The sequence below is a fragment of the Myodes glareolus genome, chromosome 17 (assembly GCF_982192425.1).
Source record: "Myodes glareolus chromosome 17, mMyoGla1.1, whole genome shotgun sequence".
Classification (NCBI taxonomy): Eukaryota; Metazoa; Chordata; class Mammalia; order Rodentia; family Cricetidae; genus Myodes; species Myodes glareolus.
This window is the reverse complement of record NC_142042.1, coordinates 38,964,243-39,108,421: the sequence shown is the minus strand read 5'-3', so window position 1 is coordinate 39,108,421 and position 144,179 is coordinate 38,964,243. Positions and strand designations below refer to the sequence as shown.

Genomic DNA, 144,179 nt, shown 5'->3' with positions numbered 1-144,179 from the left:
TGGCAAGATTCTAACCAGCATCCATCTCAGGCAGGAGCTCCATAGCATCCCTCACTCTGCCCTTTTTCCCAGCATTTAGTTCTGTCTTCTCTGTCTACCTAAGTTTTGGCTTATCAGGCCCAAAGCAGTTTCTTTATTCATTAACCAATGAAAGCAACACATGAACAGAAGAACCTCCTACACCAGATTTACATGTAAAAATGAGATGATATACTTTATCTCCCAAGAAACTATTTTAGAATTTAAGTAAGGAAAGAACAAAATAATTTAGTATTCAAACAATGGACTCTACAAAAGAAATTGCCTTGATATGGGGACAAGTAACTTCTGTGTCGTGAGTAGGAGAATTGTCATATGATTTTGTGGGGGGAGGCAGTGAGCACACCTAGAAAACGAAGCAACATGCAAAAAGAAGCGAAGGAAGACGAGCATGCATCAGAACAAAGCAGATTCTGTCTTCTGCCCTTCTGGTTTGTTTGGGATTTTCTGTTGCTGTTGTTGTTTTTGTTTTGTTTTTTTTTTAACTATGTGATAGAGGGCAAATCTCCTATTCAACTGAAGTTTTATTCTGAGGAAGAATGTATTCTAGCCTTCCTCATGATGCTACCCCTGGGAAGGTATGAAGCTCTTAATAAAAGTATGAATCCTATATTTCTTCCATTTCAAGTTAATTTCATCACTCTGGGCCACAGCTTGGGAACTGGATCGTTTCCCAGGATCGTTTCCCAGGATCGTCAGGTGATTTGAATACACTACCCCCTTGTCAACGATCTCATCACTGCAAAATTGCATCGAATGTAGTCCTAATCTGTTTCAACAAAAGATTTTCAAATTAATCTTTCAAAGAATAGTACTTTAATCATGTCTGATACTGAGAATTTTAATGTCCGGCCAACCAGATTAAAGGTAATAGGAACTTAACCACGTGGTTTCTGCAACTCAAAATTCCATACAATTTTGGACTCTGACAACTCTTCCTTCCTTCTTTCACTCATTCCTTACTCTATCCATTACATCTATGTGTCGGGATGAGGTTATTGATACCCCTTCGCTCTTCATAGTTCTCATCTCAAGGAAATGATCAGACATCCTGGACACACACCGTTAGATGCCATCATCAGTATTAAAATTGAATGTGAGGCTCTATGAGAAGCTAAGATGATCTATATAACTCAATTAACTTTAAAGTGAAACAATGCTAAAGCTTTTTCAGGTAGAATGGCGAGAGTAGGAGTCATTTCCAAACGTTAAGGCCACATAGCCAGCATATGGTGGTGAAGAGAAATGTGAAACGTTTTGAAATGTGGAAACAACCTCATTTTTTATAAATGGTCATTTGTAAGAAAAACAGGCTACACACAGAATCTGATCTTGCATACCAAGGAGTTTAGATATTCTCTGAGAGAAATACAAAGGTACTGAGCGGGTTTTTATTGGAGTCTGTATAGCCAGAAGACCACTTAAGTGGTAATGTATGAAACATCTGAAAGAGAAAAAAAAAAGACTCTAAAGCCTACAACCATAAAAAGGTAAGACGTGATGGATTATTTAGACTAAGGAAAAGTAGATGGGTTTAAGAAGAACTTTATGTTTCAGTCAACAAAACTTTAGACACAAGGACTATAATGAATAGGGTTTTTAAGCCAGGAATGATGGCACAAGTCATTACCTCCAGCACTCAGGAAGCAGAGGGACGGAGATCTCCTTAAGTTTAAGGCCAGCCTAGTCTACATAGTGAGCTTAATAATAGCCAAGACAACATAGAAAGACCCTGTGTCAAAAAAAAAATAGAATAGGGAGGTATCTGTTATTTAGGATGGTTGTAGTGCTTCTGATTTAGAAAATCTGGTGAATGAATGAACAATGTACTCTTGTAGAGAATATTGGGGTGGAAGCAACACTCTCTGCAATGTATAGCGAGATGATCAAGTGATGTATTTTTATGTGTGCTAAATTTGAATATTTTATAAAACAAATTGACTTGCTGTCCATAGACCCTGAGAAAGATGGGTAGGGGCAAATCAACCATGAGGGTTGCCAAAAAGGCCAAGGAAAGGTATTTCTAGGAGGGAGTAGAAGGATTGGATGGTGCAGAAGATATTTACTAGATTTTCAGATGCACCCGTTACTGATGAGTCAGAAGGCAGACTATGACAGTGTGCTAAGAAATGCTTATAATGAGAGAAAATGAAACTGGGGTATTGAAACGTCCCCACCACCTCCTAGACTATGATCAGTAAAGGAGAGAAAGATGTAGAAACCATAGAAAGAACAGCTTGGCTTAAAGGGCTTTTTTTTTCTGGAATCACCGAACTTACTAAAAGTTTAGAATTTGTTTCAAATATTATTTTTATTGATTTTTATTGTTTCAAATATTATAAGGAAAAGTGTACTTAAATTCTGCCTGAAGGAAAGAACCAGCCTAGAATGGCTCCTAAACAAGGAATACAAATAGGTGCAAGGGATCAAATTCCATAAGAACACAGAGAATGAAGGATCCAACATAGAATTAGAACCCATTACATTAAATGAGGAAAATCCTTCTCAATAGTTGTAGAAGTAAAGTAAATCATTTATAGAAAATTGTATTACAATGACTGCTCAAAAATGTAGACACAATATGATGTTAATGATACATGTAGTGATGAAAGATTCATAATGAAATATGAAAAATCTATTCAGAAACATGTTCAGAAAAATCTCACTTGTGAATATCATTGCTAATATAACAAGTAACATGTTGAAAATCTCAAACAAGAAGTTCTTAAATTTGCAATACACTAGAAAGTATATTATGAATTTATTGATATTTAATTAATCCACCTAATTGATGGGTAAAGAAAATTTATAGATTGAATACTACGATCTGAAAAGACATATAACAACATTGAATTACATTCAATATTTCAATAAATATTTCCATAAATAATTCAATAAATATTTCCATTTATTCAATGGAAATAGAATAATTCCATTCTATGTCTTATTAAAAGCCAATAAAGTAAAAATAAATGAGTATTGTTCATTTAAAGCAGAGAGGAGAAGGAGAGATGTTTAGAGGACAGCAGAAAGGATAAAGAAAACGAAACGAAGAAAGGATTGAAGGATGGGGAGTTTGTTAGGGTGAAAGGAGGAAGGAAGGAGGGGAAGGGAGAAGAGAGAGAAATCAATTTCCAACTAGCACCCCCTCTAATGAATGCCTTTCTGCTGAAGTTCAAACAAAAAATAATGTTCATACTTAACATTGCTATTTCATCAAATTAGGGGAGAACAAAATTAAAAATAAAACACTTAAAAGATGGTGATAAAATTACTTGTGGAAATGTAACTCTTAAAAAAGACAAAAAATAAAAACAGAAAAGGACAAATGAAAGTGAGCTAAACTAGGAAAGAATGTGATTACTTTATAGAACCTAGCAACTTCCACGTGTAGCATGAGATCAAACTAGTTCCTCTGAATGTGGTTAACAGTTGGGCAGACTGAGGAGCCAACAACAGTGGCACTGGGATTTGTCTCTACTGCATGTCCTGGCTTTTTGGGATCCTATTCTTTTTGGATGTAACACTTGCTCAGCCTAGATGTAGTAGGGAGGGCCTTGGATTTGCCACAGGGCAGGGTGCCTCTTCCTCTCTTAGGATTGGTGTGTGGGGGAGGAGTAGGAGGAGAAGAGGGAGTGGGAATTTGGATTTGTATTTTTTTGAAGTAGTAAAATAATTTTTTTAAATATCCTGGAACAAATTAATAAAACTGATCTAAGTTACGTAAGTATTAAAAATTCTCCAAAATAAACCTGACCATGACAACATGAAAAGAATGCTCTATCATGTTATTGGATAGGATGACTCAAAATTATGAAAATATAAACTCTGCTGTTAGGTAGTGAAAAGTATTTCTTGAAACAACAATTCTTTATAAGACTAGAACAATAAATAAAACTTGTCCCAATGATAAAAATAAAAAATAAAGTCTTTACTCTAATTCATGAATTAAATGCAATAGATTAATTAAAATATTAATTTTTAAAAATTTAAACTACCCAATTCTAAACATATATGGAAAAAGTTAACAAGAATTAATAAGCATGAACATTATTCCAAAATCAGCAATGAGGTAAAGTCAATCCAAGTCATTAAACATATTAAAATTAGCATGATCATGACAGCCACATACACAACTTTAAAACATCTACTAGTTAGAACTAACAAAACGATGGTAATTTAAAAACAATGATGCGTTTAAAGTACTTTATTCACCATCAAAAATGTTTGTATTACAACATATGATCAAAAAGAAAATTATTAATAACACATTTAAAATTTCTTCCTATGATACATTGAACTCAGGACATCATACATTCTAGGCAAGTGCTCTACCACAGAGCAATATCTATACACTTCGTTATGTAAAGTAAATTTGTATAACCCAGTATGAGTTTTAAGCCCTAGAGTATCTCATTTTATATTGATCACATTTTTTATTGTTCCTGTGTTTGACAAAGCATCCCCCTATGTGACCCAAACTATACTGTAATTTGTGGTACAGCTGCATCAGCTTTCCCAATGTTGGCAACACAGATGCTTATCACTACGCTGGACTTTCTAACCACATTTCAGGTGTTCAACAGCCTATCACTGCTCTAACATGCAAATTGCTTGGAAGTCTTAGCACCTGAATAAATGAACAACAAACTGTGCAGAATAGAGAACAGATTTAAATAGAAAGGTCCACTTTTTGTATCAAAAAGTTGTATCTCACATAAATGAGACAAAATGAATTTTAAATGGTGTATAACGTTTATAATCATCGAAAGATGAATTCTTACTTTATTAGATAATCTTCATGTGGATAAAAAGGTGTAAAGCATAAACATACTAGAAGAAGATCTGAACATATTTTCTAAACATTTAGAGGAGGCCAGCTACAGTGGAGCTTGTCTGTGATCCTGGCATTTAGGAGGATGAGTCAGGAGATCTGAGAACTTGACACCAGCATGGGCAACATAAGGAAAGTCTTTCTCAAATTAAATACATGAACCAGAAAGTAAATTTTCTAATTATAACTCAAAAATTCAAGAGTTAAATTGGAATGGAGAGCTTCCATTTTTTATTTTTATAAGACTTAAAAATTATAAAAACAAAATGCTAATATAAAGGCAGAAAGGTGGAATGAACTATTAATAGCTGTCAGAAACTTATGATCTGTAATAAATAAAAAGCTTGAAGACACAGAGCTGAAAAAAGAACATCTGAAATAAGGAATTGTAGAAGGGTGGTAGATGGTAGATAGACTATTCTCAGTGGTTGGAATGCAAGTAGTTCTTAAACATTAAAAAACAAAAACAAAACAAAAAAATCTTCTTGATCTGAGCATAGTGACCCACACCTGAAAATCTAAGCATTTGGATGGTGGAAGCAAGGAAGATGTCTATGAGTTTATGGTCAGACTAGACTGCATAGAAAACTTCAGGCCAAGAATGAGACACTTAGAATGGGAAGAAAGAAAAGAAGGATGGAGGGGGAAAAAGGGAGGAATGGTGGGAAGGAGGAATGAAGAAATTTCATTTTCCATTTCCATGCAGTATGATGACAAAATGTCTACTGTAGTGTCTCAGGGCTATGGGGAGAATTATGCTCTTAAGACCTCACATACCGCTGATGAAATATAAGTAGAACATGCCCTATGGAAAGCAATGTATCAAAACCTATCAGTATTACTAATACTTCCCTTTTTGGTCCACTTTTGAGAACTGACTGGGTTGTTCTTTCAGAATGTACCAGAATGTATAAGGTTATATATACTAAGATATCTCTACAAAATTACATGTAATGGCTAAATTTTGGATACAGACCAAGAATGTTCCATAAAGAACTAGTAAGCACAGCCAATGAGACATAAAACGCTCTGTTCTGCAATCAGCTAAAGACAAAGGGGGAGAGTCTTTGTACTGAAACTTGGAAATAATTTAAGTGATAAAGCAGTATACAGAAAAAACACACACACAAATATGGTGGTAGGGAAAACAGGGAACTGATTCTATGCTTAAATCTTCTACAGGAAACTATACTGCATTGTCACGTATTATTCTGGATTCCATGAAAATAAATGAATGGCAAGGCATTTGCCACTGCTGATGAAATGTTTTAGTAGTTTAAACAGACAATGACTTAAGGTAAAATAGATAGTTTGGAGTAAAATAGAATAGGAGAAAAGTGAGTAGCAAGTCATGAAGCACATAGAGGATATTTCATAGAAGTAATGAGAAGCCCAGAGTAAGTAAGGGGAAGGGCATCCATCACTTAGATGTGTAGACCCCAGCTCAACAATGGAAATTGTTCATTGTGAATTGGCCCCATTGCAGTGGATTTTTCTTGCACTTGAAAGTTGGTAGGTCTTTTCACTCATTATTGGACTTTCTAGGCAGAGAAAGAGGAATTATGTTGTCATAAGGGACTGTATAGGGCTTGACTAAAGACTCATGAAAGCTTTTGGCTAGGAAACATCAAATGGGCAGAAGACTGGGCAGGAAAAATCAGAGGACTGAAGTATGTCTGAGAGAGACAGAGTAGACAGGCTGTTAAGTCATTAAGGGAGAAGAAGCTTTTCTACAATGGCATCCTGCGTTATGAAATTTCTGTGCCCTGAATTCTCCATTTTTGACACTTGGTGCACCAAACACAGGTTACATTTTGTGACCTTGGACTATGATGCTACTCTTGGCTCAAACCTGGCTCTAGGTCACATGTCCTATGTGGTACTGGAGAGGTCCCGAGGTAAACTACTTCCTTTACTGTATCCAGAATCCAGAGAAACTGGCCATGCTGCATGCTGCAGTTTCCCCTTCTACTTTCCAACAATGGAACAGTGGAACAATTAAAACATGACAAAATGCTTTTTCACTTTGATTGTAAATTTAGAGATGCTAAAATGTGAGAAAATGCACATCTTTGATTCTGTTTTCATTTTAAAAGCTTATTCCTTCATCATGAAACCTAGGACTTCTCCATTAAAATACTTCCTTATTAAATCTATTTATTTTTAATTTAACATTAGTTTTGATAACTTCATACTTTAGTGTTTTTCTTTTAATGAAAATAGATTCTTCTCTCATATAATACATCCTAAACATGGTTTCCCCTCCTTTCATCCCTCTCAGCTGCCCTACTGCACCTCCTTTTCCCCTCAGATCCTCCCCTTCCTTTTCCTTCCTGAAAAGAGCAGGCTTCCACAAAACAGGATACAACAAGACAAGGCAAAAGTCCTCTAATCGAGGCTGGACAAGGTAACCCATTAGGAGGAAAAGATTCCCAAGAGTAGGCAAAGGAGTCAAAGACATACACATAAGGTCAGATTAAAGATTAACTATGACAAAATGATACGCTATTTATGTTCATAACCAATCCACATTCCTCTAAGTATTCACTATAGAACAGTGAAATGCATTGGACCTAATTATACTTTCCCAAAAGGAAGCAAGATATTTTCACAACTTTTCAAAAACAAAGCTAGTTGATAATTGTTCCTAAAAAAAGTATCTGTCCCAATTTGCCCTGTTTTCTTTTTAAATTGTGTTTGTGCATGGCCCTTCATGAACACTCACAAAAAAACAAAAAAACAAACAAACAAACAAAAAGAATTAGTATGGTGTAAACTCACCAAGTCAAAAGTTGAGTGTAACAGGAAAAATAAAAAAATAAAAAACAACAACAGTAATAAACCATGAATTTAACTTAAAGCTATCTGTATTCTTATAAAGCACTAAATAACATCAATTCTCTTGTTTTTAAGGTAGGTTGAAAATGCGATTTGATAAAATTGTAAAAAGGAAATAAAAATATTTTCCCGAGATCAAGCCACACATGTCTCATCATGGAGGGAGAAGATGGACACCAAATTCAACCCGAGCTAAGGAGCTGTTGCCCACTGAGAGCTGCCGAGAGATAGAAAATCTGTCTTCTTAAATGTGTGGTCCCAACCTGGATGTAGTAGGGAGGGCCTTGGACTTTCCCCAGGGCAGGGTGCCTTGCTCTCTCTTAAGACTGGAGGAGGGTGGAGGAGAGGGTGTGTGGAAGGAGTGGGAGGGAAATGGGAGAAGGGGAGGAAGTGGGAATTTGGATTGGTATCTTTAAAAGTAATAAAATAAAATAATAAATAAATAAATAAATAAGTGTGGCCCCAGGAGATCAACCAAGCACCAATGAAAGGCCACACATACAACAGCATATGGGCAGAACAACCTATACTTGATGGGTTCCAAAAAGAAAAAAAAGGCTTAAAATGGTGTGGTAGGGAAGAGGAATGGATGTAGAAGGAGTTGGGGTTGATGAACACTATCAAAATAGATTGTACAACTTCACAAGGAACTAATTTTAAAGATGCGGAAAACAAATAGTGTGCTCTCTTTAAAGTACCTAACCACACTGGGCCCAATGTCTGTCTGCAGCTGCTCAACTCACTTTCTCCTCTAGCATTTCCAGCATTAAATAACAGGGGAAACTAAAGAAGGCACGCCCCCTGTAAAATCGCTTTTCACATTCCACACTCATGGCTTTCTTTCTGTGTGATGCAGTAACTTCCACATTTTTCAATATCCCATTAAAAACAGTCTTCTTCTCTTTAGCTGGTGATTGATTTTCTATGGAAGGGCTAGCAATGCTTTCTGTGAATGATGCTACATAGCGAATTAAAAACAAAATAGCAGGAAACAGTCTGCGGCAGGTGTAGTTGGCACACAGATCAATTGTGGATCTTCATTCAACAGAAACCAAAACACAGCACTTGTGACAGAACCAGTTATATCTTCAGCCTCTTTCTGAGAAAAATTGAGATTCATAGATTTTTTTTAAATTGTCAACCTAGTGCATCGAATAGTACCAAAAGATAGAATGCTAATATTGTCATTGTTTTCCAAATTAGAAAAAGTTGTCTCACTCACTCATGTGCAAGAGTTTTTTGCTTGCAGCAGGGCAGAAGTAGAACGGTGTACTCTAACAGGGTAATATTCTGTGTAAATGAAGATGCCTGAGAATCATGGGGACTATGGGAATAAACACTAGTATCCAGTATGGAAAGCTGAGGGCGTCTCCTCTCTGGTACATTGTTATGGTTTTCACCAAGAAGAAGAACGAGGCAAAGTCAACCTTCCTATCTGCCCCTTGGCAGGGGTCTTATAAATGGCTTTGATCAAAGGAGTAGAATATGTCCAATGCTGTGGGTAGGAGGCCCAAGTCAAATCGTCAGAAAGCCCTGCATTTTCCATCTCCATCTCCTTGGAAACCAATATCATTCTGTATAAAAGCTGGAATTAGCCTGGTCCACATGTCAGGTGGGTGGGTAGAGCCCTGCCAACAGCTGGAAGCGTGAATGAGGCTATTGTTTACCATCACTGGTCCCTGCTACTTCTTTCACATGAGTAGCTGAAGTAAGTAGGTCATCAAGAAAAGCACACAGGATCCCATCTGAGATGAAATTAAGAAAAACTCTACAGTCATAGGAATTAAGAGAAGTTAAAATATCCATTTTAAGCCCCTTGTCAGTGTTCCACCTAAAACAAAAGGTGGTAGTATATTTCATTCATTGTCAGCAAAGTTTTTAAGAAGATAAACTAATAATGGTATCTTAGATCTTATCAGAAATCTTAACTATTAGGTTCCAAGGAAACCCAAGTAATAGCCAGACAAGTTAGATGTTTTTCTCCTAACTCCACAACTTCAGCTTATCTGGAGTGTTTCCAATTCTGTTTTTTAATATTTAACAAGTCGTGTAGCTGAGAACTATCCTTGACACCTTTATACAACACACTCTCAAGTCCTTTCTAGATCACTTCTCCATCTTCATACAGAGTGACCTATATTCTAGATCCTGAAGCTCATCTAGTATTGCCAATACTTTACTGTTTTCTTCTAGGCTTGGTGAATCAATAGGTAGTTGGGGAAGTAGTTATGTACATAGGTTGAGGGGCTGGGTTTCTAGATAGATGGAAATACATCATAATGTAATCATCACTAACACAGCCTTGTAACATGAGGGGGGACGGCTTGTTTGTGTTTTTCTGTCCCACCCAGTTGTTTAGTCCCAAAGTAAAATCAACCACACAGAAGATCTCTATAAGTTATAATGCTGATTGGCCCATTAGGTCTGGCTACTTATTAGCTAACTCTCAAATCTTGATTAACCCATTTTTCTGATCTATTTTAGCCATGTGGCTCAGTACCTTTGCCAGCTGGCAGATTACATGCTGCTGCTTCGGTGATCTGGGCAGGAGTGGGAGGAATCAACTTCCTCCTCCCCAGAATTCTCCTGCTCTCTTTGCATCGTTTCCACTTCCTGTCTGGTTTTCCCACCTATACCTCCTGTCTGGCCAATCAGCGTTTATCTAAAACATGATTGACAGAATACAGACAATTCTCCCGCACCACAGCCTGACAGTAGGAGATAGAGTTTACACAACTACTATTGAAAGGTTTGTTACACAGCAGTAGACAGCTGGTACAACCACTGAGACATTAGGAAATTTTAATAAAGAACATTAACAAGAAAATAATCACGACGAACGTCCACAGACTGTGTGAAATTGCCAATCCTTTGCCAATGATGTCTTCTTACATAAAACAGGGAGTATTCATTCATTGATGAGTCAATTAATTATCCTAATTGTAAAATTTACACTTACACTAAAGCAGACAACAATTGATCAATCAAATTTCTTGAGTCTCTGGTTCTGGAGTACTGTTCAATCATCAACTTTTGGGAAGGCCAGAGTCTCGCCCACATCAGGATGATGATGCCTCAAAACAATCATTCAATAGAACTTTTTAAGAAAACTCTCATTTGTAAAGATTGCTTTCTTTTATGACCTGAATAATGTGGCATGACCAAATGTTAAATACTATGTACAAATCTATCCGTGAAGAGGAATTCAGAGAACCTTCTAAATTTCCCACTATTGGAGAGAAAATTATTGCTAAAATATCTCCAACCATAACAATAAACCACAACTTGAAAAGTCTACAAACTTAGAGACTGAAAAATGTTACCCTAGATTTGAGTGTATTTCTATTACCTGATATTCTCAAATAATTTTGGTTAAAGATAATACATTTTGGTCACATGATATTCAGCCCTACCACACATATAGTCTAGTTGACTCCTTTTGTAGCTGTCCACTTATGAACCAAGGATTTGAAGATGACACATTCTGAATAACCAAAATATTTGTGATTATCCTTAAGGAAAGCTCGTGATACCATAGAAAATGCTATTTATCTAAGAATCAGATACCCAAAATGTGTGCAGTTTGCTTCTTATCCTTCTGACACTGGACAAGCCCTTAACCCCTTTGAGCTGCTTTGCTCTAAATAAAAAAAAAACATGGCACTAGTTGGAACGGCACTCAGTGATGAAGTGCTACCTAGAACTAGCAAGTAGAAAGCCCTTCTTTTAGTCCCTGACATCAGAAAAAGAAAATGAAGATGATGATAAAAAGCATAGAGCAGGGAGGAAAGGAAGGAAGAAGTGAGATGGAATGGAAAATTGGGGAGGAAAAGAGGCACAGGGAGGGAAACAGTAGAAAGTATGATGAAACATGGCCTAACTATTTCAGAAAATGTGATGATCAAGTCAGAGGACTCATCTGGATGGATCTGTACCCAGAGCAAGGGAGCAGGGAGAGCCAAGGGTCCAGGCAAGTCTGCAGTGAGTTCAAGGCTGAGGAATGTCCTGAAGGCCTTAAAACTCCCAAGGTTAAAACAGAAATGAATTACAATAGGCGTGGCTTGGTGTCTTCCTTACTGATCACTTCTCTAAATTGTTAACTGCCCCCGCAGCCCTATTTTACTTTATCTCAGCCCTTTTGATTTGCATTTCATATGGTCTTCTTATACGATTTTCAGGATGGAATCAATTGATAACCATTGACTTATTGCATGTATGCTGATGCTGATGACTAGAACATGTTCCTGACCCCTCCCCAGAACGAATTTACTGATGTACAGTACATGGATCACCTACAGGCCCGGAAAAAAAAAAAGTAGTAGGGATGCAGGAGATTCCAGAGCCACACAGCACAGCAGCAGGCAGTGGGATGAGGATCCCGAAGATCAGAAAATAATTCACTGGAACACACTCGCGAAGGATGTGCCAGCCTCGGGGCTGGATCGCTAAGGACGAACGTTTTTCTGAGCAGGAAAAAGGTATGTGAAGTCTATCATTCAATCATGTCATGCTCCAAGAACTTCCATTAATAATAATTTTATAAAGCTGGCATACCTCATGTATTTCCTTTGTGATAAGAGTTAGACTATATTCTAAAGGCAATGGAAGATTGGTTTTGAAGCTATTTAGACTCTCAAATATTATACACAAAATGTTTTATTCCTGATTTTTTTATTCACATAATCTCTTGGTGAATGAATGCCTGTAATGGGTGCCTCTGCACTCTGGGGCCCTCCAGTCAAAATCTATGGCAGGGCTTTGAATTTAGTAGGTATTTTTGGTTTTGTTTGTTTGTGATTTTTAAATGTCATCTTTTGTTTCATTTTGAAAAGTAAATAACTGATGATTCATTGGTCTCACATGGAAGTTGTGACACTTTAACCATGTCCAGTAACCTAGTCCTACTTACAAGGCATTTGATCTACTTATTATTGTTATTATTATTGCAAATAAAGTGCTAGCTACTGGAACCGTTAACAATTTTACTTGCACTTTCTCTTTCTCTCTGTCTCTCTGACATCAGTGAAAGGCTATTATTTATCACCGTAAGTATATATTATAATCTTCTGTTGATGGTAAAAGATCAAAGATTACTCGGCATCAAAGAGAATTATGATGCCATAGCGTTTTATCTTGTAACGGCTGATATCAATCAGTCAGTGACAGTGAGCTTCTGAGCAGATTTTTCAGTCAGTACCTCTGACTTGCTCCAGCATCTGAAATACAGCCAGCATGTTCTATGTGCTTTGGTTGTAAACATGAAAAACACAGCTTATACCAATAAGTGGCTGAATGTTTATATCGTCGCTGTTACTACTCGGTTTATGGGCACCTCGTGGGCAGTCTTGCCTAAATGTTCTGTTCATGAGAAGGACAAAAAGTGAGTATCAGTGAAAGAGATAGTGGGGGTATAATTTCAAAATGAACATAGTGATGCTCTCAATCACAAGATTAGGGCAAAGCCCCTGCCGGGTGCGCTTCTCTGAAGACTCATATAAGCCTCACTCATCAGAAAGCTGTATGAGACAATGAATGAAGTCACAAATCTCTCAAACCATCTGTCTTCTTCAGGAAGGATCACAGGCTCTTTCCTGTGTCAATTTTGAGTTACACTGCACTCAATGGATTATCTGGGCCAACCCTGTGCCCTACCCTGCCCATGTCAGGACTTGTGTCTCTTAAGCTGGAAGCTTTGCTGTGGAAGGGAAGCAAGAGGAGAGTCCTCTGATTTTTTCTGTTTTCTCTATGCCTTGAAATTTCTCAGACACTTATGCCATAGCAAAGAAGACATTCTGTTAGGAAATCATTTGTTCACCTTTACATACTAATTCACAGCTGGCTAATTGATGAAAAAAAAAAGAAAAGAAACCTTCAGCCCTCAGTTCTTACTCATTCCTCTTCAACAAATTTTTGTTTTCCTTAATATTTCCTTAAATGGAGTTTTAGAATAAGAATAGTTTTATTATTAATCTCAAATTTTAAAATTTTGAACAGACTGACTAGATATCATATTTAGCACCTAGAAATTGTTACCTTATTTGTCTTTATCACAGTTGGCTACCCAGTAAATCACAAAATTTTCTGCAAATTTTCCTTATTTCTTCCTCTGTCCGAAAAGATCATAAGCTATATCATTGAGAACCCAGCAAAACCTTCCCAAACTTGAAAAATTACTGCATGGGGACATTCATTTTTATGTAAACTATATGCATATTCATACAAAACAGTTTGGAAAATGTATCAGATATAATTAGCATGTTTATGAATCTCGTTGCTTTGCTATTAAGTAACAAATTTGTAGTAACCATGGTAACTGCAACATCACCGGCACAAGTTCTATTTTGGCAATCGCACGAGTACTTTTCTTAAAGCAACATTCCTGCCTGTATTCTCCATCTTAGAAAACCTACATCATTCCATTTTCCTTATTTAAGAACAGTACATTTTGGGTTTTGTGTAAAAATGGTTTTTATATTTAATTCAAATTAAAAGTTCTTAACCAATATGTGCTGTCTGTGTCAATGTGGATTTTCCAAAACTATTCTAACTAACAAAGGTGGTTATTAATTAACAGTGACATGACTGTTGACTGGGTGTCTTAAGAACCCTCTGCATTTGAAACAGTACAGATATGCAAGTTTCCAAAATGTTTAAATATCCTAAAAAGTCAATCTTGACTTTTCATTTGATTTTTATTTACATTTCTTAATCAATTTGAACAATGCTGCTTCCAGAAGAGAGGAATAATAAAATGAATACTTTTATGCAGGCACAGGTTACTTCCTATGAGTTACTGGTCAGAGATGCCCCAGAAGTTCCCCAATAGAAACAGCCTGTCATTGCTCTTGCTTGCTCACCATCATTAGATGCTGTAGGCACCACAAATTCCGATTGTAGAAATCAATGTTGAAATGACTGAGCAGCTCTGTCCCTGCTAAGAAGGTGGTACGCAGGCTTCTGGGGGAGAACAGGCATCAATGGTCTTGCCCAACACTGCATTCTGAATACTATCCTGTCAAGCAAGATGTGGCTCCCGGATCAATAGTGATAAAACTTTTTATTGGGTGAAACCAACTTTTGATTGGATTTGAGGCTTGCGCTGCAGACACGAATTTATGCCAATTACTAAAAATCTGACCAAATCCTAAGTACAGGGAAAGTCATGGGCCGAAGGACAAAAACTATGGCTGATGTTTTACGAAATGTTCAAATTGCGTTCTAAATATGATTTACGTTCACAGACTTGCATCACACTCGGCCTTTGTCAAGAAGCTCCTTATAGCGATGAGTAGTGGCACACAAGGAGGCTCAGAACTATTCCAGTTGCTGAAAACAAGCGACTTTGAGTGTAATATCTTTATCAAGCCCTCCTAAGGCTCAGGAAACATCTCAGCAGGGGTCAGAGAGAATGTGAGAGCAGGAAATGGGAAAAAAAAATCCTTAAATGCTGTCCTAGTAGGAAAAGTCCTGTAATGTCCCATGCCTATGACACGACTCAGAGAAGTTTGGATTCCTATGCAAGGCAATTAAAATTCCAGCATAGCAGGGGACCCAACCCCAAGAGAAAGATATTAGTCGTTGATGTCTGTGACAACCCCCTTTTGCTTGAGGATTGGCCTCTCACTGGTAGGCTACCCATGCCCCAGTGAATGATTCCACACCCAAACATGCATGGGCAATAAAAAGCTGTATTCAATGGATTATAAAATGTAAAAATAAAGAGGACATGCAATGCGGGGGAGAAGCATTGAGAAGGCAGGAGAAGTTGGAGGGGAAAAGCAGAGGTGGATAGTCTTAAGATACATTGTAAACATGTATTAAATTTTAGAATAAGTCTATTAAAATTTATTGTTTTATCAAAATTCAACTAATAACATTTTTCCAATAAAAGGGGGGGTGTGTTTTGATAAAGATTTTGTTAAAAAGAAATTAATTCAATTATCGTTTGCATTTATGATCTTTGAACCATCTCTTGTAAACATGTAGCACATATTCTAATTGGTCTTAATAACAAAAACCCAGAGTCAGATATTAGCGGGTAAAGGCTGAAAGAATAGAGAAGTGAAGAAGCCAGCTACTCATTCCTACCTTTATGAAATCCTCAGAACCACGCCCTCAAGTTCCTGGATCTAGGAATCATCAGATTTAATGCAGTGAGCTCCTGTCTCCTCCCACTTTATATTCCACTCTCTGCCCAGTCATATTCCTTCCCATCTCCACCTCCCTAGTTCTGAGTTTGAAAGCATAAGACTCACAAATAATAGAATTAAAGGTATAAGACACCACCACCTGGTTCTGTTTCCCTTTGAGAATAGATCAATCTCCTGTAGCCCAAGGTGGCCCTGAACTCCTATTGCTGGGATTAAAGGTGTGTACTCCCACTGCCTGGTCTCTATGGTAAACAAACATACCTCAATTTACATACCAATCTCAGGTCTGACTTCTTCCCCTCCTCCCACTCACTTTACCTTTCCCCACCCCACCCCTATCCAAGCCTCAGAGAGGATAAAGTTTGTTTCTTTGAGACAGTAGCTCACACTGTAGCCCAGGCTGGCCACAAACTCACTACAATCCTCCTAGTTCAATTTCCCTGAGTGCTAAGATTATAGGAATAAATCATTACACTCCAAATTAATCATCATTTTTCATGTTATAATTCTTTTAGCTTGAGGAAACAAAGGGGATTAAAGAAAAACAAGAATTCTTCACTTTTTACAGGTCACAACAGTCTTCAGGAAGAAAGTTTTTGTGGGGTTATATTGGGTATTTTTTGTTTTGCTTTTTATGTTGTTGTTGTTTTGTTTTGTTTCTCCTTTGTTTTGTTATTTTGTTTTGGGATTTTGAGACAAGGTCTTTCCACAGCCCTGGCTGATCCAGAACTAATTATGTGGTTCAATCTAATCTTGAACTCATGGCAATTCTGCTGTCTCAGCTTCGTAAGTGCAGGGGAAGAATTAAAATGTGGTTAGATCAATCACGAGGAAACAATTTACATGTAAACATTTTCCCACTCTCTGTAGAAACTATAATCTATGGTAGATTGCTACAAATTAATCTATTAAATTATTTGGTTGATGAATCTAGTTTCTAAATCAAATAAATCCCCCATTGTCCAAATCCAGTGATAATTTTCCAACATGTGTCTTGTTTTGTCTAGGTCTGTGAATCTCATACACATCTTTATCCCCCTAAGATATCTTGTTTATTCAAAAACACAGCTTGAAAAATCTACTCCTTCAGCAGCACAATAACCCCGAGACAAAGCTGCTCACTCTAGGGTAGGTGCACGTTTTAACTGATTTGTTATCACTTGGAAATTTAGCAAGGAAATTAATGATGATGGTAAGTGTGATTAAGTCTAATTTATCTTGGCCAAGGCAGTAGACATAAATTCTCTCTAGTCAAACTCAACATTTGTCAAGCTGACTTACCTTGTCTTATTTGTGTGTGTGTATTTCAGAGGCAGAGAAAGAAGAGTCATGTTCTAAAATGTAATGTACTTAGTGATGTACTAAACAGGGCTGGCGATTCTCCTAGAGACAGAAGACTCTGTGAGAGGAGCTGAAAGGAGATCAGCTGGGAGGAGCATGCAGCAGGATTTGGAAATACAGTGGCTTGGGGAAGGGGATTCCCATCTTCCCAGTTGGGGTGATACAAACTGGATCCCACTGGAGTGGACGGTGGTTACAATGCAAGAGCTGTAAGCGACCCTCCATATTTTATGAGATTTCTCATTGGCTATTTAGATGGAAAATCTCAACTCCCATTTCATACATCAAAGAGAGTGGGGAAATTATCTGTTCACAAAGCCAGCCTTCCTTCAGCTGCCACTCTGGAGAAGCATGATGAATGGAAAGAACATGGTTGACAATGGCTTGCAGTGAAACTGTGTAACCTAGCAAAACACCTGAAACATCGCAGGTCCTGACTTAGCATTTATTTTTCTGAGAAAATATGACAAGGTTAAATTTTAAACTAATAATATACATGAGGAACAAATAGGCATGAAATGATATTAGTCAATGAAAATCCAAGTGCTGAGGGCTTTAGATAAGCAGTTATATAATCTATGGTGCTAATAATTTACAAAACTAAATTTAATATATTCAAAATTCTTAGAACATTTTTATCTTATATGTATGGATGCTTTGTCTACATGTAAACCCATGTACCACATGTATGTTTGATGCCTTCAGAGGCAAGAAGAGAGCTTTAGATCACATGGATGTTGAAAAGTAAACAGGTCCTCTCAACTGATGGGCTTTCTCTATCTCTTAAAAACACTTCTAATACATAGAATCACGCATGGTATTCAAAATATAATTTCACAGCATTTAAAATAAAAGCAATGAGTATGTGGGATCCAAAATATAATTTCACAATATTTGACAATCTAAGGAATGAGTGTCTTTGAATAAAAAACTTTATTAGGTATGAAATTGTATTTAACCTTACCTTTGTTTGACATAATGAATCTTCTAGTTTACGCATTCTAATCCTGTTAATTGTTGAAATTTTAGCTGTAAAAATTACTTCTCTTATATCCTCTTTAGCTGTTACTACAGATTTGATTTCAACTTCCCATGGATTTGAAATGCAACAGGAATACTAGAAAGGTAGGAGGCAGAGTATGAGACCTCCATTGTGGGTGCTCATGTGAACCAGAGTAGCAACAGAGTAGCAACAGCTGGATGAAGGGCTACTTAATGTTGCAGTTTTCTGATAGTTATAACGATAGTCTATGGTACACTTTTACATTGGTTGTAGTTTGGAGTTCCTTTGAAAATATAGACTAGAGGTTTTTTCCACCCCTGCAAAAATTCTGCGATCTGTTTATATTTTCTAAGATTTTTTTCTTAGCCTGGTGAAAATTGTGTGTGTGTGTGTGTGTTGTAGTGTTACTCCTGAATTATTAGACTAAGATTTCTGAAAGCAGTACTAAATGTAATCCATAACTTGCTGTCAATAATTACTGTTTTGAGTGGACATAAACTGTTCATTCTCCATAAGTGCTTTAACTCCAAGTGTAATATTCTAGCTGTTTCTGAAATTATTCTTTAACCATATTCTGTCCTTATGCCACTGTTTTGATAATATGGACTCACTGATATTATAACTTCAATGAAACTGGTATTATATAAAATATTTATAGGCACAACATTGACCATAGTCCAAAAACATGTGAATTAATGTATTTGTGGCCCTTAACAGAAAACAATAATGTTTATTGCAAACTCTGAACACTGGAGCCAGCAGTGGCCCCAGTAGAGCCAAGATAGTTGAGCAACTCTAAATAATTCTGAAGAGCTATTTTCTTTTTTGGCAAAAGCAAAAGAAACACAGACGCTTTCAAGCCATACATTAATTGTTGTATATTCATAGAGCTTTTGTAATAAAATTTATCATTATGAAGCGACATGTGTTTTCCCTAGATGTATAAGGTCAATTTGAATTTAAAATGTTCAGGCCATTCCAGCTTAATCACAGGCAGACATCTTAATTAACATTTCATAATGTTTATAATGTACCCGTTGATATTTGAAAACATGAGATACATGGCTGTCCTTTCTTGTGGGAAACTAAGAGGTCCTCAATAAAATGAAGTAATAACAGCAATTAGGATCAACAAAACTTCTGCACTACCCGTCCCTATACCTTCTGTCGTAGAAAGGACGTGGTGAGCAGGGAAGCACTTTTGTTTTCTATGACTACAAAAATATATGAAGTATAATCTGCATAAGGCTTGCTTTGTCCTGGTGCTCATTTGCGGAAAAGAGCTTTTGCAACTGTTTATTCACTGTCTGCTGTTAACTGCTGTGAACACATCACTCTCCTCATGTACTTTATATATTTAAAAATTAAGTGGCAGTAGTGTCATGGGATGTCCAAACGATAACCTAAAGTGCTAACCTTATACTTGATCCAAAAGGAGAAGACAGAGGGTGACTCAGATCACCAAAAAGATCATGCTTTAGATTAAGGTGGAGTTTTCTACTTGAGAGATGTGATCATTTGGATGAGATGTTGCTCATAAGTCTCTGGCATTGGAATACTTGATCTCCATTGGGTAAATACTGCTTGAAGAAGCTTAGATTGTGTGGCTTTGCTGGAGGAAAGTGAGATCTCAAAGCCACAAGCCGTTCTCAGTTTTCTGCTTCCTGTTTGCATTTTGAGATGTGAGCTCTCAGCTGCTGTTTCAACTGCCCGCAGCCTGCTGCCTTCACTAGTCTTCATGGACCCTAACTCTCTGGCACTGTAAGCCCAAGATAAACCCTACTTTCTGTGAGTTGATTTGATCATGGTGCTTTTTTCAAAGCAATAGAAAAGTAAATAATATGGAAAAAATATAATTCCAGAATGGAATGAATTGAAATTCTAAAGACTGAAAGCAAGGCTTTGGTCCACATGAGATGCAATGCCTGTAATTGTGAATAACCAAATTTTGCCTCACTGTAAACTTTTATCCTAAAATTCTGTCATTTCTGAGATCAAAGTTTAAATCTCCTGGATTGTGTTGTCCTCATTTTCCTTCAAACAACTTCCATTGTGCTAATGCCATAAAAGAATGTCACACTTGTTACAGTCATGCAAACACATGACATATCTTATTGTAGAAAAAGTTTATGATATGTCATCATTTATCTTCAATAAAGTGGTCATCTCCTGACCCTATTTCAAAATGTTATCTGAAAGAGAATAACTCAGGGACAGAGAAAGGCGTAGATAAAATTGTAGGGTTTATAACTAGGCACTACTTCTGCAGAAAAGTGTGGGAGCACAAAGACCTGGTGACCGTGCTCTGTCAGGCGCAGGAATCCATCCATCCTGAGATACGCTCTCTGTGCTTCCTGTCCCTGTCTTTGACCAGATCTTTCGTAGATATTTTATTTTTTTATACGATTATTCCTGAATGTACATATTAATGTGTGTATATGTATGCATGAATAATTCATTTAATTATAGTTGCAAGAGACGTAATTAACATTCTCTAAATTCATTTAGAATATAAGGTAGGATCAGTAGAATATATTTTGTTAGGATAGAAATGCACAGACTTAGATGAATCTAATTGAAGAGTGAAGGCTCTTAATTTTCTAAAATAGAATTGTTTTTATTTTCCTTTTGTGATTTTTGTTATAAAAGAAAACTATATATAATCCTACTACTAATTAAAACCAAGGTGAATAAATTGAAATGTACTGGTTTCCAAGGCAGCTTCCAGGTAAACAGGCACCATTAACAAAGCTAGTGCCAGTCAGGAGAAAGGGACACATCAAGAGAATTTATGACAAGTTTTGCTTCATGGATGCAGTATTACTTTTTCTTCACCTTCTTCTCAAGAATACTTGTAATAAGACCTACTGAAATATCCTGGAATCCTGTAGATAAACATCTCCACATATGGCTCAATATTCCCACACTGTATACAAAGGACTACATATATCAACATGAAGGAGAAAAAGACACTTAGATCCAGGGCTACAGAATGGCCAAGCTAAAGGACAAGTTTCAAATTCTATGTACAACTGGAAGCAAAAGTCAAAGTTCAACAGAGACAGTTCCTGAACCCACATTAAGCAGAGACTGTACACGTAAAGACAGGGAAGGGCATCTACCTTCAGGAAAGGACTTCTAGGAAAGGACTGAGTTTCACAGCAGGGGGAGGTACATAAGCAAGACTGAGACCTGGTCCATCAGAGGATTCCTGACTAGGAACTCAATAAGAAAGAGATAAGACACAGAGCACTGGAGATCTGTCCCTTACAAGGCACCCTATCCAGAAGGAAGCATGTTTGTGGAGACATGACCATGAGGAAAATTAAGGGCAGAAAATGCCAGTTGAAAGACCCAACACAAAGAAAAGAAGGTCACAATACCCAAAGGCAACCTATACCTAAGAGAAGAAGAAATGCAGTCAATAAACAAAAATCAATTTTTCCATATCAAAGGAAGGAGATGCCTTTGTGTGAAAGAACAAAATAACACCTAAGATATACATTTGTCCTCATATAGTTCATTATAATCTAAAAAACAAACATGTGAAAATGTTTTCCAGATTTATCAAACAGTGAAACTTACACAAAGATATAGGTAATGTAGCCGAAATATACCAGCTTATATTCTCCTTAATAAAAATATGTAAAGCAGAATGAAATGAAATTAGATCTCTTAAATATGAATTTACTCATTAAAAAGAAAACTTAGATCACAATGCACAAACAGAAATGCACAAAATATCATACAGAATGAAACTGAGGTCAAACTCAGAGAAATGATATTTTGTCTTTCTTGATATATACAAAACTCACCTCAGAAATAAAGACTAACAAGCAAGATGCTAAAGGAAGAATGGACTCAATAACAAAATAAGTTGTAATAAAGCACAGTTGTGTGTTGATGAAAACAAAAGAAAAATCAGAGGACTGTGGCTACACAGAAAGGAGACACAGACAATTGCATTCCTTTGTGATTTGGTCAACTAAAGTCATGAAGAAAATGGTGAAATGGAATTAATTTATAAAGTTACAACTGAACAAAGTAATTCCAGAATAAGAAAAATATCTGGGTCCCTTATTAAAGGGCTATCTGTTAACCTGGGAAAAGTGACTATACAAATTGTAACAAAACTGGTATGGTTTTTATATTTGAGATTCTAAAGCTAAAACAAAATCTTCTGGACCTGAGAAAAGAATATGTGACATTAGCACACACACACACACACACACTCACTCACACACACACACACACACACACACACACATACATACGCACACACGCACACACGCACACGCACACATTAAAACATACACTCGTGTATGCACATACATACATACATACATACATTCAAAGACACAGGCGCACACAAATACATACATACATACACATAAAGACACATACAACAACATGTACACACTCATTCAAACACACATCTCCGTCTAAACAGAAAGAAGCAAAAATGCAGGTGAAGAAAATGCTTTTAGAATACAACATTACTGAACCAAAATGAAGAGTAAATGGTGATCGCATTTGATTGTTGAAACATCTTTGTAGGCTTAATCTTACCTAAAATCAAAAATCACCGCTTAACATGAAATAAGAGAGTGAAAGGTGCTTATGTAAGTCATTCCTAATTTCCTCCCAAATGTTATTTTAATAGTTACATAATATTTCCTTGCAGGGGTTGTTAAGGCTGTGTTTCCTAGCCAATAACTCATACGTGGAAGGTAGAGTTTTATTTTCAATTGTTGTGAATCTTCAAATTTTAAATTTGAGATGACTAATGTGAATGAAACAAAATTAGACCAAATAATAAGCACAAGCAACAAGAAACAAAGCTTGACCTTTAAAACATAACTACTTTGAATAAATCTCAAGATATTTTTGTTCTCACATCTTTTATATCCATGGGTGACATCCACACATGTCTGAAGCTCAAAAGAAAACTTGGGAGAATCAATTCTCTCCCCTGACCATGCAGTGCCCAGGCGTGAAACTCAGGTCAACAGCCTTGATGGTGAGCACCTTTACTTTTCAAGCCATTTCTCCAGCCCCCGGGAGACCTTTGTAAAAAGTGTTTCAACGGGAGCAACATGAACAGAATAAACACGATCCTCTAGGAATGCCACACGACGTCGGCTCTGTAAATTATGCCACTCTTTTTCAAAAAAGAAGCGGTAAGTAAAAGGAAAAAATACAGACAATGCAAGAGAAAAGACAAAATCTACTGTTTTATGTCCAAGCATACAAAAAAAAACCAGGACAAATGGTAAGTTCTAGGCACACATGGAAAAGTTATTTGCCACCTCATTTTCTCCTCTGTTTTGAGGCATGCTTGTTTTTGTTTGTGTTTGCTTTCTGGTTTTGTTTGATTATGTAAGTGTTCTCTTGTTATCTGACTTACCCAGCACGAACCGAAAAAGTAGGAAGAGCAATCAGTCGTGAAATACATGACACTTCCTTCATTAGGCTCACATTTTTCCATGTGCATGCAGGGAAGGCATGTACATAACATCTGTAATGTGAGCAACGAGGGCCCGTGCACAGCAGTGACAAAGGAGGTAGAGTATCAGATGCTATCATAGCAGCAGAGAAGTTGCCATCGTGACAGAGGAGAAGCAGCATCCTTCATCTCGCCTAGAAGATAGCTAAGAAATCATTGCAAAGTTGGGGTCAGAGTTGGGAAATACTTAAAGGACATCTCTGGAGCAGAGTGGGCATTTCTTACAGTTAGGGAAAAGATGAGCAGAGACTGTGAAACAAGACTCAGGATTTTGAGAGTGCTTGGGAGGTTGCAGAAGACAGTGGACAAGCAAGAAGCACTCATGAGCTCATCAGAAAATGTGTACTGAGCACTAACCGTCTTGAGCCAAGACTGCTAATCAAGAATTTGGAAATGTGTCTTTGAACAATGCAGTGTTAAGTACTTCGGTATCAGGATTGTGACGGCCAAGGTGAATGTCATCCAGCATTTACAAGGATCCGTTATTTTTTTCTGTACTAGGTATCCCATCATGCTTTTGTTTTGAACATCTGCTATTGAATTCTCTCACATGCACCATGGCAACATGGGGTATGTTTTAAAACCTCCTCCATTCCTGTTCAAAATTAAGCTTTTCTCTGACTTTAAACAGCTGTCTCCAGTGGGCACTTTGAATTCCTCTAGAGCGTTTTGTGGCAGGTACTTTATATGATAATAGAAAAATCAGCCCTATGTTATAATCACATGAAATATATAAATGAATGCTGAATGAAGGTATTATGTATTTCTTAATAGCCAGATATATTGGCACAGCATGCATTAATCATAGAGAAAGATGACAGTTGAGTTACCTGTATTTTTCTGCTACATATTTGGATATCAAATCAGCTCAGTTAAAGGTTTTTCAAATCTCCCGAAAAAGTCTCAATATGCTTGCCAAACACTTTCCCTTTGTCTGATTTTAGTTTCGCTCACAAGGGCATAGCTAGTGTACTACATCAATAATCATGACTCTATTGGAAGTAAATATGATTTTCTAGGTCTTCTGCAAAGTTTTGTACATTTGGTTGTTGAGTTCACATGATTTCAATTTGAAAACAACCTCTGAATGAATCTCCTTTGGCTGAATTGCTTTTAGTTTAGCCTTAATTTGATTTAGACAGAAAGAAAAGTTGTGCATCGAAAGATAGCTAAATTTCCTGTTCACAGAAGTAGAGATTTTGCATTGTTCCTCTTATGAACTGGGTAACAACAGACACTCAGTTGGAATCAAGGACCCTAGGCTTCTATCTAGTCTTAGTTTGACCATGTGCAATTCAATAACTATTTATGGAACTTCCTAATGCATCAACCATTACCCAACACCTATTTGAGAAGAAAACAGTAAAATCAATCTTCAAAGACAACATAACTGATTTTAAATTAACTTTCTCAAAACAATAATAACAACAAAAAATACTTTGTTGGATTTTCCTAGCATAGTCATTGATTCAAAAAGCTTTGCTGAATCAGGCAGGAAATGTGTAAAACAAGGATGGCAGAAGGGAGCATGTGGGGGGTATGTGAGGGGACGTGTGGTGAGGCACAGAGTACTGAATAATCGACCCAGAGAATGGCATTCAAAATAGAGTGTGTGAGTCTTGATTAAAGCATGTTCACTTCTTTATCCTTGAGTTACATGATTCCAAAGTTTTCAAATGTGTTTCTCTGTCCCTCACAACGTTGTTTTAAAATGAGTTATGCATGTATGAGTGAGTGAATGAATGACAGATTGAATGAATCAATAAAGCCATTTCGTAAAAGTTTGACTTCTGTTGGGTTGTTCAGACACTTCTAGTTTTATTCAAATTTTACAGGATTTACCTCTCTCAGTAGTTCTTAAGGACTGGGAAGCAGACTTGGAGTACAGTGTGCTACGACAACAGAAGGAGAGTTTGGAAGCCATACTTGGCTCACCAAGAAATTCTCTAGAGACGGAACTTACCTTAGCCTAAACTCAGAAGTGCCTTTCTTACAACAATCCCTGCCTTAGATTTGTGGTTTCTGTTTGATGCTAAAGAAGACCTTTTTCTTTTTTAAGCCTGTAAATTACTAAGTTCCCTACCTGGCACATGGTACATCTTCAATAAAGAACTGTAGAGGAGTCACATAGCTTTATGACTCAAAGACTGATTTAAAATCAAGCTCCATATTTTGCTAGGTAACTTCAATTAAGTCATTCAAACTCCATAAATTTCAGTCACCTGAGAGGACCTCCCTTTAGGTTTTGATGTAATAAACTGGATGGAACATTGCAAATGCTTGGTCCAGTGACTAGAGCTAAAGAAACATTGTGAACAGTGTTCACAAAAGATGGGGATATTTCATAGAAATGAGTAGATACAGTATCTTAGGAACATAGTGTTTTATATGTAAGATAGAAACGACGCTAGAAACAAAAGCATGTATCATCCATAAAAGTATTGCAGATTGGGGTAAGAAAGATGGTTTACTCTGTAAAGTACTGCGCATGGGCATTAACACCTAGTTTTGGATTCCCTGAGCTCACAGAAAAGCCAGGCATGGCAATGTACACCTGTAATGCTGGCACTGGGGAAGCAGAAACGAGGGGATTTCTATGACAGTCTTGATTCATCAGTCAGCTCCATGTTCAGTGAGAAACGTGTTCCCAAAAAAAGTGATGTGGAGACCAATAGAGGAAGGCATGACAACTACTCTGGGTCTCCTCATACACAAATTATGTAACAGACAGCTCTATGAAGAGTTAAGTTGTGGCTGGAGAGATGACTTGGCAGCTAAGAGCACTGATTGCTCTTCTGGTCCTGAGTTTAATTTACAACAACCACATGGCAGCTCACAACTATATAAGAGGATCTGCTGCTCTCTTCCGCCATGCAGGTATACATGTAGAACACTTGTTTATAAATATAAACAAATAATTTTTAAAGAGTTAAGTTAATATGTTATCATGCATAAACTATGTAAAAGCCGAAGGCATGAGGTTCAGCATCAAACTTTTAGAAAGTTGTTTGCTTGTTCGGGGTTGTGGTGGGGGTGCTGTTTTTTGGATTGGTTGTTGTTGTTGTTGTTGTTCGTTTTGGGTTTTTTGTTTGTTTGTTTTGGGGTTTTTTGAACATGGAAAGGGTTTATACCTAGAAGTTAGGTACATTTTACCCATGAAGAAGCGTTGCACTTGATATTTTCGAAACTTGTTGACTGGTGTAAATTTTCTACATTTTCTTTGTAATGGGGAAATTGCATCCAGTTGAACTCTGAGATGTGTAAGCAAGGTGGCAGAAATGGTGCCAGTGTAAAAACAAGCAGCACAAAACTGTGTAGGAGGCAAAGTTCTTTATCTTCAGGCCTAATTAAACCTCAGGATATGGGTCTCCTTAGCGAGAGTTTTACTTGTCTCTCTGCTCACCCCTATGCCATTCGCTCCTTTCAATCAATAAAGGGCTTTTTATGTTGTCTTTTAGGCTGCATTATTTTGATCACCAAGTAGTATCATTTCACCAATATGTGATAAGTAAGTTCCTGAAGCAAAATTCTGCCTTAGAACATCACACTTCCATTTGAAACTGCGTCCTTCCATTATTTACTTCTGGGCTGTAAAGCTCAGTTAGGAGCAACCATTATCCCTTTGCGCTAAAGTTTGCTTTCCTTGACTGTAGGTCCACTCTCTCCTCTCCCTCCTGGTCCACTATCAGTCATTCTTCCCTCGCGGCTGTGACTTCTATGCGTGCTGCCTCGTCAACATCCTAGCTGTCTGAATCTTGAAATTTAACATTCAAAGTGAAAATAATTCCTTCTTTTGAAAAAAAAACTATAAAATATCAGATGTGCCGTAATGCTAAGGAGAGATCTGAGCTTACCTTCGAACTTATTGAACTATTATTCCAAAATGCTTCTTTGCAAGACAAAGTGTTTCTCCTTTGGCAATGTTCTGGGCAAATGACTTTATTCCAATTATATAAACCATAAATAAACAGAAATAAAAGAAATTAATGAGCACTAACAGAAATGAGTGACAGTCATTAACTACAATTTGGCTTTATTGGAAAGCCTCTCTCTGTCTTTACTTCCATTAAGACTGTGTCCTAATTATCTCGGTTTCATTCTGCCACTAATAACCTTATTTTCTTAGAACTGGTGCTGATGGATGGGATTTAAAGCATAGTTTCATATGTAAGGCGGAGCACAATAGGAAAAAAAAGGAGTCCCAGGTATGGTTTGTGAGGAGATTTTTAAATGATCACATTTCCTAAATGGCCTTACAACTCAGACTTCAGCCAAATGTAGTACTCCATTATATGAGACAGGGGGGAAAATTGAATGTTGGAGTTCAAATTCATATAATAATTAGAAGGGACATTTATTTCAAAATGTGCAGAACATGACAGTAAAAAAAACGACAGAAAAGCAGCTCTGCGGTGCATTATAAATGTCAAATTACAGGTCTGCGTGTAAAGAAGTGTGTGGTTCCTAGGAACCAGGCTGCACTCACGAGTGGTGCTTCTGCCTTTATTGGCTTCCTCTAGTCCTCTAAGGTGTTCTGTCATTCACTGTCAAATATCCAGTGTAAGACAGTGAGACATATGTCAGATCAGTACCAAAGCTTTGCAGATCCAGACACACCAGTGCCGTCCCAGATGCTGCACAACCTCAAGTATGTTCCGTGAGAAGAGCTGCCCTGTTGTTGGAAGTCAGTTCCAGAGTGTCCTCTAGCTGGTGATAGACTGTAAGGACTGGAGAGGACAGGGGAGGGGAGGCACCACCATCCTGCATTGTGTGTGGACTCGGGATGCTGTCACCCTGTCAGCGGGATGAACAATGCAAAGGATGTTAACTAAATTTTGATGTGCAAGAACATGTGTTTAATTTGCAAGATGCTTTGTTTAATTAAAAGGTAAATACCATTTACAATTCCTCTTGCAGATGAATTTAGAACAGCAACAACACCTACAGAGTGCTTAAATTGTCGGCAGAATTTCGTGGATGCGTTTTTATCAATTAAAAGGGTACATTTTTGAGAAGAAATAATTATTTTTTTTCATTTGTTTTCAAATAGAGATGGCTTTATTTTCTATAAACAAATTACTCCTTAAGTTTAATGCCTAGCTGAATATGGATTTAAAGGTATAAAATCTATATAATTGTGTATCTAGTGCAGAATAAATAAATCTGAAGACTTAAAGCATTCCTTGTTCAACTCCACCTTGATTGAGATTTTCTTTCTTTTCTATCTGTCTGTCTGTCTGTCTTTTAAAGAAGAATGATTCCTAAAGCAGTGTGGATCAAAAAGACCTTTTTACCCCTCCAGAAAGATAACCTTTCTCACTTCTCTGGGGAGTTTCAACGTAAGTGTTCCATAAGCTTACTCCAATCTTAAGGCAGATCAAAAAGATCTCAGATCTCATGTTTTCCTTTATTTAAGATTTGCTACTTTCTTTGGCAGTGATCATGAAGAAGGAACATGCTATTGATTCTTCAGCTGGCCCGAGGGCATGAAAGTCGAAGGAGACTCAGGCGTTCTTGCTTATAACTTCTAATCTCAATAATGCATGCAGTACAGAGAACAATTCAACATTTTTTCCCCTGCAGTTCAACACTATGTGTATCTGGAGTTTAGATTCAGTCACACTTGGAGACGGGAAATAGAAGAGTGACTCTCCTGAGAATCCCAGCCCATTGTTTTCTTAGTGAAGACCACCATATGACAACCAGTCAACATAAAAGGAAAACTTCACTCCCCTTTCTCAGCCGTTCACCATAACGGGAATTGGATCTGGGTCATTCCCACTGTGGGACAGTCACCCGATACTCTTTCAGCCTTTCCCGTCTTTTCCCTGATGAACATACAAAATATTAATACAAAATAGGAAAGCTACTATTACATATTAGCATGTTGTTATCAAGTAAAATGTAGAAGACATAATATTCCTTTCTCGGCACTCAGACAATAAAATAGTGATGAAATAGGCAAGCAAGACTGCAAAGGAAACCTCCACAGCCAGTGCACTGTGCTTCTTGTACTACCAGACAATACTCTAGTGTCTTCCCCGCCCAGCCATTAAATAAAAGTTTCATTCTCTAACATGGCCAAGAGGAAGTTTCAGATCATCTGTCAACGGAAGCACAATAAAACCCTGCAAAACAAATTGCCCCTCATTAGTGGCAAATATGGACATATGACAATTGGCCATTGGTCCTCATTATTCAAACTCTTGACTAAAATCCTTATGGAGGAGGAGACAGACACTGATTTGAAAACAGTATCATGTTCTAATCATTTGGTAATTTTTCATTTCAATGTTCAGTGTATATTTTGTTTGTAATAATGAGCTCTATATTTGGGTGGGGGAGGGAAGCTGTTTCTGGGTTCTCATGTTGAAAACCCAGGATCTCACGGGATGGAAGTTTCTAGACCTATCTTTCCATTATTCCTGTATGTGGGATGGTGACTACCCTGTGCCCTGTTCAAAAGGAAAAACTGACTTAGTGAAAAACAAAAGCCCAAAACAATAGATGATGGCACTTTGCTAGACTGGGGCTCCTGGCTGCCGGCAGGGACAATCCATGTGTCTTTAAAAGGTAACATTTTCAAATACATTATATAGAATAATCTTACCTCATTTTTTTATCCTACCTCCTACATAAGTTTCTGTTTACTTATATACATCTAATCCCCACTTTACATCCCTCACTTTACAGGATCATTCTGGAAAAGAATCATCTTCAGCCCATGAACAGACCACTGAAGAAGAGCTCTGTTCGCCAGGCTAAAATTGGTGGTGTCTACTTGGTAATGCCCAACTTTAATTTTTGTTATTTGGCACGGAGGGCTTCCCACATTTATTTACCAAGAAATATAAAAGAATGTCTGTGTATTTTTTCCTGCCATACATATCGTATTGCATAAGAGGTATTTTCTGGGAAAAAAAAATGTCTTTATGAAATACCTTTTTTTTCATAACCTTGTTAACCATGGCTCTTAGTTTTGTCCTGTTCCACCAATAGCATATAAGCTTGAACAAATGAAGGCCTTTTCCAAGATTGTTTTGTTTTTCTCTCTGTTGAATTCCAATGCCCAGGAGAGTTGCCAAGTTCATGGCAATAAGTAGTGACTGAATGAGGCATGAATCTCTGGCAGTTAAATAAGAAGGACCATGAAGCTATGAGAACACACAGCCTCAGTGCTTGAATACAGAAAATCTGGGTTCTGCCCTCTTGCCCTTACTTAAAAAGTGACTTTGAAAATTCTGTATTACCCCTTTATAAAACAGAAGGGGCATATTTGATCGTTGCAAAAAAAAAATGCCGTTCAGGTCTAAAAATAAAAATCTGTTGAAAGCATTTATGGCATAATTTCACACAGACAAACCAGATTCATTGCATAACATTTTGCTTCCAAACTGATATTGATACTAACAGTTTAATGAGAGATGAGAGGGGGAAAATTCCCAACTTGATATTAACAACTATATTCAACTAAATTACAGTTTGGGGAATTTCAGACATCCCCAACATGAGAGGAGGCCCTCTGGCCAAATAATTTGAGCACAACTGAAAAAGCTGAGACCTGTGGACCACCGTCCAACTCATGACTTAAGACAGCTCATCTGGATGGTTCTCTGACTCTTCTGATTCTTTGAGCCCTAGTGAACATGAGGGAACCCTAAGCAGCCTACCAAGTCCATTCTCCACCTGAGCTAAGTGCACAGCACAGAGTAAGTCAGTTCTCCAAATATATTTCAGTGAGTCCTAAGTATACACCAAAATACAGGGGTCACTCAAAACTCTTTGACAAAATAGTACGTTCCCTTCAGAAGTTTGTTCTGCATTTTTTTTTACCATAACTATTCATATCTGTAAGTAAGCAACATATGAAGGGGGATGAGTAGCAGCAAGCCTTCTTAGCATGAACTTTGTGAAATTCATTATCGAATTACTTTACCAAACTATTATGGGCTGGGCCCTGTGAGTAGTTGTGAAGACTAAAACTATACTGAGACAAGCTTTCGTGGTTTCTCTTTAAATTGCTTTAACTGCACCTCAAGAAAAGCCCATAGGATTATTTTAGTCTTTTGTCTCTATCCAACACCCAAAATCTCACTAGTTATACATTACAACCTTTTTTCATAAGAAGGTGTTTATAATTAAGGTGAAATATGACCTCTGAGATGTTCATGATCCACAGTTAGCTGCTAGCTGTTTTTCTCATGTATGGCAACAGTACCTGGCTCACAAGACTGGAGTGGGGGTTGAGTGAGATTAAGAACACAAAACACACACGCCAAGGCACCTACTAATAGTAAGTACTCAGTATGCCAGAGTTGTTTCAGTTTCACTTAATCTTCTAAGGCTTGCCCAGGGCACCTAGACTTATAGGTATAACCAACAGTAATCAGATCCCTTCCTCACACCAGCCTCCTCCTCCTCCTCAATAGCCAGTCAGAGATCCTGGCACCCACCTGAATACAATACCCTAAACCACCTACCGTTCTCAGATCTTGCCTGCTGTGAACTGACTTCTGAGCCATCCCCAAATCCTTTAGTTTCTTTACATAGAACAATGTGGGAAGAAAACAGAGACAAGCAGCCCTGATCCATCACTGGGTTAACCAGTACTAGTTTGCCTAAAGTTACACAGGGAAAAATACTTGTCTCAGACAGTATATATCCAGAAACAAAACAAAACAGACTTTACTGAAAGTCGTGACAATAAGATAGTATGCCCATCTCTAAGTTAAAGTTACTGAAGAGAAGCATTGTGATCTCTAACAAGAACAGAAAAAGAAAAAAAAAACCCTACCACTCAAAGTCTACTGTCTATTTCAAGGCTAAACTACTTTCAAAACATCGTACAAAACGAAGTCATGAATTGCGTAGATAAACAGAATAATCCCTTCCCTATTTCTGAGTGAGAGGTTCAGGCACAGGACGTAGATTTTAAGGATGGAAATTTCCTTAAGGATGAATCGAGCACAGGTAAGTAAAGATAGGGGTGGAAGAGGGTCCTGCTGCCCCTCCCTCCTCCCAGCTCACAGGACCCTATTTCCTGCTCCCCACACTCTGAACTATTAACAAACATTTCCTCCAATCATTGATGAAAAGCTTCCAGAAACATCATCAGAGCTCTGCACAGCTGATAAATGTGGGTTTCCTTGAGTGAAGACTGTGTGTGTGTGTGTGTGTGTGTGTGTGTGTGGTCCTGATGCTTGCAAAACATGTTTTGAACAGCAGCCGTGACTCTTTTTTCCTAGTATTTTTTTTTTTTTTTTACTGAGAGGGAAGAGTCGTTTTTTGAACACCCAACCTTCATGCCACAGCTAGAGACCTAGGAAAGGATCCTTGAGGACCTAGGGAGAGGTTGAAGTCGCACTTTCTTTGAGCAATAAAAGAGGTGAGCAAGCTTTTTTTGGTTTTGTTTTGTTCTTTTCTCCCTCCCCCAGCCGCCACCTCCCAGGTGCTTTGTTTGGTGGGCTTGGTTTTCTGTTTGTTTGAACTGGTGCCCTACACTGGGGGGGAGCGGAAGGGTCCAGTTGGGTGTGGGTGGGGCCGGGCTAAAGGAACCTGGAGAGGGTCGCCGCGCGCAGGCTGTGTCTGGCCAGCAGGGGGCCCCTGAGCTCTTCACCAAACTCGGTGGGCACAGCGGGGAGACCCGGGACTCGGGCAAGGGAAGGGTTGATTCAGAGAGTGGTGGGAGGATGGCGAGGACTGAAGACCACTCCTGCCAGGGCAATTCGCACAGTGACTTGCCTGGGTTGCTTCTCGCCAGGCGCTTCTTGGAGGGGTGGGGCTCGGCACAAGAGTGCGTGCCTTGCCTTACCCTTACGGAGTCCTCCGACGCTGTTTTTCGCTCCAGCCTCGGTCCCGGTTCATCTCGGGTTCAGATGGCCAGCCTTCATCATTAGGACATTAGGAAGCGAGCCAAAGTCGCTTGCCAGAACCCTGAAGAAGTCAAGCGACCACGAGGTCCGGTGTAGGGATAGATGCCACCAGGCGTCCTGGTGAGGCCCATACCTCGCGCTTGCAGAGTTGCAAAGAGCAGATTACTCGGCTAGGAAGAGCTAGGGCTGATCTTCCAATATTCTGTATAAACCACACGTTCGTTTGGCGTTGCTTAACTTGGTATGAGATCTGGGGTGTGTTTTACTTCCCTTTCTTACTCTCCTGAGGGAGTCACCTGTCCCGACAAGAGCTAATCAGCAGTGGTGGCTCAAACTACAAGCCATGTAGTGTTGCCTAGCGCTGGGTCTACTGGAGAGAGCTAAACTCCCCACTGCCTTTTGGGCCCTCTCTTAAAACTGCGCTAAGAAAGGTTTTTAATTGGCCTAAAATCTGCATAAATTAACCATTTCAAATACCGTCTTCCCAAACACCTCACATCCACCCAGGTACACAGGACCCCTACCACCATCACCCCTTCGGCTCACACACCTCCCCCCAACCCTCTTTTTCTTTCATTTCTCCAGGAAGAAACTGAGTTGAGTGAATGGGAAGGATTGGATGGTCTTTGGTGTCTGAAAATTTACATGTTTAGTAAATTTTCCACCATTCCATCAGTAAGAATATCACCCCACTGGCTTCTAGAACTCTCTTTTGTTCTTTTGGAAACATAGCAGTGATAGTAAGACTTAGTATGGTTGTGTTTTTCAGAACACTTTGCAGGCAAGGTGCTTTGTCTGGTGTAGGGAGAACTAAACATCCCCCACCCTGTTGTCAGATGTCAGGTCAAGGGACACAGCCTCTCTTTCAGGGGCATTAGTGAAAAACTCAGTGGTAAAGCATTTACATCGTGGTATTCAAATTTTCAGACTTAATAGTCACACGCTTCTGAATAATGCAATCATGCACGAGAATGATATCATATATAGGACTTATAGCTTGAAAGGGAAATGGGTTCTCATTTCTTTAAAGACAGCCAGAATGTCAGCTACAGGCAACTAGTTGTTCTGGAATTCCTACAATGAATAACCCAACAGCCTAGCCAAGGCCCCGCTTTAACGTGGAGTGGAGTTTATGAATTTTAGAGATAAAGACTATTATGTGTAGATCAGTGTTCTTTTGAAATGTCCAACATACTTCAAAGATGAAATTAAAGAAAAGAAAGTCGTCAATCCCTTTTGTTGTTTGTTTTGCTTTTAGTGTGATTGAGGACGGGAGCATTATGAGTAGTTCCTATCCTCCATGACATTCTCGAATATCTTGAGGGGAAAATACCCTAAGAAAGCTCTGAGTCTTGTCACTAAGTCTTCTGTGAGCATTTTCGAGTACTTTTAAGATAGCAAAGCAATTTGTTTTAACTACTTCCACACAATGTAGAAAATTATGCCTCCAAAATTTGGCTGAGTAAAATGCTTAGTGATAATTTTTCATTAGAATATGTGACATGTTGCATAAGATAGACATTCTATTTCTCAATGAGATCTTCAGTTTAAACAGTAACAGCATTCCGCTGCAGGTTCTTTAGAACTCAGTGGAAATTTATTGACTCCCAAATATGAATTTTCCTATAAGCCTTCTGAATTCCCCCCATAAACCTGCTCTACTATCGGAGACTGCAGACACAATGGGGGTAGTTTGAGGTCCATTTTGTTAATTCCAGATTTATTTCCTGTTCAGAAGGTGCTTCATTTGTATGACTTGGTTTTGAGAATGGGTGATGATATAGGTGAAGTGAGAAAGTTGAAATAATATTTCATCGTATAACCAAGAAGAAAAAGAAAACCGTGTCATTGGCCCCATTCTGTGAACAGAAGGAAAACCTTAAGGGCTTGATTTGAGTGTACTTCACAGAGTCTACCAAGAACACATTCAGATGAAGTAACAAATTGTCCAGGACCACAACTTTATAACAAAAAAATTATTTTTAATGTCTCACTTTTTTTTGAGTTGTGATGGTTCATGTGGTAAATGAATAAATAAGGAACCGTGGCTAGCATTAAGTACACCAATGATTTTGTCATATCCTGAGAAAAGACATAGATGACTTGCTCCCCCTCCCCCAGCTGAGTTCTCAGAAGAACTTGGAATCTCTATTCTCTTTAATGCTCATTTTGTGAATGCGCTAGCTATTTCTAAATCGACACAAACCAAAGGTGAATTTTTTAAACTCTACTTTCGTATTGGTTGAGCCTGAAATATCATGACCATAAATTTTCTAAGGACCTGGTCAAAATCTGCCTGTACTTTCAACCTGACCTGCAGGGGGCAATAGCTTGACGCGAATGACAACAAAGGCTGCTAAGCTATTAGGCTTGAATTTCTGACTATGACCCTGGAATGTTGTGTAGGTTGGAAAGAGTGCTTAATTAATGTATATTGAAACAAAAGATCAGGTAAATTGTTTGATTTGTCTTCAAGCTATGTTTTTAGACTAATCTAATTCAGATTTTTTTCTTAAAGAGATTATCCGAGTTTTCAGGAGACACATTCAGCTATCTCAAGAATTATCCTAAATACGAATTGTTTACTGAAGAATTGATGCAATGTCCTTTTATTTAAAAGAAAAGAGTCAGAATGAAGTGAATATGATTATTGATGCTCAAATGGATGTGAAACATCAGAGAAATGTATCATATTTAGAATAGATAATAAAATAATGTTTCATGCACATAAAATATATCTAAAAATTGCAAATAGATGAGAGAAAGTCACCCACTGTTTAAAATATGCTTTCTCTCTATATATAAAACATTGATTTTGAACACTGGTATGTCTTTAAATATCACAATTGACAGAATATAATATCTTTCATTGCCCTATATTTTTCTGTTACAAATAGAATAGAATGTGGTGGCTATTAGTACTCTACACTCCTTTCCTTTCCCTGATATCTCCACCCTTTCCCCACTTCCCTTATCTCTCCCATGAAGTGCTTAGCATAGACCAGAGACACACCAAAAGGTATGTGGGTAGAAAGGGTGACTGTAGAATTGAATTAAAAACAAAACAAAACAAACAAATAAACAAAAACTCTCCTCCCAACTCCTCCTTTAAATCACACTTAATGTTTATCAAATCAATTTTAAATTATACAAAATGTTTACCTTAAAGGCATCCTGATTTCAATAAGTCAAAAAGGGTACCCTGGCACCAAACAAGCCTGAGTCAATATTAGTGGTATTTACTGGGTTGTTTCTATATGCAGCACATGCTATACAAGTACTTTGATTGAAGTAAAGAAAAAAAATAGATTTTTAAAAAGAACTGCTATGTAAGAGTGCTCTTTTTCTTGTATATGACAGAGTTTGATCTTGACTTATATTTTTTTTTTAAAAAAATGCATTTGAAAGCATCCCTTTCTTCCCACTACATTAAAGATGTGGTATTTATATTTGCTTTTCTTTTAGGAAAGGATATAGGGGTTGCTTACATGGGGAAAGAAAATTTTATTCTCCAACACCCCCTCCCATTCTACTCAACCGTTTTAGTCGACATATGTTTGTTATCAGAGAGAGGTGCTGTGAACACACAGCCATTTTCTTAGCAGCTTTTTGACTGTATGTTACCATAGTCCCACAAGGCATTGGTCCTTTCCCATTGGGAAGTCATGAATAAGAGACTATGAAGCTCACACGTCAGATCTTCCTCAATTAATCCACCATTAGCATGTTCGGGGTCCACTACTGGATGGTTAACAGCGGCTTTTGTAACTGTACGCCGACCATATTCAATTATGCTTTGCTAAAAATGAACTCTTTGCAGACCAACCTTCTCGGGCTGTCAGTGTTTTCCGTTTTCCTATTTTAACGTTTGTGTATAGTGGCAGGCGACAGATGGTGTAGATCAGATCGATTTGATTGCATTAGATGATTTTTCCCCCTTCCCCACGCCTTTCTGGAAGCTCGCATCAGCTGAAGGCTCTCGCCTGGGACTCCTCCGAAGCATGAGCAAGCCGCCACCACGCGAAGGCACTGGGGCACAGCCAGCGCGAGGCAAAGAGGTCTCTTCCCAGGGCTTGTTAACACTGTAACCCGGCGCTCAGAGAGCAGCGTCTCCCACTGCCCAAGCCTGCCTAGCCGCCCATCCGATGACTCCTGGCTTCTGCACACAGTTGGAGTTCCGCCGGCAACCTGGATTTAGAGGGTAAGCACTTCATTCTAGACGGATTTGTGACAGTTACTTTGCTATACCTACGATACCGCAGACAAATCTCAGCAAACGCAAAGGATGTGGGATGTGTGGGAGAGGGCGACTATGTTTACATCGGTAAATGGGTTTCTTTTTGTCTGAGATCGAGAGTGTTATTCGGTGACGATGTGTATAGTGTTTTGGCATTGATTGTAGGAGTCCACTACCACCCTCCTCCCGATTTTTCCCTCTCCTTCGTGTTTTCCCCTTTCTACTTGAGAGGAAAGGAGAGAGAGAGAAGGAGGGAGGAGGGAGAGAGGGAGGGAGGGGGAGAGGGAGAGGAGAGGAGAGGAGAGAGAGAGAGAGAGAGAGAGAGAGAGAGAGAGAGAGAGAGAGAGAGAAAGAGAGAGAGAGAGAGAATTTCTGCCTTAGCTTAATTGCCTTATTTCCTAAACCGATTGTAGCTTTCTTTATGTATATTTGGTTTTTAATTACCAAGCGTTTAGCTGGGATGGGTGCTGGCGAATGGGGAACAGGGCGGGGAAGTACAGGGAAAGGGAACACTGAGATAGTCGCAGTGGCCTTTAGAGATCAAAAGGTGCCAAAAGCACCCCTTGTCCCTTGCCCGAAAAACACACCTCCAATTACTGGGGCGAGAGAGAATTGTAGATTCTAATAAACATGGCTTGCAGGAGTCGACGAACAAAGGTACTTAATGCGGACCTCAGCCTCCGCTGCTATTGCTCCCATAGCGGTACCTAAATATTCAAAAGGAAAGTGTAAGTTGATCAACAAATGCCCTGGTAGTATTGGGCATTTTCCCTTTTCCGTTTTTGTGTGGAGGGTGGAGGGGGGTGGGGAGGGTAGATGGGTGGGGGAAATCCGACAGCTTAAGGAGGTTTGAATTGAATATGCACCCAGCGGCAGTGGTCTCGTAGGAAATGGTGTTCTCGTAAGTCAGGCTGCCCCGCTGAAGCACCAGAGCTGTGGTTAGAGCTCGGAGCGTCAGTTCTGTTGGAAGTGCTGCGGGCTGTCTGCCTGGGCTGAGCTGTCCACTGGTCCAGGTGCTGAAGTGTGGAGCATTTGGTACGTGGGGAAAGGGCTGACTCTGGTGCCTTGCTAGGAAGAAAACCTATCGACTGCGTTGTTCTAGGTTTTCTTTTCTCTTCTCTTCTTTTTTAAAGCATGCGAGTCTGTGAGTCTCTGTGTGTGTCCGTGTGTCTGACGTTCGTGTGTGTGTTCGTGTCCATGTCCGTGTGTGTGTGTGTGTGTGTGTGTGTGTGTGTGTGTGTGTGTGTGATTTTCCCGGAATTATGATAAACTAGGGGAAAGTACTTGGAAAGCATTGAAAAGCTGTGTGGGCATTCATGCCGTTATTCTACAGAATGAGGAAAACGTGTGCATGTGGGGTGTGTGTTTGTGTGTGTGTGTGTGTGTGTGTGTGTGCCTTAACCATCCTTCTGAATTGAAAAAAATCATTCCATTTAGTAAATCAAATCCTATTTGTACAATGTGTCTTGATTTCCTTTTAGGGGTAGTTGAGATTTTAAATAAAAGAGTTCAGGAGGAAATGCACACTTGGCTCATAGACTATTGCATTACTTTCCCTAAGGGCTTTTGTTTCTAGGAGTTCAGGCTAAAGGGAACCTGTCAGCTTTCTTGATTTTTTTTTCCTGGTTGTAGTACCAGGGAAAAGCTCCATTTTATATCTGTGTTGGGTAATGGCAGAAAATAGTATTTATTAATTGTTTCACTGGCTTGAGTCTTTTGGTTTATGGTGTAATCATGAGTTACCTAAAAAGATACCGCAAAATAAGCTAGTCAGTGGGAAGTACTATTTTTCTTTTGAGTTATTTCAGACAGAGATTAAATCATAAAATCTAGAAATCATGTTGGTTTTTCTACTTATAAGTAATGTGTCAGGAAAATGATGAGTTGTATTGCCTGGTATTATATCACAAATAATAATGAGAGCAGGCACAACCTGAGTGTCTTAAATTACAGCCAGGTCAGCCAGATATGAGTTGAGGTGGTGGGAGAATGGTTACATAATTACTCCCTGATGAAGAGCTATTTGCACTTACATAATTTGAGAAATCATGTCTGTTGCCATCTTTCCATATTCCTCCCCTACACACTCACATAGATGTACTTTCATGTATTAGAAAGTAAAGCAAGAGCCAAATTGAGAACTTTCTAATGGAGCTGCAGCATGTCTTGGGTGGTGGCGTTCCACTGGTCTGTTTTATTTAGTGAACAATAAACCCCCATTTGTCGGAATATCCACTGCATGGTCTTAAGACAAAGCTGTCCAAGTAAAAGCCGTGTAGATCATCAAGGAACTGGGAACATTTCTCTGGATGTCAAAATTAGTCACTTTGAGAATGAGTTTTTATTGAGTTCCTCCTTAAAATTATTTGCATGAGGACAGAGCTTCAAAGGGATTTCTGTATAGGTGTTCTCAACACTGCACAGTGATGTATTGATAGTGAGTCCTGAAACGTGGGCTGAGAAATTAAACACCCTGGCAGTCCAAAATGATGCTTTAACCCTAGTAGCTCTACCAGCTTGTCAACTTAGTGAGTTCAAATAGTATGGAGAATGGGTTTAATTATTTTGTGCCTTGAAGCTGTTACCATCTCTTTTAAAGCCATTATGTTGTATATAGCTCTAAGGCCTTCAGAGGAGAGATGCCTTTTTTTTTTTTGCAGCTCCATAAGCATTTTTATTTTAAGTAGTAAATTGAATGAGTGTTTATTTTCTGTGATCTTAAGCTTGAGACCATGCGTTTCCCAAATACACTGTTGAAAATTTCACCCATGCGTGACCTTATCTTGATCTGAGTCCCACTTCTTCCTAAAGCCGTCCAGGCAAACACATTTGTAATATTTGTGTGCTTAACTATGCATGTCTTCTACAGGGTTCGCTCGCTGCCATGACACTCAATCAAAGCACCTAGAGTGGGCAGCCCGTGACCAGAGTGGGCTGGAAGCAGAGCAAGTAATAAGGAGAGCGCCGGGCGATCACCAGGTAAACTGAATGTTACTTATCTCTCCCCAAAGAGCACTGGCACCTAGTCCCAGCTCCGTGGAAAGAAAGCACTTTTCTCTTGTGTGTTAAGTGGCTGGTTCTGTGATTTGTCTTTCAGAATTGGAAATAGAACAGCCATTTGGAGGATCTGGGCAGGAAGCAGCAGAGCACAGCTTTGGAGCCTTCTTTAGGGAAATCGAGTTATGGATTTATGGTCCCGGTCAAGCTCAGCCCAACCCCAGCCAGGGGCGGGCTCGGCAGCAAGAGTTCTTTCTGGTGGTGGTGGCGGCGGCAGCAGCGACAGCGGTAGCAGCGGCAGAGGCAGCGGCAGCTTGGCCCTCTGACTCTCTTCGGTGACGGGTATTCTTGGGTGGATAATACGGATTACGTTGTTATTGCTTAAGAATACGCGTAGTCGAGGAGAGTACCAGCGGCAGGCGGGCAGCAGCCGCCCCTCCCAGCCCACCAGCTGGCCACTAAAAGCTCCCGGTTGCCAAGGTAGCACTTCTATGTTTTCTTTTCCTCGGGTGGTTTCGTTCTGGGTCTTCCCAACACCTCTGCTGACCCACACTGCTTTTTAGAAGGGGGAAAAAAATGGGTGCGCGCCGGGGGAGGGAGCTGGGGGAGGGGGACAGGCGGAGGAGAGGGGAGGGGAGGGGCGGAGAAAGGAAGAGGGTCTCTGAAACCCGGCCTGTGGGCTGTGGGGCCATTCGCGTCCCTTTGGGTGTGTTCTCTCTCTCTCTCTCTCTCTCTCTCTCTCTCTGTCTGTCTCTCTCTCTCTCTCTTTCTCTCTCTCTCTGGACTATAACTGGAGGGCAAGGGGACAAGGAGCGGATCTGAAAGATTCTCTAAAGTTGCAAAGGATTGAAAGGCCTGGACCGGTTTAGTAACGCCTCTGAGCGTTGAGCTATAGCAGGGAAGAGGGTCGCCTGGGGCATGCCTTGGCAGAAAGGGCGTGTCCGTGGGCGAAGGTGCCCCGGGCAAGCTTGTCCAAGCTCGTGACTTCGCGAATTCCCGGCCTGGGGCGGAGCCGGAGCCCCACCCGCAGCCGGTCGACCCGTTCAGCGGGCAGACGTGGCAACCCAGAGAGAGGAGGGGCGGGGGACAGGGGACTGGGTCCCCATGGAACTTTCAGATTACAAGTGTTGTGGGTCTCCCAGGAACACTTATTTTCTTCTCGGATTCTCCGTGAAGAGGTGGAGAAACAGGCTGGTAATCGGATTGGTTGCACTGTGGTACGAAGCTGGAACCTTCCTGAAAGAGGTTGGGGCAGGCAGTGACTGTTCAGGTGTCCAGTTTCTTTGGGACACTTCTCCAGCGCTGCCTTCCCTACCTCTGCCTCTGGGATGAGTCTCAAACATCAACAAAATCAAGGCATGTAACTAGAATCAGGTCTGCCAGAGAGGGATGGGAGGAAGAGAAAACCCTCCACTCTTCTTGCATTTTTTTGGTCTGTTTCTAATGTTAATGGACCATAAAGCAATGAGGATGCATCCCCCTCCTAGCGAAGAGCAAGCAATCGCTGGCGCGACTCTTCCAGACTCTTCCAGCACGCCCCGAAACTCCTGGGGCAGGCGGACCTAGCAGGAGTTTAAGATGTTCCTTGGAGCCGGAAAATGAGGTCCACCGTGGTGGAAGGCACTGGCAGAGGCTCAAGAGCTTAGCCCTAGCTGGCAGCGGACCTCTTTAACTATGCAGCTCGCTTTTATTACTCTTGGGAGATCGCGAGGGTTCCTTGGGTGGTGGTGCTTCAAAGATGGGAGGAGAAATACTGAGGAGACAGTCATCCAGGTGCCCAGAAGGTTCCACCAGGCGCGGTTAGACTTAAGACCAGTTTTCCTCCCTTGTGTGTAGCGGGTTGATTTTGTGTGAGGAACTGGCTGCGAAGAAGACTGAATTCCAGAGAAGTCGAAGTTGCTGGGGGACAGAAAGCAGCTCTCCCCTGTGGCGTACCTGGACCTACTCTAAGCTTAGCTGCGTCCAGTCACCTTCTCCCTCTGGAGTATATGCCATTCCCGGTGCAAGACTTGCATCCTCTCTACTGGGTCCTTGCCCACACCAGCAAACTGAACCCTAGGGAGACGGCAAGAGAGGTGCCTTGCAGAAATAGCCTTTTCATTTAAGGTCTCCCCCTTTCTTCCAGCAATAGATCAGTAATGAAGGGTTCTCCACACCCCTTCTCTCTCTTTCTCTCTTCCTACACCTACTGTCTGGTCCCAGGCTGAGACCCAGGCTGTCTAGATTCCTAACTCTTGTTCTTTAGCTATGTTGATTAGAGGGGAAACGGGTGGGGTCCTGTTCAGACTCCTGGGAATGAGCCGGTTTTCACAATAAGATGAAGCAAGCAGACAGACGCTGTCTCTGCCTGCAACAGTCTGTCACTACCAAGAAAAAGATGTAACCAAGGTTCTTTCTTTCATTGTTCCAAGAATTAACCTTCTTTCTCCAGTTGGTGATTAGGAAATTTAAATTTTGTGCTTGTTACGTATCTAACAATGCTCAATATGTGTGCTGTTGTTTCCCTGGGAATTAGGAAAGAGAGGAGTGGTGTAGGCTAGTTGCTAGGTTATGCCTGGAAAGTTGTTCTCATGCTGGTTGATTATCTAAGTTTGGAAGGTTTAAGGACACACAGAGCTGAGGGCCTGGTATTGGAAGGAGCGATAGAAAATGTCATATCTCATCATTTGTTGTGGGACTAAGCAAAATCTTTTTGGAAAATAAGCTATTTCACTCAGTTCTTTGGCACTGACACTTCAGCTCATGATTGAAATTGCTTCATAAATGAATAATAAGTTTTAGAGGGGGATAATGGAAAGGGAAAAGGAAAGGAGGCCTCTGCCCATGCTATGACAAACTGTTTGATTTTCCTCTGATTGAGTGGTTTCAATTTTTAATCCAGTTACTTTCTTTCTCTTGAAGAATTATTTACTTATAAAAGTTTCCGTTAGGTGTCAGTCTGACCGAACTGGTTCCTGATAAATGATTTTTTTAAGGGTGGGGGAGGGGACATTTCCTTAGTCGGAATATTTAACAAAAAGGGGCAAATCAACCCAAACTTTATTAACTTAACATGACTGTGATTGACTGCTTTTTGTGACAAGACAGCCTATTGCTTTTTTTTTTTTTACCAGAAAATACGCTTTTTAAAAATTGCATTACAACCACCAAGTTGCTGCTTGTACACTGTCAGTATTCCTAGCCGACTGTAAAGAAGTGAAAAGTGCTTGTTGGTGGTTTTCATGCTAGAATCCGGTGGCACAGAGTAGTCATAATCATTTTTCCATTAAGGTCCATGTGCAAGAAGAGCAGGCATCATCTTTACAAGATTGGTTTTGCTTTACGAAACGAAGAGAACTTCCATTACCTTAAGTGGATGTAGGTACAGTTTAGACTCTTTTCTGGATAACGTCACTTTTGGTACAGTGAAGGGAGGAGGTGGGGAACAAACTTGTAAACGTTGCTTTTGATTATAATATTTTTATTTACACAAGATTGCTTAAATACTCACAAATTTACAACTTCCATTTATGATTTCTTGATGCTTGCTGTGGAACATACCATCTGAGTGTGTCTTGTATTTGTGAACACCCAATTTTCATTGCAATACATAATATCCATGAATAGGTGTAAGAAAGGTCATCTTGATTAATGGTTTGCTACTGAATCTCAGGTAAGGATTCTGATAGAAACTGGGTTTTACAAAGAACTTGTTTATTTTCTTCTCTGTGCCTTTTGAATTATGTTCTGATGTTGCTGCTTATATAGAACTTCAGGGAAGTCAAGTTCAGGACTAAGGATGCACAGACATTTATGATAATTCCTATATAAATAAACCAAAAAAAAGTATTGGACTAGTGACTTTCACAAGATATGCTTTTCAAGAACTAGGCATATTCCAGAACCAAGATACTTTCTGAAGCCATTGTTAACCTTAGAAGGAATGACACAATTCTTGGTATCATACCAGTGTGAATCTGGAACCTCAAGAGAGTTCCCAACGACAGTCTGGGCAAGGGAAAGCACTGAAGAAGTAGCCAGGGAGGGGTGGAAAATTCCATCAATTGCATTATAACTCTTTGCATTATATTTCACTTTAGTGATGACAAATGTTCAATAGAAAATTATTGTAATAGGAAGAATGGGAAATATTTTTGTATTTAGTGTAGAACAAGTATCTTGTTCTTTGTCAAGACAGAGCCATAGAAGAGGTAACAGGAAATGAGGACCCCCATTATTCACTATCTTCTTGACTCTAGACAGTTGTAGTCACACTTGCATCACAGAAAAGATAAGATGCTGCTCCCAGAATGTTAGATAGCCAAACATTCTACGAGGTGAATTTGTTTCAGAAAAATTTTTTACTAAAAAATTGCTAATTGCAAATGACATCAGAATATGTGAAAACATTATTTATTGTATAGATAATGTATAGATAATAGATACCTATACCATTATGAACATAAATGATACATATATTTTTATAGTACAGTGTGTGTGTGTGCTTGTGTGTGTGTGCGTGTGAAAACATTTGAGGAATTTTCCCATGGCACCTCTATGTTGAATCCTTACTTAGAAACCTTGAATTTTACTCTTCATAACATTTTGCATGAATGCATAAAATAAATCTTTCAACTGAAAAAGCATGTAAATGTATAAAATAAAAAGAAACATTGACAGAATTTGCAATTACATGAAGTGCTTTGTATCTATTAATTAGTTGATTATTGAATGCAGAGTAACAACAGAAGAAACACACTGTGATATTCGTATTGTTATCTGGATGCCAAATTTGTGCCTAGTTAAATAGTGTTAATATAAATCCTATTATGTCTTGATTTAATTATGATGCAAGTTAAGTAAGAGAATTTGATCTTCAAAGCCAATAAAAGTATAACAATAATTGTATGAGTGTAATGAAAATATCCTTTGAAGATACCGTAATAATCTACATTATCTCAAAATATGTAGCTAAGATAGCTCAAATCAAAAGTTTTCCAAATCTAAAATTCCACCATTCCATTAATTCATTATTCAATTTTAAGAATGAAAACAAGGCTTGTTACATTTGTTTAGACTAGATAAAATTGGTCCTAAATTTCATTTATTTAAACTTTGATCTAAAAGGACAGAATCAGAATCTATTTCCTAATACTATAATCTTAATTCATGTGTCGTTTACATCACTGAACATTTAAAAAGGCGACAAAGTATACTCTAAAAGCAAAAGCTACATAATTTGAAGGTAGTATGTTTACAATTTATTGAAGTACATGTCTTAAGAAAAACTTTTCTAAAGAATTACCTTTTCATGGTCTTATGTAATTAGAAAAATAATTTCTTCAATTTTGTTTTTGTCATTTTATCCTGCATATTAATGAGAAGTAATGGTGTACTTTTATTCTATTGAACATGTATAGCCAACTAGCTCCAACAAGTCACAAATTAACCTAGATATTGATTCATTTATTAATGTTTTATCAGAAAGTGACATTAGATAAAAACTTTTCATTTGCAATTGGAATATCTAGAATAATATTTTAAATTATGTGGATAGTTTACCTATAACTATGAATTCAAGTTATAGATGATTCTGAACTGAGTTTTATGTGCAGTTTGTATCCACAGCTGTTATGTAAACAGGCTTTGATGGTGTTTATAAAAGCAAGGTATACTAAAAGGTGAAGGCAGTTATATGGAAAATCTTCATACTTATTTTTTTTCAATTTTTATCACACTTAAGGGGAAGATTATGGCCTATAATGGAAAGAAATTCAGAATGAAAACTAGAAAACTCTCCTCTGGACACAGGTTCTACAATGAACAAGGATCTGTTCACATGGCTTCTTGGTTTCTTCAGTAAGAGGGCCTGTGTTTACGCTAGCCCAATGCCCTCCTATGTCTAAGGTTTTTCAGTTCCATTACAGAAAGCTAAGTCCAGCCTTTCAAACGTTTTGTCTGAATTTTCCTCTTTCCTTCACTTACAAATGATGCTTCAGCTGAGATGCTTCAGGAATATTTGCACAAAAATTCTGACCCTCAAGATTTTTACTTAATTCTTAAAACATGAAGAGGGTGGAAAATTCGCAAAACCGTTTTACCCTTCTTTTGTTACTTGTTTTTGTTAGAAAAAAAGTCGTAAAAAGATTTAAAAGTTCATTTTAGTATGTTTCCTTGAAAGTTCACTTATCTGTGTGTTCATAAGATAAGTCAGAAGCTCCCTAATTGGTTACAGTCTCAAGGATACCTCTGATGTTCAGTGTCACATATATCTCAAAGTGTATACACACACACACACACACACACACACACAGAGACAGAGAGAGAGACAGAGACAGAGAGATAGAGAGACAGAGAGACAGAGAGAGAGGATAATCACTCAGCATTTTAAAATGTTTATACTCTCTGAGTTTATGCTATTAAGCTTAATTATAATATTTAAAAAACTGAGCACAAACTTTTATCCCATTTTATCTTTAGTAGGATCAGAATTTGTCCAGAAAATTTGATTCCAATATTATAGATCAAAGTTTTGGAGTAACTAATATATCACATGACACATAGCAGGTATTCAAAACTACATATTAATCTAGAGAGAGCAGTTGATGTTTTTTGGACAGAAGGGCATGTTGATATCAATGTCATATGTTTCCCTTAACTGGTAACTTTTTAAAAGTAATTATTTTATAAAAATTAGTTGTGGAATGGAATATATTTAAATTTTATGTACTCTTAACATAAACTCTAATTCTCAAACTTACTTACTAACAATATAAGCAAAAATATTCATTTTTCTGTGTGTCATATATAACCCTCAAGAAACTGAAAATCTATAAGAACATTTTATTCAAATGTATTACTTGACCTATTCCAAATAACTCTTTAATCTACTATAATGGGGAACCATTTTACATGCCCATCACCTAATGTGTTTTATTTAAAATTAAGCCTGTAACCACTTGTAAAAGTCATGAATTTTAACTGTTAATCAATAGAGATATATTTCACATACTATAATAATTACTATGATGGGCAAATTTTCATAGCTTAAGGTCTGTACCATAGTTACAATGTTTTGTAACATTTATGAGCAAAGCAGACTAAAATGTCATTTCTTTTGAAATGTGTGGCTTTTCTGAGTGTTCCCAAGCACAGTAACTCTAAGTTAATTGGTGATTATTATTATATATTAAAGAATATACCCATTCTCTAAAATTGAAGATGCTATGCTTTATCAGCTATTGCTTTATTCAGATCATTTACAAACTATTCACATGTAGGTCCATATCATAAAGCATGCCCAATTCAAACTTTGAGGATACATTTAATAAAAAATTGCATAAAGCTTTCAGTAGCAACTGACTTCAATTAGCTGCCTGGGAACAGAAACACAAGGTTTTGAAACCGTTTATTTGTGCTGGTATTAGAATGCATCCTGGTCCTCTGTTGTAGCATGTAGTCATCCAAAGGGCATCTGTGAAACTATGTGATCGACAGGTGACAACAGAAACAAAATATGAAGACGTATTACCACAAGCTGAGTTTTGTTATCCTTGGATGCTGTATTTGTTAAGAACAATACAAAACAAAAGTGTTCGATGTTAAGTCGATAACAATTAAATTTGACAAGAGTAGGGACAACGATCATGGTAACAATATTGAGGAAGAGGACTGCATAGAAGAACCTGCAGTTTGGAGTGCCATTATTTAGCAAGACCATAAGGAATTCTTGCAGGCTCTTTTATAGATAGGCCTAAAAAACTGGCACCATACACTTTGGAGAAAACATCTGTTTCAGGAACCTTTAGAAAAGATGTTTGTCTTTATTCTAGCGGAGTGTTTCTTTTGCAGCGGTGATGGACAGTTGTCAGTATAGACAACATAAACATAAACATGCCATTTCCTGGTGTGTAAGGAATTACTCCATAATGTGAGTTTAAATAATATTTCCAAGGTTTTACATTTTTATTTAAGCTGAAATTTACATTGTGGCGACTAGAACTTCACATCAAGTTAAATATGAACAGTCTCTGCTTACCACTGGGCCTAATTTGCACGTATAGAATTCTTTCTGGCAGGATAATGTAATGTTTCTCAAATCAAAGGAAGCATCATCACTTTGAAAAGACAGATATGGCTGAGGGGGCTTGGCATTCAAAGTCTTTATATCTTAATTTTTTCCATTAGAAAATATATATAGTATATTTGAATGACACTTTTGATACCAGGCAAGCTAGACAAATTTTTTAAACTATCTCAACAATATTTCCTGATGTGATACGCAGGTACTTATGTTTTAAGAGTTTATCTTGTCTGCTCAATGAAATTGCTTGAGCTTTGGAAGATGTAAGATTTACTAAGTAACTTTGGTAGAAACACAGGGTGACATCCGTTTTTCTGTGGTGTAGCATTTATTTTGAAAGACAGAACATGATCGTAGTTTCCTATGTTCTTCATATATAATTATTTCCCAGTCTGTTATCCACACAGAATTCAAGATTTCTTGAGTTTCAGATAGGCACAAAACAACTTCATAATTTAGTTGCTGTGATGCTTTGCTCTGGTATGTAATACAATTTCCATTTTTATTTATGAAGTCCTATATCCATAGTACCCAAAAGCATCACCATGGCAGCTTAGAGAATTTACTGAGTCTATGTTCAGGTCCTCCTTGAAGGGCATGCTTCTAACACTAACACCAAAGCTTTGGTGTATTGTTTCTGACCCCATTGCCCTTGTCATTGCCTGATAGCAGTTTCTACTTTTTTCATATTAATCATATTTTTTGCCCAGTTTCACACAGCTTAAGCATTTGAGGCTCACAGATCATCTATACAGATGTGACTGCACCAAATATTTGCAAGGTCTGTAGTGTGCTTTGACTCAGGGGTTTTCAAAATCTGGGAAAACTTTATAGGCCAACTGAACAGAGTGGAGGTCCAAACATGAGTTCTTTTAATGGAATGACTTGATCTCTTATTCTAGTTGCAAATGTTTTAGTAAATCAAGAACATTTAACCACAATTAAGTAAATTAACTAAGGTTTGGAATGAAAATGCTAGTGAAAAGATTAGACTGGTAAATATTTCCCACATTGAGAGAATTTAAGATAATGAACACTGACCTAATGATGATTGCATACAAAGAGTATAAATAAAACCATGTCTCTCTCTCTCTATGTTAGTGTGTATGTGTGTGTCAGTGTGTATGCGTGTGTCAGTGTGTGTTTATGTGTGCCAGTGTGTGTGTATGTGTGTGTGTGTCGCTGTGTGTATGTTGAGAAAGGGTTTTCCTGATGTGGATCAGACTGTCTTCAAATTCAAGATTCTCCTTCTACGTGCTGAGACTGTAGGCACGAACCACTCACCTAACTTAAAATCCACATTTTAATGTACAATATAAAATTATAATTACTCTCCTTATGTCAAATTTTGAAGGTATTCAAAGCTTTCTTTCTGAATAAAGGAAGACAGATTGGCTCTTGGAATAGATCAGAGTCAAAAAATTTCTCAATTTTACAAAGCTCTTGCTTACTTCTGCTTTGCTATTTGTGACAGTTGCATGGGGCTCTACCACAGGCAGGCATTTGCACACTACCTGTAACTGATTACCAATTTGGTGGCTCTGAGGGCGAATCATCATTGTGTGGTCACCAGACACACAAAACAAAGACGTTTTTATGGAAGACTGTTGTTTCTGAAATGGTAGCATATCACAAGTGGATATTAACTAAGAAAATATAAGGAATAAATAAGTATTTTGTTTGCCAGGACAAAAGAATCTTCTCCTTTTGGCCATGCCATTTGCAGAAAAACACTATCTTTTGTTAAGTATAAAAGATAACTGCAAATAATTATACACATTAAATTCTTGATTTTAGAACAAATCAAAGTAAAAAAAAATAAGAAATGTAAATTGAAAGGAAAAAGGAAGGAGGCAAGAATGAAGCAAAGATTAGTATTTTCTTTCTATCTATATTGATGCTGGGTTTCAAGGTAATACGGTGGCCACATTGACTGAGACGAACCACACCTAAAACAATCATCGTTTCAGTCCAGGGAAAGATGTTTTAGGGTTTCACATAAATTCGCTCAAAAGTGGAGTACTTGAAAACACAGAGAGAATAGCCGTCAATCCTCAAACCAGCTAATTAAGGTGCCTCTGAGCAGCATACAGTTTTAAGTTAACAGTAATTAATACAGCCAGCTTGGAACCTCGGGAAGCTAAAGCCAGCGAGTGCTTTTTGGTTCACTTGAGAGGATACAGTTTGATTGCTGGCGCCAGTAAACAGGTTGGGAATTGTCAACATTGTAATTAGCAGCAAGTTCCTGGATTCTCAGCCTGCCAGACTAGTGGGCTGGTGCCTAGAGCAGTTGCCCCATGGGGGAGAGGGAAAAACAAAGGAAGAGAATCCGGGCAACCTTGCCATGCTCTGCCAGCATATGCCACTGGACCAATGTTTTTCTTGGCAAAGGTCTATTTTAGGACATCTAACGGTGATTTCCACAAAATATGAAACTCACCATAGCAACCAAAATGGCAAACGTCTCTAGGAACGTTCTCTTGATTGGATATCAGGTCAAACTGTGTTCAGAGCTATATTGCTTTACGTGCAGTATCCTCTGGGCTGTGGGCACCATGACTGTTAACAGTCTGATTAAAAGGGTTAAAATCTGTTTTGGCAGCAATCCTGAACTCGCCTGCCTAAAAGCCATCAAAGACTAAGGTTATGCAAACCTTATTAACCCTTGATGCAGTACAAATAAAAAGGAAATGTCAACTTTAATACCACCGAGAATCCAATCTTCAGTACTTAAATGATAATTTATGTGTCATATTCTTAATTCAATGTCATGTGATCATTGTGGAGAAGGGTGATCACACTTCAAATGTGAGCAGCATTTAGGCTGTTTCTAAGACTAAAAGTCCATTCATAAAGTTTATATACAATATTATGGAGAGGGCTTGGAAACAGGGAAAGAAGAGAGGGATGATACTATTTCATAATTTCAAAAATTTTTTAAAAGTCAAAAATAAAAAGATTTAAAAAACAAAAAAAACCCAAGTTAAGAAAAAATACTTTATATGCAATTTTTTTAGCTCAAGTGAACAATTAGAGCAAGATTTGAAACATTCATGATCTCTTACTTGTTCTGTGTGTGTGTGTCCACGCATGTGTGCATGTGTGCGTGTGTTTGTGAGTGTGTGTGTGAAATTTCACCATTTTTATGGTAGTAAATCATATGTACCTCTGATGAGTCCCAGCACAAGTCCATGCCTACCTTGAGGAAGCAACAGTAAAAACTACATTTACTATAGAAATTAACTTTACCTTTCCATCCACAAACACTCAAAGTTGGTTAGGAGTGACAAAATTCGCATATGAACCCACACGTACACACACACACACACACATAAATAAATGCTTGAGGGCTGGAGTGATAGCTCAGTCAGTGAAGTGCCTGCTTCATCCTGGAGGTGCTGGTAGGAGTAAAGAAATCTTATCATCCCAGTTCTGGGGAGACAGAAACAGGCAGAGCTCTGTGGATTTCTGGCCCGTCAGTCTTGTCCACTTGATGAGTTCCAGGTCAACAAGAGACACTGTCTCATACAGCAAGGTGAATGGTACCCGAGGAATGATCCTGAATGCTGGTAACTGGCCTCCACTTGCATAGGCACTTGCACACATGCAAGTGTGCACGCACAAGAGCAAGCAAGCACACACACAAACACAGACACTCACACGCACTAAATGCTCAGAGGCCTATTTAGGATATTCTCACTGTCACTCTGTCTTTATCAAAATATGTGAAGGAATCTTTATAAATAAGATGGAAGGAGACAGCAAAGTAGCATTATTCTTTACTGTAAAATAGAAAAAAAAGGTTTTCTAAATGGATCAATGTGCTATATTAAGCAATTGCTATGTGGCAATTTCTCCAGGTGGATTATAAAAACTGCACGTACACGCACACGCACACACACACACAAATGGCTGGGTAGATCTGGCACCCAGGTGTCTGGCATAGCATTTAGCAGACTCCTTTGTGGGCAGAAGGATTACTCATATTTGTTGGAAAGAGTACAGTTCCCTAATCCTTCTCCCCAGCAGAATTCACATAGGAGGGAACAAGCAACGCGATTCTTATCCACTCCCCTCGACACTCTGAGGAATGCCTCCCAATTATTTATTATTTTCAGTGGAATTAGATGCCTACAGGTGGTCCCATAATGTGCCTCCAGGCATACAACCTGCTGTAAATTCTTAAGTTACATTAACTCAGCAGTATGTTGTCTCGTTATAGCAGTTCAGTCTGTGTAGGGAAGAGAGAGAGAGAGACGAGAGCAGAAAGGCAGTGTCTCCTGCTTCCGTGTCCCCTTCTGTCTTTCTGATTACGAAGAACTTCGAAGCAGGACCACTTGGATGCCCTGGTGGACAAAGCCTGCCTAGAGGGTCAGACAGGTGGTCGCAGTCACTAGACACTCATTTGTGTCTTACAGGTGGTGTGTTGACTTACCGCGTCAGTATTTTTAAATATGAATAGCAAAATTCTCTTTATTGTGTTTCTTACCTTTTGTGTCCAAAATCAAGAAGCTCTAAGAGACTTCTGTTACTCTAGTGAACTGTCAGTAGGGCTTTGTCCATAATCGATCAGGAAAAACACTTGAGATTTAGACGTTTGAGTGGTCACAGCTATTGCAAACCCTGCCCTGCCTATTATTTCATTGTGGGGATCTTCTCTCCGGGACATTCAGGTAACCACTGAGAACTGAAAGTGCTCCAGAACAATTTCGTCACAGGATTCCATACTTGTCCTTCCTTTTTAATGAAGTTCCTGTCACTGACTGAAATTGTTCATCACCCCTGTGTGTTTTAAGGTAAAATTCTTAATTAAGGAGAATGAAGTAACAAGGAAAAATGTCCAAGTGGATATGTGAAAAGAAATGAGAGTAATGACCTTAGAGCAGGGTAGAGGCCTTCTTATACTTCAGAAGTCCATGTCCTAGCCTGGAAAACTCCTCCTTTGAGATCTAAACAGAACAAAATCCACCTGATTCCATTTCTAGTTTCATTGAACATATGAAACATATTACAAAGAACAGCTGCTGCACCTATTTGAAAGAATATCAGTCTGTCAGACATGATGGTACTCACCTTTAATTCCAGTACAAGTAGTGCAGAACCAGAAAGATCTCTGGAAGTTTGGGGCCGGACTGCTTAAATAGTGAGTGTCAAGCAAGCCAAGACTACACACTGAGATCCTGTCTCAAAGAAAAATAATGTGGGCAAAGTTGTCTGCATCTTTTAAGACCATATAAGCAAACACCTTTTCAGGCAGAAGCAGATTTTTACTGCAATAGTAATGGCACAGGTGATATAATTAGAGTATAGTCGATGGGATGCTAATGAAGTTTATCTGCCTTAATGCAGCCACATTTGGCTTCTTCAACCTTTACACTTTTAAACAACCTACTATCGTGCTGAGATAAAGCAACTTGTGTATTCAAGAGTTAAAATGTCTTTCAGAATACATCAGTGAGTAACTGTCCTGCATGTGCTATTCAAGAGGCATGCATTTCAAACCCACCAGCATTTATTAAGTACCTAATATATATCTGGCATTCTTTTAACTTGCAGGGTTACCATGGAATAATGAACAGGCTTTGCCCTTAAAGCATTCATGGCCTGTAAGACTTCTCAGAACCAAGCTGCTACAAGCTCTGTGGGGGGATTCAAAAGAATGCAAAGCCACAGCCGCTGTTCAAGGAACTTACTATGTGCAGCTAATAACAAATATTAAGTTGTATGGGGCGGTTGTTGTAAGCCATTGCTGGGGTCGACTTTTCACCAGCAGACACTTACACGTCACAGATACAATGAAAACAAAGTCTTTTCTAGAAACAGATTTGTCTTTTCTTCTTCCCTTTAGCAAACACAATATCTTTCCGAACTGAAACCAACACAACATCAAACAGGGCAAGGATAAAGCACATAACTTTTTTTATTACGTAAAGAGCCTCACTTTTCTATTAACAAATTTGTTATGATAACAGCCCTTAATAATTAAAGAATCATTGCTTCTATTGATTTTATTTTTAAATCCCAATTAAAGTCTGATTATATGCAATGCTGATACAAATGATTTATTCTCTGTGTAGATTGTTACTATTAACTATGATAATCAAAACTTACTATTGATAATAAGGACTTACTATTAACTATGATAATAATACAAAATTGTGACTTGCCTAACTAGGAAAAGGCCTCCATTTGGGAAGTAAATCACCATATTGTTTGTTGTATGTTGGAGATCATTCACACTGAAATTACATAGCACTCATTATTATCCATAGAGTACTTTTAAAAAGTTATATCTGTGGAGTTTTGATAATATGTATTGAATTGAATTTTACCGAGATGTAAACTTATTTTTTGATATTTTCAATATTTTGGTAATTACAATAGTTATCCCACAGTTTGCTCTGGTGTTTCACTTCATCTCATGCTACAAGCTAGGATCATCAACTTGACTTTGTATAAGGTATATAATATTGAGTAAGAGCTTTAGTTTCTGAAAGAGAGGGGAGAGGGAAAAGGAGACATGGAGAGATTGTGCTGTGGATGATTAAAAACTTCCTCACTTTTCCATTCACCTAACACAATTCTAAAATCTTACTGTAAGAGAATAGCTGTGAAAGAATTTTTTGAATGCTTACACAATGCTCAGCTAATATAGTAGTATAAAGTAATTTCCCTATATGTGTATTAGAAGTCTATTTAATAACAACGTACTAAAATGTACTTCCAATGGTGAAAGGGATATTATTGGTTAAGCAATGGTATCAGGTCCTTATTACTGGAGTTTATTGAACTGAAGTCCTATGATGTGTTCTTCAGACCAAGGCCCCATTATTTAAACTTTCGTGTAAATCCTAGCTTTGCAAAGCCCAGACTACTTAAATCCCAGCTAGACGAGGCAGGGAAGAGAGGTGAGAACGAAGTTCAGTTAGTACAGTCCTTGTTTTGTATGGATGAGGTCCTGGGTTCAATCCCATCACAGCAAAGAAACAAAGAATTAATATTGCAGCGGCTGACTTGTTTCTTGCTTACAGATTCAACTGAAAATTCAAAAGAATAGCATAAATATTGATATCAATTGTAAGACAATAAGTAAGCCTTAGACTCCTTAAGTGTTGGCTTTTGTGTTTAACAGGAATAAGAAAGTTAAGCCATCTTAGAAGTAATGTGGTGACTGCTTGGCAAAAATAGCTGGAATTTTTCTATCTAAACCTTATTTTTTGTTTCCTGAAGCAGTCTTCCTACATAGGTCGTAGTACCAGCTGAGTCCCATCAAGGCAGAAGGCCTGAATCTTTCACTGAGAATTGATGATCATGTTCCTTAGGTAAAAAAAGATAATTGAGTCATTACTGATATGTAATAATGTAAAGCTAATGGTCTGAGCAGAAAAGGACTACTTATATAAAATACTAAATAATAACATACATAGATTCTCAATGCTCAACTTCAATATATTGATACAGTCTCCAAGAATGTATTCTCTCAAATGCTATTTTTTTTTAACACTTGTCACTATAGTGAACCGGATCTTCCCTTTAAAATAGATTCATTTTTAAGGGACTAGAGAGATGGTTCAGAGGTCAAGAGCACTGACAGTTCTTCCAGAAGACCTGAGTTCAATTCCCAGCACTCACATGGCATCTAACAACTGACTATAACTCCAGTTTTGGGGTTTCAGCACCCATGACAAGATATCAATGAGGAATAAAATTAATAATTAATTTTTAAAAATCTACTTTAAATTAGAGCCCTGTTCCTTTGCACAGTAGAGGTGAGCAGCAGTGTGCAGGCAGCAGCACTAAGGGAAGAGCCACAGCGCTGGAACAATTCATACACGCTCAGCTTTAGTAACATGATTGACCAGAGCTAAGTCAGAAACCTACGGTATTCTTGTGGAGAGGAAAAAATGGTACATTATTTTGACAGTTGGGACTTAACAATTAAGCACTTGAGACTTACCAGAAAGGAAAATGAAATCGTGTGAAGAGGCCTATCACGTGGTAGATTCTGCTTTTAAATTAAGCAGACCCTAATTTAAACAAAGGGAATAATAGCTATGTTAATATTTGTCTTAAACTATCAAATTAGTCTTGACTATAAGGAAGAATCAAATTCAGCAGTAAACAGCTTCTGTTTAGGCACAGAAGATGCTTAAGATGCAGAAGTACCAAAATCACCCTACTCTTGTCTCTATGCAATTTTAGTGCATAGTTCAGTTTATCTTACATTGGAGTGGGGGTTCCCATGTGCTCACTTACCATTCTCTTAACGACGTTTCATGTACATTCTTACATGGAATGTTATTTGAAGAAATCTGTAATGGAAAAGTAAGATTGCAAACTTCATTAATATCACAAAGTATGTTGTGATCCTCTCAAGATGTGTACAGATTTATTTGTGTACCTGCATCTTTTGGAATATGGTAGGCCTATACTACCTGTGACCCTTAATCGTGGGTTTATATTTAATGTAAATTATTGTCTTAAAAAAATGAAAGTTATCAAATCTGTTATTAGCATCAATAATAAAATAGTAGCTTAAAGTCTCTTCTTACTCAAAGTGCTGTATACATTTGATCAAAGATTTCATTGACTGATGATATTTTGAAAGTCTTTCAATATATTTATAAACACAAATGAGTGCTAAAAAGGAATTTTAAGTAATGAAATTTCTTAATATGTTGCTTTATGCTCATTAAGGATCTAATTTGAAATAGTTTCTGTTTTCAATTTTGTGAGTTTATGTGATAAAGAACTTAAGCATAATCTCTCTTTCACTAATTATCATTTAAAAATATAAAATGGATGACATTAGAAATTATTGTCAAAATTTTCATGCCTAGGGTGAAGAAGCTGTTGCAATTATAATTTTATATACATATAATATATAAAATATATAATTATAATTTTTATACACATATAATTATAAAATAAATATATGGTAAATAGATATATAATTATATGGTAATTGGATATATAAGACTAAAGCTTAAAATAATTTCAAGATATTGGCTGGTAAAAGTTTACAATCTTCCTGAATTATTTTACCTTATGCTCCCTAAATTCACAAATAGTATTTAAATTGCATTTTTGAAAAGGTTTATTTACTTTATTATCTTCTGTGAGTGAGTGTTTTGCTTGCATGTGTGTATGTGTACTTTCTGAGTGGCCACATAGGTCAGATGAGGCCTTTGGATCCCCTACAAATGGAATTACTGAAGACTCTGATCTGCCGTCTGGATGCTAGGAACCTAAACAGACCCTCCAAAGAGCAACAAGTGCTCTAACCTCTGAGCCACCTCTAAGAGGCTATATAGCTTTTTTTTTTTTTTTTTTTGGAAAGGTGCAGATTTGAATTGTTTGGCTATGTAATGATGATAATTGAAGAGATTCCAAGGAAATAAAAGTGAAAGTACACTGTGTTAACTCATTATGCATGCCTATTAAGATATGCATATAATAATAGGATGGTTTTATCATAACCTTTTTATTGACCGAAAGATGCTACGACTTTCTTTATATATGGAAATGGAATCCCAAAATGGCAAACTGCCATAAAATCTGCTTTTTTGGATCCAAATAAATTGTTGCATAGTCAGCAATACTCTCTGATGCTAACTCAATGATTCATGAAGCTCTGAGGCTGACATTAAGGTGTACATAATTACACAAAAGCTAATAAAACAGGGGAACTAATCAAACAGCATTCCTAGTTACTAATTAAACCAATATTCCAATAACCCTAACCTTTTTCTATTACTCATGGTATTTGTAACACTTAAAAATCAATAAATACAATCCCATTCTTTCTTTTGAGACAGGGTCTTATATATTTCACTCCTGGCCTTGGGAACTCATTATGTAGCCAAGGATGGCCTTGCATTTCTGATCCTTTCACCTCCACCTCCTGAATGATGGAATTCCAAGTATGCATCAACAAGCTAGGATTGTGCAGTGCTGGAAATTGACCTGAGGGCTTCAAGTATGCTAGGCGAGCACCATATCAACTGAGATAACTGAGTTACATCCCCACTCCTCCAAATTATCTTCAGAGACAAATGAATGAGAATTAGAGTCACGAATCAAAACTGGACTATGTTAAACCACCGCCACGTTATAACCTTTTGTATGTCAGAGGAAAATGGCCACTTAGAATACATCTGATCTTTACTGTGACTCGATATCTTAGTTTGATGTAGAAATAATTATAAAACATAGAGCTATTATCTATAACATTTTATGTGTTATATCTTGCTTTTCTTAAGAGAAAACTTAGATCAAATTTATAATTTTGTTCTGAGTTTAAGGTTTAAATGAAGCTTATCCTGAATTCTTTATCTTTTACCTGAAATTTTGCCTCTCACAAGGACACTGTGTACTTTAGTTAAATTCATTTAGATCCACTTAAAACTGTAAAATAATATTTTTAATAATTCTCAGTTGTAAATTATATTTCTTTTTATGGATAAACAAGGAGGTCTGCTGTGTCAAGCAAAGCACCATTTACTTTCAATCCAAACTTGATATAAGGGATTTACAAATCGCATTTGGAACATGGAAATGACTGATTTTAGTTTTAGCCCTTTGATTTTACTTCTTTATCAGCAGAGAAATTGTGGTGCTTTTATTTTGCAAACAAACAAATAAACAAACAAAAAGCAACAGATACCCTATAATTTTCACTATAGAGTTTGTTTTAAAAATTAACTTCTGGCTTTTTGTTGCTGTTGTTGTTGTTACTTCCCCATCTTCTTTCTTTTCCCTTTTCTGTTTTGGGTAGGAGGGACTTTCACATGAAACATTCTCAATTTTCTTCAGTGCTTATCATGATACAAAATTATACTGAATTTAAGTATCAAAATCCATGTGAAGAAAAGGCTTTGTTTTTTTTTTCTTTTCTTTTTTTTTTTAAATTCTTGGGACAGAGTTGTTTTTCTTTTTCTATATACATAATAAATCACTTCCTTCAGCTGATTCAGATGGTGACCAAATTACTTTAGCGCATTAAGTTTTAAGTTCCGTTAGTTGTAGATTATAGAATTATTTATATATTAGTAAATGAAAGTATTGAACACATTCATATCTGTATAAGTGATTTATAGTGATAGTAATTCTCACATTGTTAATCATTTTTTGCTAAGATTATTCAATGTTCTCCAAAACATCTAATTTGAACTAAGCATCTATGTGAGCTCTTCAGTAGAGCAAAGTTAAAAATTCTCCTCCAAACACATGCAGATGAAAGAGTGCTTAGCACTTCATAAGGTCTCGATGTCCGTGAATTCTTTCCTTACTCCGTTCGTTCCTTCCTGCAAGTGGTCATTTCGTCGTGGCTTAACTGTAGAAGGCTGAGAGCTGTAAAAGTGCCCACTCTCAGTTTAAACCTAGAAACATGAGCAAAATGTAAGCACAATGCTCATCGCAAGAAGGCTGCAAACCCGCAGACCCTGTTGTCCTGTCATTTTCCGGGCACTTCAGTTTCTGAAACAGATCAAACAAAGGAAATTTCAAATGTCTGTCCTTTAAGTATTTGCAAAATTGTGATCCTAGGGGCTTAAAGCCCACTAACAATATTTATCCGTCTTCAAATAACATGTGGATGAGGAAATATGTTTAGGGTGATAAGCATTAAGTACCAGGAAGTGCTCTTAATTTAAAAACAAACAAGGAGCTAATTGGGGATGTTATTTTATCACCTCAACAGAAGGCACTTTGAATGAACCAATTCCTCATTTCTGTAAAATAGTGCCATTCTGGTTCTGAATTTGAGCTGTCTTATTAAAATCAAAACTGAATTTATGCAGTCTTGAAAAGTGAGGAAGATCACTTTTTGCCATTGCGGACTGTCACTTGGTTCCAAACCCTTCATTCCTTTCTGACAAAGATTTGATTGGCAATAGGAACTCACAGTGGTTACCACCTCCCCCCAGTCCTCAGTTCTGATGGACGCTGGGCCCATGTGTGAGAAAAAACCACACTGAATTGCCATTTTTGAATTGATGATAGAATTGAATGCAGAGTTTCATGCTGTAAGGGACACAAGTGGTCTTTGAGGCAGTCCCTCTATTTTTCAAGTCCTTCACTATAGTGTACTGGATGTGGTGACACATTCCTGTGATCCCAGTACCTCTGAGGGATAAGGGTCATGAATTCAAGGGTAGTTTCCCCTGTGTAGTGAGACTCTATTTCCAAGAGTCAGAAGTCTAAAAAATAAATAAATAAACATAAAAATAGTGCTAAGACATGGAATTTTTAAGGACAGTTCAGTTTCCTTTCAGAGTGACAGGTTTTTCCTCCCTCAGAAGCCCTGCAGGTCGAAATCTTTCTGAAGCTGAGCAGATCAGTGTGTGTGTGGTTTGACCTCAAGAATTCATCGTGGGCATAATTGTAATGACAGAAGTGATCACTAAGAGTATTTCTCGTCCACGTAAAATTTACTCATGATGTTATCATTCTTCAATCAATTAGAGGAAAGTCTTATAAGAGTTACTTAATTTATAATCTACTAAAAGGCTTTATTTGATATCAAAACACTGTTTAAACATTGCCCAGCAAACATACATACAATTATTTTTTTTCCTTCTGAAGTAGAGACTGGAAACACAACTTTATGTCTAGCTACTAATACTAATAGTTACATTGCCATTCAAATAATTGATTTTCTCTTTCCCTGTGTCTTCTCATTTATACCAGGGTATCATCCTCTCCTTTTCTGTATAAATCTGATTTTAGGCTGCTGCTGCTGTCCTGTAACTAAACTTCCATTCTCAACAACAATCCCATCAACACAAGAACATCAACGGGACACTGAACATACCCAACCGTGACTGAAAATATCTCTCCCCATAGAATTGAAAATATGGCTCAGCTGCCAGTCTCACAACTACTTGGGTTAAGTAGGACTAGCTGCTTCCAAGCTGGGTGCAGTCAGGGCCTGCCCATGCAATTCAGAATTCTTCCAGTGTCACATGGGCTCTGCCCTCCATGTGACTGTCTCACACTGCAGCGCTGCTAGATTATTTATGCTCTGGGGATGATTAACTATGAAATAATGTTAGTTGCAAATAATCAACATCTTGAGAGCTATAATTTACCGAGTGCCTGCCGTATTGCATGCGCTGTGCATGCTATTTCCTCTGCCACCACTTCGTTTCCCTTAGAAGGATTTTATGTCCATTATTCATTCCTCATCCCATTTTATAAGGCAGAAAACTCTGCTAACAGATACTGTCACCTGCACAAGTTCACACAGTGAGTGCAGGGCATAATGTAAGATCCTTCTTTGTCAAAGCCCTGTTTACTGTTTCTCACCACACTGGTACTTTTGTGCCTCCTTAGCAACCACCACGATGGGTGAAGTCTAAGAACGTCTGTTCGGGAATTAGCCAAAGTCCATTCCGTTCTTGCTGTTATCTGTAGTTGTAGAGTTAAATGGTAAATCTTACTTTAACCTTCCATGACTCTAAATAATCTCAGAGTCGTTGTATTTTTTTTGTGAAGGGAAATATTGTAAAGCCTCTGCCATGGTGAAATATCATTGCTACATTGATGGGAGTTTCTGTAGAGTTTGCATGGCCTCCTTGCATCTCATACCTTCGGTCATAGAACATATATCCTGTTTTTTTTTTTTTTTTCTTAAAGGTCTATACTTTCCAGATCAGTGAAGCACAGAGAAAGACACGGAAGTCACTTATTGTGAATGGTGGTTCAGATCTTAAGAAATTTAAATTTAGCAGCACATGTCCATTATTCTGTGTAGATGGAAACGTGGATGGCGTGAAGCAAGGTGGGCAGTGCATAACGGAGGTTACAAAACGTGTGGTGGAGCATAAAATACAGTTTCCTCTCTTAAGAAGCAAAGCAAGGGACACAGTATTATAAACATCCCCTGCTCTATCAAGAAAACTAGACTCAACTATGTGAGCATTCTCCCATTATTCCTGTAAATGTACCAACTTCACCAGGACAGTCCTAGGAATGCACAATAGGCTTTGAAGTTGGTCTTACAGAGATAAACTCGTGGCCTAGAATAAAAATTAATTATAACGCACCAGCCACATTAGATATAGAGTCATATGATTTTGAAACGTGATACTTGCATGTTGTCATCATTTTTTTTTTTTTTGGAGTTTCCACAGATGTGAAACAAACCCATTTCATGATACAGTCTCCTGAACACATAGTGTGTTTTTCGGAGAGCTGCAAGCACGATCATGTCACGGGTCAATGTCATGATTTTTTTTTTAAAGAACAATCTATCCCTTTGTGTGTCAACTCTTTGCAGATTTTATCACCAGTTTCTCCTTTCCTGGAGCTGATCAATCTGTAAAACGGCGATGAAGTAGAAAGTAAAACTGCAGCAACGGCCTTGCATTTCCGCCCTGCTGCTGAGAGGCTATGGCAGTTCCAAACGGTTCCACGGGAAATAATAATGACTAACCATTTCCATCTAAGCTTTAAGTATCTAGGAAGCATTCTTTGGATATAATTTTTCACACTCATGAAAATATGTCACGTAAGGCTTTTGTGAGTTAGTACGAATTGTAACAGGCCAAAGAAAGGGTTATTGAATTTGATTTCAGTCTTTCGTTTGCTTCACAACATGCCAAGCACGGTACAAGGCACAGACCAAAAGAAATCTGAAAAGTGATTCTTACTTTAAGTCTGTGGTATGTGGAAATGTGCTTAAAAACCGATAAAGGGAAAGCCCGTTTGCAAATTGTGAAATTTTTGTAGGATAAATTGTATCTCAAAGGAGCAGGCAAAAGTTGCCCAGGACGATGTGATGAAGGTGAAGTGGCAGTGTCTCTTTGACACTCTCAAAGGTAAGAAAGGAATGACGCTTACATGGCAACCAGATGAAAAGAAGTGAGAAGGCATCAAAATATTTGCAGCTACATTCACGGCTTCCTCCTTCAGTTCTCCTCCTTCAAAGAATAAAATAATGGATACTCGGTAGGTAGTCGCGTACTCAGAGAAGTTGCTCTTACTTAAAATTTGCTGAAGAGGTATCATTCATTTTATTTTCTTTCTTTCATTTCCAATTATTTTTTTATGTACATTGATGTTTTTTGCTGCCAGGTATGTCTGTGTGAGGGTGTTGAGTTCCCTAGATAAGTTGCAGGGAGTTGTGAGTTGTGGCATGTGGAGGCTGAGAATTGAAGGTGGGTCCTCTGGAAGCACATTCAGTGTTCTTAACTACAGAGCGATCCCCCCGCCCCTCATTTTATTTTTTTTAGTAGGGTAAATTTAAAAGCAAAGGAGTTATTTCCAAACAGCAGCTTTATGGAGTGAAGATAGATAAAGATTTTAATACCCAGAATGCTCTTCAGAGGTGATTGTGTTGCTAAGGAACCACCATCTCTAGATAACAGCAATCTCTCCGTAGATTCTCTTTGTGGGTCATACTCTGTGAGGAAGATTAGGTGTTTTTTAGAACATCAAATGTATGATTATGATGTTGTTCTCAGAATACTGTTTCTGATGCCTTCCTATTACATTGACTGCCTTGAATTTCTCAAATATACACCCTTTGTTGAAGACAGAAAATATTGGAATTGTTAACCAAAAACATTTAAAAGTATTTTCATGTGAAGCCATCATGTTAGAGGAACACATATCCTAACACTGAGATCCATGTGGTAAAGTCTCCTACCAGATTGTCTCAGCACACATGCATCCTAGAAGGGGCTTTATTTAACTTTGAAATATTTACATGGCCAAAATAAATCACAGCATATTCCCAATGATATGCATAGCTTTGTTGTTTTTGAATGTGAAGTTGACATAAAATGCCATGGTAACAATGACACATGTCTCTACAGTTCCACAACAGTAATGGAAATAAAAAGGAAAAAAAATCAATTAAATTGGCTTTGTATAGCTAATGCAAGGCTTTGTCTGTTTTTAAATGACTATTCTAAGTTTTCTTTGCTCCAAATGTTCTTAATAGATTGAAACATGGAGAAGAATTCAACCCAAAATTAACTTAATTTATCTGTTCACATTACTAATCTAGGAATTTCATTTGCTATCAAATGATAACAGTACTTGCTTTAAACTTAAATAGTAGGCTCTATGAAAATGCTGTCCAGTGAGTAGAACCAGCCATGCTCCATCCTCATTTTCACTTTAATAATTATTCAGATCATCATATATGTCTTCCTGCCTCAGCTAAATATCATTTTAATCTAATCTATATATGTATAGGGTTTAATTGGAAATAAAAGTATGGCTTCTGTGACTAACAGCCAACAACAGAATCCATGTCTACATTTAAGATAGAAAAACTCTAGAACAAATATTTTGCAAAAGAAGTACATAAGGATTTTCTTAGGAAGCTAATGAATTGGACCTGAGTTTGTCCTCCAAAACCAATGTAAAAATGTTCGATGGGGTGGCTCTTTTAATACCAGCTGTAGCTATGTGGGTCCCTAGAATGTGTTGACCAGGTAATCAAACCCTAATCAGAGATTTCTAGTCTACTATACCCCACCTTCAGACACAGAATAAGTAACAAAAATTTTTTAAAAAAATAGAATGTAGGTATCAGCTAAGAAGGAAGGACAAAAAAGGTTATCAATCCCATCCACTGATCATTACATATACACATATACATATGTGTACTCACGAACAAGCATAGAACACATGCACACAAATAAGTTGACAAAATAATAATTAGTGTTAAGGTTAAATTCTGGCAAAATTATAGATGTTACAGGAAGTAAAAATTAACCATGAATGGAATACATAAAGTAATTATGGGTAAATTTGCCATTTTTTCACAGTACAAAGAAAGGGGAAATAATTCACAAATATTTTGTTCAAGCATTGCCCTAATGAGAGAAGCTGAAATCATTTTCCTGTTTCAGTTAGGAGTTTCTTCTTATGGTTTTGATCAATTTTGATGTTCTTGTATGACAGATGACGTTACTGGACAGGTGGCATGAATCTTTAGTCAAAGTTAAAGTAGATCTTTCTGTGGGGAAAGCAATTCAGTAAGTAATATGAAGGTGTCAACACTGAGTCTCACACAGGACTGACTAAAGGTCTTTCTGTGGCACTGTACTTCCTCATGCCGACTCCTTTACCGTACCTATCACACTGTATTGTAATTATTGCTTCATAAGCTTTCTTTCTCATAAAAGCTCCCTGAGTACGCAGTGGTCTTCTCTGAATTATCTACCATCACATTTCTACTGATGGTATGTGCTCAGTAAATGTGAAGTGAAATGATCAGTATGTGAATGAAAACACAGAGCATATAAACAAGATGAACTTAAAGTCATATTAGATGAACTAGGAGTTGGGTAGAAAGAAGAAGAAAACAGAATTCTCCAAATAATCAATAAATTAAGAAACGAAACTTTAGATGCTACACCATGTATCAAACTATTGACATCCTTTGGTAGAGAAGCAAAAAATGCCAATAAAACATTTTTCCTTATGCATGTTTTAGTCACATAAGGGTATACAATCTTTATAGTCATAAAAAGATCTATAGCTGTTGCCTTTAGTAATTCTTTTTCTTATGAATTGACCGTTACAGCCATGTTATACTGCTTCATTATTCAGAGAAATTTAATTATGTATATTGATTTAAACAGTTGTTTTTCAAGAAACAAAGATAAGTTTGTATGTATGGATGCTGGTTCCACTAAAATGTCATCTTAGTCAATATAGAGGGGTAAAAATAGAAACAATTTTGAATAGCTAACACTTTAGGAGTAGCCATCTGCTTCTTGGGAAGATATAAGTGTGTTTTTTTTAATTTCCTTCCTCAAACTAATCCAAATGATTTCACTCCTAAAGTCTGCGATTATGGTATTTCCCACCCAGTACAATTTCTGATACGTCGTAATTTATGACCAAGTAATTATAAACACCTTAAATGAACTTCTTTCAATAACCCATCAACTGTTGTTGATAGATGCCACATGAAAGGCACCAGCAACCATCTGGAGAAGTGGTGGGCAACCGGGCTACCATTTTCCAGACTGAGAAAGCAATCCAAGAGAGAACGGGAAAAGGACCACAGCAGATGGCAGTCCAGCTGAGCCAGACAAGTGTGGGTACACACCAGAGAGCGGCTACTTTCACCACTTGTTCAAAACCATGTGTGCACAGAGACATGCAGACATGAGGGACCCCTCTCTCGGAAGAGACAAACAGGAAGGGGCTGAGTGAGGATTCTAAGCTGCTCTGTTGGTTCACACGAAATTACAGACCAGTTTGACTAGATTCACTGTAATTCATGTTAAAAAGCATGTACATGGAAATAATAATAATTTCCTTCCTCTGTAAGCATCCCTTATAAGCTGTTAGGGGAGAAAGTCTAGAGAATATGATGAAGCATAATGAGTCAATTTCCACACTTTTTAGGTGGAAGAAAATATAAGCATTAATCATCTAAACTTGAGGTATTATCTACCATGTTTTTTTTTCTTTAAATCCAATGACTATATTATGTGAAATAGTTTGCTTTGTAACATTAGTCAAATAAAGCAATTTAACACAGAAATATTTAAAAGCTTCATATTTTCCGTTATTTAGGGTGTAATATTTAAGCTAGCACACATAATTCCAGTAACAGAGTATATTGTAATTCGATAGAGACCTGGGGGTTTATGTGTGTGTGTTTCTCTGTAAAATATAACTAATTATTTATTTGCTCCTTATCACCAGAAATCCTAAAGGCCTTAAATAAGCAAGGAACTCTAGAAAGATGTGTTCATTCATAGTTTTAATCTCCGAAATACCAGCATCAGTGTCCTTAATTGTGCACTTCATGCAGATATTGGAAAGCTTAATTAACGAGCAGGATTCTAAAGTGCAAGAGGGAAAAATCGTACATAAGGAAAAGATAGAAGATGTTTTGATCTTTCCTTATCTGTTACCTATGTTTCTTCGCCTGTATATTTTGCTATGAAGTTGCTTGGCTTGCTTGCTCTAAATGATACATGGAGATAACTCCACTGATAATTGAACCAATAAAATGCTTTACATTCCTGCTGACTGTTGCAGAATATTTAAACACGCACCTCTGCCCTTATCTCATCTACACTGGTGTAGATACACACTACAAGAAACAGATAGAAGGCTTCAGGAGGTGCTTTTTCAGAGACAGCAGTATCAGAACATGTAGCGATGGGGGCTCGAATGCTGTGGAAACAATTGAAGCTGCACATTTAAATTTATTGGGAAGAAAAAAGGTAGAAATACATTTGCCTCGCAATTGTACTGTGACTGCTTTTTTAAAGCCACATCGCAAAATCTTAAAATTCTATTGGTTAACTTAATTCGAAACCAAGGCTACTTCTATTTAACAATGTGTGCATCATTCTCTACATTCCAGTATAGAATTTAGTCTAAATGGATTGTGAGTTTTCACAACCACTCTGTAACTTAGACGTCATTGTTTTCCTTTGAATCTTGACTAATAAGGAACAACAACAACAACAACAGCAAAAAAAAAAAAAAACAAGAGGACCACAACTATTGTGAACTCTGGATTTTTTTTTAAAAATTGTAATTCAATTGATGAGATTGATTAAAAGTGTATCAGCATGCTATACTTTGTCTTTCAAATGATTTGTTTAAAATGCTGTGCTGCTAGTAATTTGAAAACACAATTAAAAGAAATTGACTCTCATTTTGGTAATGGTAGCATTAATATTTAGTCTCTTCTTCATGAATTTGGTATCACAGTTATATTCCTAAGGCTTTGATAAAGACTAATATATCATGTGCCAGAAATTCCTGGTGTGTGGGTAAGTCACTTTAGCTAAATGACACATTTGAGATGTATTTTCTCCTCATGCGCCGTTTTTCTTAGTAGGAGAAATCTGTAACTCCTAGGTCTATGTAAATAACTTTTATTAAATATCTAAAGAACCCATTTACACATGAGTCAGGTTAAGTTATAAAAATTAATACAATACTGGTAATCACTGATGTGTAAATCTTAAGACTTGGTTGCTTTAAGTTTCAATTGTGAAATAACTCATTTGAATATTAACTATTCTCTTCCATTCTGAAAACGATGAAGGGCAGTATGAGATTTGAGTTAGATTCAGTGAAGTTAACATTGTAATAGATATTGTGCCACACATGAAAGAAGTAGTCAACTTACTCAATGCAACTGTGAAATGTGCCCATTTATGAAACCCACCTTATGTAAGTCTCAAAAACAGGAAACCACTTTTGTGTCATAGCTAATTTTGTATGGACTCATCAGAAGCTTGGCATACTCTACCTGCCAACTTTTTGACTATGTCCCATTGGCAGCTGTCATTCATGAATAAAGTCAGGGTAGACTATTATACCTGATTCATTGCCTTGGTTACACAATTTATCTGTGACCAGCATGAAAATGACATGAAATAGTAGGTGTGTTTAGTGCTTCTGTGTGTGTGTGTGTATGAGTGTGTATGCTTATGTCTTCTCTCACTTCCTCCTGTCTCTCTGTCTCCTCCTTTTATTTATGAAGAAACATTTTTTAAGATTAGAGAGAAGAAAATATTCTGATGTGTTCTGTGTGTAACAAATAGTCCGATTTCCCTAACCTACAGGTGCAATAAACAATGCACCTGTTCTCTACAATGATTAACAAATAAATGACTTTATGATACTTGGCTTCCCTGTAAGGTGGTATATAAATGCTGAACGTTTGCTATTTATACTAATTGTAAGGCATAGGAGCACTTACACACATGTCTAACATCTGCCAGTTTTATGTAAATATACTTTGAAAAGATATGAAATATATATTCACATTTTAGAAGATTTCTCAAATAACCATAATTGCATATTTGCCAAGAGCAATTCAAGTTCAAAAATGATTTCAAATTTTTAATTTGAAACATGTTTTCAAATTTACCCTATATTGGCATTTACGTTAAATGACCAATTACTTATTTTTTCAAAGCAAAAAGAAAATAGCATTTATCTGTTTTTAATAACACAAAATTTATATGGTTGTGCATACATCTGTATGTGTTCTTTTACATTTTTTATTTCCCTATTGGTACTAAATACGATATATATATTGTCCTAATGAGTTTTTTAGCACATAGAATAGCACTGTAAAGTATGGTATTGCACCATATCGTAAATCTCTAGAATTTATTAATTTTAGGTAAATAAACTATATAGCTGTGGGTTAGCAAGTCCTCATTTCTTTGGTCCCCTGGTCACTAGCAACTGCCAGTCTGGTCCCTGTGTTTTTGAGATTGACTATTACATAGATCCCACAGAAATATGATTGTTCCTGTGATCAGTTCTCAACACCCCGTAAACCTGCATAGGTGACTCAAACCTGTAATTCCACTGCTTGGGAGGTGCAGGAAGAAGGGCAGATGTTTAAGGTCCTCCTCAGCTACTTAGAAATGAAATCGTGAAAAATTGACCCATGGCAGCCTTCTGTCCTCAAGGTAATCCATAATGCTGTCCATGTAGTTTAGAGTTTTCTTTTGCAGGTTAAATTGTATCCCGTTGAGAAATAATTATATTTTACTTGTTTATTCATCTGTGGATGACATGCGGCTTGCTACCATATCTCCATATTATGAACAATGATTGAATGAACATGGATGTGCTGTAACATCTATTCATGATCTCTGTTTGAGCTCTTTTAGAGAAATATCTAGACTTGAGATGGCTAAATCATAACAGCTCTGCTAGTCAATTTCTTGAGTGTCCTTCACGTGGCTACAACTCTTTGCCATTCTTCCAAAAATGTGCAAAGTTTCAGTTTCTCCAAGTCCTTTCCCATGGTTTTGTTGTTTTAAGAAAAGCTATCTTAACTGAAGGGAGGTGATATTTCACCTTATTTGCATTTCTCTGATGCTTAATGGCACTGAACATTATTTTTTCCATATACTCATTGCCAGTTGCTTGTATTTGTCAAAACCAAAACAGAACAAACAAGAAAAACACAGTTAGTCATGCCCAAAACTACGTCATTTTAAAAATGAATTGTTAGGCTTTCTTCTGTACAATTGTGTAGTTCCTCCTATCGACCAGTCATCTATCTTATCTATCTATCTATCTATCTATCTATCTATCTATCTATCTATCCATATATATATATATATATCTGTCATTTTAATTAGTTCCATATCAGAGATGTATTTTACTAGTACTTTCTACTTATTTTATACCTTTTTTTGGATTATTGTCTCTAAAGACTTCACACACACACACATACACACACACACACACACCTGTTTGAACTAATAAACTTTTAATGACTTGCATTTACAAGTGCACTTCTGTCAGAGTATCTGAAAAGGAATTGAGGAAAGCAATGTTTATAGACAGAACACCAAAATACATACATAGGAGTACTCTTAGTTAAGATAAAGGAACAAGCCTCATGAAATGAAATAGCTTCTTTTATGAATTTGGAATTTTTACATGGTATGAAATTCTCATTTTTCTTCATCAGGTTCAGCATCCTCCCCAGCACAAACTCAGCAGTGTATATAATCACTCGCTCGTTTGTAATAACCACACTTCTTTTTGTTTTACTATAACTAAACTATTTTCCAGACCTGTGTTCACCAAGTCCCCAACTTGTAGACGTACATAAAAATTAGTTATGCAGCAACATTACACGGAGAAAAAATGTACAACATAAAAATTTCAAGTAAAAATTCACCAAATGTGGAATAATTATGAATGTGTTCGAATTTTTTTAAAACCTTTTTTTTTAAAAAAATGCATTTTTATTTATTACATAATTTAGAAATTATTAGAAATATACAAAGTTTTATGGGAATAAGATGCCCAGTGTAGAAAAAAATTAAGATGATATCCACACATTTATTTTACTAAAAATTTACCAAGAATGCCTTGAAAAGTAAGCTTTTAATTTAGATGCTGTAACACCATTTTTAGCTTTAAGAATCATTTTTTTTTTTTGAAGCTGTACCTCATCAGGTATTCCAGGTTATCTTTGAGGCCATAGCCCTTCAGGAATCATTTTGACTCCATCTCCTGATTTGAGATATGCATACTGTACCCAGCTAAGTGTATAATTTTAGCATGTTATATCAACTCTTCACCCAAAAGGGATAACAAGTTCTGATTTATTTAAGACTGAAAATAAGCTGTAAGAAACTGATAGCTCAGTGTTCCAGGCTGTGGAGCATTATGGGCTATGCTCCTTTTTCAATTTCAAGATTGACTGACAGGTTTCCTGCCATGAGTTATTTGTGCTTTCAAGTAGTCAGAGAGGTAAATGTGCATCTCAGATAGGCTCGCTAGTTATCAGCACTTGCAGGTCTATTTTCTTAATGCCTACTGTAGGAACCTTGAGTCCAAACTTAGCTCAGGCTTTTGTGTGGGCTCTAATAAGTAATAGGACACAATGATAATTCCTCTTACAAATAAAGCCGCATAAGGAGGCAGAGAAGTACAACATGACATTTGATCAGAAAACTGACAGAAATGAAAAATACACATTGGACTTTTTGGAAAATACACATTCCAGAAGGAAAAATGCTAACTAGAAAGACCCTGTTTTTACAACGCCCTTGGTAGGCTTAAGGATTTTACTCACAACAGACATTGCTTTTCAGTGCTGCTTCTTAGAATCTGCCTTCTCTGCGGTCTCATAGACCTTCCTTTCCTCTTCAGCTCTTTTCCTCCATCTTTAAGATGAGCTATCATTCCAAGCATAAGTCTTCCAGCCCTTCCACTGGCCTAAACACCCCATCTTCTTGGTCCCACGGCCCCTCTCTTGATTCCCCCAAACAAACCCAATTTACGTATGTGCTTGAGTGTTTTAATTAACTCATGGTTTAATAAGACATCTTAAAATTTTTAGATATGGGAATATTAGTGAGTTACCCTAAGTCTTTTATTTTTCTTCTGGATGCAAAGCACATATCCTTGGATTCATGAGTCAAAGCATTGTCTGAGAGGCCCCAAATCAATCCCTATCACTGGGTCCTTGAGCACACCACCATTTCTTAGATTTAGTGCAAGTTTATTCTTCAGTGTAATTGTTCCTGTTTCCTTTGCCAATGTGATGCTAGTCCTTAACCATGCAATGATATTTTGCCTATGCTGATGACTGTTCCAGCTCTGCTTTTAATTCCTTCTAAGACAATGCATGCCTTGTCACCCAGACACACATAACCTCCCATTTCCTTTCCCAAAATGTAATCAGAAATGTAATGAATGTTTACTCTGCCAAGAACTTTTATATTTATTGAGGTTACTCATAAGTGACAAAATACACAGCCTGAGCTTCCATAACTAGAAATCAGAGGGATGAAGGCTGACTTAGAAATAAACACGATATAGAACATCCTAAGGAATATATACAAAGAGCTGCTTTGAGGACAGATACTCAGCTGTGTTTGACACCTCCCTGGGGACAGAATAATTTCTGCTGATTCTGGAAGCAGAATAACGCAGACACAGGTCATTTAAGAGCGAAGAAAGAGCAAACGTGATGACATCATAGATTGAACAAGAATGTGGATCATCAGATGATTGGATCTGTGATTTCATTCATAGGTCTTGTATTCTAGAGGGCAGAGTACCTCTGCAATAAACTTGGTTTTAAATAATGCAGCATTTGAATCTTTATTGTTCCCATGCAATGCATACATAGAAACACCATGAGTGTAGAATGATTAATAAAACCCAGAGACAGCTATTAGGATTCAACCTGAATGTCAAAAAAGCAAAACAGTCAGTCAGTGGTTCTTACCTCTACCTCAGATTGAAATGGCAATCCTGCCTCCAAGAATCCTCATAATGAGACTATCTGAGAGCTGTCTTTTCCTGTCTTATATCCCTCTCTAGTGCTGGGATTAAAAACGTGCACCATTACCTCCCAGTTTCTATGACAAAATAGTGTAGTTACTGGGATTAAACATGTGTGTCATTACTGCCTTATCTGTAAGGCTGACCAGTGTGGCTGTTATACTCTCCAATCTTCGGGCAAGCTTTATTCATTTAAAATACAAATGAAATATCACTACATTTCCCCTTTTGTGTGAAATTAAAAGAAGGCTGTAACTAATAAAAGAAAAACTAGATACAATATGTACAATGACTATATACAATATATATAGGCAATAAATACATCAACAATGTCTAATCCATTTGAATTTGACAAATTCAAAAAAAAATACTCCATATCTATCCTGTCTCGGTGAGTCCAAAGTCTTGTATCTAATTTAATTTCTATCATAACTTGCTTTCAGCATCAGGCAAACAAGGAAAACTTTAACTATCTAATCTTCAGATCTCTCAGAGACACAAAAAGCAAATAATATTAACTGAGTAAGCAGGAATTGTGAGCAAATGACTTCTGAAAAAATGTGAAAAATGACAGAAACAGCTGACTGCATGGACAGTCACCCAAAGTTCCTCTGCATCATTGGAGCATCTGTCTTTGGCTTACAGTCCTAGCAAGCTGCCAGACTTTTCTGTGAAGCAGGATATTCTGAACGGCTGTCCCTCTTTGCCTTGACAATGTTTGACAGTGACTTTCTTTTGTGTCCTGCTTGTCCAATTAGGATAGCAAACTGTCTGCAGTCATGGCAAGGACATTTTCTTGACCAGTGGTTTACTTTTGCTATGTGGACATTCCTGGATGCCCATTATCTTCTCTGAAGTAGAATGGTGCTGCCATGAGCAGACATGCTTCATTGTCATAAAAAGAGCCCATGTTATTAAAACATCTAAAATGGCATATTCTGTAGAACTCCGAAGTGTTTAAAGATGACATGTATATCTAAACTGTATCTTGGTTTGACCTTGAAAACATACCTAATGTGACTACAAGTTCAATTATATGTGACTAATTATTAACCTGTATTTTCTTATTATCCTAACAGTTGGCAATAATAACTTTCAAGGATTAGAATATTTGCATTGTTAAATGAGTTGTACAGTAGAAAATGTACCTACAGTATATTCTAACAAAATTAATCTCGAATTTGTATCAACATATAAAATTTGCATGTAATATACAAAATCAATCAAATACATTTTTTAAATAGTTTTAAAGAACATTTAAAACTACTAGTTGCTTTTTAAAAGTAGATTCAATAATCTACCCTTTTATCTTATCATCGTAAAGGGATTTTTTTGTTTCTATTTTTTTTCTAATGACCATGTAAAAATTAAAGTCATATTTCTGAGAAATCTCAGTATCCATATTGGAAATATAAGGGAATTCATACTTAAAATTATATCAAAGGGTTAGGAGATAGATCAAACATCTTGCTGCACAAGAATAAGGGCCCACAAGAACCCATGATCCCCCAACAACCATAGAAAAATGCTGGTGTGGCGTATGCAGCTGTAATCCCAGTGCTGCCAGGCAGCAGGTATAGAGGATTCCCGGGGTTTTCTGGTCAACCAGTCTACTTCAGTTGGTGAGGTATCTTATATCAAAAAGAATTGGGAAGCAACTGAGAAAGATATCTGACTTCCCACTCTAGACCCATCATGCATATACACACATGAACTTGTACAGTATTCCCATATACAAAGTGCATCCAAACACTCCTGAACTCTTGAATTTTCCGGTTTGAGAAACTTTCCAAGTTCACCGAGAAATACGGTGTGGTCCTGAACTGATTAAGCTGAGAAATTCATGCACTAGAGACCGTCACTTTGCCTTTTGGATCTCTTTCCACAAAACAAACAAGCTCAAGAAAATAAGATTTGTTTTTAAAGCCATTCTGAGAGATATTTGTCATTTAAAGATGATTACAGGCAAGCCATGACACTGGGCATTTTGCTTGGTGGTCATCTAGACCCATCAAAGCAACTTTCTACAGATAACCAAAACCAAAAACGACTTCAAATAGTTTTGAAAAGACACTTCTCCAACATCAGAACTTTGGGGGAAGTAAGGAGTGAGATTTCAAATGGGAAACCTATCGATACGAGTCTAATATGAAAGATACCTCTCTTACTTCTGGCAACTTCCTAGATGTTTCTCTTGTAAGCCACATGGCAGCGTTATTAAACCTCTCAGCCTTGAGGAGTGTAGCAACCAAAGAGAAAGCCCTCCATCAGTTGTCCGTCTTTTTAAGCCACCCTTGTCCCTACTTCCATTAAGCTAAATATCCTAAAATTGACTTAATTGTAATACCTAAAGGCAAGCTTGCAGTCTGTGAAAATGCTTGGGAAAAGCACAAGAAAAGATGGAGGGCTCTAATGTTAGCAGGGCTACTGGAAGGTGAGGGACACATCAAAGAAACTGGAGCTGCTTGCTTCATGATAATTTAAGGGACTCAGAGTCCTCTGAAACCAAACCAGCGCTCTAATAAGCACTCTGCTCTTAGACTCAACAAAGCACTTGGAGCAGACACTTAATATTATTTATTAGCTAACATGAACAATTAAACTGTAATATAGGTATTTTTTTCTCAAGAGAAAACATCTCAACTCCCTGTAGAATTGTAAAAATGTATAATAACTAGAAAGACCACTAGCATATTCTAATAATATCTTTGAACATCGCTACCAGGTAGAAAATACCAGCAAACAACCATTAGAAAACGTGTATACATTGATATCTGCTGTTTGTACTGTGGCATTTTACTTGCAAAGTGCTACAGAAATTTGATCAAAATTGATAAAGAATGAAGGAGAAGGAAATCAAACACCACTCCGATTCTGTCCTCCTTTTCTTCTTATAGGTAATGAGTATCAAAAATTGAAAGTGTGTAGATTTTTACCTCAAAGATTTCTGTCTTTTGAACTTGATTTCACACATATCATAGGGCCCCTGTCTGTCTTCTTATTACCCAAGGAACTCGTTTGCCTTGGTTGAGTGGGCTAAAATTTAGGTATTTCATTTTTTTTCCCCTCAGTTGAACTGATATAGATCTGGAAAGGCAGAGATGGGAACACTTCATCTCCATCATATCCTGGGAGCCGTGTCAGCCTTCGCGATGACCTAGCAGTGTCTGTTCCCCATGTCTGCCCTAGAAGAGCTGCTTTTTATTCCCTTTTGCATTGTCACAAAGGATGCGTCATCAAAAATATCATTTCCCTCTAAACTTATCAGATTTCCAGGCCCATCTGTAAGGTTCCAGCTCCCATTAGCAGATAGGAAGGTATAGTAAATGCCTTGGAGTGGGTCGTCTGGGAGCAGCGAGGAACCAGAAATACATGTACTGTGCAGAGGAACAGTTGGTTCCATTTCCGGGCAATTGTTGCTATGGGTGAATACAAGTCCAGTATCATAAGATCTCCCAAATTACAAAGAGAAGCTTGAAACATACGGATTCGTGTATATCTTTAAATCCTTATGCTTAAATACTGGCTTAAATTTTTTAAAAAATTATGTCAGTCAATCAATATTGCATTAGAGGTCAAATACTGCTTGCCTATAGCCGGCTTGTTATCATCACATCTCTGTCCAATTTATCCATGGTTATTTGATAACTCATGTTGAAGCACCAATACAAATGCATGTATTAGATCAGTCTGGAGAGATGGCCTAAAGGGTGAAATTGCTGGTTTTGAAAGCATGAGGACCAGAATTCTAATCCCAACATTCACGTAAAAATATGGGGTGCTTATAAATCCCAGCATCTTCAGGGAGAGAGTCAGGAGGACACCAGGGCTTGGTGAGCACAAGCCTAGCTCCAGCTTCAGTGAGAGATCCAGGACGGACGCATGCGCACATGCGCACAGGCACACACGCGCGTGCGCACACACAAACACAAACCTAGATCAGCACATGCTCTTTAGCATCTACTCTTTGGCAGTTTGACTCTTTTATCATACTTTACCCTTCCCACCTCAGTTGTGGTCCTGCACATTCTTTTAAATCCCAACTTCATTTAAATATTCAGATTAAAGCTGACTGCTTCTGCAATCCTGCAAAGGACAGGTACTGAATGCAATGATAACTCAGTCCTGGCTTTTATGACGTTTGCTTGCCGAGATAAAAAGAAACCTCAGAGGATCTAGACATGCCATTACCATAATCTAATGTTTTCCAAATCTAAAGCCTCTCAGAGGTCATGCTGTGGTACAATTGAAGTTTGTCATTGAAAATTGGGTTCTATTTATTACTAAGATGTTTGAGGATGGACAAGACGGCTTGGCGAGTAAAAACAGGGACGTCAAGCCTGACAAGCTGAGTTTGACCCCTGAAGCCCACGTGATGGGAGAAAAGTGCACGCTATGACAAGTTGTCCTTTGAACTCCCCATGCCCACCATGACACACACATGACCGTATACATACACGCATGAACACAAAATAGATAAAAATGTAATATAATAAAAAATCATGAGTACCTTTTCCTTAGATTATATAGTTTAAATTTTTGATGTTCAAAGAGAGTGCCTTTTTTTTTAGAGCAGTTGATTCCTCAATGTCTATCTACATAAATGTTTCAGAGGAGCCATGAATACTCAACTTTGTGCTAACTTCTCTGTGACATTTTCCATTATTTTTTTTTTATCGTGTTCCCTAAGTTTCATACAGCAGCATGTGTGATATAAGATCAGTATTGATATGTGTGGAGGATGGGATGTGACTGAGGTGAAGGAGCAGCATGTGGTTGTAGAGTCACAAAGCCTCTGAGAAAAATTGAAAAGAACTAATAATAAACTATGGTTTTTTTAAAAAAAAGCAAATATAGAGCATGGATAAATGACAAATTGGAAATGGGAAATGAAAACGCAAGTGGCAATGCTTAAGACTGAGAATTCAACAGTGAACAAGGGATTTGGGGACGAAGTGGAAGAATGGTGTTGTAAAGCTCAGTGTGTGACACTCTGAATTTTAAGTTTCAAGAAGACGAAGAGCAGTCCAGCAAGAACTTGGAAACACAGCTACAGATAGAGAGAGAGGCTTAGGAATTGGCTCCATCAGTAAAGTACTTGTCAAACTGGCATGAGGGTAAATCCCATCTAATCTGTGTGTTCTCTCAGTACTGGGAAAGCAGAGATGAGCTGGGCCCTGAGACTTTCAGGCCACTTAGCAGAGTCTACACGGTCAGCTCCAGGACAACGAGAAACTCTGTGTCACAGAACATGATGGATGACTCCTAAGGAACAATACTTAGGGTTGTCTTTTGGCCTCCTTGTGCACACACATTTATGCATTCATGTGAACATGTATCTGCATAAACACAAGTATACACACAGGTGGGTACACACTCACACTCACACACACACACACACACACACACACACACACACACACAAAGGGTAAGGGACAGTATGTGCTGTGAACAAAGTCTGCTGGATCAATGAGATTAACCTGACAAAAGACCAGTACAGAGAAGAGAAACACAGATTATGTGGACAAGCTTTCTTCACATCAAAGATGTAGATGGTACCTAGGACATGAACCTTGCTTTATACACTTTTAATCCTTGTCATTTTCTCGCTGTGGCTTGTATAATAGCAAGTACTTCTTATATGTTTCTAGGTTGGAGATGTAAGAATGTCACCCACTACTGAACGTAGGGTATAAAGATTGGAAGGGACCCTGGAAGAGCATCAACAAGGGATATTTTTAACAGACAGGAAGAGAAGAGAGCAAGGGGTCATAAATCAATTGGGAAGAGTGTATTTAGGACATGGAGAATGGTCCTACAGGCTGAAATGCTCCAGCAAGTTCAGTGGAGACAAGAGCTTAAAATCAGCCGTTGAGTTTGACAACAGGAGAAGGCTAGAAAACGTGGCTCATGTTTGAAATCAATCACTGGAACTAATCACTGGGACTTCGGAATACATCCTTTGATGAGTTGTAAGTCAATCTGTGGAAGGCAGGTTTCCAAACCCACAATTTAGCAACATAACTGGTAATATAGATCTAGTCTCGGAGACTAACAGGCAATTAATTGTGCTGAGCTTCATTACAGGTTTCCTAATTGAAAGGGCTTCCTGCTGAGAGGGCAAGCTTGCTATACATTAAAGGATAAAAATGAAACCAGATATTTCAACCATGATTTTTTTTAACAATTAAAAACTGCAGATGTGGACATACCTGGCAATGCATTGACCCACTTAAATATTTCAAAAATTTCAGTTAACATCCTTGAGCTAAAAAAAATGCAAGAATGCAAATATCGGAAAAGGCTAGCAATTCTTTAACAAAATTGAAATATCTATCATTACTTCAAATGTCTGAATCTTTCTCTGACATGCAAAGAGCCATTTAAAAAGAAAACTTCAGTCTAGTGAGAATCAGCACATTGTTAATAGAAAACACAAATGTCATAAGCATGTTATGCATTTCTGTAACTCAAATATCTTTTATTATTTTTTATAATTGGGTGAAATTTTTGATGATTAAATATTCAGGTGTCTTCAATAATGTATGATCTATCACTGCAGTAATATCTCATCAGACTGCCTTGTTAGACAGTAAAATCTAAAAAGTAACTGAATTTCATTTGAATCTGTTTTATTGTTAAAAAGTTGAAGTAGCAAAGTGCAGTCTCCTCAGATAAATCAAACGCGTATCATTTAAGCCTCAGATCCATAGCAACGTTTTACATTTTTATTTGGATAATGACTTATAAAGTACATAACAGATTCTTTTTTCAACCCACAAGAGAAGTTGACACCTCTGAATTACTGCGCAATCATTGATCAACAACCGGCATGGCCTCTTAAAGCCCATAATAGTGAACGGGAAATGTGGTGCTGGGCTATAGAGTTAGGGATTTAAAAATGTCAAGCTACACTAATAATTCATGCATCCTGGGACCATAAAGCCAGGGGCATGTCAATAATAATGGCAAGCTCTTTGGAAAACAGGTAAAATTAACATCTTGTGTTTTAAGTTGGCGAGAATATCACAGAACTTTGGTAAATCATTTCCTCCAGCCAATGGGGCTGCTGATTTGTGTTTTATGTATTGCCGTTGCTTATTATGCCTCCCAGACATATGCCTTCCACATACAAGGCTACACATGCTGTTGGCTGACAAAGGGCCTGACACGGCATAATAGCAAAATGTGTAGGCAATAAAAAGGAATGCGGAAAATAAATATCAATCCCTGAACAAGTCGAGTGTGCCAGGGGATACAGGCGATTTCACACGCATAAAGCCCAGAAGAAGGGGGATAGGAGAGTGAAGGGCATCTTACAGGAGGAGGCACACGTTCATCATAATAAAACTTGCTTGGATATTTTTTTTCTTTTTAATTTTCTGAGGATAAGACGATCTATTTTAGAAATCGCACTTAGAAGTGAGGCTGCAATTCTGTGCGTGTAAAGCTATTAGCTCTCCAGAAATGAACCTATTCTCTCTCATATTGCCATCAGATTTGAAAGAAGTTTCAAGAAAACAGCGCTGTTAGAACTGCAAGGGACTTTGAGACACGAGACACAAGAAAGAAATTTTAGGTCAAAAATGTGTCTACTCTGATCATGTTTTATGAGCCCAACTCTTACGTTGAACTCATCAATAGGCTCCTGGCTCTAAAATGTAATGTTCGAATCAAATGCCCAGGAGCTTTGAATGGCATCCATCCACCAATTACAAGGCATAGAAATGAATTAGGAGGAGTTGATAAAATCCTTGATATGATTTGTGGCACTTTAACAAAGAGCATTTTGTATAAGGTGACAAAATCACAACCAAACATAAAGAGCGCCTGTTACAAAGGACCGGGCATACATTATTTAAGAGTTCCACTCTGAGCCGCCAAGTGCAGAATACACACTGGGTAACTGCTACTCAACAGCAAATGACCCGTTTTCAGAGAATTGGCCATAATGAGAACAACAAATATCACATGTTAACAATAATTAAGAGGTAATATAGCTTAAGCTTTTGAAAAATAGAATGAAATATGAATACAGATGCTCTAAGGCTGATAAAAGAAATAAAAATCAGATCACTTCAAGCAATTCACAGCTATACTACCCAGCCGCTGATAAAATGAAACAATATTAAATCCATTTTAAGTTCTCTTAGAGAAAGGAAGAAAAGGAAGGAAGGAACGAATGAACGAAGGAATGCAGGAAGGAAGATCTATCAGTTGCATCAAAAATGGTTTAGCTCAGTTCAAGTTACAGCCTGGTTTAGGAAAATTGGATTTTACTGCTCTTCTATTGATTTTTAGCAAATTTAAAACTGTCGCTATCTGCTGATTCTGCTTATCCGCAAATTCAAAATGTCCAAACAATTTACATAGCACTGAAAAATGACTGTTTTATTGCGTCTCTGAAGCAGCACCCTTTTGTGGCTTCTACAGCCAGCTTGCTACCAAAAGAACACTTTGAAGTCATTCTTCTTCCCAGCCTACAAAGGAGGCTCATTTTTTTTTTAATCAGCAGTAACATATTGACTGAGAAATAAAACCATTTCTCATTTCCTTTCTGATTTTTAATGATCAGTATCTCAATTGTTCTCTGTGTGTAGTTTTTAATAAAACTAAGCAGCGCTGAGCAATTCAGCACCCTAAGAGTTCCTTACAGAGGAGCACAGGATCGTGACATCAGCCCATGAAAAGATAGGGTTTTTAGTTCTTAGGTTAGTCGTGAAAATTCTACTTGGCAATATATATGTAAAATTCAATTTTTTTAGCCCTAAAGCCACATGTATAAAACACACATAAAATCCCAGCCACCCAAATTTGTGAATTTTCAGCCCATCAATTATGGTTCATTTTCTTATGATTTAGGAAATGATTTGTTCTGAAGGTGATCTTGAGAGTGTTTAAGTATATTGATAAACAATCAGTGGGTGTAAGTCTATACACAGCTTAAGGGGGGTTAAATTTATTTTTTAATTAACTTCTATTGAGTGTGACTCTTCTCCTAACATAGACACCACTAAGCGAAGCTATAAGTGACAGTGACTACACACCACTAAAAATGTGGTAGTCCCATACTGTGAAAGCCACCCCGCGCTGGTGAAGAAGCAATGTGTATTCTTCATACAAATCCAACATGATCTCAGCTCTTCACACTACCGTTCTTGAAACCAGAAAACGATTTTACTATAATCCTGGAATCTGCTTTGAGAATTATCAACTAAGCGAATATTTTAAAGTCATGCAAAATAAATTTAAATTTTCTTTATTATAGATTTTTAAAGACTTATTTTCCTTTATTTTACATGTATAAATGTTTTCCCTCCACGTGTGTCTGGATCCTCAGGAACTAGAGTTATTGATGGTTGTGAGCAACCTGACTTGGCTGCTGGAGACTGAATTTAGACCTTCAGCAAGACCAATAAGTACTCTTACCTGATGAACCTTTCCTCCACAATAAATACTTATTGTTTATTACTTTCAAGATGAAATCTAGAGCATGAGGCAGAGAAGGTGATTGCCTTAGTTACCATTTTGAGAAACAAACTTGAAGAGGAAAGGTTTACTAGAAGCCTTCCTTGGTTATCGTTACCTCTGTGTAAAAGATGAATGCAGTGTACGATGTATATGTATAATGTGACTGCATGTGTGTGTGTGTGTGTATGTGTGTATGTATGATGTGTGTGCATGCATGTGTGTGTGTACAAGTGTCATGCCGCAGGTATAAATGTCAGAAGGTAATTTTGGGTTTCATCTCTGCTTCCATCTTTTTTGACACAGCCTTTCATAACCCTCCTTATATCATGTCTAACTGGTCCCCAAGTTTCTGTGATCCTCCTGCCTTCCCATCTTCACCTGTGAGCACTAGGAATACAGATGAATGTCACCACTTCCAGCTTTGTGACAGTTGTTTTAACCACTGAGCAATTTTCCCCAGGAGCATTTCCTTTATTCATTTATTTAGCATTCTTCTGAACCGCCTGCAGTGTTTGGAACACTGTTCTTGAGTGTATCTGATACTGAAAAAACTTCATACACATCAACTAAAAGCAATTTATTTCTAAAAAACATTGTCATACCTGTATCTATTCAACTTTTAGAACTGAAAGCCTTAGCTGTAATCATGAGCACAACCATCACATAGACTTCATTTCCTTCCACATACCTTTGATGTCTGGTTGAGGATGAAGAGCCATGTCTGCTTCCAAGTTATTCCTGTTCTAAGATTGTCCTTCCACTTCTGGAATCACCAGCATGATGGCGATAGAGTAGCGCCTACTGTTAGTATGAAGGCCAAGAGCCTTTAGCAATCCTAAGGCTCGGCTTTGAAATACCCTATAGCAAGCGTTCACTCCTATAGGTTTCCAAACATACAAGCGCAAGTTCTCCAAAGGCAGCACTGTTTGTAAAGAAGCATTTAAAGGACGCGTTGAAAATATCTTTACAGGAAAACTTAAGTTTATAACATATTTGATGGACTATAAATGAGCTGTTTTACATACATACGATTGGTAATTCTCTTAGGGTATTCACATTTTAGAGATTTGTTTTTTTTTTCAGTTCCCAGCTTGCACATACAAAAAAAATGCTCAAAATTTTGCTGAACAAGAAGTCATACACTTCAATCATTAGTTATAATTATCATCAAATTATCAAACATAATCGAATTTGTCATCATGGAATAAATGATGGAATGTTCTGGAGCAGGGTCAGTCGGGTTGTGTTTCTGTCATAGCAGACGGGAACACATGACCTAATAAACAACACTCTTTTTCCCTACTAGAGACTAACTTTGTTTCTGTACCTTTGATTTTATAGAGACTAGACAAGTTTAAAAATCTAAACAAATGTAAATGAATGAACTAAACTAACTTAGATCTCCAAGATTTCTGTGAATTTCAATGTAATTTTAAATAAAAATGCATGCAAATAGTGTGTATATAATACATATTAATGATTCCTCAAAATCTTGCAGTTTATTTTAAAAATTATTTTAAATTGTTAAATTGTTTCTTATTATTTCTTTAGAAATCACACCTGATAGTAACAATGGTGATTTAAATTATTTGTAATATTATCCTCTTCATTTGGGGATTTTATAAATTATTTCCTAATTTGAATCATGCTGCTTACTTCATATTTTAATATCACCTGTCAATATGGCCTCTCACCAGTACTCCAGCACTGCCTTTTGGTAGATTTCTCCAATTAAGATTTGTTGCCTCATAAGCCAAAGAAACCCTGTCTCAAAAAAATCCAAAAAAAAATGGTTTGTTGCCTCAAACAAGACAAATACCTTAAGACTCTTGACCATTTTGCCAAGTTGGTCTTTCTGAGGGTTCATCAGTTGAACCGCACTCTGCATGTAAGAGGGCGGACCCCACAAAATTCCTGTCGGCTGGAGGTTCTAAGCCCAACAAAATGTTGCTGAGTTAGAAGCCAACGAGTCATACCAGGTGTTCTTCACATACATAACACACATCAGGTGCAAGGAAAGAAGCCAATATACAGTAGAGGTCGAGCTTCCAGCAGTTGGTAGGAGGCTGCAGACGACCGACCTGTTTGGGCTACAGTTTCTCACGTATACTTAGACTTCCAGCGAGTTCAGTGAAAGAGAATCCTGAGGATTTTGCACAGAATATGCTCAGACTTAACTTCCAAAACAACTCAACCGTCTTGGAGTATAGAACAAAATTACCCAGATCATAAACCAGAGCAGAAAGTTTGATTCAATATTTTTAAAATATGGGATTCACATGAAAACATACCTCTAAGTTTATATTTGAAGCAATAACCCTACTACGTGAATAAAGGCAACATAAATCTTACTTTATGTAGAAACAATTTCAGATATGACAGTGATGATTGTCTTTGCAAAGTGATAGTCAAGTCAAACACCAGTTTTCTGCGAAACCCCTGAAAGATTTGGAAGGAGATCCACACAACTGTGATTGGATTTAAAAATGTGCACCTTTATTTCATTTTGTTTAACTTTACGAACAGAAGCCAATTTGAATAGATAACATTATTAATGAACAGACTAGAAGTTATACATGTTGTCAGCACTGTAATTCATGTACTTGCTTATAAAATTGGGCTATTAATGCCTATGAGTTAAATAAGTGGAGGTACACTCCTGGAATGAGATTTCATTATGTTTACTATCTCAGCTCTGTGAAAGAGTATCTAGGCTAAACCCACCATATGCTAAGGTGAGTTCATTTAGACTGATCGTTACGGTAGGAATAGGGAACATTTGGGACCTGTTAGCTGCTTTGAATGGGTAATAATGCCATTGGCTGATGACGACTAGTAAAAGTTAGCAAAGGGCTGTGGCACGTTTAGAAAATACGATTGATTAGGATTTTGCAATCATTGATTACTGGAAGAATTATAACTCATCATGCCATTTATACTAACCTACATTTTCAAAATTCCTTGATAGGAAACACTTGGAAGTATTCTGGACACAAATGTGAGCACACGATTTTATTCTGAGTGAGCTCTTCTGTACATGTGTGTTACCTTGAAATCTATTCTCTGCGCAAACAGATAATGCTCACCTTAACAGAATGACTATTTCAGCAAATCTAATAGTGTTCAGAATTTGTTTAGGTATGAATTTTGAAAATGTCTGAGAAAAGATTAATTCTCAAACAATAGAAAACTAAGCTCTACTTTGCCATGTATTTTTTCCTATTTGGAATATAACAGAATGACAGTGAGAATGTATATCCTGTGATTAATAACTTCTAGACATTTACTATGTTCATAAAATTGTGATGTTTGCACTAAGAGCTTTATAAATAGTCAGCACACAATGACCAATGTTAATGTTATAAAGTTAATGTTATAATCACAATCAGGAAAAATCTTCAATATATGAGGCTATCAGTAAATAATTTATATCTTGTGATTTAAAAAAAAAGGTGCAGATATGTGCTCCCCATGTCCTCTAAGGATGATAAATTCCCATTGTGTATTCCTCTGAAACACAAGAGTCAAGGAACACACTGAAGCAAAAAGTTTCTTCTGAACTTGCTGTGGCTGTCCAGGCGAAACTTGAATGTTTCTGAAAAAAGATTCAGTGGTGAACAGTTCCCCATAACTCATTTCAAGGAACGAGTTTCCATTAAGAAATCTGAGACAAATGGTTACAGATTGGGTATTTTTCTGTAATTGTGATCCCATTTCACACTAACATGAAGGTCACAAAAGCTCAAAGGGTACTTAAGGTCCCTGAACTCAGTCTTCAACCGATGAGAACAGCCTGTGTAAATGCAGGTTACACTGAGATTATCTAGAACAGTCCGTGTAAATGCAGGTTACACTGAGACTATCTCCGAAACTGAGGAGATTTTTATGTAAGTATCAACGAGATAATGTCCTCCCAAAATATACAAAGCTTATGAATGAAGCCAAAGAACACAGGGTTCAGCTGCAGGTTGTGGGCTGCTATCTTTGCAAAGATGACATGCAACTTCTGAACTTCGTGACTTGACAAAGCTTTTGAAAGAAACACAATGGCCTAAATCTAACACAAAGAGAAAAACATTTTTTTTTAATAAGACAGAGTTTGCCGTTTTTAGTTGTCTACACATCTACACGAGTTCTAAAACTTAAGAGTACCAGAGCTTTCACTTTATAATAGGGACCATGCCCCGATGGTGGCTGTCGAGGTGGTTCCCCTGAAAGTCTGTTTAAGCTTATTGGCCCTCTGCACAGAAGTATAAAAAGAGAAAATGGGGCTACATCTTTGTCAAAGACACTAAGGCTGCATGTAACAGTGTCTATACAGGATGAGTTGTGAAATTTTGAGTATGTGACAGGAGTCTGATGAATCAATCTGTCTCTTCTTGCCCTCACTGTCTTTGCATTTTCTCCTTCTAGTCCTTACCCTCTAATCACTACCAAAGCTTTGGCTTCTGTGTCGAACAAGTTACTGTAGCAAGTTTGTGTTCAAGACTCACTAAAATACCTTGATTAGAAGAAAACCCTAAAATTTATTTTAAAATAATAAACAAAACCATAATTAAGATGAAATAGCAAAGGTCATAGGAATGTCGTTGATCTGTTTTCACTGATTCAATAATAATTATCTGACTTTGATAAAAATTCTCAAAAATTCAACTTTCTGAGCTAACTGTATACTCCTGTATTCCTATTACTTGGAACATAAAGGCAGGAGGACCAAGAATTCAAGGCTATCAGTAGCTTCGTAGTGAGTTTAAAACAAGTCTGGGCTGTGTGAATAAATGATGATGATGATTATGATGATGATGATGATGATGACGATGATGATGATGATGATGATGATATAAACAGTATATTTATTAATGATAACAATGCCAACAACAAGAAGAAAGAAATTCAGTCAGCTGCCTTGAACTCTGGTTTTCAGTGAGGAAACTCAAGTGTCAATCATCAGTTGCCTTTTCTTTTGTCCCAGAGCACAAATACTTGTGTCGCATCATCAGAGGTACTGGAAATAACCTATTTCATTCAAGGCTAAGAAACACAAGATGGAACTATCTTCTGCAAAAATTGGTACTCAAGGAATAATCAAAAAAGAGAATAGATTAACTTACAATACTTTTAGAATTACCCCTTTATTCGTTCATCCTTCCTTCCTTTCTTTCTCTTTCTTTTCTTTTTTCATTTTCTGTACAGAGGAGACATACTAATTGTTTTAGAGTTTTCCATATGTCTTTCAGTTATCATATATTCATGGACAGAGTTCTATGCTTCCCAAGGACATTATTTTATTCATCATTTTGTAAAATTTACTTTACATACCAACCACAGTTCCCTCTCCCTCCTATCTTCCAGTTCCCCTCTCTGCTCCCGCCTGCCTTCCATACCCCCATCCACTCCTCCACTGTCTCCATTCAAATGGAGTAAGGCCACTCCAGGGAATCAACAAAGCATAGTATATCAAATTGAGGTGGGACCAAGTTCCTTCCCACTGCTTCAAGGCTGAACAATTTTCCACCATAGGGAATAGGTTACAAAGAGCCAGATCATGTATCAGGGACAGGTCCTGGTCCAGCTGCTAGGGTTCCCATAAAAGACCAAGCTAAACAACTTTCACCCAGATGCAAAGGACTTAATTCAGTCTCATATCAGCTCCCTAGCTGTTTGTCTGAAGTCTGTGAGCTCCCACAAGCTCAGGGAAGCTCTCTGTGAGTTTCCCTTTCATGATATTGACACTCACACCCCTCTTGTTCATAAGATGCCTTCACCCTCTCTTCAACTGGACTCCCAGATCTCAGCCCAGTGCTTGGCTCTGGATCTCTGCATCTACTTCCTTCTGGTACTGGAGTAAGGCTCTATGATGATAATGAGGATTGTCACCAATATAATTATAGGGTAAGGCCGGTTCAGGCACCTTCTCCACTATTGCTAGGAGTCTTAGCTGGGGTCATCTTTGTGGGTTCGTCTGATATTTAACCTTTTCTTGTTCTCCTTTTTACATGTTATATTGTGCATGTGTGTCATATATTTATTATAGATCAATGTCCATCTAGAAGGGAAAGCACGTTTTGTTTTGTTTTCTGAGATTGTGAACTCTATATCATGCATTCATTTTCTGAAAATTCTGTGTTTCATTTTTCTTTAGAAACAAATAGTATTCCATTCTCTTTGTACCAGATCAAACACAGGGTCTCACAGCTCATCAACTAGCGTATTCCAAAGGGTTTAAACTGGCTCCAGATGCACCAATGACATTAAGGCCCATGGCAGTCTGATTTTAGGGGTGTAGACCTAGGCCATAGACTTCCTACACTTACCACCATAAATGGATAGAGTTAATGTGGCATTTAAATACTATTTTCAAGCCTGAGGATGTTGCTCAGTTGGTAACTGCTTACCTACCATGAGCTAGGTCCAGTGTTTCGTCCCCAGCACCACATAAGAAGAGGTATATGACTGCAATCCTAGCTCCTAGCCAGTAGAGTCAGAAGGATCAGAAGCTCAGGATCCGCCTTGAACTACATAGTGATTTTGAAGCTGACTTGCACTGCGTGAGACCCTGTCTTGAAAAACAGCACAGTTTTCAGTGGACTTTGTGATGTGGAAAACCTTCCGGACCCCAGCTGTGCAGTATGAACTGTTGGAAATAATCTGACATCTCTTTACAGTTCAGCAATCAAAAATGTATTTGCCTGATACAATTGTTTTCTAAAGATCTTAGGTAAATATGACAAGAAAAAAATATTTGAGGCAGGGTCTCACTATGTAAATTTAGCTGTCCTGAAAGTTGCAATGGATGACAGTTGACCTTGAACTCACAGACATCCATCTGCTAATGCCTTCTGACTGATGGGTTTAAAGGTGTACACTGTCACTCCAAAGGAACAATTAAATTCTTTAAATCTCTTAAATTCCAGTGTTTAGTAAAGTCTTTATCGATTTGATAATTTAGGAGAAAATGTTTATTTCGATATCTTCCTTTTAACCTTTAAAGGCCAATTGCACAACCCATAGACATTAAACTACTGCTAATAAAAATATTTTCCTTTTTTTATGTTCAATTATAGATTTGTGTAGAATTTTGGACCAAAAATAAATCAATTTATTATGGAAATGTCCAGAAGCATCTATGTTTATTAACTTGCATTTAATGACAAATATATTCCTCCTGATCTTTGGGAATACACTCATAGAAATTTTAATGGCTTCTTGGCCCATAATTTTTTAAAAATTTTCATTAAAGATTGTTTGGTTCTTTAAAATACCTATTTTTAGAAACTATTTTTTACTGTAAATACGAACCAAAAATGACATAATTAATTCACAACATTGTTATTTCCTTTTGTACATGCAGAGTATATTTTACATATAGTACTTTTACATATAGTGTTTTAGTGTATTTTACTGTTCTTAGTTTTAATTTAGGTAGACTTTGTGTATAAATGACATTCCTGGGAAATCTGAGTAATTTTATTTTAAATAGTTACCATACTTTGTTCTGTAAAATGGTACCAGTAATAGAATTGAGGAAAAAAAGAGTCCAAGAAATATAAATTTAACAACCACACTGTATTAAAATACAGCAAAAAAATTGCATGCTCATCATTTTGCAGACTTACTGGACAATGTAAAATACTTAACATTTACACTCAAGCACTTGGAAAAGCTTATGTTGCCAGAAGTACATTTTTTAAGAAGTCATCTTTTATATCTCAAATCTCTGTTTGTTGGTGTCCAGTAACAGAAAGATATATACACATAATTGTAGCAGAAATATTAAGTCCCAGGTGCTGTAATCTTGTTTTTGGTGTCATTTAACTTCATGACTAAGGAAACAGAAGCTAGTATAACTGTTTTGCTCCTGGGACAACTGAGTCTTGGATAGGTTAGTTAACGTACCCATTGTTTAATTGCTAATAAGTGTATTTCAAAGTCAGTTCACCTAATATTCAAAACATTTTTTCACTTGACCACTGTGTTTCCATAAGTTAAAATATAGATTAGGAACATCAAAATGAGCAGAATAAATCCCCAGTTAAGACAATACATATGTACATACATACATACCTACATCCATGTATTCATACACGTACACATGTTGCATTTCTACTTGATACAGTGGAATAGTTCACCATTGAATACTCGTGGTTAGGTCTAACAAGAGATTCCTGCTCAGGCACACACAGAGTTTTCAATAGGTGAGAAGAAAGCCTTAGAATCTGAACCCATATTTTACATCTTCAGAGGATGCAGAGCTTTTTCAGTTTCCCATCAGACTGAAATATCTGGACATTTACTTTCAGCCAGGATGATGATAGCCCTTTAGGGATAATCATTCTCATTTTGCACCAGCACCTCATAGCTATAAAAATAATTCTTCAACCACCGAAGAGACAAGCAGAGTGAACTGCAGCAAATCAGTAGAACAAAGGCAAAATGTGTGGGTGTTGCTTCAGCTGTGCCCCCAATACCTGGAGTTGTGCCTGCTCTGTAAGAGACATTCACTATATTATCCGATACGAATAAACTAACTTGTGAATTTGGGGAAGGCACAATTTTCTTTCGTTTTGTTGTAATTTAACCCTTACTCCCTCTAGCTGGCGACATCCAGCCCTTCACTCCCAGGTCTTTCTGATCTTCACTCAGGTAAACCGCCTGTAATTTATGTGCTTCTACACTTCTATAGATAGTGACCTCTGGACATTGTAGCTCCTCAGCTCAGTGAAAGGAAACAATGTCACACAATCCAGCCCCCTATGTCAGATACAGCCCCCTGAAGTTGACTCCTATATTCAAAGACCTCCCCAAACCAATGTTTATGTGAAAATCCAAGAGAACCATTGTTTAAGAAAATAAATATCTTCTAATCTTCCTTGAAATTGAGACTCTAAAAATCTTCATATAAAAATAAATACGACTTACAAATTATTTTTGGGTAAATAGTTAAGTGAGAGACGCTTTCCTAAAGCACCCATCCCTGCTTCCAGGTTACTCCACTAGACACTTCTATGAACTAACACTCTCTCTGCACCTCTGCACAAGTGATTCCAGTGACCATCTTCACGTATTAACATCTGTAGCGTTTACTTGATAATATTTAATTGACAGTTTTGAAGCGTGGTGAACAGATACAAACGATTTTAAAAAGTCCTGGAAGGGCTACAATAGGTGAATAATATCCAGATATAGAGATTGACAGCAGTGTAGCAGGTGCTGAGGAACTGCAAGCAGGAGGGTGGCCTAATCAGATCTGAGTGTTGCCAAGATCATGATGCCAGGCATAACAGGGTGGTGACCCACCACTTACGCCAGGTCACTAGTAAGAAGGCTGTTTTCAGAACTCAACCAAGAGAGAGTTAATGAGAATAGAAAGAAAAAGTAGACAGCGTGTATTTCCTTTCATTCAGCTTCTGCAGATGAGCGTATCGGACTGATATATTTGAACTGCAAGATGTAGTTACACAATTAATAGAGCCCACAAGCTTCAAATATTCCTAACTCATCCTGTTCACTCCTTAAAAAGTATTGATCAACAAGGATATGTGTTTGGTACTAAGCTGGTAATACAAGCATATACAGGGTGAGTAACATACTAATCTTGATCTTGGGTCTACCTTAGCAAGAGAAACAAAATGATGCAGTGATTATAAGAATATTATGATATTTAACAGACAATCCATAATGTTGTAATTAAAAATTGCCATTTCATTAGCAAAACAAGTGCACTTAATGTTTCAGTAATATCTACATTAGAACAAAATAAACAATTCAGAAATGACATTTCTGGCATTGTCGTTTATAAGTTGTGGAGTGGTTTTGTATGTGTTTATAGTCAATTGTCTATGAAATGGAAGGATGGGTTCCACTATGGGTCACAACAGAAAGGAAACTTCTAGCTCTTCTAACAGCAAAATCAGATCCATAGAAAAACAAAGGACAACCCAGAACATTATTTACAAAAGCCTCATCGTTGCAAATCAAGTGTCTATGCAAATGGCTTTTCCATACTACCCCTTTGAAGCCTCCAACTTAATGAGATGTCTAGCAGGGAAGAATCTTGTTAGCAAGAATCTTTGAAAGTGGCAACACACCGGTGAGATATTATTGTCAAATTCTTCTCAAGGAACAATGTGAAAACAGAGGAATGCAAGAACAATGTGAATCAGATTGGCAAGGCAAGGCTTATAGCACTGTGTATTCACAAACGTATTCTGAAATTTTCAGTTACTTCTCAGTGAGGACTAAACTCCACTTTCATGTTAATTTTTCTATAAATGTCAATCCCATGTGACCCTTCATTCTGCCATTTATCTACCCTGTGGATCATCCTAACTCTAGATTATAGGTATACAAACACAATTATATGGGCTTAAAGTTATTTAAAAATAAGCTAATCCAGTAGAAAGTTTAAAAAACATATTTTCCTAATAGTAATCAGAATGCATTCTGAATTCAAAGAGAAGTATTATTTACTGTCTGCCTGGTTGGCTTATCCACTAGGAGAAAGATTTTTGAGTGGCTGTAGATGCAACTATCAAGATCTGCCTTTCTTGAATTGGTCACATTTTCTTCCACATCCATCATCCTTCTTGTTAGAATCTGTGTTTTGAAGGAACAGCCTATGTTTACCCACCTGGGATCTTAAGAAATCCTTGGCACAATTAAGGTCTCAATAATTAAATGTATGATAGATGCCTACATAGCTTACTGAATTGTTCGCTGTGTTACTATTTTGTGTCGTTAGAGCGCCTCTGTGGTTCATGTTTGTTACTCAGATTTTCAAACATAAGACTGAATTTGAGAATTTGTTTTAATGTTGGATGTTAAGTAAATAACAAAACTGGGAAATAATATAGCTTTAGCTTGTCCCTTTTTAATAAAAAAGCAAATAAAAAGATTCTTAATTAATTAGTTATTTTAGTGGATAATACACATTATATAATGTGATCTTTTCAAACAGAAAAGATTTAGCAAACATTGGTTTTAAATTTTGTAATAGAAAATAAAAAGTGACCTAGAGTAAAAATATGTGATTGTAAGGATAAAAGAATTCTATTGCTGTGGCTTCTAGAATTGAGATGATTGCACATTAACCTTTTCCTAGGACTCCTCCATGTGTACAAATGCATTGTCTTCTGATGCTCTCCAAAGGACAATTACGTGCATACATAATACCCTCAAAATAATAATAACAAAGGTGCGCCAGTCCTCAAAGAGTACAGTTTAACAAGGGAAAGTGCACTGAAGAAATGAAAAGTCGCATCAGATCCAAGGGGGAGCAGGCATAAAAGAAACAGGTAACTCAATTAACTTAGCTGTCAGAACTTAAACAGTAAAAAACATAATCGAGTTTTAATCTACATATAAGACAATGGCCCTGCATCATTTGCACAGTTTCAGCGTCATCTCTGTAACTTGCACTGATATAGCTCCTCCTGCGACGTCCTCCTCGGATGAAGACACTGCTGCAGCTCAGCGGCAGCAGCTCTCCAAAGCTGCCTTGCTGTTGGGATGGGAATAAATCCATCCACCCTCTCTCCACTGGCCCTCTTGTGAGCAAGAGTGTACATTGGCAAGCTAAATTTACAGCTGCAGTCAGTTGGTGAGCCTAAAATAAAACAACACCAAAATCCAGAGGGCAAAAGATCAATCAGATTGTAATTAGTGCACAGAGAAAACTGAATAATCAAACCAGACAGATTAGCAGCACACGCTAACCAACTGAACACAGCTCACATAGGAAGTCAAGCATTGAATGATAGCTTTCAGGGCTTTTTAATTTTAAAATTGCATTTACTTAGTTTCTCTCTCTCTCTATCTCTCTCCTCATTCTCAAGTGCCTATGTATCTATATACATACATGTGTGTGGAGATGAGAAAATAAACCTGTGGGAGTTGTTTCTCTCTACAATGTGGGTCCCTGGGAACTCATTCAGTTCATCAGTCTTTGAAGCAATCACCTTTACTTGCTGAGACATCAAAGTGGCCCAGATTTCTTAGTGTTAAGATAACATGCTGTCCGACTTTGACAAACTTCAGTAAGGGTTCCCAGTAGCTACTTACTGAACTATTTCCAGTATGTGTATCAATAAAATGTGTGATACCACTCCAAACTATGACTAGTAGAAAAATAAAATGTTTGATATGTATAATCTTTAATGGTAGAAAACTACAATCCATCTAATATGCAAGATATTTTGCCATAGTAGTAAGACAATGAACCGATTTTCACATGAAAATGATTAAACCCTGGCACTTTGCTGGCAGCAAAATGGGTTTGGTTTTCACCTAAAATAAAAGAAATATTAATAAATATTCCTTACTTCTCTTATTGTTGTGAACAAACACCTAACAAAGACTAACTCAAGAAAGGTTTCTTTTGATTTATAGTTGAAAAAATGATAGAGTACATCATGGTGGGGAGGGCATGAAGGTCCCAAATGATCACCTTGTCTGTACAGTCATGAAGCAAAGGAGGAGCAGGAAGTGGGGTCTGGCTATGAAACCTCAAGAGCCCCCCTCCCGACCCTGACCCATTTCCTTGAGCGAAATTTCCACTAAAGTCTCCTAAAGATCCCATGACTTTCTCACACCACGATCTCAGAACATGTGTTCTGAGAACATGTGTTCAAACCCATGAGCAAATGGAGACCCTTCATATCGAAACCAAAACAAATAAGATCGCTTTAGAACACAGCACCTTTGTGGAATGTTACAAGCTGTATCTTAATGACAGAGGCATGGTCCTCCGGGGTCTTTTAGCCAAATGTGAAAAGAACCTGACTTAGGATCTACCCCATACAAGGTATTTACCAGTTCCTGATATAGTATAGTGGACTCAGTTCTATAAAATAGAATGATGACAATCATCATATTTGTTTTCTTAATGAATCAACAAATGAACTACTGGTAAAAAGTATAAGCAAATTACACAATAGAATTTTAGATGATATAACAAGCATGCAACCATGAGTAGATCTGACATTCTCCTGCACACCCCTGAATACCTGGAAATGAATCCTCAGTTCTTCTAGGCACACATTTATAGAGGAAAGTTACATTTAATCATGTATAGATGAAAAAGAATTATTACTCACAAGCAACAGGAGCCACCTATAGTGCCCATGACAGAAGCTGAAAGGAGATGGGTTGCCTTGAATTCTAAGCAATTGTTGCATGCTGGTCCCTGGACAATAATATAAAGCTGGCAAAGTTTGTATTCAAGATGACCTTCAACCTGTGTTTTGTTTTCAATTATTTTGACCTGATGACCCCGCTCCCAGGCATCCAGATATGCACTTTGAGATATGCACTGACTATTAAAAAAAAAAAAAACAACTCTGATGTGAAAAAAGCTTAAACTTTTCCTTCACTCAAACCATGTAACCAGTGTGGATAGGAGATAATTTCCCTGCACTTAGACTCCTCGGTGTAAATGTAGAATAATAGTAACTCTCCTGTTAGAGGAGTCACACAGACTACATGAAAGCATGCTCGGCAATATCTAGCGTTCAACAGATAATTGATGCTGCTCAAAATGGCCTTAAAATTGGGGACCCTCTAAAACCAACCCTGCCCTGAAGTATCTAATTCACACAGCTTGATTTCTTTTATCCAAGCCCACATCTCTCCTTGTAATTATTGAGAGTTGAACAGAGTCTGATTATTACTCATTTTTATTAACTTTCAGATTTAATGACATCCCGGATATCCATAAAACCGCCGTATTATTTTAACTTTCTAAGAAGGGGGCTGCCTTTCTCTTAGCAGTTAGGTCTTTCAAACGTCTACTAGAGTAGCCAGTATAGCTCTCCTAACAGTGTGTTAGGGCTTTTCTAACACACACATTCGAATTGTTCTATGTTCCTCCCATAAACCAACTCTGTAGACCTAAGAACCAGATGCTCAGAATTTTCCTGATTCCATTTCTGCTGCCAACTTTCTGTATTAGTTTCTTTTCTCCTTGCTGGGACAAAAGCAGCTTAAGGGGGAAAGGGTTCATTTGGGATCACAGTTTGAATGTTCGGTTAACATAGGAGAGAAGTCACAATGTAGAAGTGTGAGGCAGTTAGCCACATTGCATCAACATTCAGGAAGCTGTAAAAAATTAAAAAACATAAAATAAAAAATAAAAAAAAGAAAGAAAGAAAAAGAAAAATGGTGTAGTGTTCGGCTTACTCCCTTACGTTCAGTCAGGGGTCAGAAGAGGTATCCCAGGAAGAAAGTATAGTTATTTCAATCTTAAATTTTCAATACATAAGGATGCTAATGTAATCTCCCTAAATGTGCTAGTGTGGAAATTTAATTAAGAGGAACCAAAACACAAAAATAGCTTTGTATCAAACACACAGAAAGTTGGACTTAAGTACTAGATGACTTATGTTTCCATAGTGATTGTTAAAATTATATTTATAAAAGAAACCAAGTGTAACCATTTTAACAATTCGAGAAAAGCATACTCTAAGAGGTAAAATTAAAATTAGGGAAAATGAGACCATTTATAATGGGCCATTATGAGTCTGAATGACGATGATTATTGGTTCTGCTTAATAAAACTGTCATCTAACACAAAATAGATATTAAGCTAAATTGCATTGCATTATCATTCTATCAGGCTATGAAATTCAATGCAAAGCTTTAAAATATAAATCCACAAGAAACAGACCACTATCAACCTTCTCTGCCTCTAAACAGCTTTAATTAATGAAGGAAACTGTGAAGAATGAAAATGGCATGTTATAGGATGTGGCTTTTCATTAGCGCAAACGACCAAGTGTTTTTTATTTATGTTGTGAATAGCAATGTGGCTTTACAAGGGTATTTACCGAGCCAGTATTGACCTTTCTCAACTTTCCACCTACTCTCTAGCTTTTACTCGATTATTGCAAGTCTCTGTACTCCAGCTGATCTCCAACATACCTGTTGGACATACTCTCCACATATGTCCAACATACTCTCCCACAGTGGAGAAATTTCTGGCTTAATTATCTCTCCAAATAGGTGGTTTAGGGAGTTGGGAAATCGAAATCATCCATTATATGATCTTATGTTAGAAATAGAGGTTTATAGGTAGTTCCCTAAATACACAGGGTCAGAAACTCTGTGCTTAGACCTGTGGATCTGTATTCTGTTGCTCGTCCCAAGTGGTTTTTCTTTTGTTTTGCGTTTTGTTTTATTCACCAGTTTTAGAAGCAGCTATATTTGAATTGCTGATGATTGGTTATGATGATTTATGGCGTTATGATGATAATGTATGGTGTGTTTAGCCTTTGCTTTATTTATAGTCAACCCATTACTATAAATATTCATTGAGACTACACTATGTGAAGACTGGAGTCTTGATAGTAGGGTCATGAGAAGGAAAATATTCTTTCAATTATTCATCTTGTAATTGAATGAAAGGAGTGTCTTTGGAGTTACTACGTCAATAATATATCATTATTTTGAGAAAATAATAGAACCCTTCTTTTATTATTCCTTCCTTATTACTTTTTATTTATTAATTTTTTTGAGACAGTATCTCATGTAGCCCATACTAAACTTGGACTCACAGTATACTTAAGGATAACACCAAACTTCTTATTCTCCTGCCTCCACCACTTGAGGGCTGAGATTATAGACAAGAAGCATCATACTTGGTTTATGCAGTAACTGAGACGAAATTCTCAGTCTCCTAAAGACTAAGAATTCAATATACCAACTAAACTACCTCCCCAGATCCAATAAATGAAAATTTCTATCATTAAATAGTTGATATAGTCATTGAAATTTAACCATAATAGCAACCATAAAAAGTACATTGGACAAAAGTGTAGAGAAAACAGGTGAAATAGAAATCTGAAGTATATAAGATTCAGCAAAGAGGAAGCTGAAATATCAGAAAAATATTAAAGGAAGTTTTGAACATATGGCAAAAAAAATTCAAACTCTCTGACACATCTCACAAGAATAGTGGTGAAAATAATAGTGTTGAAAGGAGAGGAAAATGTTTAGATAATGATGGGACAATTTATTCAGCTGGAATCGAGTCCTCATATTTAGAAAGTTTCATAAAGAAAACAAATTATATTTAGCTGGTCATTTTGTTGTGAAAAGGCAGAATATGAAGGACGAAGAGAGGCTTCTGGAGTCAAACAGAGATAAAAGCCTATCCAAAAGGAAACAATTAAGCTGATGGCAGAGCTCATCACCATTGGAAGAACTCAGACTGGAAGGGAAAGTAAGTTCAAACCACAGTTAAGTGAGGGCTGGGGAAAGAGAGAGGGGACCAGATGTCCCCTTTGGCCTCTGTATGTGCAAATTCTCATATTTATACACAATGCCACATGTGCGAACATCCACATGTGATGTTAAACATTTTCAAAAGAAAGAATCAGAAAGTTTAACTGTGTTTAATGATAAAATTCCCTGCCATCATTTCAAAACAGACTCAATTCATTAAAAGAGAGTGAGAGAAGAAGAGAAGAAGAAGAAGAAGAAGAAGAAGAAGAAGAAGAAGAAGAAGAAGAAGAAGAAGAAGAAGAAGAAGAAGAAGAAGAAGAAGAAGAAGAAAATCATGCATTCAAGGAGAAAGGAGAAGATGCGCAAAACCATCAGGACATTATATTGTTTAATCTGTCCTAAATTTTATGTCAGAATAACAATCACCCCAGGAATGTTACTCACTGCAATTAAATAAAAAACAACTATAGCTGGAGGCTGGAGAGAGGACTCTAAGGAAAAGAGCGCTTGCTTGCATAGTTAGCATGAGGACCTGAATTCAGATCCTAGGATATTGTAAAGAGCTAAGAGTGGTCACAAGTACCTGTGTAAGAAATATTAAATATGAATCTTTCCCATCGGATAATATAAAACTTGTGCTTGCAATAAAGAATTCAAATACTTTATCTCCCCCAGCTTGTAAACATTTTAATGCAAATGTTTTCATCCCCCATCCCCCTTTCCACATACCTATTGAAACCTGTATTTGCACAAAGACTCCTGCAGCTTTCCAGAATATTATGGCCTAGAGCGGTGACCATTTTCCCCTGGGAACAAAGAGCCCTCTTTCCTCTTTTGTTTCCTGTGAGCCAATTCTTTTCAGACTAGTCAACTGAGTAAGATTGAGAGGTTCGTGGGACCCCAGCCAGTGGGGGAAAGACAGTCACAATGAGCAAGAGTAAAAACCAAATGCACTTCCTATCTCTGTGTGGCTCGGTGTCCCTCAGCACATTTTCTTGATCAAGAGTTAAGTTTGGGTCATTATTTTTTTATCACCCATTACCCTGGCACTGTAAAGAGTACAGAGAAGCTCTTAGGAGTAAGTTCACTGGCCACCAGGCTAGCTTCCAGGTACAGTGAAAGATTCTGTCTCCAAGGAGTTTGAAAGACTTAAAGAGTTAGAGCAGAGGATGTCCACTTTGGCTTCTGCAACTGCAAGGACCGATGCACATGCCTATGACCAGATACATACATATACCCATGCACGTATACCACACATACAAACTGGCACTCTCTCACAATATACACCTAAACTATAACTTAATTACATATTATGCCATTTTTTCTTGAAGAGAACTGCAAAAATAGATCGTCAAAGTAGAATTTTATTTTACAGCTTAAACTAATTTGGGAAGCTATCAAGAGGCACTTGAATTAACATTAAAGATGCAATCAAAATCAGTTCATTTCTCTTCTATGTCATCAATTTAATAGCAATTTAAATACTCTTGTTATCAAAACAGATCCTATTTCCCCCTGAAAGATTTACTAGTTTTTCTTGTTAGGATTGTTTTTGCATTGTTTTTCGTACCCCTCAGATGTCGGTATCTGCTTTTGAACGTGTAATTACTAGATCATTAGCTCTTCAAAAAGAATTAATATCCTTATTGTGCAACGTTCATTGTCAAAGATGGGGATTTTTCTGAGGAATGGATATTAGCATGTTTTCTAACAGTGTTGACAACAAGAAGTAGCCATATGTGGCAGAACAAAAGCAACCTGTTTATTATGTATGACAGGAGATTTCTTTTGAGGTTGGGTTGGTGAGCTACAGATCAATACTTCCCATTTATATTGCAGTATACAGCTATACTTTCAAACTTCATATAGATTTTTCCATGTTTGTTTTCCTGCTTAGTAATACTGGTCTTCCTCCAGAAGAAAAAAACCAAAACAACTTTTGAGCAGTCCAATATGGAGGTAGATGCATTGCTTATACCTCTCTGTAGATGTCTCAGTAACTTTGTAAGATTATTTTGAAACATTAGCAGGTACATAAAAGCTTTCATGTTTAATGAGAGATACATGTATATGAACTGGGAATCCCCTCAATTAAAACATTTAAATCAAAAAGTATTGCTTCTAGGGTTAGGGAGATGATTGAGAACTTAAAATGTTTGCTGTGGAAGAAAGACGCCCGGAAATTGAGTGTCCAGAGCCAATGTAAAAGCCAAGTGGATGGGACAACCCACCTTAATTCCATCTCCAGAAGCCCGAGCCAGGATTCCTAGATAAAGATAGCTAGTGAGCTCTGTGTTTGACTGAGAGACCCTACCTTAATTAATAAGAAGGAAGAGATGAGGAAGAATTTCCTAACTTCAACATAGAACCTCTACATGCACTTGCAAATACATGTTCTACCACACAGGTGAACACACATCACACACACACACACACACACATAAAAAGAAGAAAAAATTTTGCTAGCATAAGTAATAACACTATGCTGTCATAACTACTAGGTGATTAAATATTGTAGGCTGTGTCTACATCCCCAAGAAAATGGTTTCAAGTTACCAAAGACAATAAAAAATAAATTCAAAACCAAGTCATTTTTCTATAGATAAAACTTTGAATTATATGAATGTATGTGTGCCTTATAAAAATAAATCACTTGATTTATTATAGGTATTTCTGATAATTGCCAAAGAAATGAAGTTAATTTTTTCATTTCACCTAGACTTATATTATGACTACATTTTCCTTTGATTAAGAAAAGGATCTTTCCACCCTTCTTTCTCTTCTCCAGGACCCATCAGTGCGTTCTTGCCTATATTCGCAAGCAGTTCTTAAGTTATGTGAGGATGTCCAAATCACAAGCATTGATCATACAAATTGTTCAAAAATCAAAACGAAAGAATCTCCCTTTAAGAGTACTTCATAATAATATAGGTATTGGGATCACATTCAAATATTTTTGCAGTAATCTAGATATCCAATATCCTAATAGAACTAAGATTGTCTATGCTGAAGTAAAACTCCTTACGAAACAGATCGACATTTGGGAAATCCTGATGCTCTCCATACATGTGGCGAGCAGATGGCTAGAAGGAGAAGTTGTTAAGAGATCTTCAATGTTGCGATAGGGAAATAGCTCAGGAGTAACAATCATTTAATTGAACTTAAGTACACTCAATAGGAGGGTATTCATGTTTGGTACTATAAACCTAGCCAACTACCTGGTGCTGGAGAGGTAGATCATAGACTCTATATAAGAACCTATGACAGGTGCTTTCTTAAATCTCTAAAAGCTTTCTAAATACACCAATCCTCCTATTCACAATGAAGAGCATGTCTCACCTCTTTATTGAAGAAGCTTGTTTTGTAATAGATATAGAGGCCATTAAAAGAATCTACGGCTCACCAAAGCGCAGAAAACAACTAGCTGTGGGGTGCCCAGTTTCAATTGCTCCAACTACAGAATAACAGCTATGGCTTGAAAATATCATGTAAGAGAGGGGAGAAAGATTGTAAGAGTCAGAGGACCAGGATGTGGCTAGTAAGATTGTTTCTTCCATGTATGACAGGGAGCCTACACCCTTGAAATCTCAACAATGTAGTTGTTTAAACATGATCTCGAAAACAACATGAATTGCCATGCAACATAGATGGAGGGAATCTCCCAAGACCCCACCTTAGAACTGGATGAAGAGCTGGAGGCAATTCATGGTTGCTGGGAAACTAGGTGATGAGATTCAGTCTTCTCAAGGGAGGAGGCCCCTGACAAGTTATCCAATTCCAAACAGTCAGCTCTAAACACATACATATGGGTGACACCAAATCAACTCAGCAAGTTGTTTCTCTCTCCTCTCCCTCCCTCCCTCCTCCTTTCAACCTTCCCTTCCTCCCCCTCCCTCTATTCCTCCTTCTCTCTCTCTCTCTCTCTCTCTCTCTCTCTCTCTCTCTCTCTTTTTTCCCTCTCTCTTCCCCCCCCTCTCTCCCCCCCCTCATTCTCTCTCTCTCTCTCTCTCTCTGTGTGTGTGTAGTGTGTATTCGTGTGTACAATAACTAAGGGAAAGAGGTCATGAAATTGAGAAGGATTAGGGGAGATGGTGACATAGAAGCATTTGGAGGAAGTGGTAGCAATGATGTGGGTACAGTACTAATGTATGAAAACTTTAAAATAATTTAAATTAAAAAGTAGCAAAAACATGCTTGGTTTTGAAGCTAACTGGTGTACCTATTAGCCTATCAAAACAGACCCTGACAGTCAGTTTCTCCCAGCATTGGGTCCTTCTAGCTGGCATATCCTGTCCCCTACCCTGAACTCACCAGTCCTGATATTGACCTGGCTTTCCCTCTCTCCAGCTCCTCTGGCACCTACATAACTCAGCCATTTTAGCTACACCAATCTCCTGGTCAGTCTCCTGGTAGATACCACTTGTCTGTGTTGGCTGCTCTTCTCTTGCTCTTCTCTTCCTCTTTCCTCCTCCTATCCTCACATGGCCTGGCTCAGTGTGGACATGTTTACTCTGGACTCTCCCAGATGTCCCAGTCTCTGTCTGTTGTCTCCTTTATATCTATTATAAACACCTCGACCTTTAAGAAGCAGTTATGTATTCCTTTTTTTTTTCATTCAAAAAGGAAAAACAATTGTGGAGAAATATTGGAAACGTCTTAAAAAAGATGGGATGACTGTGAAAAAGTTGACAGAGGGAACCCATAGTGACACAAACAGTTCTTCTCGAGACTACTTGTTCATTTTTAATCAATCACGTAATTAATTAACTGCTAAATCTGGTGTGGTGCACATGCCTTAAATCCCAGCACTCCGAAGTCAGAGGCAGGCATACTTCTGTGAGTTTGAGGCCAGCCTGGGCTACAGAGCAAGTTGCAGGACAGACAGGGCTGTTAAACAGAGAAACTCTATCCCAAAAGAACAAAAACGAATGAAATCCTCCAATGTAAGTGAATAAATAAACAAAAATACTTTTTTCTTAACTCACAAAATCTGGGCAATTTAAATTTCCAAAGATAAAGTTTGAAATATGTCTTTAAAAAGCAGTTTTCTTCAGACTTGAAAGCAACGCTGTGCACTGTGATCATTTCCTTGTTACCTCTTAGATTTGTGCAGTTTGAGTTATTAGACCCAAATGAACAGTCTAGTATATTCATACTTAAAAAAATTAGCTACGATAGTCAACAGTAGATCACCAGTATTTTCTGTTAGAAATTGATAGTATAACTTTTCAAACTACAGGGAACCAGAAGAATAGTCCTAATGCAATAGTAAGAAACAGGCTACAATGCACTGGTAAGGCAAGCTCTAGAGAAACACATTTATTTTTAGCACCTGGTTAAATCCTACCACAGCCTAGACATTTTATATTTGGTATAATATTTATTTCACTGAATAGTCAAGGAATAAACACCATGGATTTACATTAAAATCAAGGAAGAGGTTTTTGATCATATGAACATTCGATTTTCAGTTCTTAATTTTCTTTTCTTTTTTTTTAATTTCACGTGTATGAATGTTTTACCTGTATGTGTATCTGTGTACGATGTACATGCCAGATGCCCAAAGAAGCTAGAAGGCAGCTCTGAATCACCTGTAACTGGAGTTACAAAGAGTCGTAAATTGCATGTGGGTATTTGGAATCAAATCTGGGTCCTTTGGAAGAGCAACCAGTGCTCTTAACAACTGAGCCCTTCGCTGAGCCTTCTCTGGTTCCTAATTTCTATTTTTAAAAATATGTACTTATTTACTCTGGTTGTCTTAAGTGTGACTTTTATTAAATTTAAGATTTTGAATATTCAGATCTATTTAAGTCTGTTTTTATAATTTTGAAGTTGACAGACTCTCAATTTTTTTTTAAAAAAAAGTGGTTTTTTTTTACACAGTCAAACTAAGCAGTATGTCACTGTTTACAGCTAACTTTTAGTTTCATATGAACTATTGAATTTGGTCAGTTGAGACCTTACAGTGTCCTCATTAAGATGGCAGTTCCTTCTAATAAATTTTGAAGAAAATGTTTCACTCATTTATATAACTTTAAATTTAGTGTATTTTAAGCAGTTATCTTTCTCATATGCAAAAAATGTTGAACTGAGAGCAAAATAGAATATGTTGACTTGAAGAAGTAGATGTACAGGGTGTTCACCACACAACCCTAAGGAAAATTCACGAAAACAATTTTACAGATAAAAGATAAACATATCCATTACAATCGTTCTTAGAAGTATCATAGATTTTTTCAAAAAAATATTTTTATAGTCAAAATTTTTTCACGAACAGAAAGTATCTTGAAAATACATGTACTTGGTGCATTAGATTGTTCCTTTCCCGTTCATGTATCAAAGCATGAATGTCTGATATGATGATGTTTGGAGAAGAGTTTTTTTTATGAGATCATTGGACCTAGCTGTGCTTATGAAGGCAGAGGCAGAGACGTCATGATGAGATTGGTGACCTTAAATAAGAGACACCTTAAGAACCTACACATTCTTTTCAGTCATGTTCCTTTAAAGAAGTGTCCACATGTAGTGAGGAAAACAGGCTTATTAGGTGCTGCGGGAGCTCCTTCTGCTCCTTCAGCCAATAGCCGCTGAGATACCAGCCCACTGGGGCATGGTCTCTCTCTCTCTCTCTCTCTCTCTCTCTAAAAAAGCAGCGGCTGTCCTCCATTCTCTCTCTGGCTTCCATCTCCTCTTCCGGCTCCTAGACTCCTTTCCTGATCCTGCAGAGGTGCCGTTGTCCGGGACGGTGATCTGTAAGTTTTTCCCCTTTGAATAAATAACCATTCTATTAATCATAATTCCAAACTGGTGTGGGATTGTTTGTGACTTACACCTTCAATTAGGAAAAGAAAAGGTCTCAGATTAACACCCACCATGCTTGAACTTTAATTTTGGGCCCTCGTCCTATAGAACTTACAGGAAATAAATTTATGCTATTTAAACCTCAGATGTTTGATACTTTTTATTCTGGACTGATGACAACATGAAAAGATATGGATAAGGGATGGGATGATTTTGTGACACATCCCTTAAAATGAAGACGATTTGGAATTCGATGATGCATAGGAGACTGAAAGAATTTTGACATGTCCACCAGAAATGTTACATGTAATTCTAGTGAGGCCTCGGGTGGAATGGACACATTTTTAGGAATGTTATTGCTGAGTGGTAAAGAGTTTGGCAGACTTGTGTACTGGTGTTTTGTCATTGGGAGACCTTGGGTGGATGCAACGGGATATTTCACCGTGGAAGTCTGTAAGCAATGTGCTAAAGAATCAGTGTGGTTCCTTCCTCCTGATTATTGGAAAATGTGAAAGATGCAGGTGAACTGAAGGAAGCTTGGCGAAGGAAAAAGGAACTGCAATATGAAGATTTGGTAAATTCTCACGTTCTTCATATTACTGCAGAGAAGACGAAAATAGAGACGAAGAAGAATGGGAAGAAGGAGAAAAATATAGGAAAATAGGGAGAGAGGGAGGGAGGAAGAGAAAGAGGAAGGACTGAAGGAAATAAAGAAAAAAGGGAGGGAGGGAGACAAAGGGAGGGTGAAATGAAGAAAGGAAGAAAGGAAATGAGAAATAAATGAAAGAAAGATAAATGGATTCCTTTCTGGTGAAAATAATATTTTGTGGTGGAGGTATTTGGTAAATTTTTTGGCCTATGTGAAGAGATATCTGACTCTCTACACTCAAGGGAATAAAATAGGACAAAATGAGTGGATGCTGTCAGTTGCCTTGGATTCGAGATGACAGAACTGCTGGGCTGTGGGCATCCATGACGTATTAGGAAAAGTGCTCCCAGCTACTGCTGCGTTCAGAGATCTTAAGAGTTCCACTCAGTGTCACTGTCTGCATCACCTCCACTGGCTGTTGTTGGGACTAGACCTCCCCCGCAGCCTGCAGTGTGACACAGATGTCAACCCCACAGAGGTAACAGGATAGTGCGGAGTATGTATTGGGACGGGGTTTGCAGAGAGTACTGTGGAAAACCATGTCCCCATTTTTTTCCTTACAATGTGATGTATTCGGATATAAGTCTTTTTAGGATATTTTAGCTTTAGATGAGATCAGAAAGGCGGGCAGTGACCCCATGATTTCAAGGAGAAATACAAGTGCTTCTCTCTGTACCTCCTACTAATTTTTCATCATTGTTACCACCTTCTTCCTAGACCCTTCTCCTTCTCTCACTCTGGCTATCCCAGAAAACAGACATCTACAGTCTCACAAGTCGGCCCTCACCAGAATCTAATCATGTTACTACTCAGACTTTGAATATATAACCTCTTGATTTGGGAAATGTTAATTCTGTTGCTTGGGTCACCTAGACTGTGATATTTTGTTTTGTTTAACACAGCTACCTTTGTAAAGATACAGAGAAACCACAGAATTTTGTAGTCAGCAAGCCTTGGAAGTCTAATTGCTTAATTGTCTGCCCATAGAAACCCTTAGGTTATTTTAATATAATCAATGAAGAAAATTTAAAGACCAAATGATTATCAGGAATGCCTATAGTTTATTGAATTTTTATGTATATTATTATATATTATATGTAGGCAATTCATTGTTCCTACTAATAATGGGGTTTTATAAACCCATTGTAGGCAAAGGAAAATCTCAACCAAGTATAATTTGACTGCTTTCATAAAGCTTTGGAGGTATTTTATAATCATTACACTATTAGTATCAATGCATGACTTATTTAATTAAATGTTAATTTCATCCTTAACTCTAGTGTTCTGTTTTTGGAGTCACCAAATACAGCTTCATACTAACTTGATAATGTGTTTGATAAATTACTAGACTGATATTTGATGATAAAGATTGTTTTAAGGTAAACACTGCCCACCCTTCCTGGTAAAAAATTGAGAGGAACATGAGTATGTTAACAGTTAAGGTATAAAAGGATATGTTACATTTGATTTCATAGAGCCAGAGCAGCAGCCAGGCAGCAGGAGGCAAGTTGAATTATATGGTCACTGATGATCAAACCCAATTGAGATCAACTTCAGACTGAAGGTAGTGACTGCAGAGAACCTTGACAAGGGCTTCTTCCATGATAACAAAATTCAAATTAAATAGAGAAAGTTGTAGAAATGCTGAATTGATTCCCTGAGTTACTCCCTGATTTTGATATCCTTCAACTACCAATAGCTCGTCTGCGCTTCAAAAATACACCGTGTCTCCTTCTAAGCGTTCACTACTTTATTTTGAAATACATTGTTATCTATATTTATCCTGTAGCTGATTAAATTGTTTAGCTGAGAAACACTCTCCCTTAACTTCGGTTATCCCAATATCTCTAGTCCCAGATCAGATAGACTGAGCTTTGGAATCCTTTCCTTTGCATATTGTCCACAATCCGTATCCTGTTTTCATTTTAATAGTATACAAAATACATTTCTAGAAATACTCTTTTCAGTGTTTGAACTTCCTGTTAATGTATTTGATTTCTGAATTACACTGGGAGATCACTGAGAGCAGAGATTCATCATTGTCTTGTTTGGCACACACAGGGATACTTTAGCACACAATAGGGCTACTTTAGCACATAATAGGGTGACTTAAACACATAATAGGGCTACTTTAGCACACAATAGGGATACTTTAGCACTCTTTAACATGTGTGGATGAAAATCACTATTTCATCCTATCTGCAACTGAGTTGTCTGCTTTACTTGGTACAAGGGACAGGAAGAGGTAGTAAAATATAAAGATATAAAATAGAGAGAAACTCATTGCTGGGGTAGTCTAAATTCAGAAGAAAACTTTGTGGGGTGATGCTATTCATCAGTACACAAGTATAGAATATTAGACTGGGAAGACATTGCTGAATTAAGATATTTATGGAACATTTAGGCATCAAGCAGATTTGGGCGAACAGATATGGAATGCAAGCACTGGGAGCCAAGAAAGAGATGGAGGTGATATACATACAGTAGCAGTAACCCCTTTAACTAAAACACTTCTGACTGCTTGGCACGGTGTCGTCTATATGTCAGCAAACCTAATACATCAGTATGTGAAGTAACTATAATTGCTCCTATTTTATAAACTTAATAACTGATGCAGAGATCTTTACAAGGGTTACTCCATGCCATGTGATTCCCAAAGAAGGTAGGATTCAGGCTTATACAGTACAGTTGTAAATCCATATTAGTGACAACCCAATAAGGAGACTGGACTTTTCGTCTTTGCCATTGAAATTCTGTGTGACTTTGGTTTTGTTAGTCAGCTCTTCTGTGCCACTGAACTCCTCATATGCATAATGAGGACTTCATCGACACTGATCTCAAAACTGTATTTGATGTAGAGTAACACTCAAAATCATTATTTTAATAGACCATGGAGGAAAAGGTTTCTTGGGTAAGTGTGGGGGGGACAAAACAGGGCATCTAGGTGCTTCTGTGGTTAAGGAACTAGCTGCTTGTGCACAAGTGTAAGGAGCTGAGTTTATATTCCCAGAATCCATACAAATGCTGAGAGCGGGCAGGAACTGTGATTTTCCAGAGCAGACTGACTAGCAAGACTAGCTGTATCAGCAAGTTTGGATATTGGCTGAGTGACCTTGTCTTGATGAATAAGGTGGAAAAGCAGAGATCAAGAATGATTATGGAAATCAGCCTCTGTCTTACACATACATGCTCACCTACATGATGGATACCTGCACACACACGATCATGCTTCCACACATGCAAGCACGCATGCACGCACGCACGCACATGTATGCAAGCTATAAACACACTTGCAATGGGAAAAGAACAATAGTAAAAATAGGAAGAGAATCTATGATCTTTTAAGTGGCAGGGGAGATTTGCTATCAAGTGTGAACGCTTCCAAGAAGGAAAGTGAAGCTTCAAGACATGGAGTTAGGGCTAAATCTTTACAACTTGTCCAAGGCAGAAGGCAGCAGCCTTTTTTTACCATACAGTGATATTTTATTTATATTTTAATAAAGAGAGCTTGATCAGAGGGTAAAACAAAGCCAGTAGAGGCCAGGCAGTGGTGTCAAACACCTTTAATCTCAGGATTTGGGAGACAGAGGCAGATAGATGTCTGTGACTTCAGAGCCACCCTGGGCTACACAAGATCAGCACAGAAACAATTCAGGTGGTGGTGTCTCACACCTTTAATCCCAGCACTAATGGGGAATATAAAACGAGAGGAGACAGAGGCTCAGGGCTCAAACTGTAGTAGCCCAGCCTTGGTAGAGGTTAAGACTTCTCTACTGGCTTGATGTTTTGCTTTTCTAATCTTCAGCTTGAACCCCCATTTCTGTCTCTGGGTTTTTGTTATTCGTGCTACATTACCTTGTTCCTAGAATCCATTAAATTATGCTAAGACAAGATTATGTAAGTGAAGATGTAAAATGCGAAGCTGGGAGGTCATCCAAGATTAGGGTTCCTCATAAGCAATGGAAGCGAAGAGACTCTGCTTAGATGTTAGGAGGTAAACCTTGGAGTAGTTTCCTAAGCAAATGCAAGAATCTTTTTATCCCAGGATATCAGGAGAGGGATTTAAACCCACAGACAGGTTCTGAAAGCTTGTAATCCACTATTTCTCCTCCTTCACATTTGTATGATTTCTGTTGGCTCCAAGTACTCTGTCCTGGACTAGAGTAGAAATGAGGGATTTCCCTCAAATGTCTTCCTAAATGTTGAGCACTCTTCATTCTGCACAGGTTCCAGGTTTTCTAACTTAGTTTTGTTGTTGTTATTGTTATTGTTATTAAGGCAATCACTCACCTATCACAGGCTGGTCTTGAACTCACTATGAAACTGAGGTTGAACTGTTTCTTGATCCTCCTGTCTCCAAACACTTGGGCCTGGGATTACAGATGTGTACTCCTCAACCTGGCATCATGAAGTGATGTAGATCTAAGCCAGGGCCACAAACATGCATTCTACTAACTGGCCTACAGCTCCAGCCTCAGGTTTCTAGACTCAACTTAAAAAAAGAAATGAGGACTCTTTGTTCCTTCACCCGCATGTCCCTCTGAGTGATCAAGAGGGACAAAGGAATTTCTGACACTCTGCATGCAGGACGAGAAGGAATGACAAAAGAAGAACTTACCAACACACAAACATACACATTTTAAAATGATTAATGTTTCCTAACTAGCTAATAGCTGAATCTGCAGTGTTGTTTTCATTAAGTCAATTGTTTTCTAAAGTACAGATTAAACAGTATATATTTGTTGTTTGGTTAGAATTAAGCTCTACTACATTTTCTAAGTATGGGTTGTATCTGCCTATAAAAACAATGGCAAATTGAAAGAAACCGTGAACTTAGGGGAGTCTCCCTGGTAAGGGCAATTTGGGGCCTTTAAAGCCTAGGGGACACAAAACCTGCATGGAGCTTGAAGATCTTCTCAGGGTCTTTGGCTCTAAAACTGATCAATATGGTGAATGACATACACAAGACATACGAAAGATCAATAACCTCTCAAATTTAAAATCGCATGACTTGGGCTTACCTTAGTCCTCATGAAAACTGCAATTATAAACAATCAAATGTGATGGAATGCTGTTTAAATAAATAGATAAGAAAAGGCCTACATGTGTGTGCCTTGAATGTTTTCTTTCTGGTCCTATGACATGTTCATTTAAATATTCTAATCTAATTATGCATAGATTCAAAACGCTAAATTTTGTGTTAAGATGAGTACTTTTTTTCTGCCTACATTTCCCATTAGCGGTAGATCTATTAAGTATCAAAATCTCATGCATGGGACATGGCTAAATGATTCGTTTGGGTGGATTTGATTGTTGAGGTAAATATAGTACATGAAAATTAATCTTAAACTAAATTCAAAATTCAAGTTTCCACAGCCTACACTTTACTCTAGCTCAAAAGTTAACTTTGGGCGTACTTCAGATTGTCTGGGGAACGTTTAAAAATACCATTTACTGAATCCCACCCGAGGCAATTAAATTGGAATCTCTGTAGGCGGAGGCTGAGTATTTCTCAGAATCTCCCCAGTGATTCCAGGGAACACACAGACTGAAAGCCTGTATGTGGGGATGTGACAGCGCCAGGGACAGAATGGTCACCAAAGCTAGTGCATCCCCTTCCCACCCTCAGCATTATGAAACATTCTAGGAGACACAGATTAATAGCACAAAGTCCTCGCTGTCTGGTTGTTGGGACTGCAGTATGGGTTGAAGGGCTATGTGAAACAATGTCTTAAAAGATATAGAATAAGGGAGGATGAGATGACTCAATAGGTTAAGGCACTTGCCTCCAAGCAGGAGGACCTGGCTTCCATGCCCAAAACCCACATGGTGGAAAGAGAGAACCGACTCATTCAAGTTGTCTTCTTCTCATCATATATACACTACGTCACACCACGTACAACAATAAATAAAAATAAATAATCAAATATATGTTAGAAATTAAAAAATAGATGTAGAATACAAAGAAAGTAGACTAGGCAAGCATATTTGGCTAAATGATTGAAATGTTAAAAATGGTTGAGAATTCTTACTAAAAGTCATGGAGGGCTATAGAACAGAAACAGGTTTTTCAAAATGGATATAGGTAGGCTTAGAGAAAAAAAATCACTGTTGGTTTCAAGTTAAATTAAAGATTAATGGCAAAAAATTGGGAATTCAGAGGAGGGAATGGACACCAAAATAGAACTGAAGCAAAATCCAGAGCAGTTATAAATGCAAAAACCCTATGGTAATATGTCCATAGATTAAGAACTGCTTTAGTATATTTTTAGCAAATTGAAGTGAAATGCTTAAAGTAATTAATGGCATGGTGATGTTTTCCTTTTGTAAGAAATGCTGACTGGCTCATGACTTGAGATCATGTTGCAGGCTGTTGGGGAAATATGGAGTCCTTCTGCCCGTGGTTGCCTCATGGCCAATAACAATGAGGAGGTGGCTTGTGAAAAGAAGAATTCAGTACATCACAGAGGATGTCAGTGTTGGTGGGGCCAGCTTCAAACTTTTAAAATAAACTTCTTTTAAAATCTCATCAGAACCCCAGTAGAAATGTTTCATTCTCTTCTGGGGGAATGTGGGAGTGTGTCCAAGACCCTGCCATTATCCCTCCCCCTTCCAGGATCCTCAGCTCTTCTGGGATAGTACTCTTTCACAGGTCCACACTAAGTCCCAAATCTCCAACCTAGAGAGCAAACCTCCAGCATATGAACCTTAGGGGAGATGTAAGCCAAATTAAGACAGGAGCCTGTTCTCAGAGGGAAGGACTGGGAAAGTGTGTGCTGAGAAACATTTGGACGTGTGGACTTTTGAGATGTGGACGTCTAGACATCAAGTAGATGTCAGCATGGTGTGAGGTAATGCTTTGGGAAATGTCTGGCTGAGATACAAGAGGAGGCTTGCGAGAAAGCTTTATCTCCAGCATGATAAGAAAAGGGGAAAAAGCTGATCCTTGGGAAAGGTGTATGTTCCCGAACAAAGCAGGAAGATGGAGTTAGGAAGACATATCAAGGAAGTTGATCAATAACATCAAGGCTCAAAGGGAGGTTTATAATTGACTCTGAGAGCAGCTCCCGAGTTTGATATTCAAAGGGCTCTTAACAGAAACATTTAGAGAGAGGAAACCAAACTGAAAGCATGGGAGGGGTGAACATAGACAGAGGACACGGCTAATATTAAATAAAAAGAGTCTTAAAAGTAAATGGGCAGTTGTGGATAAGCATGAACTATCACTGAGCATCACTCATTGGACAAAGTTGCCTCCTGCGAAGCCCAAGGGATCTGAGTTCAATTCCTGGAACCCACATGACGAAAGGGAAGAACCATCTCTTGAAATTTATTGTCTCACTTCTGTGAGGAATCCTAAACATACAAATAAACAAATAAAAGCAACCAGAAGAAGCATGAAGGGTAACTAGAGATTAATGTCAGATCAACTGGATCGCTGTGTCTTTTCCAGCCGGGGAAAGGACATGAATGGCCTCTTTGCAAAGGTGCTTCTTGGGAAAATAACTGAGATTTTGCTTGATTTAGGTTGCATTTGCCTAATTAATTAATCTTACATAAAAAGAGAAAGTACTGAAAAATTACCTTCCCTGCCTTTTCCTTAGCATCCCATAAGTGTTTCTAACTTATACAGGTTTCCTCAACGTAGAGCTTCAATCCAACGAGGAGTGATAGGCCATTCAGTATAAAAGAAACTAGGACTAATGCCTTATGTGAGTTCTGTAAAGAAGTCACCACAGGAGACACAAAATTAACTTTTTCCTACATATCAAAAAGAAAACTTCATAAACATATTGCAAAGTAAAAGACAAAATGAAAAAAATATGAAGGATTCAAATATCAACCATCAGTGCAATATGTTTACCAAATCAATGACTAGAATTGTGGTGGTAAGTAGCTGAAACACCAGAGGAAACAAAGGAAATTTCACCAGCAAACACAATGGAAGTGCCAATCTTTGGTTTTAAAACTTTCAATCCCCAGAAAGAAAGCTCCAATCCATTGTGTTGTAGTTTTTGTAGGTGTTCAATACACTCTTTTCACATCTGCCCTGGACTCAGAAAAACTTCAGAGGAGGTCATAAGCCACATCTAGACGTATTTTCTTCATCTCCATATTAATCCCTTCTTTTTTGGTAATTTTTATATACTTTTATTGCCCCTTTCCCCCACCCTTCCCCTCAGCAACTGAGGTTTCTGGGTTTTTTTTTGTTTGTTTGTTTGTTTTTCAAGTGACTTAGATACCTAGTTTCTATCCCAAATTTGGGATAGAGTGTTCCTATTTTTCAGTTTCAGTTTCACTTTGTGTACGTGAAGATGGCTGTTTGCAATTACCACTTTGATTTCAATACTATCCTTGCCTCCAAATCCTAGGCTGGGATTGGTCCCAGCCTATGCATTTGTAGTACCACAGTGTTCTTGTTTAGCGTCCCACACAGTGACCTCCTTAGACTGGCATGCTTTGTCAGCTTTCGGGATAACTACATCATTGATTTCAATCCTATCTATTAAAAAACTTTCCCACTACTTTGCCCTTAGACTCTGTGCCACGGTTAAAGGCTGAAAGACCACAAACTTGCAGGGGATTCACTATGTTTCTTTATTAACAATATTGTAGTTTTAAATTCCTAAATTAAGGGATGAAATTCTTACCAAGTTGATTTTTCTAAGTAAGGCACCATGTTTATAGACAATAGTCCAAATTTTCTTAATGCTCTGTGTTAATTCTGTAATTTAATTAGTATGTTTTATTGCAAAGGGATTAAACTGTTGAGGTTATAAAGTTGTTCATTAAGGAAGCAATTCTCTTGCCATTTATTTTGCTCTGCACTAAACTGAGATGCCAGGTGGCCACAGGAGAGCATGGTAATATTATTTAAATAGTGATTTTATACCTTGGAATGTTTAAGAGGTTTACAAAACTTCAATTAGCATGTTGCATTGCATTGTAGTTGGAAGAAATAATGTTTTGAGCACTTTACTCTTGTAATGTGCCTTTGTTATATATGATGGAAAGTGTTATTTTGTAATAGGCATTTCTATTTCATTTTATGCTCTCATTTTGTTGCTGTGTGTGTCTGTGCATGCATGTTTGTGCAAGTGTGTATGCGTGTGTGTGTGCGTGTATGTGTGGAGGTACATGTTTGTGGTCCTGTGTGTTTAGCACAGAACATGAGGACTTCAGAAGGAAACTGTGAGAGTCAATTCTCCCCTTTGACCACTGGGTTCCAGGAGTCAAACTCAGGTCTTTAGGCTGAGTGGCAAGTTCCTACTTTTACTTGCCGAACCAGCACACTGGTCCAGCTCTTCCGTTTCTAAATGTCCAATTTTAACAATCTAATATCACTAATAGGTGGTAGAAGCTACAAAAATCTTTTGCAGTTTCCAATTTTAGACTTCTAAATTTTATTGGTTTTATTTTTTCTAGATGCCTTAATTTTCTCACATTTCTGTATGTATACATCAATGCACTTGTAAACATAAATGACCTGTTCTATGATTTTCATTGGGGGATTTATTTGCCTGAAATCGGGTAGTTCCCTCTCCCCATTTCTCAATATAATCTATAAATCTAAATCTATAAATCTAAATGATGCATGAATTCCATGAAGTTGTTTTCAACAGTTTATCCTGAAACCCTCTCTCCTGCTTTTGGGTATCTTTCCCCTTTAATATATTTTCATTAATGTATTAAATATGGACTTCCTCTTGGTAGTTTTTAAAGTGTTATACTAAATAAGTATATTTAAGTAGCATTCACAATCAGTTTAGCTTCAAACCTCAAGAACAGACTATGTCCTGAAGAAATCTTTGTAAATTTAGGTTTTAACTACTGTTTGAAAAATGTCCATAATATTATGAATAATAATATTCAAATAAATATAGCTATTATAACATTGAGTATATACACTTGATTCTTTTCAGATGTTAGTGGGATCACAGATGATAAATACATAGATATAGATAGATAGATAGATAGATAGATATATAGATAGATAGATAGATGATAGATATAGATAGGTAGATGATAGATAAATTTTTAGTCTTAGTGTGTGTAACTCTGAGTGTGTGTGTGTGTGTGTGTGTGTGTGTGTGTGTGCGCGCGTGCATGTGTGTTACTATGTATGAGTGCCACAACACAAGGACAGCCTCGGGTATTGATCTTCATTACCCACCTTGAGACAGGTTCTCTTTGTTGTTCCCTGCCTGTCTATGCCAAGCTAGCTGAACAACAAGTTTCTGAGGAATCCCTGTCTTCACCTCCTCTCACACTGCAGGGGTGCTCCGAGCACAGACCCACAGCACTGTGTCTGGCTTTCCACAGGTCCTGAGGATGCTCAAGCTTGCATGCCAAACACTTTAACCCACTGAGTTACTTGAAAATGAGAAAAATATAATGACTTAATTTTGATTAGCCTATTACTAGTTTTCGAAATCCATTCTATTTTGCCTTCTTATTACTGATGATAATGTGAGCTAGTGAGTTGTGCCATTACACTGTCTGCTTTCTGAGCAGGCACCCAGTGTTCAGAGAATTATAATTTTATCATGAAGATTTGATCTTTATACATTAATCAGCCAGAGGGGCAGTCTGAAACAGTCTGAGTAGTCTAACCCTTTGAAATTCTGCCTTCTTACCCACCGCTAATATGTTCACAGTCATTACCACTTTTTTTAAAAAAAAATCAATATGGATAATTGAGTTATTATAAAAATTTAAGAAACAAGTTAGGCAAAAAAAAGTAGTCTCATATTTAATTGTGAGATTCAGAGGCTGTCAGAGATCCTTAGCAGAGAGCTACAGGTTTCCTGAATCATAGTCTTCAGTGTGTTCATTGCCCTGGGTGGGTAATGAGCAGCGTGCAGATCCCTTCCAGTACCTGGACTACATTCTGAGTATTGTTCAAATTTTCAGGTATCTTCTCTAGGAGAATCACCATCATCAAGAATGCACGCCAACCAAATTGCCACATCTACACACATACTATCTCTGATTCCTCTCCACAGCTGGTGGGACTAGGGCCACAGCGTAACTAGTAACCTGTGAACTTGGTCATTATGCCTTAACATTTGAGCTGGACGTATTATTGTTGTTGCTGTTTTGTCTCTGGGTTTAGATTCGGTACATTAGGATTTTTCTGTAGCATCCCAAGGCAGATCAGAGGCATTGGGACCTCAGAGTGACCTGTGAAAGCTGGGAAGAAAGAGGAATATGTACGGTCGCGCTGAGTCATGTTAATAAGGGATCAGTAAAGAAGAAAGAACTGCTGACATTGCAGAGGTACATGAAGCTGCCATAATTACCTTCACTCCAATAGCCCTTAGCCTCAGGCATGAAACAGCATTTTTCTTTGACTGTTGTAAGATATAGATCCCATACTTCTTTCAGTGAGCATATATATCCAGGGTGGCATAAATGGGCCTCTAAATTATTAAGAAACTTAGCTTAACCAAGACTTAGTCCCAGGCATTTTACATTTTATGAAATAAGCTTATTCCAGAACTAACAGATGCCACCCGGGAAAGACAAATTGCACATTTCAGAAGTGGTATTTTAAACCAAACTGGTCTGAGCTAGCGGAACAATCTATATGCTTCTAAAATCTTATATCTTATCTACATATCTAGGTTTCTGTTTCTTTGTTTCCAACTTCCTCCCCTCTAAGATTGATTACAGCGTTTTCTATAATTCATTATAGTCTGCTTTTGCTCAAGGAGACAATCCCTTGAAATTTACACCAAATTACCCCGATAATGGATGCGCCCTCATAATTCACCTGTCTTCTGTACATTCACTGATTTGTGAAACGCTTTAGAACCGAACCTCTCTTTTTAATGGACCAGACATGTGCTTTGGGCTGTCCCAACCAGGACACATATCACATGACAATGGTTTCTGGAATCACCCCAGAAACCAAAGGTGCAAGTGGGAGATTGTGTGTGTGTTGTGTTTCACAATGCACAGTTATCGCCTTGATGGCTCTTTGTCTTTTGAAATGTAAGTATTCCTGCTGTTCCTAACTCATAAGCCAAAATATGATGCACATCTTGTTTGAGGGCAAAATGTACCTTTTAGCCCAAAAGTCAAAACCTTGCTTCTTTTTAAAACAAATCTCCAATTAATTCTGAGTTTAAGAGACTACTAAATTAAATGTTTCCTGTCACATGTTAGCACTATGGGGCCTTTGATTGAAAGGAGCCTAGTATAATCTTATTGAACCAGTAGGTCGCAGGAATCAGAGAAAACGGGTTTGGATCACAGGAGAGCGTGGATGTTGGATGGATCTGTGAGTACTCTCTGTTGTGGTATCAGCTGACTGATGCTTGTGGGTCTCAGAAGGGCTCCAACATTTCGCCTTCTAAAAGCTGGAGATTAATGCAACCATGGCGAACCGCACAGCAACACCCTGGCAAAGAAAAAGGGTTAGGGCTGGCGAGATGTGGCAGGTGTCAAAATAAAAGGTTAGGCTCTGTGCCTGGGGACCCATCTGTCAGATAAAACCATGATAAGACAATTAATGTATTTGTTTATGTTGCTCATGACACATCCTGCGTTCCATAAAGATGATCAGTTTAAACACTGTCAACTGCTTTCTGGAAATTAGACTGCATGTAAAAAGAAAATGCCCAAGATAGAAAGAAATGAGGGTTTATTAGTTAAATGGGTAGTTTATACAGTCAAATCAAGTTAACTTGCAGACTTCTAGCGATCTGTACGAAAGAACTAAAGCTATTAACCTCAACATCTTCATAATGTAGAGTTTATATTAGGGACGTTTGAAGTGGATGTTGTGCCGCAAGACAATTGGTATAGCATCTCAAAATTTCACCATGCTTTACATTCATGATACTAGGTTCTAAGTTTGTAATAAAATGTGTCCCAGGGAATGTATGGGAAGAGGAGAATTTTCATCCACGAGCTATGGATCCTGCATTATCTTCAAATGTTTTGTTCACAGCGTTGTCATGTTTAGGGCTTTCATCTTCCCTCTGTGAGTAATTCTGACTCCTCTCATTGTATTTATTATTTATTTAGCTTTCTCACGACATCTGCTTTGCAATCTGTTTAAACTAGAACATGCTTAGATTTTATATTCATCAGTGATCTATTTCTTGCCGATAAAAGAAATTATCAGATGCTTTTAAAATGCCCTGTTATTTTACAGGTCAACAAATATAAAATGGCTTACCTAGAATTATGAAAGAAATAAGTTTTCTTTTCCCAGTTCAAAATTTCAGGTAGAAATTGATTTCCTCATTTCTTTCTACTGTGGACCTTTAAAAAGGTTCCCAGTTATTGTTTCAATACCTTATTCTTACCGTCATGTTACATTTTGAAGAGAAGAAACTGGCTCATCAACAGCATAATATGCTACAAAGAAGGAAGAGTCAAGGCCTTTGACTTCTGATGAAAAACCAACTATGACTCTCCTGTTCCTAAGCTGCACACTCTGACAGTGACGCTGTTAGCTTTCTTTGTGACAAGAGAAAGAAGCGTTCGCAAACAGAACTCTGGTGTTCAATATATTTATTTTTCATTTTGTTGGGACAGGATTTTCCCCCTTATCACTACTTCCCATCTATTAGAAGGGTTTTAGTTAACCATTAAATCAATGAGTTTTTTCTTCATTAGGAAAACTTCTCTGCCCAAAGCATGTCACCATCTTATATTTTCTACCGTCTCTCACTGAAGCATGGATTCAATGGAGCCACAGGGATATTAGGATAGAAGCCTGGCTAAAGGTCAGTGGAGACTCAAAACACAGACTTTATTATACAGTTCTTCCAGCAGTCTGATGCATGACTTACAAATTACATCTGCAGTCCAAGTACAACTAACTACTATTTAAAATTGAATTCACTTCTGCCTGCATTTCCTGACTCGGAGGTTTATGCTGTTGCTTTAATTTTATTTGAATTTCAGTCTTCTGAATTAGCTCTATTTCCTATCTCTTTATCTTCATTTGCCTGGATGCAGTTGAAAATACACTACAGCAAAATAAAATTCTTAGTCACCATCCTGGACGACTCTTCAAAAATTCTAAGATGTGTAAGGTTACCTAGTTGTGATCGGCTTAGCTCACTGGCCACTTTCTCTGTAGCACAGAATAAAAGTAATAATCTCAACAGCAAGTCGGAATCTCTCTCACCCATTTTTTCACAGATCCATTAAAAGATACATCGGACAAAAGGTAAGCTGATTTCTAACTTCTTCACCGTAGGGACTGTCCATTGGAAATGAGCAGTTTCACAGTACACGTTCTATCTTTACGTGGGGAGAACATAAACGAAGCGGTTCCTTTTATTTTAAAATGTTTTAATTTCTGCTTTTACTTTTTTGCAGAACTGTGAAAGAATAATTTTGCTGGATATCCACTTATTTCAGTTCAGTCATTTGAAGACAGTATGAGAATTCGGGTGGGGTTGTTGACCCCTCTTTGCTCTGGGACAGTGAAAACCTGCCTCTGTTTTCACCACAGGTCAGTTTTCATAAGCTATTCCCTGACAGACCAACTAGAGATGCTAAATCACCAAACCGCTTCTCTTATTTTTTAAGCATAATAAATATACAGTTATTTGGGGGAAATAATGACTCATTGGCCACTCCTTCAATCCATGATAATGGTAAACAGTGACTCTCTGAATTTTGATTATTTTAACAAACAATTAAAATCCTCAGCATAAACTGTGTTATGTAAGGAAAGTGTCTGCAACCAATTTTGTTTCTCATTATTAAAAAAAGGTTGTTATTTCTTTCAGGAAATCTGCTTGAAATTGATTAGAGCGTCCCACCCGTGTCAGGTGTTCCTTTCATTAGCTTCACCTCCTTCTGGATCTCATTTGTCTTAAGCATCACTTTTCTGGCCAAACATTTGTATATGTTTTTCTTGTAGTCTATAGTTTTATGGGTTTATCTTTTTTTAATTCGTTGAACATTTGTTCATTATTAGATAGGTAATATTTTACCTCCATTTCCAGATGACAAAACTCTGGTATACTAAGAGTAAATCATTCTTAAAACATGAACCTATCTTATTTTAGTAATAGGAATGTTTTGCATCTACTTCATGCTCAGATGCTGAAGAACGCGAAGGACAGCCTGAGAGTTGTGTGACAGGAAAGAAAAATAAATAGGTGAGTATTCGGAGAAAATTAGGACAGGGGAAGCAAGGAGATTTGTTGGAGGACAAGTCTGATGATTTAAGATGAAGCATGACAGCAAAAGATGGGTAGGGGACAACTCTAAGTGGCTCAGTTTCGCTCTGTCTTGCTGCGCTAAAATAACCTGCCCAAAGCTTCTTAAGGGAGAAAGACTGTCTTACAGCCCAGGGTTCCAGGCTCAGTCCATCATGGAGGGGGAGTCAGACAGCAAGCATCTGAAGGAGCTGAACACAACCATCTGCATTTGGAAGAGAGCAGTGAGTGCCAGTCTGTGCACCAGGGCTCAGCCCCTTTTCTCTAAGATCCCCCCCCACCCCGCTGACTAAGAATGGCACACCCACAGAGGGGAGGGCTTTACCCTTTATTAACTAAATCAAGAGAATCCCCCACAGGTTTATCCAGAGGCCAATCTCCCAGGTGCTTCAAGATTTTTTTATTGTCAAGTAGACAACCTGAACCAGTACACTATGGAAACTTGCAAAAATCTTATGATAATGATGAAGAGGGAGAAAGGAAGTCATGAGAAATAATGCATAAATGGATTTCTGGGTCTTGAGCATGATTTGATTAATTCTGAAATAATGTTTCCAGTATGGAATTCATTTTCAAGATAGAATAAAGAGGAACCTCTGTCTCAGAAGATGTTATGCATGTTGTAACAGTTCATCATGGGAGTGGATTAGCATGTGAGGAAGATATTATATAGTGACTCGGAAGACGGACTTTGTAGAGAAATAGGAGCCCAATTGCCTGCTTCATCCTTCCTGTTATGTGTGTAATCTTGACAAGAGTCAGAGATACCTCCTACAGCAGCAGGATAGCTGACCATGCGCATCCCCCTAACATCATGTCCAGGAACAACCCAGTAGCGGATCACACACAGCCAAGATGATTTACAGCCTCACACTGGACAATCATAGATTAGGCAAATCAGGGTTTTAGTCCTCTTGCATTATTTCAGCAGCAAACCGCTGGAGGCCAACAACATCCCTAACCCTTACAAGTCTTCCTTCTTTGTTTTCACTGGAGAAGAAACAAATAGAATGAATGTACTAATCCCTGCGTAAGATTCTGCAGACCTTTCAACAGATGCCATATCTCGCGTTTCCTGTATGTAGCAAGCATCAGTATCATAACTCTTGTAATTTAATTCAGCATGTTCTACAGGACAGTGAACATTTTGCAATTCTAATGCATGCAAAAGCATTTCAATTACTTCATCACCATTCCAGAGGAAGAAGATTTGTGAAAGTTCTTTTACTGGCTTAACAGGTGAGATGTTTTCCTTTATGTATTATTAGAAGGTTCCAAAAACAACATGCATTTTCTAATAACTGTCTATTAAATTCATATATATTGTCTATATATAATATATATCCAGAATACATAAATACTCTATATATGTGTATATGTAAGTATAAGTCGAAATTAAAGAATAGACCATGGGGAAATGCTGTTTACTGATTTGTTCTCCATGACTTGCTCAGCTTGCTCATTTTGCTTCCTTAAGCAACTTTAAACCAACTTATTCTGGTGGGACTGCTCACCACGATGGGAACTGTCACATTAATCATTCATCAAGAAAAAGCCCCTTCCCCAACACACACACACACAGAGAGAGAGAGAGAGAGAGAGAGAGAGAAGCAGAGAGACAGAGAGACAGAGAGAAATATTCCTGCAGCAATCTGAGGGACACAGTTCCTCAAGTTGAGGTCCTCTTTTTCCGGATAACACAGTCTGTGGAAAGCTGAAAGAAGTTAGCCATCAAAGCACACACATATGCACAAGCGCACACACACACACACACACACACACACACACACACACACACACACACCTTTAGGTATTTTAAGTGCTCTTCAGAATTAGAGTAAATCTATGGTTTCAATTCATCATACTCCTTGACAAGTTAGTATGAGGTCTGGTGCTGGTTGTGTGCCCTGCTGTTCAGGAAGCTCTAATAGAATATTCTAAGCCAGAGGCCACTATGTCTATCATGATGACAGGCAGTGTGTTTAATGTAAACCATTAAAGGTAGACTCTGCAGGATAGCAGGAATTTAAGTAAAGATTAAACCATTGGTAAATCACCCTACTGACTTGCCTTGCTAAAACCTCTTTCATCTAGGTTGATGATTTTGGGATTATTTGTTCTTTGGATCCTCCTTTCTATTTCTGCTCTAGGAATATAATTTTTGCAATATGTTAAAATAACTTTTAAATAACATAGATTTTATAGGAAAGTTATTTGCAATCTGTGAAGGCCATTTTCTGTCCAAAATATTTTTAAAGCTTGTTTATGGAATTGTGTAATCTTGAGACTACTGCGGTGAGATTGTTGTTTACTGCTTAACAAACTTTGGATGATTGTCTGCACCAGTGAAAAGAACTCCTCTGTCTCTCTGTGTGTGCACTTCCGCCATATGCTGCTGTGTGCACCCGCCCTCCACCCCTCAAAACCTCTTTAGTCTACACTTTGCCAGTTGTTACACTTCATCCAGTATTACTTTAGCCAGTATCAAGGCTGCCTCAGCTGCTGTCTTGAGGACACCCTTTCAAAGAAGCTTGAACTACTTTCAAGGAAGCAGAAGGGAGCAAACAGGGGAGAAACGTCACGTCAGCTAACAGCTCTGGACCAAATACGAGTTACATGACAGTGGTTATAGTATACTAAGATGGCCTGCCCAGTAATAGATAGCCACACATCACCCAAAAGACTCATGAGAATAGCTACTATAATTGTTTTTAAACCAGGAAATAGCATAGAGCTCATGGAACAAATCCTAGACATCAGCTATTTTTAAAAAATGCAGAATCTGGGGTAACACAGACATATATATTTACGTAGATGTTATCTAAGACTATTTTCACATTGCACAAAAGTGGCAGAGTTGAATAATCAAGACTGAGTGGTGTGAAGAGCCTAAAATCATAACATCTTTTCTTTTGCAGGGAAAACTTTGTGAACTCTTGCTTTGAATCTAAGAGGTAGGGTGATTTGTTGGGCAGCAATACATTACACAGACGTTTGCCCAAAGGAAGCATGCCTCATTCCTTATTAAACCAATAAATTCCTAGGCTTGTGAAAAACTACATATGCATTGGCAGAGCCAATAACCCCTTCTGCAGATAAGTCTTATTGTTCAGCTTGCACTTCTAAAGTACGGTTGCGCAGATGGCTGATTGTACACAAGCATCTGCTACTTGTTCACCATAATTGTGGAGCTGGGCATAAGGCTACTCTTTCAGAATTGGATTTCCGAGGCACTATATTTTATATGACCCCCAGGTTTGTCTTTCCCTTTCTGAAATAAGGCGGAAAGAGATGTCGGTATTCTACTTCAAACTAGCAGAAACCCATATCCACTTGATTCACCATCCTAATAAGTCTAGTATGCTAGATAAGGAGGAAGAAATGAAAACTATTCAAACCACTTCAGACAATTTTTCACTTTCTAGAACTCCATGGAGCAGGAATTCTAAAGACTTAGAATATTCATATTTATCTATAAATTAGAAAGAAATAAAGTTGAGTCTTCTCTAATGGATTGAATGGCCATTGGGTATCATGTTGAGCAGGCTGGGTCATCTCCTAACTAAGGTAACAGTTTTATTCAAAAAGTTTGGGCACAAAATGATTTAGCTGATAAGACATTGGATAGTTGGCTCCAAACTCTAAGTGACTTTGATAAACTTCGCCCTAATTTTGTTAGTTGGCCAGAGGCGAACCATTTACAGTAACCATACTTTTCTCTTCCTAGATAAAAATATATAACTCCAGACAGATGAAGCAGGAATTTTGAACACTGACCTTTCTAATTCCTGTTTCTCCCAAGTCAGAGGGCTGCAGTAACTGGCGATTGCCCTAGGCATGTGTCATTTTAGTTCCCAGAAATGCTTGTGCACCAACATAGAGCCTTAGGTGATGCAATAAGTATATAATCAAGGTGAGCCTTTGCCATGCAGGCAGCTGAAAAGCACGTTTACAGCAATTTTTTTTTTTAGACAATTAGCACAAAATTAGGGAAGAGAATTTTAGTCACACTGTGAATCCATAAACAATGATGGCCATCCATATGGGTCAATGAGGGCAACTTTTAAGTATGCACACTTGAGCACAGTCCCCATTTCTCCAGTGATTGTTTCCCTTAGACTGCGGTGAAGCCTATCAACTCACAGACGATACTAACTGACATAATTCTGAGAGTGACCCATCCTTAGAAAAACAAGTCTATACCAGACTTAATATTTAGAGCTTAAGACCCTATTATAGAAATTCTGGAAATCTAAATGCAGCAAATGTGTTCTGGAGAATAAAAAAACAACCAACCAACCAACAACAACAACAACAAAAAATAAAACAACAAAAATCTTAGTTTAGTTTCCAAATGAAATGCATTAAGAACTCTTCTTCCCAGAGTAATTTTGTTGAAAGGAGAGTTCCCAAATACAAATGTAAAAATGGAAGCTGGCTTGTGGTACTTGGGACCTGTTTATTCATCTGCCAATGCCCTTTTAAGAGTAACTTCTGTTGGAAACTAATCAGCTTTCCTTGTTATGGTCCATCTTAGATTCTGTAACTTCTGGATCAGGACAAATAGCATAATAGTCTTCGTTATCTAAGTACCTGCTTTCTTGCTGGACTGAATGCCATGTAAGGAAAGAAAAACATATTTTTCTTGCTCACTAAAATATTCCCAGGGCTTGTTAAGATGGTAAGAAGAGCCCAGGTCCTTAACAGATACTTGCTGAAGAAATAGATTTCTCAGGGGAAAACAACTGATTGAATTTTCCCAGCATCATAAATGGGCATGAACGTGATGAGCCCTCTGCAAGATGAGCTTGTATGTAGCAGATAGTGATTTTACAACATTGAACAAGACAGTGTTGGGCAAAGCCCATTATGAATAGCACAGCCAGAAGATACATGAGGAAAACATAGGTTTTGGTACAGGACCAAAGACTGGCAAGGAAAATTCAATTCAGATCATCTTCCTGTAAGGACATACTTTGCTTTGCGAAGGGAAATTGAACCCATTTTGTTTTTCTATACCACACTATAATTACTATGATTATTCTTCTAGGCTATTAAATTTTCTTTTTAGGTAAGTTTCGGGATGTGTACTCATGCACAAGAGAGCTGGTGTTTAGATAACCTCCTTAACAAGACAGTAATCTTCCCAGGTACTAGAGTCCAAAATGGAGCAAATAAAAATAGCCAACTTAAAATAGAACCCAGTTCTCCATGGTTATGTTGAGAATGTAAGTAAAATGCACTGTTGGGGGCTGGTGCACTCTAGAAGTGAGGAAAGATAACCAAAGCAAAAGCTAGACTGCAACACACTGGGAGGAAACGTGAGAGAAAACTGTCACGTGTGCTCTGGGTTACAAAGGAACACATCTGTGTCATTCCACAATGTTAGAATTTATTGAATAACAACAAATTCACAGGGGTCGAGAGTTTCAACTAAAGTAATTTGCTAGATAATCCCACCCCTGGGTCATTTGTCTAAGGCAAACGAAGGTTCTTTTGCTTTAACCTTAATTATTAATGTTAAGTCTTATATCATGCATCACACAACACACAGTGAGTGTAGCAATATATCTTTAGACATGCGTGTGGCTTACAGAATGAATATCAGCTCCGGAAGCTGCATCAACATCCCAAAGGCCTTATAAGTAGGGTAATGGAACTGTGAATAGAGTCCTTATTGATAAGATAACTAAGAATTCAGGCCAGGGTAACAGACTATAGATTGATATGAGGGCCTGCCATCATAGTACTAGATACCCATTATTTTGTGGGGTTCATGTGAAGAAAAAATAATTTTTCCTTGATCTAATGAGTCTTATGAGTTCTTGAATCTAGTCTCCCTGTGATGATTTTAAAAAGCCCATGTGCCCACAAAGTCTCAGTTCACCCCACAAAACTTAATAGGTGACATCCTTTCTACTACAAGGAACGGGTCATTTATCAATTGGAACAAGACAGGTGGTACCCAGAAAATCCTGCGGGTAATGGGTACTCCCAGAGGTCGCAGTCATCTGCCTCTAAAACAGTGCAAAAAGCTTTTTGTACAACGGAGTATCCTAGGTCAAGGCACAGCCTGACCACTGCTTGTTTTTTACAATAAGAAGTAACTAGGAGTAGGGCGAAACCTAATCTCAACAAAACTAAAGGGGGTAAGAGCCAACCTGACTGGGAGCAATCACTTAACCTCTCTCTACCTGGATCTCATTAGTAAAATTAGGATGAAATAATTTATAAGGTTGCTATTAACGTTAAAATTTTTATGAGCAGCGAGGCCTCAGGAACATGATGTCTTCAGCAGAAAACACCGCCGTTTTTCAATATTCCTTTTACATATAATGGAAGCAAGTTAAAATAATAGGTCTGACGCTCACAAAGCCATTAAATATTTACCGGTCACTCTCTTGATGACCATTTTGATTCATTGTGTAGCATATATAAATCATCGATATTTTCAAATTACAAACAGCTCAGGAAGGAATTGTACAGCTCCTGCTGGGGCCTTGAACTAAAATCTGAATTACCTTCCTCTTGTTTGTGGGAGTCTTTCTAAGCTTCCCATTTGTTAAGAGCACTAAAGATCTAAGCAACATACTACGTATGTATGATAAGTACAAGATATTGCATATGTATGATAGGTTTATTATGATAATTTTCCTTGAATTGCAGATTGTGTCACATAGATCGTCTTTCCTTTTCGGGAAGTCTCCTGTTTATTTTTGAAATATCAGTATCCAGTAGCAACCAAATTCAAACAGAAATAAATGTTCTCTGTGTCACATGATATACCATTAATGAAACTAGAATATGTTGTTTCTTTCGAGGGAAATATAATTAAAGATAAAGGGAGATGTGGGTAGAATGATACTTATTTATAAATATCATAAGTCTATTGTATGATTTACTACATTCTTCTTCTTTTACTTAATCATTTGTCCCTACCACTAAGTTTTCTTCTTCCTAAAGTGTCATCGTTTCTTTCTCTGTCAACCGGGGAGCAGCTTTCATATGATGCAATTTCTCCAAATACTCTTAAACAGTTGTCTCTACTGAGTGTTATACAGCCAAGAGCCTCCATTGATAAGTGCTTCAATATTCATTCCAACACTACCTGCCCAAACTCCTTCTCAGACTCCAACACAGAGCCTTGCCCTGGTAAGATCATCATTTCTTACTCATTACCACCCCTTCTTTCTTGTGTAAATGAACATTCCCTGGCCTCCTGCCTTGAGATGCAAGACAACTCCTTCTGGGATGCTTTCTTTTTTTTCCTAAACTCTTTTTATCCATCTAGTTTTTGAAACCATGCCTTTTTTTGAAATTCAGAAAATGGGGCAGTCAGATAATAAGTAAATCTGTCAGGGTCCCCAGATTGATACATGATGGACCTGTCAGGGTCTGTTTGGAAGTAGCTAATAATGATTCTATTATGTCTTACTGCATGTGTACGTTCAAAATGCAGATGGCGTGTGGAATCCGGCTGGATGTAGCATTAAAATAAGTTGCCCACCATCTTTTAGATCTCTAAGTAATATTAGGTCTCTGGTTACAAAATATACAAGTAATTTTCAGGATTGAGAATGGGTTTATTTACAGGTGCTAGCAGCTAAATCAAATAAAAATATTCAAATGACATCTAGTGATGCTGGCATTCCTAGGCACTGAGGACACCTACCACTGCATTCACCAGATGTTGGAAATTACCTCTGCACTACTGAATACAATCTCTAGACAATATTAGTATTCAAATTTATTCAATTTAAGATAAAGTTCATAGTATACATAAAACTACCTTAATTTGTTGCATGGAATGGGTAAACTAGTTCTGATTTTAGTTTCTGAGATAGCTCTAAACTGCTTTCAATTGTAGCTGGACTAACTGCTTTCTAACACCCTTTTTTCATTTCTATCATTTTATTTGTGTTTTTATTTTCGCTTGTACATATGTGTGTATGAATACATGCCACATTCTGCAGGTGCTTTGGGAGGCCAGAAGAGGGTGTCAGATCACCTGGAGCTTGAGCTACATACGGATGTGAGCTGCCCAACTTTGTAATTCACCAGACCAGCAGCTGGGAAGAACTCCTCATGTTCTGTCCTGGGAAAGAAGTAGCTTACAAATATTGTCCTTCGTAGAAGCAAAGAGAAGTGAACTTGTTTCAACTGTTCATAATTATGTACTATTTATTGGATTGTCTGGGTTCTTTCACAAAATATGTGCCCTGGGTTATTATCCATATTGGCGATAATAATAGTTTGCTTACTTTCAGAACTTGCAGTATTAAACTTCATTACAAAATTTTTGCAATTGTCTTGCTCCTGCTACTATCTATGCAAATTTCTTGCTCCTCAGTCCCCCAGCTTTTGGTTAAAATGAGTACTGTTTTTACAGTAACTGACACATCTGTGTATACATGCATATGAGTATTTATATTTATTTCTAATGAATGCAGTTGTTCATGTGTTTCTTTAATAAGCCTGTAGAGCTTGCCTCTAAGCTTTCCTCCCCTGGTTGTATTCTGTTAGCACTGGGCTAGGTTCAACTGCACTTCAGCCTCACCAGTACTGTCTCTGTCTCTTTACTCTACTCTGGGAGGTTAGCAGGGACCTCAGTCTGTTTCTGACTTACATTAAGTTGATGAACAAAGTAATCAGAGGAATTTTTCACAGCCAGTGGCCCTTTGGACATGCTCATTTGTCAACAGTCTATTAAAGTCCTTTCCCAAGCTTTCTACTAGTCTGTATCATTTTCATATAGATCTGCAAATGTTCTTATATATCCTCGATGAATTTGGGTACTGTCAATTTATGCATATGTGTATGTCATTTACTAATACATTTTGATTTTAATTCTATCTATGATATTTTTTAGTCACCAAGTAATCTTTCATTTTCTATTTTATTTATTATTATTATTGCCTATTTCTGTGATGTGATATGATGTGATGTGGTGCGGTGTGTGTGTGTGTGTGTGTGTGTGTGTGTGTGTGTGTGTGCACGTGCTCTTGTGCAAGCCAGGCCACATGTGCATGGGTCAGAGGACAATATTCAGGAATGGATTCTTTTTGCATCACAGACATTGAACTTACGTTGTCAAGCTTGTAAAGCAAACACATTCGCTGAGCCAAACATCCTTCAAATTAGTACAGTTAAGCTTGCTAACTGAACTGTAATGCTGTTTAACTTACCATTTTCTTCTTAATGTAATGTTAATGATATGTACTGATTAATAAATCATTGCCTTTTTCTAAAATAGTTAATTTCCTTATTGATTTTTATTGCTTTACAACCTTGTTCTATTCTACTGGAATTTTAATTGTGTGTGTATGTGTGTATCCAATGGAACCACTTCCCTGCATTCCCATAGCCTGTGGCCCTCCCTAGTCATATGACTACATGAACGTAGGATATTATTGAGTTCACATTGGTCCCTTCGGTATATTACATTATCAAAACTATACTGTTTTAATGATCACAAATTGACAATAACTGATAAAGACATTCTTCATTATTCTTTTATAAGAATCTTGACTATTTTTAAAAAGCATTTAAATTACATTTATTTGTTTATTGAGTGCCGAGGGCATTTGTATGTAGGGGCACAGTACAAATGAGAAAATGGGAAAACTTGTAGCAGACAATGCTCTCCTTTTATCATGTGGGGCTTGGGAATCAAATCCATGCTATAGCCATCGTAACAAGTGCCTCTACTTATCGAATCATTTTACTGACCTATGCTCTTGACTATTCTTAAATCTCTGCAACTATGTACAATATTTTAATGATCTGATCAATTTTCAAATGAAGATCTCATTTGTTCTCTGAATTCTAAAGGCTTTATGATTGGGTTTTTGAGCTTTTATTTTGTTTATGTGACAACTTTTCTTACTCTTTTTGATGTTAATATTGACTATTTGTATTCTTTTATTGTTAAAAACCCATTAAAACTGATCCATTTTAATGTAGTGCTCGATTTAGTTTGCTAATATTTTGGTCAGCACAGATCCATCTATATTCATGAAAGTGGTTCATTGTGATTTTAATTTTTGTAATATTTTTGCCATATTTTGCTTATTTTAATAAGCCAACAATTGAATAGAAATTGTTTCCTCTCATTATTTTCATTATTTTTGATGGAATTTTTGTAAAATCTCTGTTAATTGTCTTTAAGTATTTCAAAAAGTTACTTGATGGGTTCAGTTGAAATAGTGTTCCCTTATGAAAAATTTTCAAAATTTATTTATTTAAAACAGGTATGATACTATTCAAATATTTATGTATTTTTGAATGTCTTATAATTTTATAGTTCATTTTACCTTATTTATTAAGGATATTTTTATAATGTCATTTAATATTTTTATTTTTAGTTATCAGTAGGACTAATAATGAAGTTTGCAATGTTTCTTAAATTAATAAGTGTATTTTTATTTTATTTATTTGATTAATTCTGTAGGTAGTTAGTAATTTTATTATCCAAAATCAGAAAAGAACTTTGTGTAGGGTTGAATGTATATATAATATGTGTGCTTTGTATTTCACTTATTTATGTTCTTTATTCTTTATGTCAATCTATTTTGTATGATATTTAATGTGCTGTTTCCTTTGCTAGGAGAATTCTTGAGAACAAAGCTTGGATGTTGAGTATCAAACCCTTTCTTCTGTAACATGAGACCTTAAGATTCTCTAGAAAACATGACTTTATCTTCATTCCATTTTTTTTTCTCTGTTCTATTGGTGCTTCATATAGGTCATCTAGCCTTTACTGACTTTTTTCTTATGTTATTGAAGATTAAATGGCTTAATTTTCAGTTAAGTTATTTATTGTTCTAGTTATTTTTTGTTCTAGTTATTTATTGTTCTAGTTATTTTTTTATTGAAAATAACAGTAGCTAGAAGCCTAGTCTTAGTGCTTGGAATCTGTTAAGATTCATTTTTGGTATGGGTTCATTTTTTATGTAATTATAATATGTATTTAATCAGGTTTATATGTCAATGTATGCCTGTGAGTATTGGTTGTGTTCTTTAGATCCTAATTTTTTTTTTACAGTTTTTGCCTTGTTTGTTTATTCTATCTCTCCTCAGTAGTAATTAGTTGAATTTTCTGCAATACCTTTGGAATTACTTGTCTTTTTTTAACCTTTTACCTACCATTTATTTATATTTTTATCTATATATTATTTATAATTTAGTTATTCATCTGTTATCTATTTGTTATTTATCTATATTCTATTTACCATTGATTCATACCTTTATCATTCTAGCATAGATATTAGAAGCTATTGGATAAAGACAATCTTTTAACTATATATGCTGTTGTTGATTTTTTATTAATGTGCAATAGTGCTGCCTAGAGAAGTTTTCTGGTTTAAGACCCTAACTTGATTTTAAAATAATCTAGTAACTTTTGTCAATGTGTGTATGTGGAATTTCCCTTCATGTTTTCGTATAGTCACACATGTATGCGAATGCACACATGCATACACTAACACACACATGCACACACAACACTAAATACAAATGAATGTTAAAAGCAAAAAGTACTGAATAAAGAAAATGGTATATAGAGTGCACTAAAAAAAATATAAACATCCTTCTTTCTTTTGCAGTTTCTTTGTTATTTTGTTATTTAAGAAAAGATAGTGCCCTAAATGACCAAAAAGTCAATGTGCAGTTCAGGGTAGCCTTGAACTCCCTATTTTCCTGTCTCAGCCTTCAAAATGGAGAAAAACACTAGTATGTCCAGTTCTTATTCACTCTGTTTCCAAGACTGTTTAGGCTGAATTTGATTTTGTTGCTATAACAGATTAACGTATGAATCACTGTATTGGCAGATGCCTTTTGGGGGCCTCGCTCCTTAAGCACTAAGCAATGAGGATCCTGGTCTATGGGAGGTGCCCTGGCAGACACTGCTGGTTTCTTGTGTAAGCACAGAATTATTTTTCTTCTTGTGATTATATCCCCTTGTCATACATAATGCCGAGGATTAGCATCTTTCTTTTTTATTGGCTTGCCTTTTCTGCAGTTTATCTCTTTTAATGATCTTTTGGAGAGCTAGCATTTAAATTTATCACTCAACTGTTCTTTTCTCATTTATAAATTATTGATCTCCAATCGTATCTTTATTAATTCATTCCTGACATTTTATACTCATTTAAAAATTATTTCTATTTTTTTTTACTGGAATGATTAATTAATCTATTTTCATTCTTTCTTGCTTAACATGAAGAACATTAAAGCATTATATTTTCTTCTGGGTACTGGTCTGGCAGAATCTTACTGTACTAAGTTTTTCTGTGAATATGATTATGATTTTTAACCTTGACATGAGTTAGGGGAATTCCCCACCTTACCAAAATTCCTAAGACTGACCCACATCTCCAGTTATTACCGTCTTCTTATATGGCGGCACTTATTTTGACTGAGTGCCACATCTCAGCTGCTTTTGTAACTGTGTGTAACCATCTTACCAAGGGCTGAGTAAGGGATGAGAACACCGACTGTTAGAGGAAATCTTTGTCTTCTTCCTGATTCCTAAAATGCAGACCTGAAGGAGGAAGGATCTGGACCGCCCCATCTTGACCCCAGGTGAAAACAGCAATGTCTGGAGTGAGCACGTAGAAGTCCTGGTCTCCAAGGGTCTACTCTATCTGCTCTGCAAATTGTTATTGTAAGAGAGATATTAACATCCATCCCTTTAAGGGCCATTATTTCAAGATCCCACTTCAGCAGCTACAATGATGTAACTGATACAGTTAGTAGTTGCTAATTTAGTTTATTGCTACCAAGGAATATGAAATATATAAAATGCATGTCCTAGTTCTATGTAGAATATGCTATTTTAGCTGTCTAAAAAATTATAAAGTTTTATAAGTATTTACTATTGTTTATATGAATTTTCTATTATATAACTGTATGTTGTTTTAATGTATATATATATATACATGCATGCATGCATACATACACACATGTTATTCAATCCACATTACTAGTCACGTTATACTTTGCATATCATGCTCAACAGCATGGTATAGAATACTGAGAAGTTTCCACCGAAATAAAAATGTTTCATGCTCCCTTTACTCTGCTTCCTGTTTTTATTGATGAGATTAATAACACAGACTATGAACCAGAAATAGTCCTGTCTCTCATTTGCAGCTGTTTCAATAACAAAACACAGAATTTCATCTTACTGGTTTTCAGTTTCCACGTCAGTGTAAAGTGGGGAACAATACTATATATCCCTCAAGATTAATAGCATCGTAAAATGAATACATGTTGACTAAACTCAATCATCCTTAGCTGATGAGGGACAAGATCTTGCATTGCATGTAGGAGGTGGTAAGAGGTACTGTCATATTGGCATCTGCTTAGGGTTGAGTGTCCTGGACTTTCCAAGTTTATTTTACTGAGATACTTTGCTTACAGCTAAATGGAAAAAAATGTTCCCTGGAATATTGATTTGAGTAATGCTGCCCCATATCACTGTGTTAAGCTGGATACTGGGATCCACACCTCAACACAGAATGTATAAATACTATTTAGGAGACCTTTGAACATCTTGACATGCATACCTATTCTATGTGCGTATGTCTACGTATTTCTGAGGATATATATAGAGAATAGAGCTGATTTCAAATTTTCTCTCCATATAGTTTGCTTTATGAAATTATTTATTTATTTAATTGATTCATTTGTGGAGGTGTAGAAACACATGTATCATACCAACAATCAAATGGATGCCGAGAATGCAGTGTTCTGTGATTGTTTTTATACTTCTACCACGTGAGTTTCAGGAATCAAACTTGGGTCATAAGTCTTGTTTGCAAGCACTTTTACTTACTGAACCATTTAGAGCCAATCTCCCCTCACCCAACTGTGACTAAAATTCTCAAATACATTGTTCTTTTCCTCTGTTCCTGGCTGATTCAGATATTCCCTGCATGTCACCATCAAACATTTCCTAACATCAATGAGGTTTTTTCTCCTTAGATAATTTGTTTCTTTGTATTTTCTCTCCTTTTAAGTCAAATGACTTCTTGCATCTGAATAGTGTTTGGTTTTTTTTCACTGATCTTTCTTCTTCTCTATAACAGGAAGCAGTGTTTCATTGCATACTTTTATGAATATTAATTGCTTCCTACTATTTATGTCTAGTATCTACAGCCTCTTATTTTGCAAGCCAAAATCTGCGGCTATTTGAATCAGCTGCTGAATACATTGGTTTGGTTTGTTATTTCATACATCAATACTGGTCTTATTTTTGCATTATTTTAATTATTTTTTTAGAGTCTTTGGAGGGGATTTTATGGTTGTTGTTGTTTATTTGCCTGATTTGGGTTTTTATTTATTTTGAGACAGAGTTTCATTGTATAGCTGAGGATAACACAGGACTCAGCATCCTATCTAGGTTTCATGATTGCTGGGATTACATCTATATCCTATGAGGTCTAGGATCATTTTGTTTATTTTTCTCATTATTTCCCAAGTGTCAGCTTAGATGGTGAGCATACTGTCTTGTCTTAGGAAGCACATCTTCCAAAAGCAATTTTTAATAACTTTTCCAAATTAAATTTGATGATGAGGACCATTTATGAATTTCCCAATATATTTCCCAATTTCTGGCAAGTTTTGCCTCTTATTCCTCTCCTTAAATTTTGGGAATATTTTTATATAGCCATTATTAACACTCTGATGCGCTCAAGTCATAAAACTGCTATTTTATATGTTATGACTCATTATAAATCACAGTTTCCAAAGACTTTCTGGATCCATATCTGGCAGCCAGGATCTACTAACACAACTGCTTCTTCTGAGATCTACATTCTAGAACTGTTCCCTCCTCTTCTGTTTGTTCCTTGTTGCTTTCTTAGATCTGGCACATGAAACTGAATACGGAAGCGTTTAAGTGGAAGGTAAATGAAGCCATATTTAGCCCAATTCCACTACAGTGGCTGGGAAACAGAAAAGAAGAGGTGCTATTCCTCCAGGTGAAGCAGTCTTTAGGGGCATAGTTCAGGGTGTTTAAGGGAACAAAACTAAGATGACATCATCTGATCTCCCATGAACAGCTCCAATTCACCAAGGTGGAAAAAAAACCCACCAAAACACCCCTCCTGTAAAGAGATTTTCCTTCTCTTCCTATATCCAAAATGTTGTCTCATTATGAGTTTCTTCAGCTTTTCAGCATCTGATCACTTGTGAAGTAGCCCAAAGATCCATATGGCACAGTGGGAAGAGCAAGAGACTTAAAAGCAAACTCTAGTTTCAAGTCCCATTCTGAGCACTCTGTTCGTCTGTCTTCGTTTCTTCACTTCCAAATATGCTGTGGCCATGTCTTTCCCACTAAACATTTTCATGAGAGTTAACTAGGAACATAAAACCTTCCGAAGTTGTACGCAGCAAAAAGTAGCCGTACCAAATTCAGAGTGCATCCCAACCACTCAGGGAGAAAAGGATGCACTCTCAAGTTTTCATTAAAATGAAAGGACTCCAATCAAAGTTCTAAGGCCCCAACTGAATTAGTCAAAAAATGTAATTTCACCACAAAGCATGAGAAAATGACAGTAGAAATATGCATCACAGGAAAACTGGATGGAAACCAACATTGAAATTTGGTCAGATCAATAGAATTTGGAAAGCCTATATTCAAGTTGATTATGAAAGAAACCAGAAGCACAGATGATGGCTTGTGTTAGAAATTGAAAGAGATTATCAGTATGTGTACTGGATATCAAGGAACAATGTAAGGACATCCTAAGAACTTTAACCACTGTTTGATAAACTCAGTAAAGCATTCAAATTCTTTCAAACATGTAACCTGAGAACTTATTGGGAAAAAAAAATAGACAACTTACATAACTGTGTATCTTGCAAAAGCTAAACTCATGGCTTCACTTCTAAAGTCAACCAAATATTCAAAGAAATGCTAATTCTGTATAACCTCATTCAGAACATGGAGAAAGTAGGAGAAAATTTCAACTCAACGTTTCAGCTCGACTTATTAGACGGTTGTTGTTTTGACTCTTGCATCAAACAATGAAATGGAATGAAAGAAATTTCATCCCATAGGTCAGCCTAGGTACATGCCTTAAGTCCCAGGGACTCAGGGGACATAAAAATCTCATCAGCCCCAAAGTTTAATGACAGTCTGGGAATCAGGACAAAGCTACAATAGAAGGAAAAAGACAAAAGGAGGAAGGGAAGGAGGAAAAGAGGGAGGGATAAAACTTTAGGCAAAACTAGTCATGAATAAGGAAGTGAAAAATATCTGAAAAATTGGTACATAGATACCAGTGAGTTCAAATTGTTTGAAAATGTATTTGCTTATACAATATTTTATTTCATTTCTGACAGCAGCTTGCTTCCCATTCTTTCTGCTCTTTCAGATTCAAATTTTCTTACTATACACATGGATATGTATGTGTGTTTTCATGTGCGTGTATTATTACTATAGAACAATATTATAAATGCACAAACAATAAAGTTTGTGTATTATTGCTATGTGTATATTATTTAATACTATTATTTCCTTGTGTATATGTATTATTGTTGTGTGTATATGTATTATTGCTCTGTGTGTGTATTGTTGCTGCATGTATGTGCCTGTGCATGGTGTATATGTGATGTGTGTATACCAAGGTACATGTGTGTAGGTCAAAGGATAAATTTATGGAGTTAGCACTCTCCTTCTAGCTTTGTGTCTGTTCCAGAGATCAAATTCAGCTTGTCTGGCTGACAGCAAAACCTCTGCCTTCTGAACATCTCATTGGCCTCATTGTCTGGGTTATCACAGCAAGCTCTCTGTCGTTCCAACTTTCCATGGACCTCCATCAAAGTTTCCTTCCTTAAATGTACCATTTTATCATGTCCTCCATGGGTTAGAGCATTGGGAGACTTTGGTAACTTGGTGAGTTTATTTAATACTATTAGGACCTGTTAACCCAACATTTGAAAATTCTAATACACACACAAACACACACACACATACACACATGAATGATATATATTGTATGCCCAGGATCACTTCACAATGTTGTTCTAACACAGAAACATAATTGTATAGTTTTCCATGAAACCTGAATAGCATGCTTCCTCCCTAATTTTCATCTCTTCCCCTTTAGTTTCCATGTTATGTGGTTCTTTTGAAATTCATTTTGGACTTATTTCATTTTATGTGTATAGATGTTTTACCACAATGGAATTAAGTAGATGTACTGCCATATTAGAATAAAGCCTGAGGAGGTCTGCTGTTCTTCTAGATGTCAACTTTGCTTGGAAACAATTTTCTTTCTTCCTTTCCATCAGCATCTTCAGAACTGAATTTCGCCATAGATATTAAAATGTGTGACTTTCCCACATTCCTCATTCTGGAATTTCTTTGTGCACCACCTAATGATGCTCTTCACACGCTCCTGGTGAGCACGTGACTATTCCAAGCCCATCCTTTTTATACCTATTCCTTTCTGACCATCTCCCCTTCCACGCCTAGCCTGGATATTGCTTTTTCTTTTGTAAGTTGGAAGAGCTCTTAGTTGTGTAGAAGCACAAAACAGATTTTGAACATTTAAAATGTTCTTTCATCTGATTTATTCACAAGTAGGAACACTGAAATTTCTAGTTACTCAAAAGAAATATGATTCATTTTCACATCTTTGTAAAGCACATGCAACAGTAATGCAAATATATGCCCACCATATATGCAGAAATAACTTATTTTAGCATAATTTCTTATGCTGCCCAGAAATTTTGTACCTCCAGTTAGAGTGGAATTAGAACTAAGAAATACTTCACTAGACATTTTATTTAATATTTAAGCAATTTTGCTATTTTATATGTTTGCATATATATATGCACATATGTCCACAGATAAGCACATCTGTACATGTGTGTTCATATGAAAGCTAGAAATCAGTGCCAGGTGTTTTCCTCAATATTCTGCCACCCCACTTTTTGAGATGAGTCTTTCCCTAATCTGGGATTCATCACTTCAGCTAAACTGGAAGAGATTCAGGTCGCAGGGATTCATCCTGTCTCTGCCTCCCCTTCATGCTATCATTTTCAGGTTTAGAGTTCAAAATATGTTTAAAGAGACATTATAAAAAAAGATCTAATTATTTCAAATTCAGTAAATCACAATCACTATCTCTTCGGAATCAGATTTTTAAAATATATACAGAAAAGGGTAATATTGGTTCAAAATGTCAAAAATCTTTTCCTTCATAAAAAAACCAAATAATGAATCCATCTTTATCTTTTCTGACTATGGTTAATTTGTAAGAAAAAATAAGAAGAACCTTAATTTTCATTGAGTTCAAATGAGTAACAAGCCCAAGAGATTTATAATTACAGGACATATTTGCACTTAGAATTAATTTTTAAACATTTTCTAAGTGCTATGTGATGAGCATTATGCGAGAGAAGATAGCATTTTCTTTGCCAAAGACACCAACAAAATCAGTTTTAATTTTAAAGAGAATGTCTTCCTGGGAAAAATGTAATCAATAATTTGTCTTTCATTCTCAGAACAATTAAGTTGTCCCTGTTTCCAAATACTCACCTGGAGACTTTCCAACTCCCCTACATCCCCATTGTATTAGGAAGAATGTTTCTAGCTCACTAATTTTGCTGCTAATCAAACACTTAAAAAAGATTCTTTATACTTTCAGATATGCTTTGAGAAAAAAAAAAAGAACTCCCATCATGCACACAAGGGAATTATAAGTTCATTAGTATACAGTTTCTCACATCTTAGATTCATGGTTCATTATGTTACCTTAGAGAGAAAAATACAATTTTACACTTATATGAAAGTGAAAATAATTAGAATTAACATCTGATTATGAGTTTTAATTTTGAAATTAATCTACAGACATCTTTAATTTAAATATTTCAAATCAAACTCTACCTTTAATATTTTACTGCAAACAATCCTTAAAGCCTAAATTGCATTCATTTAGAGCACTGCTTTCAGAAAAACAGGAAGCAGTTTTGCATTTAAAAAAAACTTCCACATTTGTGTAGTAGATGCTAAAAAAGACAAAGTTGAAGGTATATGGAGCTTCTGCATTCTAGAAACATTTGCTTGCTTATTATCTGATTGTTGTCTACTAAGTCAAAGTTTGTGGCTAAATATTTCAGTCCGAAATGCAAGTTGCATGTCAACGGCATTTCATTCTGTGATAAATCATGGGAACAAGCAACACCTCCATTTCGGCCGCAGGAAAGACTGTCAAATCCTGCACTTCCAAGAAAAATTCAGGAAGCATAACCAAATATCGAAGCTTCTAAATCTTTACCCAATTTGCAAAGGTTTTCACCAATGTTTACAAAGTTTGGTAACCTAGGATATCTTTGTTATCTGGGAGTAAATTCTAACTCAGGTCCTTCCTGGAGATATACATTGTATAGCCATGTGGATTGCTTCACTACCACTAGCTTTGTCTATGGATACTTACTAGGAACAGGGACTGTACTGTGAGAATTTTAGAAGCTTATAAGAAGTGGTATAAAGAATTTGAGTTATCATAGCTCTGACACGAGCCCGTTTTGATTTTTCTTGACTTGTACAAGCAGTTCTAATTTCTCCCTAGATAATATTCAGCCTATTGACAAACTTTTAAAGCTATTATAAAAATTATTTATTAGAAGTTCAAATTTCAATTGCCTACAAAAATGACTAATACATTTAACTTGCAGTGTTATCTTGGGTCACCACATATATAGCTGAAAAATTCTACATAAATCATAAACTCTAAAAATTTCAGTGAAAATATGCATATCATATTCTAGTTCCAAACCTGGAAGTCAAACATATATCACTCCTTTCACATATGTTCATCCTATTTCCTTAACATAGAGTCAGGAATATAATAGGTTCTTTGTTTCATTATTCTTTTTTCAAAACTAAACCAACATTCAAAAGCATACTGGTTTGAAAGAACTTCTACTTACTTTGACTGAAGTTTTGTGGGCTGGATTAGGCTGAGCCTCCGATTCAGTTAGTGGATCCCTTAAAGAGTAAATTCAGTTAAGTCGGCCACAGATAGGAGAATGGGTGAGAAAATCAGAGAGTCAACCCTCTCCTTCCATGTAGTCTCTGAGCCCCATTCTCCTCGTCATTTCTTATGTAAGCATCAGGTTCACTCAGGCTTCTGACCTGGACATTACAGCCTCCTGTGAGATCAAATGTATTAACTCAAATAGCTGGAGGACTGGTACCACGTTACTCTGACTGATCCCTTTGACATCTCCATCAGTTCTTCAGTCAGGATCTGAATGGTGATTACCAGGAAACTTGTTCACTCTGGACCACCAACAGAACATACTGTCCCAGCGTGAGTTGGCTGGGAGCCTGAAACATAGATGAATGGGTGCTAATCTCTTAATTGCTGGGGGACAGGAAATGAAGTTGGCAGTTTGGTAATATGCAAAATCCACTGAAGTGCAAATTAAATATTTTTGGGTAAGTACAGAATGTGATGTGATTATCTATTTATTCTTCTATCTTTACTTTTGCTGTTTTTTGTTTGCTTATTTCTGTCTATTTTGTTTTGAGACAGTCTTAAACTATTGCTTAGTCCTGGAATTCACTATGTCATCCAATCAGGCCTAAAACTGAAAAGTCTCCTTCCTCCCTCACTCTTCCAAGTCCTGAGGATACAGCTATGAACTACCAAGTCTAGCTCAAGTTAGTGTTAATCTATAATTCTTAGCAAGGAGAGTGACACTGGGAAGCTTTCATTTTGTTTTTTTTTTGTGAAAATTTTCTGAAAATTTTAGCTAAAATATGCATATCATATTGTAGCTTCAAACCTGGGTGTCAAACATACATCAATCCTTTAACATGTATTCTTTGTATTTCCTTGGTAGCTTATATAGGGTTGGGAACATCATAGTAGGTTCTTGTTTCATTATCCATTTTTCAAAACTAAACCAACATTTAAAAGCATAGTGGTTTGAAAGAACATTTGCTTACTTTGACTATGGTTTTGTGGTCTGGTCCGGGCTGTACCTCTGATTCAGTTTGTTTTGCTTGTAGATCAAACAAGATTTTTAATGTTGTATTGTCTCATAAAATAGTAGCCCAAACACTCTGAATAAATGCGCAAAGCACTGGCTTACTCTTCAAAATATCTTTTTCTTTTGTGACTTGAGATAGCTGTTAATTAACCCCAAATAGAAACACACACTCACAAACACACACACACACACACACATATGTGAAGCATATCAAATTATAAGCTAGAAAAGTTAACATAGAAAAAGATACTATGATTACTTTTTATGTTTTTTCCACATTGTATTTACTAGCCCTAATAACTAATAATCAATAAATCCAGAGAGTAATGTGGAGTTCAAATTATTCCCATCCAGATATCTCTTCCACCATCATCCATGCACCAGGAAAAGGGTACTGGACAAAATTTCTTGATTGATTAGAACAGGCATTGACTCTTATAATCCAGATAACGTTGGACAGTTAGTGTGAAGGTAGGCAATAATCAACAAAAAAAAGGGACTCTCAGAGTAAGATTGGTTATAAAGAGAGTGTAAAATAAGAAGCCATGGAGATTGAAGATTCAGTACAACTTTAAGAAAGAGGTTTTATCACCACTCCAGTCCATGAAGCTGCCAGTTAACCACTAGTTTTCGTCCTTCACTGACTTCCATTAGATCAGTTTTAAATTTCATGCTCTCTTGTACCATTTTATATTTCTAGTATCCATTTATGCAAATATCTGACTATAATTTCCTGTCAACCAGGGGCATTTGAAATGAGACATTTTCTTAACTGCACACAATTTTCCCTCACAGTGCATGATATTGATAGGTCCTCAGACTATAAATGGTTAGATCATGTACAGTTATTTTGACAATGTAAGGCATTCCAACACATAACCAACTGTCCTAGATGGTGGCTCTTCCAACTACACAGAACTACACAGAACTACACAGAGCAAAGTAAACTATTCTTGTGTGTGTGTGTGTGTGTGTGTGTGTGTGTGTGTGTGTGTGTGTGTGCCTAATAGCCACTTACCAGCCATGAGGTTCACATATACTTTGCAGTTCATACTCTATGTACTTATCTGACTGAAGGAAAGTAAAGAGATCATCATTTTAACAAATTCTCCCGAAAGTGTTTCTGGCAATTTCCAAAGTCAATTTGAGACCTTATTTCTATAGAAGCAGGTGTA

The 144,179-nt window shown here is 37.4% G+C and overlaps 1 long non-coding RNA gene across 2 annotated transcripts; it reads left to right on the top strand.

The window, feature by feature from the left end:
* Positions 1–41,218: 41,218 nt before the first annotated feature.
* Positions 41,219–131,241, top strand: LOC125414805 (uncharacterized). Of its 2 annotated transcripts, XR_007236383.3 has the most exons (5): positions 41,219–41,297; positions 121,139–121,274; positions 121,871–123,228; positions 128,953–129,141; positions 129,963–131,241. It is a non-coding gene; the product is annotated as an uncharacterized LOC125414805 (long non-coding RNA). The 2 variants fall into 2 exon arrangements; XR_015735322.1 differs by having other exon boundaries at positions 121,139–123,228.
* Positions 131,242–144,179: the final 12,938 nt, after the last annotated feature.